The sequence below is a fragment of the Sphaeramia orbicularis genome, chromosome 17 (assembly GCF_902148855.1).
Source record: "Sphaeramia orbicularis chromosome 17, fSphaOr1.1, whole genome shotgun sequence".
NCBI lineage: Eukaryota > Metazoa > Chordata > Actinopteri > Kurtiformes > Apogonidae > Sphaeramia > Sphaeramia orbicularis.
In genome coordinates this window covers 8,672,120-8,816,298 of record NC_043973.1, presented here as the reverse complement: position 1 = coordinate 8,816,298, position 144,179 = coordinate 8,672,120, and the positions used below count along the sequence as shown (strand labels likewise).

At 38.0% G+C, this 144,179-nt stretch overlaps 2 protein-coding genes and 1 long non-coding RNA gene across 4 annotated transcripts in view; 1 reads left to right on the top strand and 2 right to left on the bottom strand.

Moving 5' to 3' along the window:
* st6galnac5a (ST6 (alpha-N-acetyl-neuraminyl-2,3-beta-galactosyl-1,3)-N-acetylgalactosaminide alpha-2,6-sialyltransferase 5a) overlaps window positions 1-7,545 on the bottom strand; it is a 73,291-nt gene extending 65,746 nt beyond the window's left edge. Inside the window, 2 exon segments of the mRNA XM_030161128.1 lie at window positions 6,363-6,572; window positions 7,347-7,545. Of these exon segments, the coding sequence (XP_030016988.1) occupies window positions 6,363-6,572; window positions 7,347-7,361 (225 nt within the window). The 5' untranslated portion in view covers window positions 7,362-7,545.
* Window positions 7,546-42,727: 35,182 nt separating this feature from the next.
* On the bottom strand, window positions 42,728-142,072 carry st6galnac3 (ST6 (alpha-N-acetyl-neuraminyl-2,3-beta-galactosyl-1,3)-N-acetylgalactosaminide alpha-2,6-sialyltransferase 3). Of its 2 annotated transcripts, none has more exons than XM_030159584.1 (5): window positions 141,824-142,072; window positions 102,488-102,682; window positions 92,810-93,219; window positions 48,835-48,942; window positions 42,728-46,412 (listed from the first exon to the last, which is right to left on the bottom strand). In XM_030159584.1, the coding sequence occupies exons 1-5, from the start codon at window positions 141,839-141,841 to the stop codon at window positions 46,223-46,225; spliced, it is 921 nt and encodes a 306-aa protein (XP_030015444.1). In that variant the 5' UTR covers window positions 141,842-142,072; the 3' UTR covers window positions 42,728-46,222. The 2 variants fall into 2 exon arrangements, with proteins under 2 accessions (XP_030015444.1, XP_030015443.1); XM_030159583.1 differs by lacking the exon at window positions 141,824-142,072 and adding an exon at window positions 119,417-119,522.
* Window positions 56,890-67,937, top strand: LOC115436678 (uncharacterized). Its single transcript, XR_003937861.1, has 3 exons — window positions 56,890-56,903; window positions 57,728-57,733; window positions 67,697-67,937. It is a non-coding gene; the product is annotated as an uncharacterized LOC115436678 (long non-coding RNA).
* Window positions 142,073-144,179: the final 2,107 nt, after the last annotated feature.

The following is a 144,179-nucleotide window of genomic DNA, read 5'->3' as shown; positions in this document are numbered from 1 at the left end:
TGTAGCCGGCCTCACAGAGCTGTCTGCGGAGCCAGAGGAAGGAAAAGCAAAGAAATTGGGTTTTATTGCATTTCTTTCTGCCAGCCGTCTCTTCACATTCGCCTTCAACAATGGTGAAGGCGGACGCTGCCCATCATCTATCTCCTGATGCTGCGCCAAAAGGTATCATCCATTTATCATACTTTAACCTTTTCAGATCCTTCACAGGTCTCTCAGGGGCCAAATAAGGAAAGCGCCCCACAGGCTACAGCTTACCAGGCACCAAAGGTTAAAACACAGAGAAGCATGAAATCACCATACAGCTCATGACACACGCCTTAAGAAATTTCCCTCCACCTCCTTTATGTTGAAAATGTATGCCTTTACCAGTGATTCCCTAACCACAGACTGCCAAAAGGCACCAAGTGTGAGATTGCTCCAGCAAGGGAATGCTTATCGAGAGGGAGCGTCCTCCCCTTCATCCGTAATTGCTTTCCAGGCCTGCATAGGAAAGAGCCTGAAGCTGTGTTATGTTTGGCGAGAACAGAATGCATTGGAGATAAGTTGAAATCCAAGACTATACCCCAATTGGGACCACTGTGGCATAACGAAACTGCTATTCTCCTCTCCTCACCCGAAATGGAGCATTTTCTGTATTCTAACAAGGTTTCTGCATAACAGGAGAGGTTATCTGTTGCTAATGTTGACGCAGCTTGCATTACAATTTAAAACTCTAAATGTTACAAAACATAAAAATGGACCTCAAATGCACACAGATCCACACATGCACAGGTTTATTCACGTGCACACAGCCCTGCAGACATCACAAAATACCTCACAAATACTGTTAGTTCACATAAAATGACTACACAGTCCTTGGCCATAACGGTCTAATTGGGGAGTTTTCAGTTGCGCTATCCAGCTGGCTGATTGCATAGCACATTCCTAATGAACGGTGAAAAATGGCTTTGTTGCTAGGAGAAAAGTGCCGAAGATGTGGTTGTCTGAGATGAAATATTAAAACATCTCACTTCTCCAGCTGTCACTGAAGCTATGGTTAGGAGAGAGATGCGTTGTCTTGTCTCCTTGGCACAGATGGCTTCGTTCTCCTTGGCTCTGCCTTCAAGCAAAATGTACCTAGTCAAAATGTTTCCAGTTGAGAAACTGACTTTGTCCAGAGTTTGAGCAGAAGAATCTGCTTTGACAATATCTTGTGCTATCTCAGAGGGATCATCTACAGCTGCACAAAAGTTTCTATAACTTTTTTGCTATGAGGCAATGATTTGACTTTTAATGATGTCATAAACTTTGTGTCTTTTTAGCGACCAGAATTGAGCAGAAATGGCTTCCCTGTGAGAGGCCCTTTGCCAGTCCATCCATCCCATTACATTTTAGAACAGGGGGTCCTTGAGATCTACTATCCTCAGTTTTTTAGATGTTTCCCTCATCCAGCACACCTGACAGTCGTTTTTAGGCTTCTGCAGAGCTTGATGACAGGCTTATCATTTGAATCAGGTGTGTTGGAAGAGGGATACATCTAAAACATGCAGGATAGTAGATCTTGAGGACCAGGGTTGGTGACCCCTGTTTCAGAACATGTTAACTCAGAAAGAGCCCAACAGAATGTTTTCAAATTTTGCACAAACATTCATTGAGATTCAGAATGGACTAAAAATATTTTGGCAGCCAAAAGTCAAAGATCAAGGTTGCTTTGACATCACAAATGATATAATATTATAAAAATGATGCTGTAATAGCCACTGGATAGAGTAGCACCTTATCAGGTATCCCCTACTAAAAAGTCTTTCATCAATTGTAGGTTGCCAGTAACTGAATGAACAGTTTACATTGCAAAGATATTGGACACATCCAGCATCTTTGAGGCAAATGAGGAGTGCATCTTTTTTCTGAGTACACTGTCCATTCTGTTGCCATTCTGAATGCTTCTAAATAAAAGTCTCTGAAGTTTTCAGAGAAGCACTATTGTTATCACTGATGTTGCTTTTCAAACAACAAATCGGACAGGGCAGTACTCGTCCCAGTAATAAGGAAAATAGGGGAGAAGCTTGTACGGGCTCTATCTGTCTGTCTGAAGCTTAGAAATGATCAAACACAAAGTCAGAAAAGCCCATTTGTGAGAGCAGACTGCTAAGACAGTGGATGTTGCTGATGAGTATTCTGCTTTCATCATCCTATAGGTTGTAGATCTTCATATGTTGTCATAGAAACAAAACCCATGTTCACAAATGATGTGAGCCAGACCTTTTCACTAAGAAACCACTGACCCTTATGCATACTAACACACCGCACTAATGTCATTTTTTAGTACAAGGAGTGCATGGGATTACAGAGTGTAATTCTCGTATTACTTTGTTATTTCTGCATTTTTAAGGAGTTTCATGGAGGCAAAGGATTATGTAGTCTGGTAAGCTTTGTTTAGAGCTGGAGCTGTGGGTTGTGAGAACTCTGCAGTTTCACTGTGAGGATCGTAGGCTTGTTCAACCACAATGTCTCATTTTCTCTTCTATATTTATTAAGTAAAAAAGTATGAAACATGTGGGTGTGCAGACTTTGGGGATGTTTAAAGGCACTTTTGACATATCTTGGCTGAGTAATTTTTTTGAGCAACTCACCCAGCAATGGTTGTTGGTTCGGTCAGTCAGCCTGTTTCTTCCTCTCCAGCTTGACATCTGGAGGCCCCACTTTCAGACGCCTGCTCTGAAATTTCTTCCTTTATGTGACATGGAGGATATCAGGTGTAATTCTGCATGAATCTGGTGTCAGTCTTGTTCTCCCATTTCTATGCAGAGACAGGCGAGAGTAGTTCCACCATCTCCTCCTCACAGAGAACATAAAAGTGGAGGGTAGCTCCACAAGAGAGGGACCCCCTTGGGATTTTACTCTCTATCTTACCCTGCCCATGTCAGTTTCTGCCTCCTTCTTCAGTCTCTTGTTTCATTCTCTCAGGCTGAACCGTCCTGGTTCTTATATTCACTTTTATCATTCTCTCTGCCCTTCCCCTCTCTTAGTTTTGTCCTTTTCTCCCATTCTCTTTGCATTTGTTGCAGCAGAGTTACTTCCCCTTTTCATCTCCAACTGAAGTTTCTCTCTTTGCTTCCTCATCTACTGTCTCTTCTCCAGAGCGCCGGGTCTAGTGTTGGCTGTTCAGGCCAGCCAATACTACTGCATTGCTCGAAATAAATTACCTTTCATTCTGACCTTAATCAAAAATATTTCATACAGAATACTTGTGCAAAGGATTTAAAAGGATTTGAGTTTCATGCAAAAAAAAAATAACGTGGAAGTTTTGGTTCACAACCCGATGGCGCTGATTTGATTCATTTATTTATATTTTTAGTTCTATTTTGGCATCCAAGTGTTGCAGACCTCGCAATGTTTTCTCGATTCTGAATGAGTTTAATACTCTAGTGAAACGGTCAAGGCTGACTGGCACTGCACCCTGCATGCCAGCTAGCTGATGTCTCAGAAAGATCAATATGGTACAGAGGTCAGCAAGTAAAGATGAAAAAGACAAATGTTCATGCCAGGGATTTTTTTTTTCCAAACTCCTATCATTCAGTGCTGTAGATGAACAAACGCACATCACACTCAAGGTCAATAACTTTTTCACTCTTTGCTATGCTGAAAAATTTCATGTTGACACACTGTCAGACTGCAACAGAGAGTACTGCATAGAAAACTGAGAGCAAAGTATTTAAAATACTACACTGAATTATGCTCCCCAACTTCCCATAGTAATAAAGTGCATTCAAATCATAAAGTATCGATTGCAGCTTGCAGTGGCAGAATGTGAACGGTGACATAATAGCAGGTTTGAAGAAGCATAAATGATGTTCAGTGGAGCCGTGGCCCTAATTGATGTCCCTTGTCGCCAAAATGTCAATAAGTGTATTGCCAAGAGAAAAAATAAATTGGAGGTTTACTTATGATTCTTGGCTGCTCCCGTCAGTGGAGGAAAATCAATTCTTATCCATAGCTGGGTTTACTGATGCATTACAGACAAATCCTCATCAAATCAAAACATACACGGTCACTGAATATTGTCATTTCAGATGATGAGAAAAAAGATGCTGCTGAATGCCACATCTGCTGCTTTTAAACATAACTCACTCCTTTCAGATTTCTTTTTTGTGCTACTCATCTTGTGAGAAGACTATATGATGACTTAGCAGTGCAATCATTCTGATTCAGAGGCCAAAACCAAAATAGCCTCTGGCTTATTGACCGTACTTCTGGACAAATATTAAAACTGGATTTGAAAGTTCTGCAGCAAAGCCGGGTTTGTGATCCACATCACACTCTGCTATAAATAAATTCACACTATTGAAAATGTACATGCCAGGAAGAGCAAAAAACAGCCTCAGTCTTATTTTTGTAGTTTTATGGTATTATTCAGATTGATAAAAATCTGAATTACCAACTAAATTACTGAGATTGGTTGATAGCAGCAGCTTACAATAGAGTCCATTAACACCAGCAACACAACAGACTGTGGAAATCCTCTGCTTAAAACAATTATCTAAACTAAATTATCTAAAGTGAAAACAAAGCTGAATGTTTGCTTCAATGCTGCTGCAGTGACACGAGCATGTCTGCACAACAAGCAACATTTGTTCACTCTGAGGACCGTAATTGGTTTAGAAAATAAACTAAGTCAAAACAGAATCTGAGAAAAACTATGCAGAATGTTTGTCTGCGGCTCATTTCACCTATAATTTTACTTTCAACTTGTGTCATCGCTTAAGTCCTTTGAACAAGATGTCAAGGCTGTGACATTGGCAACAGTGAGTCAGGTGTTTGCATTGCTCATTTGGCTCATTAAAATCCAATAAGACCTGAGTAAAAAAGGGCATAAAATGAAAATATGGAGTAAGAGTAAAATTTGTTCTGCTCCTGTGAACCAAATGTTACTCTGAATATAACAACTGAGGCTCAACATGCACCAGTAGACTATTGGTCCATTTTAGGGGAGGGTTTAGGGCAAAAAGGGTTAAAAGATATTCATTTTAAATATAAAGTCTAACATGTATTGTGGACTATTATAACACAAAATCAAAGAAATATTAAACACACTGTCCCTAAATGTCAAGGTTCCATAAAAAGTGTGGATGTTGATATGTGAACTGTGCATTTACAGTAGACATTCAAAGTGTCATTAAAATACATTTTGAACAGCAGTGATCAACCAGAGTAAACTCAAATTAACAGAAAACCAGCATTTCTTCTGAGAAAACTCTGCCAGCTGAACTTCTCACAGTCATTAACAGCCAACATTTGAGGTTTTCACTCTTTCCGGTTTCTGCACCAACGAGATTTTCTTTTAATGAATAACAGTTCTACCTTCTGTTGGTAACCTGCAGTACTCTGTCACAAGATTAAGTGACTCTTAAGAGCCCCTGGTGTTTAATTTACCAAAAGTTCATTTACCAACTGGGCTACTATTTCTGACATTCAGGAACAATGACTTTGCTTCCAGATCTGTCTGGCAGATATCATCACGCTGCTAATTTGTCTCTTCCACACAGCAGCAGTCTCTATCTCAGGGAGGCTGCTGTCAAATAACTCATGAAAATCAGCCTGTGACATAATCTGCTGATTTAAGCATACTTTTATGAAGCAACACATGAATAGAGAAGAAATGCTGATGATGATAATTAGCTCCACCATTCAAAGTGGAATGACTAGACCTGAATCTTCACAACACTTTTAAACATCTCATACAAAATGATCAGAGAACTGTTACATCCATCCTTTGGGTTAGTGGTGTGGGCCGCTTGACACACTGCTCATCTACCAAATTGCCTGCAGAGAGGCACATTGGCTTGTGCATTGCCTAAAAAAGTCTTTACAAGGTGATTAGGCTTACTTAACTTGCAGCCTCTTTGCTCCCCAGTACTCACATTGATTGTTTTCTCCTGGCTTGGTAAATAGGTGGACATCAATACACCCCTGCAGTGACGTCAGGGTTCACCTAGCTGCGAGTCTCCTGGGTTTATCAATTAGAGCTAAGAATGCAGCCAAGGATTTCATTTGTAGCCTAAGCTGTTATTAGTAACGACAGGTGGGTATTGAGTGCGGCGCAACACTGTGCTAGGGAAAATTGTGATAAATGACAAGGGGAGGCTCTCTCGCTTTCTCTATTGAGTGGTGCAGATGGATGACTGTTAGTCATTAGACAGGAGGAAAGGTGTGTGTTTGTTCATGTGTGTTTCAGGGAGAAAAGGCGAAGATGTAGTGCACAAACTGGATTCTAATGTCAGATATTAATAAAAGCAGCTTCACTTTCAAAGGTTTTGGTGGCCACTTTGTTGTGCATTACCCACACATCTGATGTTTCCCATCGCACAGTCACATCTGTTTACCTTATGGTCGATGATGCCACTGTATCCCTGGAGAACCGGGGGGTGAGGCTTGGCCACCCTGACAGGGGCTTCAGTGGGCCGTCGCAGCTGTTCATGCTGTCTGATGTGCGTGTCGTTAGCGTTTCTCGTTGCGCCGTTGAAGCTGCCGTTGTACACCAGGAACAGACTGGCGCACAGGAGAAGCACGAGAAGCACCGCTACCCCATGACGCTGTCACAGAGACACAAGCAGATGCAGATGGATCAGCCTCGGTCAACTGGACAGCACCGACAGGTTTAACAGTGAGGTCGCCACCGCCTCTCAGAACGCAACTCACATCCAGTGCGTTCAAAACTTAAAACTACTTTGATCGACTGAATCACAAGCATGTTACGGATAAGAAGTCAAGCTGGCAACTATCAGACTTTAGTTTGCAGTTTAATACTTAACATAATCAATGTAGCACACCTTAGATATCTCCAAAAGCACCAAGAGTAAAACCTATAAAGTTCAGATCGACATCCAGACCTGTGAGCCAAGGCGCATCAGTCTGAGTCCGCACTAAATCACTGTTTGATAAAATAAATGAATCATAGCACTTTTGGTTTATTTCGTCGCTCATTTTGCTCTCCATGACACAGTAAGCGGGTTTTTGTCCGTCTAAACTGGGGCAACGTGAGTTAACACAAAATATATTAACATAACAAAAGTCCATGCACTTTTTAAAATGTATGGATCTGCTTTTACAGCAGAAAAAAGCTCTAAGCGCACTTTGGTCCACCCTGTAGTCTTTATTATTATTAAAAAAAAAAAAAAAAAAAAGCCGGAGCTTATAGTGCCTTCCAGAGCGCGCAGCTGGATGTCCATTGTTCAGATCCTAATCTTTTGATCCGACAGTGTACACACAGCGGCGTTATGGCGATTGGAGCGCACTTCACAGAACAATACAGGATTTCAAAGCGAGCATTAACAGTTGCCTATGGGCTACATGGTAAAAAGCTTTACCATAGGTGTCTTCATTTTGCGGCGCGCTGTCTTATCGCTGCGGCTCAGTGCGTCTGACTCCACTGTCTGTCATGGTCCGGCGTCATCTGTTCGCATCCCGGATCCACTTGAGCACAGCGCCAGTTTGCCTGCCGCTGCTTATGTGTCTTCAGACCGGAGCCTAGGCGCAATTCATACAGTGGAGACCAGGCGACAGATGTTCACTATTGAACCTCTGCAGGGTCTTAAAGCCCCGTGAGTTTGAGGAGGGAGCAGGGAGCGGAGGCGCAGCTCAGTTAATTAAAGAGACTACCTGCAAGAGGGTGATAAGACCGTCGTGTTTAATGGTTATTTCCTGCTGAGCTACATTTTTATTTAAATCTCTGCTTGGATTACTCTGGAGTACAGTGAATCGACAGCATGTCATCTTTTGACGTCTAGTGCATACAATATGAGTTGGATTATGAGAGCAAGATAAGCATTATCCTTACAGAGTTGATTATATCATTGTGCAACAACACTGAATTGTTACTGATGTCTTAGATAATATCCAGTTTATCTAATCTCTGCAATCATCCAACAGGGTAAGAAGTACACTCTTCTGACTCTTAATTTAACCCATAAAGACCCACGACTATTTATGTCACAACTTCCAAGTGATTTTTATTTTATTTTTGTCTTATCCAAATGACTTATCACAAATTATTCAAATATTATCCTCTGCATTTTGCATTTGTCTGTTAAAATCAGGTGTTTTCCTATATTTAATTTGTTGAGATTTTCATAAAAGCTCAAAGTAATTTTGAAGGTCATTAGAGCAAATCAGGAAAATAAGGAGGAAAAAGTGACTTTTCAGCAAAAACAAACATCTACAACCACTGTCATTTGTCAAACATATGGGTTTAACTGGTAACAGTGTTTTAGAGGATGACTTGGTTTCCCATTCACTGCGGAGCCTCTGAACGTCCAAATGGGTCATATTTATTAATTTGTTTGTTTATTTCATGAAGACAGTGCATATTAATGAACTCATTACAAATAAAAACAGTATTTTGTGTAAATATGCTGGATTTAGCTGGGAGCTGTTTTCCATCTGTAGTCCTCAACATTTACAAACACACTAAACATACAAACAAGACAATACAGTGTATACAACACATTACAAGTGTACATCATACACTTGGCAGCATTATTAATACAATAAATACAGTATACAACTGCTTAGAAGAATAACTACCGAGATAGAAATGAAATGCTGAGCAGACATCACAGGTGTTCACAGGAGATCATGTTGCATGTTTTGCATTCAGAAAAAAGGACAATTTAATCAAGCCTTGAGGAAACACTCTGCCCTTCACTTCAGAAACATTTGGACTTTGGAAATAGACTGGATGTTTGGCAAACTTGAAGGAATCAGCTCTGATTGTGACCAGCAACTGATGTTTGGCTTCTACACTTAAAGTATTGACTTTAAAGGAAAATAATTGCTCACTTAACAAAATCTGCATTTTTCATAGTTAGTTTGACATTCTATTCCAGATTTGTTGATTATTTTTAACCATTGATTGAGTTTGTTCATTCATTTTCTGATTTGCTGTGGAGGGTCACAGGACAGATGGAACCTATCCCCACAACCACTGAGCGAAGGTGGGTTACACTAGTTACCCGATTTCTAATAAGTTCAAAAGTGGTTAAATGACATTAATTTTTTTTCTTTGGTAAGATGGAAGATAGAAGGGAAGGCTGGCCAAATTAATGGGCTATTCCTGCTTCATAATGTTGGTATACACCAAAAACCATAACATTCTGATAACTGACAAGGGAAGTGATAATAATATTGGATATTTCTTTGCAACGGGACCTTTCACTGGGTTGGATATATTAGGTCATATTAGGGTTAGAACCCCTTGTACTAATCATGATTCCTACACTCTGAGACTGAAGTTTAGGAAACTCATCCCGAGATTTAGGGTTAGGCGCTCCATCCTGTGATCCTCCAGATCCAAATCCATAGTCCAGGGTCTCAGACTCCAGGATTCCAGATCCTCTTCTTAGAAAGGGGACAGAAATAATGAGAGAGGTGAAAGTGAGGGGAGAGAGAGAGTTAGGTAAGTTTAAACTATCTCGATGACCCCTCCTGCCTTGTCCAACAACTTAGTGTTTAAGAGGAAGTGTTGAATCATGATATCGATTAAAGTTAATATACTGCCTGCCCAATTAACTTGTTGGGTGTGTCACGGTAGCACAAAACATTATTGTCACCTTAAAGTGTTTGTTATTGAAGCATCTTACCTTGAAAGAAAATGGCAGTCTGACAAGGGTGGCAGACAACAATGTCCATTTGGCACAAATTAGAGCCAGCTCTTTTTAGTGAGCTGAGCTGTCTCGAACAGAAGTATATAGCAAGTAAAACCAATCAGTCCCCAGTGAGTTTAATTTACAAATTTTTCAACATTGTTGACTGATGTATTCTTGCTCTGAGAATCCATTCCAGTAATATTGTATAACCTGAAATACCTCTGTTCGATTTAATTTGTTAAATGAAAAGGAAAATAAAAATTTGATTACAAAAAAACATTGTTGACTGATAGTTAAATATTGTTAAATTCTAGTCAAGAATTTTCAGATGATATAATTCAAACAAAAATGAGAAGAATGTAATCAATAAATAATTTGAATTTGAATAAATCAACATAACAATATACCGAAATGTACTCAGTCTTTCTTTTTTTTCAAGTATATGTTATGAGTATTTATTTTGTGAATATGAATTTAGCCCAGTCACACTTTTAACAGTGCAGGTCCCATTGTAATAAGATAATCTACATTAATACCACTTTGCCAGTCAGTGGTCAGAATGTTATGGCTGATCGGGGTGTATCATGTCATTGTCATTGTTGGTTGACTGCTAATTTGGATATACATGGTTTTCACTAAACAGGAAGAGATCCCTGAAAGGTGTTAGACGAATGTGGTGGAGTAAAAGTGTAAAAATTTACCCACAGGTACGATGGAGAGGAAGTATGCAGCTGATTAAAAAGGGAATACATATGTATGGTTCCAAGTACCTCAGATTATTATATACAGTAGGTGCAGTACCTGGATGTGTCACCTTTATCCATATTAATGGTGTTTCTCTCCTCATGGAGAACATCTCATCTTTTGGTTTGACTTGTGGATTCTGGATCAACAAAAGGCTCCCTGGTGGTATTTGATTCATATGCTAGTAACAGGTCAGACAGAGATCTTATAAATGTGCTGGTACAGCACAGGAAGTGAAGGGGAATCAATAAAATGTTAAAATGGCAGAACAGCATAGTGAGGTAAAAACAGCCCAATTTTGGAGATGTAGTCAAAAGTGTATTTTGCTGCCATTGAGAAGATTCTGATTCAGATGAAAGGACATGTAGGCACATATAATCTCTGATAAAAAGCTGATGAAAAGAAAAAAAAAAGAAATAAGTAGAATAAGTGACAGATATGGCTGTATATAGGTACTACAGTAGAGGAGAACTAGTTAAGGAACAGGTCATTATATACCTGAGAACATAGATACATTTACCAGCCATAAAATGTACTAAACCAAATGACTTTTATTCAAATACTCCTGGTGTGAATTACTAGTTTGGCTATTACTGCATTTCAAGTGCATTTCCATTTTTCCAGTAAGTAAATGAAAAGGCGTTAATATTGAAAAAAAAAAAAAAAGATTTGTGATTCATCTCATTACTGTTATCAAAAGTCAAGTATAAACAACCTCTCCTCTCAGTCACACTGGGGAAATTCAGTTTTACATGCAAAGAGGCTTCATTTTATGCAATTTCTACCAATACACATACATACATACTTCAACTGTACACCATGTCACTATTGTACTTTTTACTCCCCTTTAGCAAGTTACTTTAAAGATGACAGTTTTTTTTTATTTTTTTATGTCATATCTGTCATGAGAATTACACAGGCTTTGCATATTTGTGATAAACTGAAGGATGACTTGTTTCTTTGATGAGTCAACCAAAAGTGTTTCCTTGTTCTTATGCAAAATAAACTGTATACATCCATCTAGATGTTCTGGAAACTGCATTGTCATAAATGTGAAAACAAGCCTGTTTTTCTAATTGTCTGCTTTTCATTGCCATAGATTACAAAACCAAAAGTATATAGCGTAGTTCAAATAATCTCAAACTTAAACATTTGCAGCAAAAATAAATCCAAAAACATATAAATTTGTAAAATATTGTTATGGAGCATTTTAGTGCACAGTGATAATTTTAAGCACATTTTGCTGATAATACTTTTATTTAGATAAGGTTTTGAAAGTAGAGCTTTTACTTATATTAGATTATTTTCACTATGGACTTGTACTATTTTACTACTTCTGATAGTACTTTTCTTTTTGTAAAAGAAGAATACATCTTCCACCACTGGAAGAGGCTGAAACTTTATTTTTGTTATTGTTAAAAGTCTTACACAACGATTAATAGAAAGGATTGTTACACCACAATAGAGAGGAGACAGGATACTAGGGAACTGAGGAAAGGGAATGTCATGTAGCAGAGGTCACCAGCAAGTGACTGGAACCTTGTTTTGTTTATATTTTTTCACTATTCTTCCCTATTATCAGGTGAGGATCAACACATACTTGACATATTAGTGAGTATTTGCAGCAGCAGGATAATATGGGATTCATTTAAAATAATCAGCACAGTGTGGCTCACAGATATGTTTTTACATTTTTGGAAAACAATAGAGCTCTTTGACACAAATAGGATAATATTATTAGCCTCAGGCTGTAGAGGCAGTACTATTTAGCAGATAATTTCATTTTGAGTTTATTTGGGTGGATTTGTTGACACTGAGTATAATATAATATCACTTTTAAAGAGCTAGCACACTGATAGTATCTTAGGGTGTCTGCGTTGTTCACATCTCTGCACCACACAATAAACCACACAGCAAAACCACAAACAACAAGTCTGAGTGCTGCATGTTTCACCCCCATTGTCTATTATTGCATATAATCTGCTTATGAAAAAAAAACAGGTCCTCATGGGACAAACTGGCAACACTTCCTAGAAGCAATAATCCCCATCAGCGTCGCCATCAGAGTCCCAGAGGAAAAATGTGCAATAATAAACTATAAGGTTGAAGAGCTTGACAACAACAACAACAATAACAATAAGAAGAATACAATCACACCTAAGAAGCTGTTTGGAGGGAAAGGTGCCTTTGAAGTGTGTGCTTACTGAAGGGCAGAGAAAGACCAGTAGACATCACTGAACTTCAACAGGAAGATTCAGAAAAGTGGGCAATTTGGCAAATAGGCAATAACAAGCATTTGCAGGAGTAACAGTTACATCAGTCTTGTCTTATTTATGCATTTAATATAGCTATTTGCCACTGCTGCAGTAAAACCCAAATAAAATTTCTGACATAAAACTGCGATACCCTACAGCTACACACTGAGCAGACTATCAGATTAACTGAAACAGAGCTGAGAAAGAGCAAGGGGTGAAACTGAACCCTACTGAAAAGACCAACCACATTAACTAACAATGTCATGTTACATGCCATCAAGTAATTTAGGCTGCTTAACACATGTTAACACACGCAGTTGTATATGTTAACCATAATGGCAGGGTAAAAACAAATGTGTAAACATGCTAATACTCCTCCAAACTCTGCACAGGTGATATTTGCAAGATGTGGTGTTGAGTGTTATATGTAAGACTGACATCGAGTGTTCATGGTGTGATTTGCGGTTTAATGTTTTGTGGACACTATTACTTACTAAAGTGTCTGAGTAAAGCAACATCTAGTTTTGTGTGGAAACAGCTGAACAGACTGCATCCATGGCCACATGTGATACATGTCACCATTGCCCAGCAACATCAACATTCCTGCTGCCTTTGTTCATTTTACCTGAAACTTTGAAACTGAGGTGAAAAAGAGTAGAGTATTAAAAACAGATGAAATGAACTATAGCGTGGGTGCACTGATGCTGCAGAGACATCTTTAGCAACTTTGAACAAATCATGGTGAGAGCCCATTACAATAACCTCACCTCTGACTCTCAGGTCTGCAGTCCTTGTTTTGCATATTTTCAGTTTGATACTTCAAAACACTTTTACCACAAATGTGACTTTCTTGACTCGTTAAATTATCTTGTAAATTGACAAACATCATGTGGTCAAACAGGATCATAAAACAGTTTGTCTCACACCATAGACTGTAATGGAATTTTGTTTCCAAAGTAAGGTCCCACGGGGCACAAACACAAGGTACCTACAACTAAAAATGACTTAATGCAAACAGCAGCTAATATAGTTTACATAAGTCACATAATAGGTTGGACATTGTAACTAAGTAGCAGTGATCTTAATGACAGAATCCTTAACAGTTTTGTAACTTCTTTGACACAACTATGGCACAGCTGTCTGTCAGGAAGGAAAATAAGTTTTATTCAAAGAAACAACAGCTCTGAATGTCCTATTCAACAGTCAAGCTAGCTGTCAATCAAAGCCCACACAGCAGACACTCACCTGTCACTCACAACATAAACTAAATATGCATAACTTCATTCCTTAATGTAATTTAAAGAGGTAAGTTGCATGAAAATTCACCCCTTGTACATTTGTTACACAGGGAGAAAATATCTATAGAGACAAAAATTGTTTTTTGTATTAGGTTGTAGAAATGTTCAGTTCCTCTGTAATACTAAATCTGGTCATTTCAGCATGGGGTCTGTGGGGATTAACTCACTTTTGGGTTGGGGTTAAGGTTACTGATGCCTCTGGATTGGGTTCAGTTTTCAGCCCTAGAGGTTAACACCTTTTACAACACCTGCATATCAATTTCCCCAAAGGTTGTATTTGTATCTAATTTCCCTTCAACAGTTGGAGTGAAACTACAGATTTACAGCCAGTGGAAAAAGAGAAAAATTCAGTTGTTGTACCTGATTTGTCATTACTGACACAGATTAAATGCATGTTACTCTTTTCCCCTGATGATCTGTGTGGTTTATTGTGGGCATTACAATAATTGTACTACTCCAAAAAGATTAAAATGAAATGAAAAGAGTATCATACTCCAGTCAGATTTAAAATACTATTTCTACAATTATTACAGCTGAACATTAATCATGTGGTTGAACATTACATATAAATGTGTCGCAAGATAAAAGGATCAAACATCTTGTGCTGCATTTGTGGAAACTCAAATGGAAAGTCAACGGCTGCAGCCACTTAAGTTCAAGTAACCCTGCTTTTCCTTTATTTTTATTAACAGTGCTTGTAATTCTACTAGAGCAACATTTCTCAACTGCTGCTTTTCAGCCCCCAAAAGTCGAGGCAAAAACCACTCTGCAATGTGCACAAAATCTTAAATAACTGCAGTTTTAGTGAACTTTAACTCTTTTTAAAGACAAGTTTTTATGAGTATTTATGAGGGGCCAGGGCTGCTGTCTTCTGCGTGGGTGATTGTGAACTGTATACTCTCACCACATCATCATACAAATTTAAAATGCAATCACACTGCGAGCATCTTAACACAGCAAAAGCACCAGAAGAGTGGTGATCGATGTTAATAGTGATCGTAACACTGAGGTTACGGCCATCGCAGATCACCATCTCATCACCAGGGCCAACCCACTGATGATGATGATGATGAAGGTGAGGTTACTGTAAGTGATTGCTGGTGCTGAGCATGGTGATGGTGGTGGGATGCTGATCAGCAGGTGTTTACGATGCCTATAACGTGCGGTGGCCTCAGCTCCTACTTATTTCCTATCATAGGCTGTTACATGCTTGATTGTCTAGGGTCTGCACAGACCTATATTTCTCCCTTTTATGCTCCCTCTAATCCACCGCAGATGTGTATCCACCTCTGATTTATGAGTGAAAGCCGCTCCCTATGGTGCTGCAGAAGGGGGACCTTGACAAAGGAATCTGACTGGGTTTTTGTCCTTTCCATAATTAGAGAGTACACCCAATTCACCCTGTTCATTACCCCTGGGCCCAGTGACAAATGATGAGCAGGCCTGTTTTAATGCAGGCTCACTGGCTGTCCCGATCAGGGTGAATGAGCAATAGCACATACAAAAGGATGGGAGATGCATCAACAAGATAGTTCAATTATCACATTATGCAAAGCTCAACCAGGAATTCCAATTTTCACACAGATTGTTTGAAAATATCCAGAATACTGAATACATAGAGAGACTATCAAGCAAGGGTTCTCAGATTGTTCCAAGGACCACCTCATAATCATAAAACAGATTAAGCTTATGCTTTTAGTCCTCTTTAATGCGATTGGATCTATTCATGTTGTGAATCTGTACAGCTTAACATCTCATATTGAATCATGTTGGTGTATATTCTTTGAAACAGAGAATCATTATATTGAAATAGGATTTGGACTCAACAGCATTTATAGCTTTCAAGTAATTGATCCTATAATGTTTCAGAAAATGAACAATAACTGACTAACATGGTACTATTTAAAGCCTCATATTTAAGGGTTTAGTGTGCAATAGTTATTTGCCGTCACTGAAAAAACTCCATAATTACATTTCAGCATATTGTAGTCTAAGTGATCTGACAGGAAGGGACACTTCAGAACTTCCTTTGGACAGAGTGTAGTGGCGTGAAGCAATGTCATATGGAGCCTATTTTCCATTCCAAATTGTCACATACTGATGCTTGGCTTCTGAAATCAGTTTTTTATTCACTATGCTGATGTATAGCAGAAGTCACCATAACTCCTTAACCCATAAGGACCTGGAGTAATTTTTGTGCCAAGTTAAATTTTCTCTATATTTAACCTTCCTTAAGTGATTTATCACAATTTATTGTCATATTATCTTCTGTATTTCGTGTTTTTTCAGTGAAAATCAGGTATTTTCCTGTATTTAATTTTCTGATCATGTAGATGTTCATAAAAGCTCAGATTACAGTTGTGTGTTATTATATCAGAAACAGAGACAACTGAAGAAAAAGTTACTTTTTCAGTAAAGATACCAATAACCGAACATAAAACAAGTGTCTCCCTTCACTGTCATTGTTCAAACTCCATAGGTTTAACTGGTGAATCAATGTTGTAGAAGATAACGGTTTTCCACATTTGCTACAGAGCCTCTGAACATCCAAATGGGTCATATCTGATGACCATGAAAAGATGACAAACTGCATTGTAATTATTTACATGTATTGTAAGGATTAGTGGATCAACAAGTATTAAACAGTTTAGATCAGTAAATGGTTCTGGTTGCTGGGGACTGTTTGGGTCTTTATGGGTTAAATGTTGTAAAACGGTGACATAGGACTGCTGATGTTATCAAATTGGCATAGTCTAAGAAGAATTTTTATATGGTGGTTTATTTTACATGCAGACATGAATCACTTACTGAGGAGGTGAACCAGTCACAAGCTGAGTCTCCAACATAGTCACCTAAAAGGAGACTCCCTGACCCAGAATTGAACCCTGACCCAGAATTGAACCCTGACCCCAGGAGTGGGAGCACCAAAGGCTAACAACTAGACTACCAAGACTTATCATGTGAATATGACCAAAACATATTGCAGCCCTTAGAAATATTAAGTTTTGGTGTCTGCTGTTATGAATGTGTCAATGAAACTAAACTGTAAATGGTGCAGAAAGAGAAATGCAGCCAAATCAGTGTGGCAGGAAGTCCATTCATCATTTGAAATATAATTAGAGATAATTAGAAATTTAGAGGGGGCGACATGGTGGTGCAGTGGTTAGCACTCGTGCCTCACAGCAAGAAGGTCCTGGGTTTGATTCCAACACCAGTCAAAGGGGGTGTGGACCTTTCTGTGTGGAGTTTGCATGTTCTCCCCGTGTCTGTGTGGGTTCTATCCGGGTAGTCCGGCTTCCTCCCACCATCCAAAGACATGCACTAATAGGTTAATTGGTTAATCTAAACTGCCCATAGGTGTGAATGTGAGAGTGATTGTTTGTCGCTATATGTCAGCCCTGCGATGAACTGGCGACTTGTCCAGGGTGTACCTCGCCTTCGTCCCTGTGTAGCTGGGATAGGCTACAGATAGAGCGAGACTGTTTCATCAGGTCAACAATCTTTATATTATCTCTTTTGATTAGCACAGAGATTAGAGAGCAGCAAAAAGGTATGCATCTTAAAATTTTGGCATTTTTGCTGTCGATTTCTATCTCCCAAAGTTACTTGTCTCAAGCAACTTTCAGAATGGTAAGCTAACTTTACCTACAGATAATGATCTTCCTGCTCCTATTCACTGTCAGAGAGCTGTAAATATATCAGATCAGAATAACACTACAGAACATATGAGCAGAAATTCTCCAGTTAGCTAATGTGCACAAGCAGTAGAAGCGAGAACCGCTCACTGAGTGGCGTGAGTAATCCATAACACATTGACGCGATGTGTCACAGTCATTTTGAAGTTTCTATTGTCTGGAAACTGAGTGGGAGTGAAGGACGCTATATGCTTATAGGTTATTCACATAGCTCATTTCACAACACACTCTGAAGAAACTGTGGTGTACAAGTAACAGTTAAAGATTCAAGACCAGCAGCAAACCACTGTATACATGATGACTATAATACACTTTTGTGAATTCACTGCCAACATGGGTTCACTCACCATACACTATCAACTTATCCTCACCAGTTCATGAACCATTTGTTTGTTATTGAATGACTTTTTAATATTTTCCACATTTGAAGCAGCATTAAATATCCATTGATTCAGCTTTTCTTTGCAGTACGAAAATCAATTACAAATGCTGTAAACTTGACCTAGGTTATTGTTTAGCACTTTCTGATGTTTTAAAACAATCTTTATCTCAATCTCAAGCATTTTACAGCTAATATGTGGATGTTTTGTAAGCACATAATGATTCATATGAATAAGTGAGGGCACATTGTCACCACAATGTCAAAAATGAAATTCTTTGTTCAATTATATCCAACTGAACAAAGAAGATGATTGATTTAATGGTCCTACAGTATCAAAATAAATGAGCGAAGATGTGATATTGACAAAAAAACTGACCTTTCTCTGCAAACAAATCTACTGACATATTGAACTGGTCATAAAAAGTGGTTGCTAATTGGCCAGTCAGTGAATAGGCTGTTCATTACGGTAATATGTTATGAGTCACTAAACATGCCCACAGCCAGTACGGTGATTTGTTTGACTGTTTCATTGTGAGAACGCAAACTGACAAAGATACAATTACATTTTGACCTCTTTCATTTCTGCAATAATGTTGGGTAAGTGATTAGTTTGATAAACGCATTTATTAACATGATAAAAACAGTAGGCAGGTCAGAAAGGGGAATTAATGAATTGTATTATGTGATGGGACTGAGCACTGGAGCCCATTCAGGTTGAACTGCAGGTAAATTAGAAAACTGATACGATTTCCAGGGCTGGATTCAATTATGTAACGTCAATCATCAAGGCTATTCTCATGAAAATGACTTGAATCCCAAACAATATTTAATCCTGCCCCTTTAACCAGTAAATTACAGTCATTACACTGCAATCTGTTCAGTCAGTGTGTATTTACAGTTAGTGTTGCAGGGCAGGGGCATTGTCCACTCGTTGATTTATTTGCTCTCCATATTTGTCGACTATAGACGTGTCAAGAATGGGGTGATGGGTGTCCTTTGCTCTGAGCTGGCCTTTAATTAAATTGTTCCCTCAGGCATGATGGAAGAGGGAATCTAGTTTCAGGGGTGACTGGGCCACAGGAACAGAGGGAGACCCGGTCTTTGTGAAGGCCCGGCTTTGTTGTGTGTCTCTGCTGGAGGCAAGACAAGCCATCAGAGTCTGACTCCACCAAATGGGAACGCAGCTCTGTGGTGATGCATCAGTGTCTCACCTCCACTCATGCAACCCATAAGTTCCAGATTCACATAGAGTCTGTATCAAAGCCACCTGGGGAACAGATAGAAAAACAGCCTATGTTTCTATACAGTATTTCTCATCTATCCTTAGGGATGATTGGTTTGCAGTGAGATGTTGTAACTGTTGAACTTAAATTCAAACAATAAAAATAGTGTGTTTTTTTCTCCAAATAATGTGTAAAGAACATGACATATTAATTTAACTTTCCCCCAAGTGTATAAGTGACAAAACTTCAACATAAAGTGTTTTTAGTAAAATGTTTGGCCAAAGTGTGCCTCCATATGAGCCTCACTGGCTCTCCTGGAGTGATGAAAAACCAAGTCACAAGAAAAAAATTGTACATTGTACATTTCTGGAATATACCATATCTGTATGATCTCACCAAATTGTTCCATTGAGGGATGTACCACGTGTGTCCTCAATGGGCAAGAGGTGGTTCTGGTCAATGACAGATACATAAAATCCTGGACCAGAAACTGGAATTTGTGTTCTGACTCCTGTGTCTTTTTAGAGATTGGGAAAGGTTGGGGACATTTCATATTTTAGTTTAAATTCTTGCTCAGTGTTGAATGAAGATCACATTTCAAGAACAGTTAAGACTAGAACTGCAAATCACCAACCTGCATGTGCAACGTGATTTGATGTGAAACTTTTTGCTTCAAATGCAATTTCACTAAATTCTACTTTAAAATTTGGGGAGGCAAAGCTGTGTTTGTCTTAGGGACATGTCAAACAGATCTCCTGAGATGAAATGTGTGAAGCTGAACCACAATAAACTGAGCATCCAAATAATAAAATAACAGAGTACATAAATTCTGCAACGCCACATATACTGTGGCAGTTGGGACCACATCAAATATATATTTGCACTAGGGAACCATAATGGTAAATGAAGTTCAATTATTGCTGCCAAATTAGATCAGTCATATTCTCATGGTTCCACTTGCTGTATATTTTGTTTGTCTCATGGTATCAACTCAATTGCACCACCTCCTCGGGTTTTGTCTACAATCTCAAAGTCTTTGTTTTTTTCAGTGTCAGTAAACTTAGTCTGAGTCATGACTTGGCCTTGGTTTAGGTGATCTTGATTACACTAGCAACATTGCTAAACATGATGTCTTGTTTTTGTCATATGTTGGCTGACTTTTTATATATCAAACCCAACCCTGATATCTTTCCCGCATGCTTACCAAACGTCTATCCCTGAACCATAAAAAATGCTGAATAATAATATGAATGTAATTCTTGGGAGAGTAACCATGAGCAGTTCAGGCACAATAAGGCTGACTCAAATACAGTACATGTAGATCTACTGAATATTGTATTAAACCATGAGATTGCATATATGCAGACCTAACACCATTAAAAACGCACAGTCCAAACATGTGGTGTAATTTTCAGAAAATGATTTGCTCAGGTGCCTGTTTTGTATATGTTGCTCACAAGGTGAGTAACACAGTTACCAGCTCATTCCCGACACATTGGCGTTTGGACTAATCCCTTAATGCTGGACATTGAGCCAAATCTCTTGTAATTTTAGGTGTGGTCAATAGCCTATATAAAGGCAGCAAAGAAAACGCTGAAATGTTATTGCCAGCTCAAAATGCTATGACTTACGATACAACAGAGAGAACGTGCCATTGGCATTTTACGAGCAGGTCTGAGCCGTGGTGAAGTCGCTTGCCGTCTGCACTGTCATCGCAGTACAATCAGTCGTCTGAGTTCCAGATCGGATCGAATCGGATCTCTCAGGTCAGGATCATGAGACTTGTCAGTTCCATGCATCGTCGCTGCACTGCTTGTTTGGAAGCCAGGGGTGGACACACCTGATATTGAATGATGACACTTTCATTTTCTGAGTACCTGTGCACTGAATAAATGTGTTAAGTCGATCACAGTTTGTCCACAGTTCTCTAATGACCAGTGCTTCCCTGGTTAATATGAAGGTAACCCCAAACCAATTAATTTAATATATCTCCAAATATACATATTATTCTGACCTGTGCGTTTTTAATGGCACTAAGTATATATCTTTTGATTGTGATGATTTGTTTGGGGATGGAGACCATTTTTCCAAAAGACATCCCTTCATATGATGATTTTGATGTTGGTGGCAGTCAGTACTGTTCAGTATGATCGTTAGTATCTCCCACAGGTATTCAGTTGGCATCCTGTAAGAGGCGAGTCCTTTCAGGTTTTCCTGTTAATTGATCACCCAATTTTATTTCTCCTGCTGCCAATACATGGCTATTGATTAAACATCAAACAACTTTTAAGGTACGGAAGGAAGGTCTGTTCAGAGCCTATTTCTACTTCTCATAAGTTCATATTCTCACATATAGCAGTAATGGCCAAAAATGTGCTTTGTGAGGTGACAACCTTTGACCTTCACCAACCGAAGCGTTTCATCCTTGAGTCGAATTGAATATTTGTGTCACACTTTGCAAAATTCTGTCCAACTATTCCTGAGAAATCATGTCTTAATGTAATGTCAACTCACAGACAGACATATAAAACTCTTAAATACATAGAGCAAAATATAACAAATGTAGTACATGACAAAAAAGTAAAAAGTTACTTCTTGCAAACATTCAACCAGCAGGGGGAATGACTGCACTTTAAAGGTGATACATGCAGTAAAATGTATTTTATTAGTAATGACTCCTTCTGGCTGGATGATTATAGAAGACTTGAGTTACGTTTTAACAATTCCACTTTTCAGCTGTATATTTTATGTGGGTTTCATAAGAGAGGAACCTAAATGCTTAGTTTGCCACAAGGTTGACTGTAAGCAATTTTGTGGATTTGTTGTGTCACCAGTGCTGGTATTTTGGTGTTTTCTTTTTTTTTGTTTTGTTTTGTTTTGTTTTGTTTTTTTTTTTTTAACTCTGCGTGGGTTTGACATGAGGCAGTGCAGGTATCAACCGTCTGCTTAATTGACCCTCTGCCTATCCCTGAAAATGGAAAAGTGATGAGGGAACATTGGGAGCCAAAACAGGCAGGTGACCCCTTGTTGTGAACAGCTGCTGTATATCATCCACAGTCCTTTAACATGTCTTCCCTCCAGTGGAATGTATCTGTCGTATTTTACTGCTTGTGCAGCATTGTGGGGTGCAATAAATGCTTATAGGTGCTACTTTTATTGCTTATTTCAGCTATAGAGTGCAACAATTTTTAACCCAATTCAGCTGAAGGAGTGCATTAGTCCTCTTCTGTGTTACATCAAATCTGAGTGTAATGCCAACCTTCCCCAAAATGTTGCTCTGTTTGCTGCCATTAACATGTCCATGCTCCATTCTAACTAATGGGAATTCACATTTGCTGTACCTAAGTACCTCTTTCTGCGTGCCATTGTAATGCTTCCCTCTCAGCACTCTCCATATGGATCTTTATTGAAAGTCACACTGAAATCCAAAGAAAATTCTCCCTTGATTGCTGGTTTTCTGGGAGGGAGAGTACAGTTTGTGTCCAATGTAATTTCGACTCTGAGCAATTCTCTCTCCAGCCTAATTTCCCTGTGAGCAGGACAACCTGGTTTCCTTGCTGCCCAAGCTAAGCGATCGGAGGCCAGACTCCCATAAATGAAGCAATCCCCTCTTCTCTCTAATTTCATTCCCTGATTCTAAGTGACTGAGGTGGAGGCCAGGAGGCTGCCTTTCTCTTTGGCTGACAAACCCTTTGGCTGAATGAGTAATGGCTAATTAACTTCCTGAATATGATTGTTTATCTGACTTTATGATCTGATTGTGTGCCAGTTTGTCTGCCTGCCTGAGCGTCTGTGAGTCTGAACGTGAGCCGGGCTGCTGCTTCCCGACGTTTGCACAAACCCACCAGATGCTCTGACTACATGCTCTGTGCCTCAGTGCTGGCAGCTTTCCACCGCTGCTGCTTCACTAGGCTAATGTAAATGCACTGTCTCATCATTCAGACCCTTAGGGAGGCACACTTGTCTGCCCCGACATGCTCACTCTCGCAGGGGGATGGGGGGATGGGGGGGTGGGCCAGATGCTGAGGGAAGTTTCCTGGGTGACATGGGACCTATTAGAGGTCAGGAGTGAAGGACTGTAAAACAGGAGAGGCTAAAATCATTTGTAAAGCTGTCAGAGAGTGCAAAAGGTGCTAATTCTTTATTTCAGCATATTACAGCAGCATATAACAAATTTTTCTCATTCAGTATTTTTAAAATGAAAATCCTGCTTTCCACATGTTACCTGGGGCCTTTTTTCATGAAACAGAGATCCCTCCTTGACATATTGAGCTCTGAATTGTTGAGATCTTTGTAACTTAGTGAACAATACAGTGCTCCTTTTCTTAGTTTGTTTTTCCAAAGGGCACAAGTTCAGTAATAAGTGATGCAGCTACAGTATATTCTTCTGGATAAAGCACTCAATCGCTGTTGCTTAGAGACTGTTTTCTCACACGTAATAAATATATTAAAATAAGGTGGAGGTTGTTTATTGGGATTGACTGTACCTCAGCTGTCATGAAAAGCAATTTGCAGGAAATAGTACATCTGCTTTTTCCTTATGAAAGTCAAAAAGAGTTTCTTCACCTAATTCTCGGAAAACAGATTTTCCTCTTACCTCAAATAGAATCAACTAACGCTGAGAGTTGTCAACATTTTTGGATGTCTGTCTCAGAGATTTCTGTTATATATATTGCATTTCGTTGGTGAAAAACTCTTGAAATTTGCCTTTTTAAGTCTGTAATTCTCTTGATCTGAACACAAAGGAACATGCTATTAAAGAAATGAGAAAAGCATGTTTGTATGAAATGTAAAAAGATCCCTGCCTTTAATAATAAATAATATTTTGTAAATCATTCTGACAGCATAGATGTCGCATCAGTCATATCAGTGCTGAGAGGGTTATATATTAGATTGATCAAAGTGAGTACCTTTAGTATTGTCTTGCATTCTTATTACATATCATCACATTTCAAAAATAATTTCCCAAGACTTTCTTCCATAAATCATCAAATGCTAAATTTCTGCTTGAGTTTCTTGTGTTTCCTGAAAAATCTGAAAAAATGTATAATTATAGTTATTTTAGGACAGTGATGGTATAACATTCACACAATATATAAAGCAGACTGATCCCATGAGTCACCCTGAACCTATACTATCTGTAGACTTCTGAGCTAAAATCATATGGAGACATGAAAGAAATGAGATGGGGGGGTTCTTCTTGCAATAATAACCCAATTTTTCACTTACCTTTAATGTTCCACAACATCAAGTTAGACTGACAACCAGTAAACAAAGATGAAAATAATGCTATGAATTCACAGTTCCATTGAAGATCATTTTATTTTTTACTTAGTTTCTAATTCACATTCAAATACAAATGGCAGCAAAAAAGATTTTATCTTTATTTTATCTTTATTTCATCTCTATTTTTTATCTTTTCTGTTTGCACACAGAATAAAGTTGGTGAAAAAGAAAGCAATTGCAATTAACAAAAATGTACAGTTCATTTAACATGCAACTTGATTACCCATTGTGAATCCATCCTCTGAGGACAGGTTAACAACACTGTGTGCTGAGTCTGATAAGTAAAGTGAAGCTTATCTTTCAAGTGCGCGAATTCCACAAAGAAAGGCCCTCTATCAACTGTTAAAACAAACAAACAAACAAACAAAAAAAACTGAAACAAAACTTATCTTAAATCAGGGACTTACGGGAAAGTAATGAAACTGTTTGATCTTGCTTTTTTTTTTTTTTTTTTAAATAAATATATTTATATTATATCAATAATCTGGTTACCCCCAAACAGTATCTATAACCATATACAGTTGCTCTTATTTTATATTTAAAGACATTCAGCCAAAAATGAAATACACACACATGCATATCTTAACTTCCAATGAATTCAATAATACATAACACAAAAATACTTTTGAGGCATTTTAAGTTAACAGGAAGAGGACCGGAGATCAAACAAAACTGTGCAGCTCCTAATAACCATTAATAAATTAATAGCAAAATAAAAATGTTTCACTGAGTAACAGTTTTGCTCTATAGTCAGGTATGACAACAACTGCCGCCGAGATGTTGTGGAGTAGAAGAATAAAATACTTTTTCACTTTTGATCAGTTTACTGTTTGTTTCAATGATTTGAGAAGCTGGTGGAAATAGTGGCTGTTTGCTTTTACAAGTAGATAAAAATAGATAAGATAAGATAAGATAAGATAAGATAAGATAAGATAAGATAAGATAAGATAAGATTTGAATGACAGGCAGCTCTGTTGTAAAGGATCTGCAAATCCTTTCACTGTTCTCGGCAAGTTGTCTCATGGAAGAGGTCCTATGTGATATGTGATTGGTTTGGACAGACCTAATTTTCAGGAGGCTTTTGAAAGCTCATCTGTTTCTGTAATGCAAGAATCAGAGAGATCAGTGCTGTCTCAGAGGATTGGATAGACAAGCAAACAGTTCGACATATACACACAGGGGTTCTAAAGCACCAACGATAACCGTGCTCATATAATGTTTGGTTAGAAGCAGAACAATGACTGTTTTGGGCTGTGCAGCAATTTCACTTTGCTTCAGGGCTAAATAGTTGGCATAGTTGGTAGCTTGTTTCCAGCAGAGTAGGGATTCATCAAACTGTCAATGAATTTCTAAATTTCACCAAGTTGGCGAGCACCGTCAGAGAAATCTTTCATGTCCTCAGCTGTCTGGCATGCCAGCAAATGCACTGTGAATATCTCCTCTCTCTGCCTCTAAAATCATGCTCATCAGTCAGATGATTCGAGGCAGCTCTTTTCAGATTTCAGATAGGCCCTGATTGGCTGTAGTTTAATGGCTTTGCAAAGCTTGTTTGTGAAGTATTACCAGTGAAAATATGTAGTGAGCTGAACGAGGAACAATCTTTACTGCCTCAGAAATATATGGAAATAAAGTATGAAAATCTGAAAAGGGTCCAAGTATCATATTCAAACTTTTCTAAAGCAAAGACAAGAAGAGAACTGATGGAAATAGAAATACAGTGTAAAACAGGAAGTGCATCTTCCTTTCCTTGTTGGTCTGAACACTGCACAACACTGAGTTACCTTACCTGCCATTAAAAACAGGCACATATAGGCTACTTCTCCTTTGTCCTGATTTGGAGTTGGTCCCTGAGCACCTTCAAAAGAAGCTCTCTGCTACTAATGTGCCAAGTGCTAATGCTAACTAGAAGCACTCGGAGAGCGCAGACCTCCGCCAAGGCTGATCAATGGGCCCCCCTGTGGGCCCCCCCACGCCAAGGAGGTTATGTTTTTGCCAGGGTTTGTTTGTTTGTTTGTTTGTCTGTCTGTCTGTTTGTCTGTCAGTTAGTGTGCAACATAACTCAAAAAGTTATGGACAGATTTTGATGAAATTTTCAGGGTTTGTTGGAAATGGGCCCCCCCGTGGGCTCCCCCACCCCCGATCACCACCAAAATTTAATAATTTCTTCCTTATCCCATTTCCAACAAACCCTGAAAATTTCATCCAAATCTGTCCATAACTTTTTGAGTTATGTTGCACACTAACGGACAGACAGACAAACAAACAGACAGACAAACAAACAAACCCTGGCAAAAACATAACCTCCTTGGCGGAGGTAATAACTATGTATAATTGTTGTGTGTATTAGGATGAACAAAATGCAGAAACTGAATTTCCCTACAGGGATAATAATGTGAGATAACGTTAACCTTAAAGTGTACCTGTACTGGTTATGCTGACAACATTAATTGTGCTCTGTGTATTACTTGTAAGCAGGAGAGGCACAAATTCAGTAAAAAAAAAAAAAAAAAAAAACACAAATGCACCACTCTGGACCTTTTAATTACGTGAATTATGGGCAAGGGCAGAATCTAAGGGGAGCAGCCATTGCCGGCCAGAAGTGACATACCACCATTGATTCCAGGTGAGCGAGTGTGAGTAAACATCTGCATCTGTGCATGACAGCTGATAGATTTATGTAGAAATGTAGTTAAAGCTTCAAAAGTCAATATTTTTGGTATACATAAAGAAAATTCCCAGAATAACCTTTCAACATGTTATACTTCATGTGGTCTTGGAAGAAAGATTTAGATACTGTACCTCCTCTTAGTTCTGTTTTCAAGATTTATTAAATGCACCCTGTGATAGAAGACACGGGAAGAGAAAGATAAAAAAAACAAAAAAACAAAAAAACAAAACAGGGGTTGACACCAACCACTGTCAACACCCTGTCAGATGTGGTTCTACTACATGGCTGTGGCTCATCACAAGAGTAGCATGGGAGAAGCACAAAGTGCAATATCTTGCATCATCCATCTTTATATTCAGTCTAGGCTTAGAACAATGAAGCGATAGCTGTGGGAGGAGAGTGTGTATTTTCAATTACTGTTTTGTCATTTATTTCTGGCTACTGTAACTTTGACTTTTGACAAAATAAAGACAGCCAGTTGAATTTTTTCCCCAAATAATTTACTGAAACGATTATTTTTATGCACACAGGCTTATCCATAGCTTTGTGAACTTGTGTGTTTCCCTGTTGCATCTGAAGCTACCCTGTAGGGCTGGTGTGATCACTTGTGGTGCTGCAGCATTGTGTTTTACAAACTGATCATTTAAGGGTATGAATGTATGCTAGCATTAATAGAATAAACGTGAAATAGTCCAGAAAATGCTTTAGGAAAATGCCAAGGAAATCTAAATAACTTATTTGTTAGGTCTCAAAGGTACCCGCCCACAATGCATTCTGATTGTAAATACAGTATATAAACTGCATAGTTTGGTAAAATCAAAAACAAACCACAGAGCAGCTTTAATGTACCAATGTGTAATATTTAGTGACTTCTAGTGGTGAAGTTTCAGATTACAACCAGCTGAGTACCCATTACCTCACCCTACCCTATGTCCATCACTAAGAGTATGATAAATATAAAAGTACTTTGTTTTCTTGAGAGCTAGTCTATGTTTTGACAAGTTTTAAGGCAGAGGAATAGTAACTCCATACTCAAGCACAGTAGATGGTAATGGACCTCAATGCTGGATGCCACCTTCTACAAATCAGTAAAAAAGTAGAAAAGATCTACTGTAGAAACATGGTGACACAACATGGCAGACATGGCGGGAACCTGCTCACTTTATTGATCCAAACAAGAATGGAAGCATTGTGAATATTTACTAGTGAGCATAATTATGAATATTATAATCCATTTCAGCAGTTGGATCCACCTAAAACTTACACACTGAACCTTTAGAACAAAGAAGTATCCCTGGTATATTTTGTGAACCACCATCTCTTTCTCACATAAAATTTGAAAAGAAGACAACCTGATTTTCCTAAAATGTATTGAAATTAATTTAGTACCTTAATTTTTTGATTCAGATGTTGTCCACACTGGCATACACTCCAACACTGACCTTTGGTGCTATTTATTCAGGCATGGGGTTAAATTGTCAAGCCCATTCACATCTAATCTTTTACAAATTCAGTGTGTTTCACTGCAGTTAACATGCTTTATAATAGAGGCAGTGGTCACTCAGCTCTGTCACTCCACTACATCCCTATACAAACGTGAAACTCATCCCCTTCACCTCCCCAGCCTCCTTGTGTATTCACACATTTTACTTTCACTCAGAAATGTTGTGAAGCTCTATGGGGGGGGGGGGGGGGTGTTACAATTTCATGTGCTTGCTGAAATTGTTTCACAGCATCACTCAAGTCAGCAGCAGACTCAAAAGTGATTCTGTTATAAATGATTAAATCTGACAGAAGCAACCCACCTGAAATAATGTCATATATATGTTATGGATGTTCTAGGAGTTTGCGGTTCCAATGTCACATTCTGTGCTGTTGTGATTGAACCAACTGATCAGAAGATCTGGCAGAAAGGAGAATATTATCCAGACTCCAGTTGATTATAGATCATGTTAATCAGCCGCTTCACTGTGTTATTGTTGGCCAGAAAAATACACATTTAGCCCAAGACTAATTGGCATGAAATGTTCCACTGAATGCCAAGCAAAATCCTCCCTCTACTCTGAATGAACTCTTCCATCATCGTTCACCCATTTACATGTTATATTGTTATATTATTCATCATTAGTGTGTTTGTCTGTTGTGCAGTTTAAACAGTTTCCCACGGGATCATCCAAGTGTTTTGGATTCTCAAAACAACAACCCTGTTAAGGTTGTTTTCTACCCATGACTTCACCGTTATTTACATCTTCTTGTGAATTAATTCACACATTCAGCTGATCACATCACATTAACCCATAAAGACCCAAACAAATGTTATTGACTAAAACAGTCTGCTGATCTAAACTGTTTAATACCTGCTGATCCAATAATCCAATCAATCCATGTCAATAACTGGTGTAAAATGCAGTTTGTCATCTTTTCATGGTCATCAGATATGACCCATTTGGGCATTCAGAGGCTCTGTAGTAAATGTGGAAACACCGTCATCTTCTACAACATTGATTCACCAGTAAAACCCATGGAGTTGGATTAATGACAGTGAATGGAGATGCTTAGTTTATGTCCCGTTATTGATATATTTGACTGAAAAAGTTCTTCAGTTTTCTGTGTTTTGATATAATAACCTTTGAATTTAGCCTGCGCTTTAATGAACATGTACATGATCAGGGAATTAAATAAAAGGAAATAAAATGCAGGGAAAAATCCCATCAGCCATAATGCACTAAACTATTAAAAAAATCCTCATGCAGAGTTTTTAGTGTTTTATGTGTTGTTGAAAAAGTCAGTGTTGGAGGTGAGAAGTGCTCTTAATGACATCTACTTTATAAATGTTTGGTTGATGTAGGGCTGGACGAAATGGAAAAAAATCAAATCACGTTAATTTTTTTCATATCAGATGATATCAATGTGTCAATATAAATCAAATCACTATTTTTTCAAGCTTAAATGTTCCATTACTCGTAAGTTAGTTGTGAAGACATTGGAAGGTTATTTTTGATTAAAATATGATTTATTTTCTGTCAGAGGCTGAACATGACAGATTTGCTGAAGAGCATTATACAACTGTTTCAGATAAATAAACCGGTACATATATTTAAAAGTAAACTAAAAGTATGACCAGCAGGTAAAAGCTTTCAAGTTTTAAAAGAGAACACAAACAAAAGAGACCATCTTCATGGGGGTGTGTTCCATAATAACTGGAAGTGGCATAAACTGAAACTAAAATTTAACTTGCTCATACTGTGTATGTTCCACTTTAAGGTTTGTGTGGAAAGGCAAGTGTTTGCGTTCTTCCCATATGCTACAAGTATTTGTTCGGTTCACCTTCGTAGTGCTTTGAAAGCCCTGAACCAAAATGGTTTGAACCCTACTTTTCAGTAACCCAGTCGCCCGAGTTCTCGGTCAAATTTTCTCCTGAGGGAACACTCATTATCTCCCTCAGCAGCCCAAACATTAGCATGTGTGCTGCGGCTGGCTCTTATGCCTGTCCTGTGTATGTCAACCTAACTTGATGTGGCTCTAGTGTGATTGGTTTGGTGCAGCACTACTTAATTATGATTGGCTCTTCTTATGTCTGTCAAAACATGGACAAAGGACTTCTATCAAAATTATGTCAAACTTGTGTCATATTTCTATTGAGGAAAAGTTATATCGTGAAATATATTGTGATCATTTTATTGCCCAGCCCTAATTTGATGTTTAATGAATATCATTTTATGAAATTACAATGTGTTTTGGTTTGAAGGTTAAATGTTCAATATAAATAAAGTATCTCATTTTGTATTTTCAATATGTAAATGGATTGAATTACACCTTCAAATTTTAGCACCTCTGCTAAATTTCTCAGCCTCCTACATCCAAGGTAAGAGCAAGTAGACTGATTTATACATAGAAGGTTCAGGTTGAATTTTCCATGAAAATAAAAAGGGTGTCATCTACAGTGCTGGTCCAACCTTTGAAAATCTTGAGTAGTATAATTTTGAGATACATACATGCTCCTGTTGTTTATATACCACAAAGTAGGTAATTTAATAGTATGAATACTCTTCCTTAACATCTTTAACAATTCTACACACTCTTGGCATCTGGACAGTTAGTTTCTCCAAACATTCAGCTGAAATCTTTTGCCATGCCCCTTGTAAAACTAGCCAAAGGTGTTCTTGGTTAGCGGGCTATTGCTCTCTGACCTTGTGATCTAGTTTATCTAAGAGCAAGATTTAGGTCAGGTGAGTAGACAACCTATTCCATGATGGATAACACTCCAACCAACTGCTTTCTCTAGAGAGCTTGCATGTAGGTTTCAGGTCATTGTCTTGTATGGAGTGGGGGTATGGAACAGTAACTATCCCTTATATATTGACTTGTATGTATCAGTGTTCATTCATTCATTTTTCGAACTGCTTCATCCTCAAAAGGGTCGTGGGGATGCGAGAATATTCCAGCTACCAACGGGTGAAGGTGAGGTACATCCTGGACATGTCGCCCGTTCATCACAAGGCTGACACATACATACAAACAACCACACCTGCAGGTGATTTAGATTGACCATTTAATCCAGGAGTGTCAAACATATGACCTGTGGACCAGAACCAGCCAGCCAAAGGGTCTAATTCAGCCTGTGGGAGGAATTTATGAAATGCAAAAATTATACTGAAGATAATAATCAAGGGTGTCAAAATCATTTACTTTAGGGACCACATACAGACCACTTGGAAAGAAGAAAGAAGTCAAAAGAAGTAAAATTACATGAAAAGTTTTACATTTACAAATTATTCTTGCACAAAAACATGAATAACCTGAACAAATATGAACAACCTGAAATGTCTTAAGAGAAGTAAGTGTAATTTTAGCAATATTCTGCCTATTACTAAATGTTTTGTGTATTTGTAGATCCCCTGTGATCTGTAAGTTGTAATGTACATGTATAAATGATAAACTGAGGCAGAATATTGTTAAAACTGTACTTATTTTTCTTAAGAATTACTAGGGTGTTGTTCATATTTGTTCATATTTTGTTCAAGTACAATTTGTAGTGTAAACATTTTCATAATAGAATTTTAGAAAACAAATAAACAAAAACAAGACAGTTGTAGATGAAATAGCATTGCACTTGAGCTTTGACACTATTAAATATTAAATCCAATTGAACACTGCAAAAAAGGTGTCCAAAAACAAGATAAAAACACTAAATCTGAGGAAAAAGGTACTCAAAACAAGTGAAATTATCTGTCCATGCATTAAGATAATTTCACCTGACAAGATACCTTGAATTAAAATTGTTAAATCTAGAAATAAGCATGTCTACAGATGTATTTAGAAGGCTTAAAATAAGCATAAAATGCTGGTTTTAAGATGAGGTAGTTGTTTATTTAGTGAACTGATCCACTTCTCCCATTGGACTCCGTAAAAACAGATCAGACACTGGTTTCCCTTGATAACCCCAGAGGCCATGATGTGGATAAACCTGAAGATTATACCTTGTATCAACGGACAGTATCAGATGGCAGACAGAACCAAGTAGTTTGTAGTATTACACTGATCTGCACTACACAGATACCAGTACACTTTATAGTATTACACATTTTATATACATTCTACTGTTTATAGAATATTAATATTGTGTATGTTATTGTGTTGTAGTGTATATTGACTATTTTAATCAATTGTGTCTTATACCCAGGGAAACAAGATCATTTTTGTCTGACAGACAGTTCAGTCTCCCATTCGTCTCCCTAAGTAACAAAGTTACTTAGACCATATCTCCAGCAAGAACACAATGGTTGTTTTGTCAACTTAAGAAGAGATTCATTTATGGCTGGAGTCTTGATATCAAAATACACATGAATGAACATTCTGTGTAAATATAGTAATGAGAAAAACATGTAATTTTTACAACAGTGCATGTTGTGTATATTATAGGATTTTGGAAGGAGTCATTTGTCTGTAAATGCAGTGGCTGAACAGACTCAATTCATCCAGATGAATTGCACATTGGGATCTAATTAAGACAATTCATATTTCCACTGTCACTGTTAAGCAAATATTAAATTTGAGTTGGTCCTTCATATAGATAGTATTGCTCAGACTGCTAAACATTGCTCAGAGAATGCTGGACTGGTGAGATTGGTGAGAAAAAAACAAAACACTAACCAAAGGAAGAGACACACATTGTTATAATCTTGCATTACAGCCCTTATCTTCATTTTCTGTAAAGTTTCTTTCAGAGTAAATGGAGGTATTATAAAACTTTTTTTTTATGTTGTTCACTTACTGTTATGATCCACCAGGGTCAGGACATCTGCCAAAGACTGTGTGCACATTGGGAAATTGTCAGAGGTGACTGAATGAAAATGGTGTGAACATGAAGCAGAGGATTACGAAAAAAAAGTTGATTTCCAGGAAACTTTCTAGGTAGTGAGCGCTCCCTTTGATCTTCATGTGCTTTAAAAGGAGGTGACACCTTGCAGTGGAGTGTTTGACAGAGCAGTCAATCATTGGTGTGCGCTGTCACATAATGCATAACATCATCAGCATAAAACACACTGGAAAAAATAAGTAAAGAAAACCTTTGGCTAATGTATTTAGATGAATATAAACAGGCATCAGAAGAGGGTGATTGATTGTGCTGGTGAAGGAGGCTTTCCAGATATTGGACCTTTTAGTGCAACTCAATTACCTTCATGGCCCACAGGAAATGCAGGATGTTATAAACTTTGATTACATCAAGTTGATGAGTGGATGGGAGGAGATGGCTGTAAACAGGGACATTAATTCAGACATTATTTAACTCGTTGTCCTACATCATGCAATCCCTGCTAAGGCTGATGCAAAACACTTATTTCAGCCATTAAAGTGCATAACTTATTGTTGAATATTTACAAGAACACGCTGTGAAAGAAAACCCTATCTCGGTGTGACAGAGTAGAGATTTATTTTGTCAGTGCTACGGCAACAATTAGTCACAGCTCAGTGTTTTCTGTTGCCTGAGATAATCTAGAAATTGTTGACATTTAGTGCCAGCCTGTACACTTTATCCTCCTGATTCTTGACAGGCTCAATATGCTCAGAGAAAGTGAAGAGGGGAGGGATGAGCGACTACTGTGAGAGGTGGGTGTAATCAATATAAACATGAGGCAATTAGTGTAGCGCTCAAATTTCTTTAGGGAGGTGGGTGTAAAAGGCTTCGATCAAAGTGATGTCTGCTCCACGCAAGTTATTAATGAGGCACCACAGCGACTACAGGAATATATTGTTAAAGACCCTTTAAGTAAGCTGCATGGAATTAATTAAAACACAATTCACTCATTCATTTTTTATGTGCATTGCAATGTTAGAGATCATTAAAGAAGTTAGACAGGAGAGAAAAATATGGCTGGCTGCTCACTCCCACGTGGTCGCCCTCATTTATTTCTGATTGAAGCTGAGAACGAACGCAACTACTGGATGTTGACACCAGGAAAATTTGCCTGTTAACAAGATCTGGCAGTGTAAAAGAGTGGTGTGCCAAGTGGACAGAACAGAGTCCAAAAAAGCAATGATATCAGCGCTCATTTTGTCCACAGTCTTCATGCAACATGCAAATGAGTGGAAACGAGGAAGCAAACTTTCAAAGTAAACAAACACCAACAAACACTGGGAGTCTTGTATGCAGCTGGAGATCAGAGCTTTGAGAAAGTGATATGTTATGATGTATTCTGACTTGACGGATCCCACACACCTGCCTAATTGGATGCATCTGCAGCAGACAATAGTCAACAGCGAGGCAGGTCAGGATGACGTGGGAGTTTATATTGAAAAGAGCAGAAGACTTGGATTGAACAAAATATCATAAGTAACAATAAATGGGTTCAATCGTTTATTAAAAACAACTTTCATTTCATATTTAGGTTACAAAAGTCATGTGATGCAAATGGAGATTTGTACAGGTGAGCGTTGTCTGTGGGATAGAAAGGATCAGAATAATAAAACTTTACAGGAAACAGTATAGTGAAGCTGGATGTTACAACTACAAGTCATGGACATAGACACGAGGATAACCACATCAGATAAGTCAAACATTTCTGTGACTGCAATCTCAGGATCTCATTTGGTGAAAGAATCTATGGTGACACATGCTTTGAGTTAACCTTTCTCTACTGTTGAGCTCCAGTAAAAAGAAAATTATAGTTGGGACTTTATGTTTCATGGTTACTTTCCAGATGGGAGCTAAAAGAGTAGTCCTCGATTAGTTTAGCATTAAGACTCCTGTAGAACTCACTACGTAGGTTGCACAGACATTAAAATGAAATATAGTTAGATACAGTAACACATTTCCATTTATAAAATGGCAACGCTAATGCAGATATTTTCCTCTCTATCTTAAAAGAAAAATCCCATGACCTTTGTTTCACAAAATATAAAACGAGAAAAATAACTACAAACAGTAATAATGTCAGGTTATCAAGTTAACTTAAAGCATTGGCTTAGATTTTTATATGTATTTAATATTATACACACTTTCCAGCCAAGAAAAGTCCCCACCAGGATTTAACTCAGCAAATAGTTTAGATCCTTCCTTTGGATAATTACTGCATTGCTGAATATTTTACTGTTCAATATGTCACTGCATCTGAATTTCCTTTACCAAGAACACTATTAAATTCCAACTTAAGCTGAATCTGGTTTACATGTCTGCTCAATTAATAGAATTAATAGGTTGTCCATGATTAAGTGATTTTTTTCTTGCTTCTTGTAGTACTGACACTGCTAAATACTTAAATTGCCGTCCTTTAAAAGGGAGGCATGTATGTGCTCATGGTTACAGTGTCTGGAAACATGGTTGCTGTAAGGTTCAGATACTACATGTAACAGATACTTTTACTTATGAAAACACGTTCACTATATACCAAAACCTGATAAAATACTCCAGAATGTAATCTTAGGACACAGTTTGTGCAGTTACTACATCAGAAAACAAAACTACTTAATGAATTACTCTGAGAGATTATCAAATAAAAACAATCATGCAATGACTGAAGATATTTGTCCTGAATAGATTGATTTTGAGACATCAGTCAGCGCACATCAACAGCATACACAAATGTGAAGTGTATTGATTTAGATTGTTTTGTAAAAAATGTGTATCTACCAGTGGTGGGCCATCAAGGCCAGCGAGGCCTTCTCTGTTGGCCTAAACATCATCAGAAATTCTGACCTACATTTACAACCTAAAACCTAATATTTGTTCCATGAAATTGTTTTAATTTATTCCCAATAGACTATCTCCATTTCTTAGTGTTTCTTTTGGCTGCACTGCTTCCAGTACGTGTATGTGGCTGTACAATATTTTGTCCAATCTGATTTCAGTCTCTATTTGCCAGGGTTTATGTAATCTGCCCTGGTCCTTCAGAATCAGTAGTGATGGCCTATATAACTTAAACGGCATAGCATAAAGACTGTTTCTTTAACCAATCAAATTTCAATTTCACCTCACAGTGCCAGCTAGCTGGACCACAATGTCACAGCATTTACCCTTCTTCTGATTGGATGGTAAGAGTAAAACTATTCTTTGATATAGCTTTGGCAACATTATTTTGGATTCATTTCAATAAAGCTCATTTGAATTGAATTAATCTATTAAAATGTTTTAAGTAAAATATTTTAAGCCCACAATGGCTGACGGAGGAGAAGAAAATGATTTAGTCTTGGACATACTTAAAAATCCATTTTCAAGGTGGAAATTTCCACCAAAGCTGGACATCATGAGGAGAGGTCGGCCAACCCTGACGTTAGCTAGCTTGTTAAACAGATGTCCTCTGCCCTCAAAAGAGTAGAAACTTACACCAGGAATATGATTAGACAGAGGCGACTGGCAGCCTTGGCCTCCATGGCCATATAAGGACTTACTGATGGAAGTGAAATGCACAGATCACCTCTATGACAGAGACACTGAAGTTTCCTGCCCAATAAGGGAGAATGGATTTTGTATATAAATAATGAGCATCTCTAGTGAGTAGGCTACAATGTTTTTTATTTAAATTTTGTATGTTTTAGTCATGTTACTAGATAAATATTGAATCTGAACTGCTCCATATGATGTACATGGCACAGCTGTGGTTGTAGTGTAGAGGTTTGGAGTTGTCTTAACTGGGACCCTTGCTTTAGTAATAATGGTATTAACCCTCAATACATGAAATGTATCTCTCTCTGTAAAGCCACGGCTTGTTATTTTGCGGGTTTTTTGGATAGTATTGATGGTTTCTATAATTGTTATGTCATAGTGGTGACATTAAGAGGTGGATTAAGTTGAATAAGTCCCCATTGAAGGCCCAGGTACCAGATGCATGGCCCGCCACTGGTTATCTTCTGTGATATTTTAAAACTAGATGAGTGTGCATCAAGAAGGTGTTTTGAAGGAGAATTTTGAGAGAACTTGTACTTTCCTTCATCTACTTAGATTCCCCTTTCTTTACTTCAGTTCCTATCATATGGTTTGAAGTAAGTGTCCCTGAGCTACAATGCTAAATATTGTTGCACCATCTGGCCCTGGGGAGTATGTTTTTACAAATATATTCCACAGGGCAAACACTTTGTAAGAACAAATTTGCAAACACTAAAATGAAAAGATTCCAGTTGTCTTGTTGACCTTGCGCAGTAGCCCTGTGTAAAAAACAGAAAACACTGATGTGTGCAAGCTGCCAGAGAAAACGAAAAGACTGGGGAAAAAAAGAAATCAGGTAAATATGAAGGTCAGCCAGATTTAATTGAGGTCTGAAACAGTCAAGGAAACTCAAGTGAAAATGGAGGAATGTTTCTCTCCAAGGTAAGTTAGACTTTATCTTCCTCACAGTACATTATTATCTGTGGTGTAAACTTGTGCAAATGACATCATGTCTATTCATGCCATTGCTCAGACTGCTCCTCCTTGCGCTTTGGAGAAATTAATGGGCTTTGGAACTGTGCTTGCAGCTATTTAGTTATTAGTTAATACATCAGCCATGTCATTTCACTGTCTGAGGCTCATGATGGAGACTGAAGTGCAGGGTAATTTGATGTGGTCAGCCCAGTACATACAGATGAACACACTTCGATTTACTTCACAGTGAAATATAATTGGAGGAGTTTCTTTTTGTGTTGGCCTGATGTGACTCTGTGCTGCTATATCTGCTATATCATCCCTGCAGGGCTAAGGATGGAAACCAATGTCGATCAACTCAGCCTGACAACTCCAACTGTCAATTAATTAAAATTAAGTCAACAGCGGCTGCAGCCGTGTTATCCAAACTAGCTTTCCAATGCTGTGGAAAATTCTGATAAATACCATGAGAGGCTAGACCTCTGGGAAAAGTATAGTTAAGCATTTTGGGGAAAAAATACAATTTGCATTTACGGATCTTCAGTCAGAGAAAATGCTAAAAAAAACAAACAAACAAATAAACAAACAAACAAACAAACAAAAACAGCAAGAAAAATCTGCTCTTACTTTACATGAAACTTCACTAACTGTAGGTCTTGAATACCTGTTTTCTAAAACTTATGTACATGTAGCACCAAATGGTTTTACTTGATGGTCAACCAGAGAAGCAGCTGCAGAGGACGACTCACATCACTACAAAGCAGGACTTGACAGAAAACCCTCCATCCCCACTGCATCAGACTGTACAACACATTAATCAATGGAAGATAATTGCTCGTTTAATATGTATCTTTTTTATTTTGCTTTCTTTTCTTTTTTCAAACTGATCAATATTGAATGTCCCCCTCTGGATTAATAAAGTTTATCTGTATTTGTATATGTGCTTTACAGGAAATGTTATTGTTGTTTTGTCCACGTTTATTCCTCAACAATCTGTGGTAACACTCAATACAGTATAAAAAAATTCTATGGCGCTAGAATAACTAATGAGGCCTTCACTATTGAGTTTGAAGAGAACAGACGTGGTCCACTTCAGAACTTCCATTAGTATGCAGTCTGAGTCCCTGATCACATGTGGACAGCTGTAAGTGCATCTATTCACACCTGGCATTAGAATGTGTCTGTTCTGGTCAGATCTCACCTCCCCACTTCACATGCAGGGAAATATGCTCAAGTACAGCATAAAACATTGCGGGAGCCTTTGCTTCAAGTTTTAAAGACTGGCTTTGTGCTGTTTCTTTGCAAATTCTATTCACATGGCTCAGCTTTACGGTGGAATGTTTTCTTGGCTGTTACTTTAATGTGAGGTAATGCTGTAAATCAATCATAGACCCAAGGCCCTTCCACTTGTTGATTTTTCTCTTGCATGGTTCTCAGTTTACGGATGATCAAACGTTCAGGTGCTTAAAATATGCATGTGAATTTCTACCAAATTGTACCAAGTATGTATATTACAATTCACCAAGGTGAGAAGCTATTCCAGTGTGTTCAGGTGGCACTATACATAGAAGGCACATGCAAGATAACATTGCGTTTTCAAAGATGTCAGCTGAGTGGACTGTCCTTCAAACTGTCCCAATGTGCATTCGTGTTCAGAATGCTAAAAGAATGAGGGCATATATGCATCCTGGACCACATCTGAATGTATCCTGAGTGTGTTCATGTTTTGCATTACAGCCCTCCATTTGTGATTTCACCATTTCAAATGTACTGTATGTTAAAACCAGATGTTAACAGCCTGGCAGGAGCAATATTAATGAATTATTCAATGTAAAGATTGGCTCTATATCTTCATGTATTGTCCTTTGGTAGCTCCAAACCAACTGACTCATTCATTAATAATTACTTCATTGTGTATTCCTCCTTTCATGCAACCTATTGTGAGGGAAGAGATGATAAATAATAAAAACAATAAATACTACGATTCATTAATTTGTGTTTTCCGGCCTTCTATTTATTAACTCAACAAATAGCCTTCAATAGCTCTAACTTTAGACTTGATAAATCATAAACTCCATTTGTTCCATAGTAACTACACATAACTTTGTGCACTATATAGTAAAATATTACAAGATGAGCTCAGTGTGAACCTTTAGTCACTTCGCAAATAAGATCACTGAAAGGGTTATTTTATGGGGTTTTTTTTTGCCAAATGTATTTTTTGTGTAGAAATGTAACTTAATTATTAAGTTTAGTGCAGTCAAACAAGTTGCATTATTGGAAATGAAGGATGGGATGAGATCTTGGTCTCTCCTATAGTCTACAATAAAGTATATCCCAATTTCAGTCTTTAACCATTATCTTAAAATGAATAAATAAATAAATGTGTGTTGATACTGAAGCATTATGGTTTATGGTAAAGTTACATAAAAACATATTCAGGCTTTACAAAATTCCACAGAACAGTGTGAGCTCAGCGCATCTGGGCCTGCTCCACAATGTTGTAAAAACCTCATGAGACATCTGATGTGAGGTGACAGCTCAGCTGAGCTCCATCTATATAACATGAAACACATCTGACCACTTTTCTTACATTTTGATGCTGCTGATTCTGCTTTGTTTTAAAAGTGATTTAATTATTAAACAGGGTTTTCAGGTTTTCTTTCATTGCCACAGTAAATAAGAGACAGAGAAGACAAAATCCACATTACTGGTAAAAATAAGAACATATGCAATATATCGAATTGAACTACTATGTTGAAAGCAAATAGCAGAACATACACAGTTATTACTGAAAAAAAAAAAAACCCAAAACAATTAATGTACATTTTTAAATGTCCTGTAGAAATCCATGCAGCAGTTGGAGTTCATTTACCACCAATAAAAGGAGTGTATTAGCCTTGTTAGCAAAAACCTCTGTGATTACAGCAACCTCTGTATTATTTTACATTCTGTGTAACTGAAACACACCCATAGTTACACATCACACAAGGACACTTGACCTGGAAATGAAAAAGGAAAGTGCTTTACAACACACACACACACACACACACACACACACACACACACACACACACACACACACACACACACACACACACACACACACACACACACACACACATTCATAACATAAAAGAAGCACTTGGGTCATCTAAAAAAACAAAAAAACAAAAAGAGAAGAGGGATGGAGTCAAATGAACATAAAGTGAATTAAAAGTTAATGAAAAGTCTTGTTCAGAACAGAAGTGAACTCTGTAACACACAGCAGTTATGTCAAATGACCTCAGAAGGGGAAAGAGCCACAATAACAACAGCCTTTTAAACAAATGATCAAGTTCATGTCTTTGTTCTCCTGATCTCGAGGCCTTGATGTTTTAATCTTCTCTGTTATTCAAACCCTGCTCTGAAAGTGACCTTCAATTTGCTCTTTATCACATATCATTTTATTGTATACAATGCCAAACAACTGCAGCTCATTTCAGAGCCAATTCTGTTGCCAAGCAGCTAGATTACAAGCAACACTTTTTTTGTGTGTTTTCATTTCCATATTTACAATGAGGTACACAGATAACTCTTTGCTTGGGCTTTAGGGATGAATGAAACAGTTTCAAGAAAAACTTCCATACTCAGAAGATGAACTAAGCCCAGGCTCAAGAATTCAGAGCAAAAGATAAGATGGGAAATCCATAAAATCTCCATGTGATCAAAAATTATGTTTGAATATACAGCCTTGCCATTGCTGCCTCCCACTCTGCTCACACCTTTGTTTAGGGCGTTACTTATTCACAGAGAATATGACTTGAGTCGCCTTTGTGTGAGCCACAGATGATTCATGGGAACGTATAAGAGGCCATATTCTCCATAAAATACTGTATAAAATATCTGTGTGTATTCTTCCAGTGTTCTGGCTGAGAACAATGGAGTGTTTGTTGATCAGAAAATAACCAAGCGCACAGCCTGAAGCAGCAGAAAAATGTTGGCAATGCACGACCAGCAATATGAAGCTGCGCAAACCCCTGCATCAAGAAAAAAAAAAGGAAAAAAATCAAAGCAACCATTATCTTAAAAAATATAGAAAACAGGAGAATGAGACATGTATGGAAAAAGCACAGCACCCTTCTTCCAGCTGTGAGTAAACAATTTACAACACATCATCAAACGATGCACCGCAGCACTCCTAAAAAAAATCAGATAATGATGACAAAATACATCTACAGGAAAAGTTCATTTCTTATCTCGGTGCAAAGCCTTTTGCAATTTATGGTGCATGCACAGAAGAGGTAAAGCTGATTGGTAGAGAGCTGCCAGATGACTGCACAATCAGGGTCTGAGTGGAAATGTATAATACATGTACCTTAATTCATGTAACATGCACGGCATACTACATGAATTCTTTGCTTCCGGTTCTATGCAGTTTCCCCAGAGGAACAGAAAAAAAATTATAATTTAAGTTTCGTCCCAAGGCTTGGATCTTATCTTCCGGCTGTCTGAGCAGGAAAAATTTGACTCCAAGAAGACATGTTGTACTTTACAAATATTGCGCAGTGGATTCTTTGATCCCTCGTGGTGCCATCGTAGGACTGCATACATCTCAAGCATATGTTGTCCCAGAGGAGATCGGAACAGTGACCCTACTTGTCTCCATATCTACTGAGCTACACAGGGTGGAATAAAATAAAGCTTTTTTACATATTGATAATACTGTTTTTTTCCACTGTGCTGATGTGGACTCAGTGACTAGGTGATGTAGTGATGGGATGGGAGACAGCTATTGGGCTTTGAGATTGTAAGAAGATAATCTTGATTTTATTGTCATGTCAAGGAAAAAGATCTTTCTATTCCCTTTATGAGAAAGTCTTTTTATATGTGAAATGGACATATTTATAACGATTAGAATTATTTACAGCTTCAAATATGTCTGGACCTTTGCTGATGTTGACCTATTTTGTAAGAACAAAAGCTGTTTCATAAATTTGCATTGCTGAACTTGTTCTTAAATAGTGTAACAAAGGCGATCATGATTGTTTTTACAATCAATATTTATGTAAAAGTATATTTTTGAGAGCTAAAGGCTCTGCATTGTTGTTCTTACACTTCAGAGTCCATACACTTAAGGATAACAGCAGGTAAATTGGGTCAATAATAGATTAACAAATGGCTTCACTTGAAATGTAACAACACAATCAAGTGTTGTCCTTTGTAATTTACTGCACCTTGAGTAAGAGGTGTAAATGAATCTTGTAAAGGAGAGACTAATTAAGACAGCATGCCTGTATCCAAAGTGGTACTTTATTTCTACTTCTGCTTCAGTTTGGAACATGTCACTTTTTTGGGCATGCAGTAGACAGGACAGCAAGCCTAGTGCATTGGGTTATTTTTAATATCAATGTTTTTATGGCTTCTTGCAACAGCTCTGATGTTTGTGTGTTTAAACTACTTCTTACATCTGTACAAAATGCAACTGGTGGAGCAGGGGTTTTTGTAGGTGTGGGATGAAATTTAGGCCCAAATTTCAACTGTTTTCAACACCACTTAAAATGAAAATTAATCTAAAATGGCAAAGGTAGAAATCATGTTTGCAGAGTTTTCTTCATATTACATTTACACCAAATGCTTGTGCAACGTTATTTAATTTAATAGGAAATATGGAAATAACTGTAGATGTTAAAGGTAAAATAAGTAACATTTCTCACTTTTAGTTTGGTAGACACATTGTTCATAAACCTCCTCTTTGCTGAATGAAAAAGGGAGAGAGTGATGGTCAAGTGAACTGCAGAGCAAATAAGGAGAACAAGCTGCGTTAATGATAAAAAAAGTTCACAGTGGCTATGTTCTAAAGAACAATAAATGCTCACATTTCCTCATATCCATAATGTAAGCTTTTAGAAAATTCACTGCAGCACAAGTATACACTTTCTCCTGTGTACCTCTGTCTTATAGGCAGTCACACATTTCATTAGCCATAAGAGCAGAGAGAAGAGAAAGCGAAGTATCCAAACATGCTACGTTTTAATACTTTTATGTTTAGTGTCCTGAAACCCTACCTTGCCGTTACATGCAGAAAGTAAAACTCATTGCCCAAAGGTCCATGCTTAGAAACATTCCAAACAAAGCAAAACAAGAGAAAAATTTAAAAAAAAAAATGCAGGTTGGGAGGACATGGAATGTTTCAGAAAATTTTACTTAAAATTGTAAAAATGAATCTAATATGAGGCTAGTGTACATTCAGGTAACCATTTATGAATGCATTTATTTTGTCTCATTAAATAATATTAAATAATATCATGTACTTAAATAAAATTGTGACTTATCAAATGTATACAGTGGGTGGTTTGCCTGTCCAGGAATACATACATTTGTTTTTTAAACAAAAAAGGTTAAAAATTTTATAGCTTTAAATCAGTTCTTTTAAAAGCCATACAGTCAGCAGAATGATGATAATATTTAACCTCTAAGCCTGTCAAAAATGGCTTTTTGCCTCTATGTTAAATGTTTTTTAACATGCAAATCATCAAATCTGTGCTTTATGGGAAACTGCATGGAACAGAAGGTGTGTGTATCTTCATAAACCTCAGCAGGAGTGAGGAGCTTGTGAAGTTCAAGCTGCAGTGTATTATAGTCGTCTGGGGTCCCTGTGCCATGGAGCCTCTGAAATTAGAAGTCTTTGAATTCTGCCAGTCATTCCCTCTGGGCTACAGTTGTGAGCAGGACAGTTATCACAGGTTCCTGGGGAGTCACAGCAAGAGAGCCTCAGACCTCGGCAGCTACACTACCATCCAGCCAACAAGCCTCAGCACCTCATGATTATTCTTCACTGTCCTGGAAAACATGCATTCAAATGTAATGGCCTGAACTTCAAGACATGAACGCTACATCCAAGACAAATGGTAAGCTGTGTTCACACTGTAAACAAAGAGGCACAAGGCTGGATGAGAATATGAGAGAAAGCATCTTACACTTTCTCCATACAATGAACTGCAGAGTATATTGCAGACACAAAATGATAATAGAATACAATTAACTTCAAATGGTTTCACTGCACACATAAATCTCTCTCTGTGCAGGGTCACAAATGACTTAACTCCTTCCATGAGGATGGAGTTTCTAATTGCACATTGCTCCATGTGCTATGATGCTCACATTGTCAATGGCACACTGTTAAAAGAACGTTAAAGGAAATGTTATCTCTGCAGAATAAATTAGCAGCCCATCCGGACATCAAGCAAACATCTAAACGCATCTCTTAGAGCTCATTTTCACAGCAAGAACAAAAAGCTGACATCTTCAAACTGTGTGAGTCACCACACAGCTTATCAGTGAAACTCAACCAAAAAAAAAAAACAACCTAAAAAAACAGATATGTTGAAAAAAATGTACATATCCAAACATGAATTACCTTCAAGACTGAAATCTGCTAAGCACATTCATTCCGTGTGCTTGTGTTTTCTTTTTCAAATGACCTTGTTTGTGGAAGCTTCGATGGAGCAGTGTAAATTGAAACTGACAGAGCATCTGCCTTCAATACTCCTTCAGTCAGAGATGAAGGTCTGAATGATACTCGTTATAGATTAATTACAGCCTGACAGAAGACAGACACGCAGAGGAAACGGAGTCGGCAAGCTTGTCAGCCGTCCAACATGACTCGTCTCAGGAGTCACCGAGCTCTTCTCAACAGCTACAGTCATGATGAAAATTTAAATTCAGCCGTTGTGATATACAGTGCCCGCAGACATCTGAGCTGCCGAGGTCACTGCAAGTTGATGGATGGTTGTTTCTACTTCATGTTGTTTTTTCCTTTTTATTTGAGTCTTGGAGCCATCCTTTTGCTGGACTCACAGAGCAGCAAATGGATTGATTAGTCAGTGTAGAACAGCATGCTGTGCACTTTCGTCTGCTGTCACATTTATGAGAAAAAGAATATAGTGGAATATTAGAGAAGCAGGAAATTTGTCATTGTCATCCTGCTGTTCAAACTTTAATGACAGTGTTCAATTGAGCGGTCACTGTCAAAAACATGAGCCTGGATCCACAACTAATCAAACAGGACCTCTACCCAACAAGCTAATCAATGGATATGGTTTGGACATTTGAACAAAAAAAACATATGAAAAGAAAAATGGAGTACGCTGTAGCACGCTTTCTGTTAGCATAGAGCTTGTCCTCTTGATGATTATGATGACAATGATGCGGTTTATGTATATATTTGGGTCACGACAGCTGCCATGGTGGGTTGAAGAACTTGATAGCATGAGTCTTGGCCCACTTGGCGAACACAGACTTCTCTGTGATGAAGCGGTGCCCGCCGTAGGGGGCGCTCTCATGCAGCATGTACTCTGCACACTCATCCCGGCTGCCTGCCTCATAGTAGTGGTAGGGAACCTTCCTGTAGCCCTCTGTCCTGAGAGAAAACAAGAGATTAAACTCAGTTTATTAAAGAAGAGGACACAAGGGCATTTATTGCACTATATTTTGTTTGAAACTGACTCAGTGAATCCCCACATGGCTACGCTACAAAAATGGAATTTCAGAGAAGTAAAAAAAAATGTATCTTTTGAAACATGTTTTACATTAGGAAAGTAATGTTATCTTAATAAGATATTCCAGCTACAAGATTACTTCCTTATTTCAAGAAAGAACATTTGCAAAACTTCTTACTTCCAGAATATTAGGTCCATCTATAGCCATGCAAACTGGTTATATCCTGTTTGGTTATATTTAAGAATATTTGGCTCCTTTCTAGAATAGCTGTTAATGAACTCCTTGAACCTTTAAAGTTGATTTAGATTTCATCTGTTAACAAACTTCTCAGATTATTATCCCACCTTAACTACTAGCCCTATTTCAATGTACATTTGCCATATCATGATATCTATTTCCTTAATATCCTCACATTATTATATTATAGGAATGACTTTAACTTTTTATTCAGCCATAACTTCTTAAAACACCACTATATCACTGATGTGATTACATGTCGCACTGAAAAATAACACTTGTCTTTTACTGCTACAAACCTGCATACATACTGTTTGGGCTGAAAATTGCTTTTGCTCTATCTGTGCAGTATCAGTCAGCAGTTCTATTATTGGAATTCAAATTTCCATTTCTTATTCGCAGAAATAATCTGTGCCATATATCACAGTGTATTGTTTAAAGCTGCTGTTGCTTGTGAGGCTGTGTTCAAAGCTGCTGTATGGTTTTTATGAATCTTCCCTCTCAGACAGTTTAGGGTGAAATCCTGAAGTCAGCACATCACTAGGCCTTGGCTTGAGTGGCCTCTGCTTTTAAATGATTATCTGAAATAATGAGCCAACTAAATTATTAAACTCTTAAACAGACTAAGATCCTCCAGGGCAGTGCACAGCTATTTGAACCAATGCTGCCCCTGGCTATATTCTCCAGTCAGCACCTCTGAAAAAAAAAAGAAAAAAAAGAAAAAGCTGTCGGCCGTCAAATTTATGGGATAAATACTCTTTACTATGCACTGTTTTTTGGTAAACATCGCAGCGAGATTCATTTCCAGTCTAAGCAAAAGAAAACCTACAAACATTCAGAAAACTGCCTTTAAGTTTGGCTGTTCTGATCTGAATTTCATATTTACAGTTTGCATCTTCACCCCATTAAAAAGAATAAGGAATCAATAAAAGTAGAAGTAAACAGAGCAGCTGAACAGAGTCTCTATGCACTCTGTAGTCTGTTTCTAATAGCAGGTGACAGCTTTAGAGGAGGATGACTTGTGTAACAATTTCCTTGGGAAAATGAACAGTGATGAAAAAGAAACAGGCATCACAACAGCCTGCCAGTGGGTCAGCAGCAAAAAGCGACTGTGGCTGCCTGCCAGTTTAATCCACAGCCCAATCACTGCCTCTCTTCTGTTTGTCACACTGCAGCATTAACAAATAAATTCAATTTCACTCTGGGCAGCACCTGTTGAGTCTCTTACAACTATGGAGGTCAGTCTGTCTGAAGCTCTGAACAGTGGCACAAAAACTCCTCCAGTAGTAGCAATCTGCTGCAAACTGTACTTTGTGTGACACTAAACTGTTCATTCAGAAACTCGATCTTTTACAGGAAGGAGGAGAATAAGTGAGAGACAGAAAGAGAGTGAATGCCACCCCTTAACTGTCTCAGTGAATCATGAAATCCTCCTTGCTGGTTGAATTATCACTCCTCTACCATGTGTCTGGGGCTGTTTTTAGTTTAACTCCCGCTGTGCATGGGGAACACGTGAAGGATAAAAGGCAGGATTTTCACTGCGCATTAGGTAAAAAGTGTTTGATTCAGGGGGATGCAGAGAGCTCAGGTTAAGCTGTGACGGTAAAGGGGAGACAGGAGATGAAGAAGAGGGAAGTTGGCTTCCATCAAGGCTGCGATGACTGGAAACTGAGCAGCCATGCCCCAAGCATCTTGTTTGTCATGTCTCCTATGGCCTCACAACCAGGCGGTAATGACTCACCAAAAGTCAGAGACAAAACGTAAGTGCAATATACAAATAAAACTTTTTAAAGCACGGGAAGACTTCAGTGCAGCAGCCCAGTCACCTGCAGCGATAGAGACTCTGCAGCCTGCTGGGTATTCTAGGCAGGAAAATATAATGGTATTCACGGCACAGAGAACCCAATATGGATTTCAGCATAGAAATTCAGCCATTAAATTCAAACTGAGGCACTGGAAATGTATTCCAACCGGGCAGTGTGCAGTTATGGAAGGCTGTGATTGGCTGGAGCTGCTGTGAGCCTGAATCTAGTTTTCCAAGTTTTGTAGGAACATGTACATTTTTCATTCCAGTGTAAAGAAAGAGGGGGTAGTCGGTGTCTTACTTGCAGTAGGTGTCATTTATCATTCCATAGATATGGATCTCTTTGCACATGTCCATGGCGAGGATGAGAGTGAACCAGCCAGTGCTGAGATAGGAGCCCGACTGGATCCTGCAAAACAGATGAAAAAGGAGCCATTTTACTGGAAAAAGTAATTTGCATAAAAATTGAGGAAAAAATTATTTGCACTGAAATAAAAACATCTACAGTGTATCCAGAACAGTAGCTCTCTGACCTTTGTTCTCATAGCTCTTGCACTTGTAATGTTGCTGATCAGAGAATTACAATTATTCATACAGCTGTTCTTATTATAGGCTGCTGAGGGTAAGAACCTCAGTGACAGATCCCAAATGTGAATGCAAATCATGCAGAGTACAGCAAGACAGCCCTAAGTTATATAACCATATGTCTTTCACGCGAGTAATTTATTTAATTTTCGAAGTAATTACATGAGATTGCATTTATTATTGTGTATAATAATAGTTCAAAGACATTGTATTCTTAGAGGTCATGTGTAAAAGTCACACTTGAGCACATGTTTGGTTTAAAGGCTGAAAAACTACTGTTTATTGGTTTGTTGAAAGACTCAAAAGTCAGTGGAGTAACAGTAATCATATCGTCCCCTGTGAGTGATGCAGGAGCCCCCAAGGCCAATCAATAACAACACGGATAACGCTTTCATCAGCATCAGTTTGATGCTGTATGAGTTATGGCCTATCAAAGTTTAAAGTTTTAAGCTTTGATCATGTTCAAACACAGAACACAGATGTATCTATGCTATAGTTTTTTTTTTTTTTTTTTTTTTTTTTTTTTTTACAAAACCACAAGTCTTGTCTAAAGTGGGTCACACCATGTTCAACAGCAGCCCCTCTCGTGGCAGGGGGCCCTGCACTCATAGAGGGCCCCGCCTTTCAGCACTGTAAAATACTACAAGAGGCCCTAGACCTTGTATAAATTAAACAGAGCGCACAGTGTGATACTGATAATGATGTGAATAAAAATGGTGACACCTCTGCAGTGTGCAGCAGAGGATCTGTGGAGGACCACGGGAGTCTTAAAAGACATCCACTAATTTATGCCTAATAAGAAAGCAAAAACAGCAATGGATTAATAATACACAAATTAAATCAGTGATAAATAGGTCATAGCATATTAAGGAAGTGTACAAAAATAAAGCTCTTAAGAAATGCATGAATACATTTTTTGGTTTATACAAAGCAGTGACAAAAAATGTGATGTATGATGTGGAAACTCATCATGTCTCTGTCCAAACATGTACAGATCCTGACTTTTGCATATATTACAAACAACATCAGTCAAATCAGCAATTTTCTAGGTTTTTGAAAAAGCAACTTGCTAGTTTTGCTGACTGCACTCTCCTATATATTGAGAAAACTGTTCGTCATCCTATTCAGCACCATGGAGAGCTCACTAATGTCTGCCAGTTCTAGGATCATCACCACAGACAGTGACCTTCACAAACCTGGTATGTTCTAAATGGAAGGGTTTTGCACATGAGATACACAAGCATTTAAAATGTGACTGAGTAATGCAAAAAGATAAAAAATAGAGGAAAGCCTTAAATAAACAAGCAGAATAATGGTAATTCTTTGCTGTTCCGTTAGTCACCTCTTCATCTCTTCATTGTCTTTTGACCCGTCTGAGAGTGCTGGTTTATGCACAAAATTCTGAACTTTTATCACAGTTGAGCACATTATTGAACTTTCAATAATGCTAAGTCTTGTTGTGATCAAAAAGATTGAACACATTAACCTCAGTAATGCTGCCAAACAGAGTTATAAGCACAATACACTATGACCAAAACACTGACGCTCAATCATAGTATTTTATTACCAGTTTTATTTTTGTTATGCATGTGAGATAGCGGACTGTAAAATTCCTTTGTTTTACATTGTGGTGTGAAAGTAGTCCCAATGACTCGAAATGTGTTGTCAGATGATTCAAGTCTGCCTATTCTATGAGATCCTACCCTATTTCTCTATCATGTTGTGTAGATGATAATAATGATGACAGACCAGCTAAGGGTTGGCTGTGAAAAGAAGAAAAAGACAGGTCGATTGAAAGCTATCTGTGAAAGGCCCCATGGATTTGAGTTTCTGAGCTGTGTCCAAAATGTTGCATTTGAGTTTAAAATTATGACCTTCATTATAGTGACTGCAAAAGACCCACTGCTATAATTTGTAAGGACAACACGTGTGTGGTCCTGTGTGAAAATTACTGCATGGGAGTTAGCTATTATTATAAATGTCTAGTATTTTTTTTAAGTACTATTTAGTACCTGTTTCTATTAACTATTTTTATTTTATGTTTTTTGCTTTACAAAACATATTTACCCTTCTTCTATCTTTGTGGGTTTAAAAAAAAAAACCAAAACAATGTGGTAATAAAGTGTTTTCAAGGCAGTATCTAACAAAAATGGATGTACTAATGGTGGTATTATTCTTTTATAGATATCAATAATCAGTGTCAAATGAGTCTGAAAAATAAAAGGATACTATTATTCATCACCTCCATAACAATAACAGACTTAAGCACATACACAAGGGGGATGTGAAATGTAATGTGAAAACCTGGTGCATCTATCAGTGAAAAGATTTTCATAAATAGTTTATGTAAATATAAACATACAGCAGGTTTAACAGTTTTATAATTTTCACTTACATTGAACCTGCAGGTAAAAACTGAACAGGAAAACTCTGTGGCATCTTTTTCAAGGACACAACAACTCAAGATGAAACTGATGTAGAATATTTTATAAGACTGGAGCTGAAAACATGACTGTTCTGCTCCTTACTATGCCCTTTGCGGTATGTGATTTTTAATGCACTTATTGAGTTATTGATGCTGATTGCATTTAAATTCATTTGTCTGGCCAAAAGATATCTGTGGCCTGCTAATAAAAAATAAATAAATAAATAAATAAATACATTTTTTGTATGTTCAGGATTTATAACTGCAGTTGTGTCCCGTCCCCCCCGTCCCCCAAGCTCCTTAAATGCCACTCCAACTGTGTATTACTAACTCTGGAATGTCCTTTATGCTTAATTAATTCAATGAAATCAAAGCATCTTCTGTTTTTGCTGGCTTTGTTTTGTTTGTTCCACACCTCTATGCTGCTCATTACATTAACATACACCACAAACTGCTGAGGATTTATTCCTCAAATCGTCAATGTAATGTGCTAATTAAATCAAATGGAAAAAGGTTTCAGTAGGCATCTGGGTGACTCACTGTACAAGTGACTCTGTGTCACACTTTGCTAAGCTCAGTGCTGATCCTTTTGACAAGATATGATAAACTTTATTAAGTAACAAAAGGATAAAAAGCAGGTTTTGGCTGTCACTTCAGTGAGAAAGGCGGGGCTTGAAATATTCTGAAATATGGAAAAAATAATCTGTGGGTTGTTTGGATAGTTTCTACTTCTTTAAATGAATTACAGTCATCTTGGGTGACGCTAAGCACAAGATGCAGCAATGGTGCCTTTAACTGGTGACAAGGGAGAACATGGTGGAACATTTTCATATTGGGAAGTAAGCTGTGCTACTGAAACGACTAAATCTCTGTAAAAGAAAAGACCAAGTAAAGTGCATGCTTTTGTCAAAAGTTACTATTTTCACTATGTAATTAGTCAAACATCTGAGGATGTTGTTCTCTCATGTAACAAGGTGGAGTTTTGAAACACACATATAGTTTAAGCAAGGACAACGTTGCCAAATGAGCACATCCTGGGAGTCAGACAAGGATAAAAGTTTAAACCATCAGTGAGCCACCCTTCATTGATGGTGTGGTTGTTTGGGATCTCTTACTTTTTTGCCAGCATTGAAGCAGCTGAGGTTGACTATAATTTTCAGATGGTTGTTTTAAAGGTGTTTTTCGATCCTTTGTCTGGATATGTACACAAACGAAACCCTGAGTGATAGTAGTATAGAGTGAATCCAGCAACAAATAATGCAATTAGAAAAAAGTATAAATTGGTAAAACACTGTGCAGAGCTGTACCACCTGGATCAACATTGAAGTCCAGGCTTCACTGAGCCAGAAATTGTGACAAAAAAGTTTTAGACATGACACAAAAATGACTTTTCATAAATGTGACTTATTTGCCAAGGCCAAAGGCTTTGAAACATATAATAAGTTTGTAACTGTACTCCGGTGTACCTCAGAAACTCATGAAAAAAAATCTAAAAGGCCTAAAGCAGCAATATTTGCAAAAACAAAATTTGTCACTGACAAAATTTTCAGTCAAGGTGGTTCACCTACTAGAATATATCTCATGTGGTTCAAGGCCTTATCGCAGAGACCTGGGTTTGGTTCCTGGCTGTCTGTCTCTATTGTGTACACTATCTCTAATAAAGACAAAAAACCCCAAAAATAATCTGAAAAACAAAAAATCATCACAACTGTATATGCAATGGAGAAAATACAATGCCGTTTATAGTCTAACAGCCTGAGGGGACTGATGGACAATTGGTATCAGTTGTCATCCGTCGTCCATCCATAAACAATGTTTCAAGAATCTTTTTCTCTGAAACCGTCAGTCAGAACGACTTGATATTTGTTGTTGAACATCCTTGGGGTAAGGTCCACCAAGTGTTTTCAGAGAAATGGGAAATGTTAATTTCAGAATTTTTTTTATGGATTTTTGAAATTTAAAAAATCCCCATTGGTTTATAATGGGACACATTTCAAAGTGCTATAACTTGAAAACAGTTAAAAGATATTGATATAATTACTACTGGCAATAGATAGGAAGTCACATATGGACTTTCATTTGGTGCCATGACCTTTGACCTTGAGTGACCTTGAAAGGTTAAACGAATGTCAATTAATGTCTTTAAATATGCCATTGGAAACAGGACCCTTGGTCCTATTTTTTGCAAGCATTGGCATATTATTGTACCATCCACCAGCTGACTCTTACATCATATCACTGCTTGTACTAGCAGAGTCAATGCAAACAAAAAAAAGCCCTTGAAGGTATGTAGTTCTTGGCAGAGTTCCACAGTGGGAAGATACCCTCAGGGATTCCCCAGAATGCCTACTGATGTGTTTGTGTCCTGGGGTTTACCTGCATCACTGCTGCAGTGATGAGTCAAACAACAAAAGCAAAACCAATATTTACCATGAGTTATTTTACTTTTCAAAAAATACAGTATTTAATTGCCAGTGACACAGAAGAAACCCTGTAATTTTCAGGTGAGGAGGACTAATTATATGTGTGGTTTGATAGCTGAAGTAGTTAACTGTAGCCCAAAATAATGACAAAGAATTCAGAAAAATGGTATGCCTTTACTTTTCTATTATTTTGGTTGATAATTATTACTTTCTTGAAAGAGAAAATAAGATCACAGGATCCAAACACTCAAAAATATACCAATTAGTTATGTGAACAAGCCAAAACCAAACCCTGTCGGCATAATTGGCCAAAAAAAAAAAAAAAAAAAAATTGAAACTAATCAGCATACCAAACTAAACCAAACAGTTTTAGACATCATTATTTAAAGCCTTTTTAAGGCCCCAAGTGTAGAGTGTAGTTTAACTATTGAGTTTTGGGAGCCCAACAAATTCATGCATACACACAAACTAGTGGGGTTGTGGGGAGGTGAAATTACCGAAACTGCAATTTGTTGTAATAAGGGAGTGGAGGAGCACAGAAGGGAAATGGCACATTATCACTGATACACAGCTCGACAGCTCTCAGCCGTCAGAGCTGTCAACACATCACTATTACCCTGCATTATTCATTAGCCATTTGCCACTCCAGCAGTAGACACACAGACTCACACAGAAATACAGGCACAGTTACATATATGCACGAATGCACGCACACATGCACGCGTGCACGCGCACACACACACACACACACACACACACACACACGCACACACACACACACGCACACACACACACACACACACACACACACACACACACACACACACCATTGACAGTCAAGTGCTGAATGTCCTGCAGCAAAAATGCTTGCTGGAATAAATAAGGGGGTGGGATCTGTTGACCTGATAACTAACATTTCAAAGCCAGTGTCTGGAAGTGGAGACGCGGAGAGAACTTGAGGCCTATGCCATGGTGTGTTTACTTGTGACAATTATAATGGGACAACTTTTCAGAAGGAATGCTATTATTGTGTGGCCAATTTAGAAAAAGAGATAACACACGGTGTGAAGCTGCTTTGCCAGGTGACTAATAACATCCAGAGCCCGAGGACAGAAAGAATGCAATTTGCTTGTTTTGTTAAAGCTGAAAAACACAACCTTTGTTTGCCTCTCAAAGGCGGCAAACGAAGGTGTTATGAGGTCTGGCTCAACGCTGTCTGCCTTTGTACTAAGTCTCTTTTAGTCCCCATTGCCACAGTTTTCATGAAAAATGAAACAGAGTAAATTGTGTTTATGCACAAGCAGCACCAAATGAAAATGACAAAGAGTAGAAAACACGTTAAAAGTGCTGTAAAATCCATCTTTTTCTTATTTTACCAAACACAAACGTGAGACGGGACTGATTGGGACTGACATGGTGGGACGGTGCAGTGCTACTGGCACTGGGAAATGAAGGGTGTTTGAGAAATGAAGTCAGACTCTCTAAGTAAATACCTAAGTAAATAATCCCCTAAGTCTGAGTGAGCTGGAGCTTGTTGTGCTTTACTTGCCGTGTGCCACAGGCTAAGGAGCAGTGGAGAAGTGCCCGGGATCAGTGAGGGATCCTCTACCTCTGACTTCGTTCAATAAGTTGCACTTGGCATTCATGGCAGGAGAGCTGTCCGTGTGTGAGAAATACACATTGATGACCAGAGTAGTTGAACCATGCTTTATAATGCCTCTGCAGCTGCACAAATATGATATGACACCTGTCAAAAACACTTCACTGAGTTTAACCCATAAAGACCCAAACATCCACCATCTAACAGAACCATCTACTGATGTAAATGTTTAATACCTGTTGAACCATTAATCCTATCAATACATATAAATAATTGATGTAAAATGCAGTTTGTCATCTTTTCATGGTCATCAGATATGACCCATTTGGATGTTCAGAGGCCCCGTAGTAAATGTGGAAACACTATTGTCTTCGACATTGATTCACCAGTAAAACCCATGTAATTTTATAAATGACAGTGGATGGAGACACTTTTTTTCATGATCAGTTATTAATATCTTTGGTGAAGAAGTCACTTTTTCTCCAGTTTTCTGTTTCTGATATAATAACTCATCTTCAATCTGAGCTTTTATGAACATGATCAGTGAACTAAATATAGGTATATATCAAAATACTTGATTTTCAAAGAAAAAAGCAAAATACAGAGGATAAAATTAGAATAAATGGCGATAAATAGCTTAAGAAAGGTTAAATAGAGAGAAAAAAGCATTTGCGAACTGCCATAAAAGTAGCCCTGGGTCTTTATGGGTTAATGCAAGTCTGCATTGTGATTGTCATGACTGCAAAAAATGTTGTAGTATTAGGATGTTATTTACAACAGAGAGCATAATTTGCCATTGTTTTAAACACTTATGGACACAGGACAAAATTTGCTTCTATTTCAATGTAGAAAGCTTAGGAAATGGCAGTCTCATTTTCATGTTTGCTCTAATTTACATATTTTCATTTCCCGCTTCCCACTCAATCAGCAAAGGAAACACTGCAATATGGTATAGTCACCACCCCAAATATGACTTCAGTATTCATTAGCCTATGTTTGATCTGCTTCAGTCATATCTACAAATCAGTAATATAGGCAGTTATAAAGTTTTCATTCCACAGATTTACTGTCTGGTCCAAACACCCAACTGAACTTGGTAAAAGGGAGTTCGCTTAGAACCAATAACAAAATGACATGAAACTTGAAATCACATTTGATGGTTGAGTGTTAATATTACATGTCTACACCTCACCTTTACCCCAGCATCTGACCCAACTATGATAACAGAGTAATGCTGTATTTGTATTTTTAATGGTATTTTAAGTGCTACATTAATATTTCCGTTTGAAAACCACTCATCCAGCATGTGGGGGTGTGTAGTAATTTTGCAGTGCATTGTGGGTCATTATGGATCATCACCCCACAGGTGGGATTGACCAGAGCACATCAATATTCACAGGAAAACAGCACTGCACAAGTTGCCAAACAAATTCTAAATGACTTGATGCATTTCCTATAATGATACTGATGATTTATGATAAATGTTGATTTTCATGTTTTCTGTTTTCTTCGTCTTCCTATTTTTGTGTAACGTAAATGGTCCAATGCATGGACGTACACATGAACAGTATGTTTTCCTACAACCGCATCTAAAACCTCATTACCTGTGCTGTGCCTGTCTTGACCAGCATGCTTTTGCAAAATACTTGATATCAGTGAGTTTTACCTGGTTAAATAAAGGGAAAAACCTAAACATGTTCATTATACTTTCCCCTGATACTTTTAATTAATTTGCCTCATGTGCACAGATTTCAAGGTTCAATATGTAAAATCTGTGCAGAAAATTACATGAATCATATTCTATTTTTATTTCCAATGTGAGTACATAAAATGAGCACCTTCATGCTGTTTCACCCACCTACATATATCCTAACAGCCTTTATACTGATTTCTATATAGAAGACCTGAGATGTTTTTTCTTTAAAATACCTTACACACACTGAGTGCTTCAGTGCTTTTCTCCTGATCCACAGTGACAACAGTGTGCAACGTTAGCTTGGAAGTGGAGTCTGCAATGTACTTCACATAAGTAACCAAGCATGTGTGAACCTGAAATATTTAACATTAAATGTCTTGTGCAACATGTGAACTGTCAGTAAGTGTACAAAAGATGCTCACAGTCTCTGTCAGAACCACAATACTACTGGCAGAATCTATGGAGTTTGCAGTGATTTTTACTGTTTTGAGTTCATCTAGCTGTAAAATACTTTCCTAACAGGTTGTTAAAAGTGTATAGCTTAATATTTGACTGTACGGAAGAAGTAGTGCATCACCTTCTGTTCTTTTAGGTCAGTATGCCTGTTTGACTTGGATGAACCAGGCCCTCCCACATACAATCCTCCATCAAGTAACTTCAGAGGCAAACTGGAGAGAGCATTTCATCAGCCTAAACCATGTCTCCATCCGTTCTGAGCAGAGGGTGGGCATTATATCAACCATCTATCTGTCCCTCTTTATCTCTCCTGTTCTGCCTCAAAGAAATTGCCACTCGAGCAGAGTATTGGTTGTATATTTTTGAAGCTGGAACAAGGACCGTACAACCACAGCTCACAAACATAGCACATTTTCTAATGGCTATTTGCTCGGCTTTAAATGGATCTCCAAAAACACAAACAGAGGAAAACCCTACAGTACATCATCTCTGTCTCTGCTTTGATTTCCTCCTCCCAGCAGGATGTGTAGATGTTGCTAGATGCAAATGGCTGTTCATTTTTAATTGATTACTTCATATACTAACAGGCCTCGAGACAAGTTGTTCCTTAGCCCATGGGCGAGTTATGTGTTAAGGAACAACACAGCGTGTGTCTCTGAAGCAGCTGAGCAGCCCCAGGGACAAAACAGTGACAAAATTCTGAGCAGAGCCAGGGGGTAAAAACAGGGCTTTTTCCTTACATTTTTCCTTTACACAGACCACAGAGCACGGCAATTTATTTTAATGATGAGAATGAGCAATGTAGTCGGGTAGGTTTGCTGAGGCGTTTCCTAATTCTGCCGCAAGGCAATATGAAGCATTGGGGGTGACCTCCACAACCTGCATTGTGAAAAACACGATCTGCTTTCTTCAAGTCTGGGTTTGTTTACTTTTGTACCAACGCTCTACATTATTAATAACCGAGAAGAGGATGTTTCCCAGGATAGAAAGACAACCATTGAAGCAAAAAATCTACATCTTTGATGTGAATGACAGGTTATTGTTGCTGCTTTGTAATTTTCTTTTCACACCAAAGACACTTGTCTCATGATGTGCCAACTCATCTCTCACTTCCACTTACTGTTATGACATAAAAAACATCAATCAAAGTTTCACTGTGTGATATTTAAGGACATCAAGTGGTGAAAATACAGATGGCAACCAGATGAATATCCTCACTACCTCCCCTATGGCGGTAGCTAAAAATATGGACGTTGGTGTTTGTTTTGTCCATCATGGGCTTATTAGTTAAGGGGACATTAACCTCACACTCTAAAATAGCAAGTTACAGTAATGCACCTGAATGCTGGACAATGCCTGCTACAAAATGGAAAAGTAAAAAAGGAAATCCATTTGAAGTTACAGTAGAATCACACTGTGGACTCACCCTGCAAATATAAACAGCTACTTCCAAGGCAAAAAGTCTGATTCTAATTGAAAGCATAATTATGAACTGGCACTTGACCGCTGGGGAACCATGGGTTCTAGAGCCTCTGATACAGTTTATTCCTATACTTTCTTTACTTTCTGGTGGTGGTGGTGGTGGTGGTGGGGCATGGCAAAAATATTATATCATGAATTAAAAAATAAAATCACGATCTTGATTTTATTACAATTCTTTACACTGATCTTTGAGACTAATTTGCAAGTTTCAATTTCACTATGTAAAACATAGCCCGAAAAAAAAAAAAAAATTCAGCCCAAAGAACCTTCCAGAACATTTTTAATTTAGTTTGTGCAATTTTGCCAACATGCGCCAAGAACATAAACATACTAAACCATAAACAACACTCTAATTAAGTGCACTCTAGAACATAAAAACTAAACTGCACTTGGTTTTTGAGGTAGCTTTCAATAAATATGAAAAGTAAAACAATAAAAAATTCAGAACAAAATATCAATGCAGAAATGCCTGTTTCAAATAATCTTCCAGGCTTACAGAACAGGTGGCTGGTAGCTCTGGTTTTTCAACTGGTAGCTAATCAGTATATTGGGTGGTCTTGGATGGAGAAGGAAGTCCAAAATGAGATGAAGAATAATCCAGGCACTCCAAAAAAGGATGTATGCGGAACGTACTTGCTACTCTTCTCATAGAGTGCCTTTACTAAATGCTTACATCAAAGTTGTTTGCTTTTGTTTAATGATACCTGTTGCCTCTGGCTGTGGTGTGGCTGGTCTTCTAGTTTAGTTTGACCCTCATACTGTTTGGGATGCTGTCTCTTCAGCTGATTGAACAGGTTTGTAGAGCTGACATACATTATTCTAAGTGTATAACACGACAGACCTGTATGTGGACGACATGGAGGACTCACATCGGGCATACTGTGCGCGTACTATAAGTGGTGTGGATTCGGCGTGCACTGTCTCTGGACGATTGAGGTTTCATAGTTGAGTGTACCATTTTCACATTCAAAAACAAGTTGATGTGCATGGACGTACATGGAGTCAAGTATGCCCAACTCTGAGGGGGCCAAGTCTTAGGTTATGACAGACTTGCCCTGTCATTTTAAGTTTCATTTTCACTGCGCGTACTCATTGTAGGGTATGTGTGGCACGGAACCCCCCCCCCCCCCACCACCACCACCACCACCATATAATCCCCATGATTTCGCGACCTCTCTGCTTTGTTGGATCATCGATATGTTATATTCCTTCACGATCTAATATTGTCACACCCATACTTTCTTGGTAAATTCCACTGGCATTTGCAGTTGAATAGCCTCTCAGCTGACATGTCTGTTTTTGCATATGAAATTTGACGACATGGCCCTATTGTTTATCTGTTGCCAGGTAACCCATTTCAATGATGATTCTATGATTCTGGGCATAGCAATGTGATTGAAAGGTTACTGTATTCCAAAATTACTAATATCTCCCAAAATATTGGTCCTATCAACTGGCTGTTTTCACTAGTCTCTTCCTTGACCACAAATACATAAGTATGCCAAACTGCAGCAGTCAGCTCATTCTAGGTTTTGTGTGATGCCCAAGACACACACACAGAGCCCACTTCCCTTTCATAATTTAGATAATCTATATTCCATTTCTGCAGTTAGATCCTCCCAAACTGCCTTAATACTTACACACTGCACCTTTAAAGTGTGCATAATGTTAAAAAAAAAAAAAAAATGAAAAAAAAAAATGTCTTGTTCATTACAAAACGGATTAAGAATTAAGGAGAGCATTAACTTCACCTGAAGCAAGCACTGAATCTTTTTTGTGAAATTAAGGTTGTTTCTAATTTTATTTACACCATTAAATTTTGCTAAAGCAATACTAACGAAATGTGCACGACTTAGGATGCTTAACTAAACTTCCTGAATTTTCTGTTTGATCCTATCCATATTTCCCTGTGATCATGGTATTGACTAAGCAGTTGGTATTTGGTCCAATCAAAAGAGTACATTTTGTACATAACCAAAATGAACCATTGTTTGGTTCATTATACTGTGATAACACTTTTTGGATAGTTTGGATATCACTGCCAATAAACCAAAAAAAAAAAGGAAAAAAAATCCCCAAAAAGACAGGTCTGAAGAAGTTGAATTACAGAGACGACAATGTATTTATGCAAAGAGAAGCTGTTTATTCCATTCCTAAAACTATCTTGTGAAAACAAAACCAACCGGATAAAGCAAATGCGAGGTAAAGAACAGACAGGTTGAGATAGACTGGTTTAGACTTAAAGGAGTGAAAACACCTTCACATTTTTTCCTCTTGCCATCTTCAAAATCAGAATCATCAGGGCCTGGCCTGCATGGTTGGATTGTAATTGCTCAGCTGAACCATGTCAGGCACCTGTGTAGAGGCATGTGCATTCACTAATCATCTCCACTCATTTTTTTCCAAGTTTTTCCTATATTTTGTCACCTGTCTATATTCTACTTTTTTGTTAAGGGCGAAAGGGGATTTTCTGCAAAACAGGTGAAACAGGTAAAATCCGTCTAATTCTCTATATCATAAGATGGCTGAAATACAACCTACAATATACACTTTTAAATATATTAATCTTTTACTAATCACTGTATAACTTTACTAAATGTGTTTAAAGTATTTTCAAACATAAAAAAGTGTAATTAATTTAACAAAACTAAGAATAGATACACACATTATGTCTAAAGTTGAACAGGTTCTATAAAACAACTCAATAATTAATCAGGTATGAGAAGGAAAATATGAGCAAATTAAAAGCTGACTGTTAAATATCAGATAGATAAATTAAAAAGATTTTCCAGCAATGGTTTAGCCAAATGTATGCTGTGTAGTTTTTGTTAGGGAGTTGATATTTAAGCAGGCATTAGAAACTATGCTGAAATACTTACTCACAAGATATCTTATTCTACTTTTTCTATTCTATTCTAAAAATTCCACAAGGCATTCATTTGCTTTATTTGCTTTCATCTTCTAATATGTAATGCTCTTTTTGCTTTGGGATTATTCATTTCAACAGTGGTCCCTCAGGGCTTGGTGATATTGCATTTTTATCCCCCTGGAATCACTTTGCTTCTGGTTCAATATTTTTGAGCTGTTTTCAAATTTCCCCTCTCTCTCTCTCTCTCTCTCTCTCTCTCTCTCTCTCTCCAATGATCCTTTTTTTCATTATTTCCTGTTAACACTCCATCACTGCTTGTCTGTGATAATATTCCCTCTGTCAGGACCCCTTTTACTGGCTTCTTCTCCTTTTTTTTTTCACTTTACTCATCCTAATTCCTGGTGTGCTCTCTGTACTTACTCTGTGTTCTTTTCCTTCCCCTCTTTCCCAGGTCATTGGCCTTGTTATACTTTTAAAGCAGATGTCAATATGAGCAGTGGGAGAGGACAGAGGGGATGGAAGGACTCTAAACTCCTCGTGTGGACATCCCAGTCTCCCATCTCAGTGGAAAAAAAGTCAACAGTCCTGACATTACCCTAACATTGTTCACTGAAAATTTGGTAATATCTACTGAATAGATAATCCTTACCATGAAGAGCTTGCTGCAACTGCACCACACTGTACTGAATTTTGGGAGGAAGACAACTGACTAATGATTTGATGAAAATACCACAGATGACTATATGTTCTTAACCTTCTGTTAAGTGTGCCAGAAAAATGTCAAAACTTCAGAGCTGAAAATATATTCATTCTGCTGGGAGCGTGAAGTTGGTTCCGTAAACGGAACTGCTCCGTTAACGGAACCAGTTCCGTTTTCGGAACTCGCAACCAGTTCCGTTTAAGGGTCCAGTCCCGTTTAAGTGTCATGGAAGTAAGCCGTACTCCGACCTCCAAGCACCGCTTAGTGTCCTCCAAGCCCGGCTCCTGCGGGGCTTGGAGCTGCTCTAACCCACAGTGAATCGCGAGAACAAGCCGGTCCTCCACGGACCTCGGATCTCGTTCTGAATAATGCTCTCCATCAGGTCCGACCCATAAATTAATACACATTTGCACTCTTCTGCTGTTTATATTTTCTTTAATGCTGGCGAATGTCATTTTATTTCACTTCATTAATGCCAACCCTAACTTCCACATCGCCCATTGTGCCCTGCACAAAGCGGGCTCCAGGCTTCTAGCGCCAGCTTGCAGACCAGTGCACTAAGCTGCTGTGACCCGATACACCACGCCGCAGCACGGACCTCCAAGCTCCAGGCTTTTACCGGCTACGTATCAATTAAACGGACCTCGGAAGTCCAGTTCGTGCTGGTTATGAATAAGCTTTCTTGGATCTGCTTATTCAGAACCAGCTCCGTTTAAGGATCATTGAACTAGTTTCGTTTACCGATCTCAGAACCAAGCCGTGCACCGACCTCCAAGCCCCGCTTTGCCCGCATCAGGCCCTCTAAGGCCAGCTTCTGTGGGCCTGGGAGGTGCTCTAAAATGGGGTGAACCTGGAGACCAAGCCGCCTCTCCACGGACCTCGGATCTAGTTCCGAATAATGCTCTCCTTCAGGTCTGAGCCAAAAAGTGATACACATTTGCACTCCTCTGCTGTTTACATTTTCTTTAATGCTGGTGAATGTCATTTATGACTTCCTTAATGTTAACTCCAACTCCCACATCGCTGCATGCCATGGAAGCCATCCTACGTGCTCCGAACGCCGGCTTCTGCGGCTTGCAAAGCCGTGCAGTGAGCCGCTGTGACCCGGGGCGCAGATCCAGTTCCGACAACCGTTTTCGTTCACAGAACTCGGAACCAAGCCGGGCTGGAAGCTCTACTTTGACCATGAAAAGATGACAAATTGCATTTTACACCAATTATTTGCATGTATTGATCGGATTAGTGGTTAAGAAGTTATTAAACATTTTAGAGCAGTACAGGGTGGGGAAGCAAAATTTACAATATTTTGAGGCAGGGATTGAAAGACAGTGTATGACCAATTAGTTTGTTGAAAGTCATGAGAATTTATTTGCCACAAGAAAATTTACATAATGGAAAATGTTTTTATTCTATGTGTCCTCCTTCTTTCTCAATAACTGCCTTCACACGCTTCCTGAAACTTGCGCAAGTGTTCCTCAAATATTCGGGTGATAACTTCTCCCATTCTTCTTTAATAGTATCTTCCAGACTTTGTCGTAATAGTTTTGCTCATAGTCATTCTCTTCTTTACATTATAAACAGTCTTTATGGACACTCCAACTATTTTTGAAATCTCCTTTAGTGTGACGAGTGCATTCAGCAAATCACACACTCTTTGACGTTTGCTTTCCTGATTACTCATATGGGCAAAAGTTTCTGAAAAGGTATGGATAATAGTGTTAGGTATGATTATGACATCAATATATGTTTGGTTTCAAAACAATTGATGTAGTGCCTGCTGAGAAAAAAACAATTAAATATTCATTGTAAATTTTGCTTCCCCACCCTGTAGATGATTTTGGACTGTGGTGGTTTGGGTCTTTATGGGTTGAATAGAGTTATTGTGTCATACTGTCATATATTCCTTGAACGGTATGATTATAGAACGTTACGACATGTTTAAAGTTGTATAAGGAATAAAATTATAATACAATGTGATATAGGAATGACTCCTGCGCTGTCCATGGTGCTGTATTACACATATGCGGCGTACGGGGCTGATAGAAACACAGGTAAAGTCATTGTTTAAAGTAAAACAAAAACTTTTCTTAAACACAAAACAAAACAAAACAAACAACAAAAAAAACCCCCAACAACATTAAGTTCTCAATAAAATCGGATGAGTGACTCCCCTGAAACACCTTCTTTCAAACACATTCAAAACAAAGATAAACTTTCTCGGATCTGCTTCCGTGTAAGGGTCTCGGATTCAGCACAATGGACAGCGCACGATTCATTCCTCATATCACATTATATATTTTTCCCCCCTTAACTTTACCCTTAACGGAGCTGGTTCTGAATAAGCCGATCCAAGAAAGCTTATTCATAACCAGCACGAACTGGACTTCCGAGGTCCGTTTAATTGATACGTAGCCGGTAAAAGCCTGGAGCTTGGAGGTCCGTGCTGCGGCGTGGTGTATCGGGTCACAGCGGCTTAGTGCACCGGTCTGCAAGTTGGCGCTAGAAGCCTGGAGTCCGCTTTGTGCAGGGCACAATGGGCGATGTGGAAATTGGGGTTGGCATCAATGAAGTAAAATAAAATGACATTCGCCAGCATTAAAGAAAATATAAACAGCAGAAGAGTGCAAATGTGTATTAATTTATGGGTCGGACCTGATGGAGAGCATTATTCAGAACGAGATCCGTGGAGGACCGGCTTGTTTTCGAGATTCCCTGCGGGTTAGAGCAGCTCCAAGCACCGCAGGAGCTGGGCTTGGAGGACGCTAAATGGCGCGAGCACGGCTTACTTCCATGACACTTAAACGGGACTGGACCCTTAAACGGAACTGGTTGCGAGTTCCGAAAGTGGAACTGGTTCCGTAAACGGAGCAGTTCCGTTTTCGGAACTCGGAACTGGTTCCGTTTACGGAACCAACTTCACGCTCCCCATTCTGCTACACTTTATCACTACTCAACCTTTTTTTCTTACATTTTCATGTGCTTGCAGTTTTAAATGGAAAATAACAAAATAATCAGCTTCAGGAATAAAACACAGTGCGATATTTAAAGGTGACCTACATCAAATATCTTAAGATACATTGTAAAATCAGCATAAATGGGGTAAAATGATGTATATCCTATTAACTCTGTGAACTGCTGTGATGTTAAAAAAAAGCTACTCAGGTACTGTGTCTGGCCACAGTCTTTTGCAGACTCATGTAAATCATTCTTCTCATTATGTTTTTAGTAAAATGACATGTCTGCCGTCTCCTGAAACATCATTAACTATGTACATAAACCGCCTGGATTTTCTGATTTTTGTATTATTAAATCCAACATGAGCTTCACCCAAACTGAGTGCAAATAACACACTGTAGCCTTTTCTTTGCATAAAAAGATGCAAGGAAATTAATGAGGACATTTGCAAGAAAGACAATTTAAGCTAAGGCCAAGAGAGACGAGAAACATGAGCTTTTGTCGAGCCAGACTAAAGGAACAATGTAATAATTTGGACAAAATCTGGACAAAATCAGGTCAAATACAAAGGTAGAGTGTGAATGTGGTTAGCCTAGTTTAACAAATGTCACTCTCCAACTTTTTCAATTGAAAAAAGTTATTGTTAATACATCTAAAGCAGCCTTAATAACATGAATATTACATGTATTTAATACAGGGATCTGACCAAAGCCTTCTAAGGCTGAAATCACAAAATCTGTCTTCTGTTGAACACCTCCATGACAAAAAACATGGTGATAGATTCCCAAAAGTCTAAATCCCCTCTTCAGCCAGTCAGCACATGTGGGGTGGACACTGAGGTGGGGTGACCTGGATCCTTTGACATCTGCCCAATGATGCTGCACATGTTTTGCCAGACGGTAGTGGCTGTTCTGTGAAAGGATGCAATGCAACTGGACAAACTGGTAAGGAAGGTTAGCTGAGTATTTGCAGAAGAGCTGGATTCACTGGGGACTGTGATGGAGAGATGTACACTGGAAGAGATGATAGACATCTTGGACAATCTGGACTTCATGCCATTGCAACTGATCAAAGAAGCAGCTACAGTGGACGACTCACCTCATTAAAGGTGCCCTGCCACATATATTTGATTATTTTTGTGTTAATGTCTGAAGTTCTACCATGGACTCTGTAACATTTTTCGTGGAAAAAAGGCCTTGGTTACCAAGTTTCAAGCCATTCTAATGTGGTATTGACAGCCTGCTGGAAGCCTCAGATCGATTTGTGCTAGTTCTCATGACTATTCAAGATGCTAAGCTGCTTGACTCTGATTGGCTAACAGCTAGCCAATGACAGCCTGGCTTTTCAGCATCCTTTACCCTGCACAACAAGTAGAGGAACTGGTGGAAATGAAAGTGAACCTTAACGTGCTTTGAACGTCCAACTCCTGGCTTCTAAGCATCTCTTGTATGGTGAACTTTACTCAGGATTTTCACTATTTCTAACCTGTATCCCCTGTAGGGTTGCAACGGTACAGGTAGCCCACAGTTCAGTCCGTACCTCGGTTCTTGCGCCAAGTTTTCGGTTTGGTTTCTGTACGTTTTGTGTGTAAATAAAACATTTTTTTTCTCCAAAAATTATATTTTTATTTTGCTTGTCATTACAACCTGAATTTCACAGTAGGAACAAATTATATCACTGTACTGAATAAAATAACCCTTTCTGTACTGAACAATAGAACCCTTTCTTATTCCTTGACTACTTGTATACAGTTGTATAAAACGGGCACAAGCACACATAAGGCCCAAAGGGAGTTTTTTTTTTTAAATAAAAAAATTCCTGTTCTGCATAGGGATGTAAAAGAAAACGGCAGTATAAAAACACCATGGTTATCTACCGTATGCCTTTCCTTGTAATAGCGTTTCACGGTATTGTATGTGTGTCAGAGTCCTGCACCGGGTCAGTTACACTGGGTCGGGTACACCGGGTCAAGGGTATGGGCATGGGTAGAATTAAATGAAATGCGGGCAGATAGTGGGCAAGGAAGTGACAAAGTTAAGGAAGATTCATGGTTGAAAATAATTTGCAGGACATTTAATGATGATGATCATCTAATTTCACCGTGGTTGATCCTCAGCTGGTTTGTTTTGTTGTGAAATGAGCTTCACCTCTGTTTACATCCTGCCACAGACATCACTGAGCAGCGCATATTAGAGATTTGTTGATGGCATGCATTTTAGCCAAAAATAGAGCCCTTAAAAGTGAGTAACTGTGTAGACAATGCGTGTAATAACAGGTGTGGTTGTGGGTGTAATGCATGCAGATATGGGTGGGACTGCAGACTGTGTATGGCCGCTCTCTGTCACTGAGGGGCAGGGCTTCCGCATGCTGAGAGAGAGAGAGAGAGAGAGAGAGAGAGAGAGAGAGAGAGAGAGAGAGAGAGAGAGAGAGACGAGAGAGAGACAGAGAGAGAGAGAGAGAGAGAGAGAGAGAGAGAGAGAGAGAGATGTTGTTTGTTTACCCCCATTTATGGTAGCCCAGCTTGCTGTATAGGACAACTGTTACAGAGCTAGCCGAATTCTGTGGGTGTGGTCTCACCCGGGCGAGCTCATGAATAGGAATGAGCTCAGGCATTAACACATCACACTGACCAGCTTTTCTAATTGACCTGATTTCTCCACTTATTTCTTTTCAGTGGCAATAGCAAACAGAGGAGGTAGTGGTTCATTTTCAAATTCACCACATAACACAAATACCTATGGACCTAAAATATTTCAAAAAATACAAGTAAAAACAATTTTGTGTGGCAGGGCACCTTTAAGATGCAGGCTTAGTAAATACAAGATAGACCGGAGACTAAGCTAAAAATTTACTCAATATTCTGTAAATAGGGCATGATTACATGTTTGGTTTGTTGTTGGATTTTTATTAAGCTTTTTCCTCTTTTCTTGAGCTGATAAACTCTGAATTCCTTCCAGGGGATTATATGTTTATCTGTATCTTCATTTGTTAAGGAATATATAGTTTTATGGAGGACATCTGTTAAGCTCTTCTGTAGGGGTGAAAATAAAGAATCATTTCCATTTGAGAAGTGGTTCCAAATTTTCAGCCAATATGGAGCTTATCGAGGTCTTTTTTAAATACTGGTATATTTTTCCCGACAGTTGATGTTGCAAAACAATGTTTACCTCATGTAATTGTACTGCTGAAAACATACAAGGAGGGGTCATGGCAGGGATGAAGAAGCAGCCTACTTTTAGTTGCTGTGGTGGAGGCAAGTCAAAAAGTAAAAACATGAGACAAAGGCTTACAAATCTGGGAATCTCCCTTTACTATGACTTTGTAAAGACAGTCTCATGGGTGGTCATCATATCAAACTCGTCTCAGGTTTTCAAACTAAACAGAACACAATGTCTCTGGTGTCTGTGAGGCTGTGATAATCACTCAGTTCTCAAACACAGTAAAAGGTTAGGTTAGGACAGTAATCTCATGATTGAATGCATGACATAATGTCTGGAAAATAATCATTTCATGTAAGGGTACAAACACCAGTAACTTGCTGCATTCAACCCACACAGGCTTAAAATCCATGGATGTTGTGTATGTGACACTCTACATGAGTGCTACTATCTCCTTACTGAGCAGCACACCCACTACTGAGGAAAAATAGATTTCTATGTTACACAGGAGGATAAGCAGATTTTTTTTTCCTATTAGAAAGAAAAAACCTTCATGAAAATGAAATATTCTTTCATTTTACCGTTCATCTACAAACTACATCTAGAATTTACAAACAGAACACTAGACCAATAATAAGAATCGATTGTAACTTTCAGCATCAAACCTTCCACTTCTGTGCAGTTACATAGTAAATGAGTGTACATTTTCCTCTTCTCACTCACCTAAGAATTTATTGATTATATCTCCTTAGGTGTTGTAGTTTTTTCCATGGAGTTTTATGATGAACTTTAGCGTTTATGAGCTATTTTTCCTGTACATACCTCAGAGAAGTTATGTCCTCAATCTTTATCCTGGAATTTATGATACTTAAGTAAATTAAATGAATTTGTTATAGGAACATTAGTTTAAACATTCACCAACATAATGTTACTATAGTAATTACAAGTGAAAATCAAATTGTAGGAACAGAAAAATATTGTCAATAACTGTCAAATTGAGTGTACAACATCAATGGGCTAAAACTGCCTATGTCACAGATTTTCTTTTACTGTTTCAATACCTGATTATTTTTAAAATTAGATTTTTAAGATTGCGCTCTTTTGGCCTAGTTATGCTAGAGGAGGGAACCATCTGAAAAATATTCATGTCTACAGCTGTCAACCTTAAACTTAAAATGAGGAACAAGGTGGAAAGCTGTGATGTTTCATGTTATGACATGTTAGTCCAGATCCCGGCTGCTGTGTTCACTGACACTTTGCATGTGGAGAGCATCCATCATCCTAACTTGCTTGACACTCGCAGCCGTTGTCCCCTGTCGGGTTTACAAAAAAACCTCATACAAATACCCAAATGACCGACCAGATGGTGTTAAATAGTCAAAGCCGAAAAAAAAAAGCATATTTTTGCAGCTTCACAGCATCCCTCCTGCCTCCTTACGGTACCACCCACCCCTGACGTGTGCAGAGTCCACAGCAAGGGGCCTTCAACTGATCTCCTCATCTCCGCCTGGCAACCAGCACTTTAATAATTCTCTCAGAGTAAGAGAAGGAATATGATGCTTTTATCCCGACCACAGCCGCAGCCGTTTTCTCTCATTAATTTCATAGCACCCCAGTGAGTCTGAGGTGGAAGACCAAACAGTTTAGTATGTTTTAATCCCATTTTTTAGCCCACCAGCCGATAGGTGGTGCTGTGACTGGTGTCGTCATTGTCGTTGTCTTCGTTGTTGTCTTCGTTGTTGTCTTCATTGTTGTCTTCATCATTATCTTCATTAATCAATTTCTTCTCTGACAAAACTACCGGTTGAATTCATTTCAAATTTTATATGTAGCTTCCTTGGGACAATGTCTACAAATTTTTTTTCATAGTTTTGAGATATTTTGATTTTTGACAAATTTTTTAATTATTTAAATTGTGTCTTTACTTATAATAGGCCATATTTTGATGGCTTATAACATGGAAATGGTTAGAGATATCAATAAAGTTACTATTGAGCACTGATAAGAAGTCAAATATAGACTTTCATGTAATTTGTTGAGTTACCCTCCAGTGAAAGTACAACCCACTTCTATTAGGAGATTGATCTCCTGCGTCAAAACCACAGGACTCTAACATACCAGCAGAAACTGACAACCTCGCAAATTCAACTTGTTATTGATTCTTGATGGAACATGAAGGTGAGATACAGGGCTATTGGTCCCATTTTTTAGGTCTAATGTGAGTGTGTCTTGACTTTTGATTTTAGAAGCAATCTTCCTTTTTATATGGTCCCAAGCAGTAAAATGTGTTATTCCTATTGTGGTCTTACCTTCCACTTAGATACCATTGAACTCTTGTTACAATTCATACATAAGCGATATCATGTATTAAATAAAAGGTGCAATGCATAGGATTTAGTGGCATCTACTGGTGAGATTTTAGATTGGAACCAACTGAATACCCGAGTGGCTGACCACATGATCCTTGTGGTCCTTGAAATGCATCCACAATGCATTTTCATAAAATCAGTCCGTCATTCCCATTACCTTTAAAATGCAATATTTCAGATGCAGTTTGACAGAATGTCTTTACATTTGGCTCAGATATTCACTTGCAATTAAGAAGGCACTGACAAACTGTCGCTAAAGATCAAGGGTCAAGGTTTCTGTGACCTCATTTTTCTTACTCTTGTGAATGCAATATCTCAGGAACACAATGATGGACTTTTTCTCTAATTAGGTGTCTAAGGCTGGGCAATCTCTCCATCTCAGGTTGTGATTAATGTTAATTTGTCATATGATCTACTTTTCAGAGGGATGATGCAGATGTATCATTAAAAAAATAAATAACAGCACTGTCAAAACCAAAAATATCTTACTCGCTGAACATTTTTATTTTATTTAACATTTATCTCTGTTATTATGGTATTTTATAGAGAGCATTGCACTAACCTATGGAACTGTAGCAGTGAAGTCACTAGCACAGGTCACTAGGCTACTGAGTTGATCTCAGTCTATTTGGAGTGATATTTTAGCTTCTTTCCCACTAAAGTGTTTGGTCTTGGTCTGCATTAAATTGTAGAGTTTGTGTTATGATGAAGAATTAAGTGAGCTTCTGAACTCTGACATGCAAGGAGTTTGTTTCACACAAATGCTTATATCAGAGTTTTGTTTTTTTTAAGTGTTTTATTCATTACTAAACTCTGTTAGTAATTAATAGTAGTAGTAACAGTAATTAACAGAGACACTGCCACTGTTATGTTAGATTTTTTTTTTTTTTTACAAAAAATAAGGACTTGTGCTTACTTCATCTAGATATTGTCAAAATAGAATGATAACCTTGGTCCAAAATTATGCAAAAATGCAGAGTTTCAATGAACAAAAACCCATCACACACAGCCTAAGTATTCAGAAACCAGAGCAAAGCAGTGGGAAAAGTTGTTCTATTTCGGTTGAATTCACCAACATTTTTAAAGGTAAAAAATGCATGATACTGATCGTGGATTGTGATTCTACCTCAAAAACTGTCATATGACCTTTTGGCCAGATTGCCCAGCCTTGTTTGAAACAAAACTGTACAAAATATATTTCCGGTCCTAAAAGTGCCTGGACAAAGATACAGAAGTAGACTGATTGAACAGGTCTTGTTTTTGTGATATATTTTGTCAATAGTAATCATATAAAGTCCAAAAAATATGGTTACTACTACTAGGTCAACCAGTTCCTGCTATTCCAATCAGTGCTGGTGTCTGACATATGGACTCAAGTGGGTGTTAGCTGCATTAGTAATGCAGCACAAGTCAGATGTTAGACTATAGTTCTCTTGTCTGCATTGATACAATAAAGCAAAAACAAAAAGCAAAAATATCACAATAGTCAGTATTGGTAACACCAAGATGGTGGGAGCTCCCCAAACCAAGTTCAGCTTGGGACCCCCTTGACTTGATCTCCCACCCTTCCTTTTCCAAGGATGAAAGACATTGTACGGTAGCCATCATGTGAATATAAAAATGCTAAAGCTACCATTTATTTCCCACTCCATCTGGTAGAAAGGGCTCATTCTTAACTAAAACACTATTGTTATTTTTAGGTGAATAAAAAACACATTTCTATGAATGCCTCAAAATCTCACCCACTGGTCCTTTAAATTTATTGCAGCCTACATAATGCATAATTACTTTGAGATCCAAAGCATGATATTACTTTTAAAACTATATACCTGTGTGTTAATATTACGTTTCTAATTCTTAATAGCCAAAAGCAGGAGATAACATTTTTTATCATGGGGGCAAAAAAAAAATAAAAAAATGTGTGCATGGTGTTGTAATATCATTTCCATTTATTCTTTTAATTGAGTTCAAGTGATTGCACTCACATGCCTGAAAAGTGAGTCAGAGTCAAAAGCAGTCTGCCTGTTCTGATTTCACAAAATCGCTGCCCACAGATCATTTCTCTGTCTCAGTCACACTCCAGCAACACTTCAAAGCTAATTTTCCCTCTGTTTTGTTTGGAACAATAGGCCACAACTGATATTTTAAACTGATTATATAACCTCCTTTCTCAGTTTAAAAGACAATGCCAGATTAGTCAACTAGAGCTGAGCAAGGGAAGCAAAAAGTGGCACACAATAGGAATATTTTAGGTTGCATTTTAGGATATATCACTAATCTTTTAACTATAAAAGTCCTTAACAGTCACCAGCAATCAAAAGCATTTACTGATCTAAAATGTTTTATAAATTTTAACTATCTTCTGCAACATTGACTCACCAACAGAACCCATGTAGTTTGACAAATGACAGATTTGTATAACTCATTGTTGTCGAACAGGTGTTAAACTCATTTTCTTTCAGGCTCAACATTCAGCCCAGTTTGATCTCAAGTGGGTCGGACCAGTAAAATAATAGCATAATAGCCTATAAACAATGACATCTCCAAATTTTTTGGTGCAAGAGATTAACATTAAATTATGAAAACATTTACATTTACAAACTATCCAAACAAAAAAACAAATGTGAACAACCTGAAAAAAAAAAAAAAAAATTCTTTTAAAAAATAAGTCCAATTTTAACAATCTTATGCCTCAACTTATCATTTATACATATGTATTATGGATCAGATCTATAAAGGCACGAAACATTTAGTGAGAGGCAGAATATTGTTACAATTGCACTTAATTTTCTTTAGACATTTCAGGTTGCTCATATTTGTTCAGGTTATTCATATTTTATTGTTAAAGGATAATTTGTTAATGTAAATATTTTCTGAATTTAATGGGTTTTTTTTTCACTAAAGCAAAGAGAACAATTTGGAGTTGTCATTATTTGTAGGTTAATATGCTATTATCTTAATTCAGATCATATTGGTTTGTATGTGGAACCTGAACTAAAATGAGTTCAACACCCGTGACCGTTAATATCTTCAGTGTAATTTTTGCACTTTGCAAATTTATCCCAGGCCAAATTAGAACCTTTGGCAGGTTGGTTTTGAGCTTTAGTATTTTTCTCTTTTCACATAATGACCTTTGAATTTACTCTCAGCTTTTACATGCATCTACATGATCAGTGCATTCAATTTAGAAAAAAATACCTGATTCACATTGAAAAATGCCAAATGAGGGTTATATTATAGTAAATGATGATAAATCACTTGGAAAGGATCAATGTAGGGGCGAAATTATTTAGTCGTCACTAAAATAATTCTGGCTCTTTAATTAATCTGCAGTGACATGCAATGAAAATACTTCCTATTTGAGTTCAATTTTTAATTGTTGATTGCTGTTGGTATTTGTTAATATACTTGCATCACAATGAGTATTCAGGTTCTGTCTATTTTATTTGTACTGAATTTAATTTATGTGGATTTTCTTTTTTTAGTATTTCATATATCACTTTATACACTTAAACAGGTTAAGACTAGACTCTTACATGAGTTTCATTCACCGTATGTATTGTGCAAATTCACTTGTTCACAAAGGCAAAGTTATTGCTGCTATATCATCAAAGCGCACTATGGAGCATCTATCCTGCAGGGCTGTCGAAGGACCATCCACCTAGAAGTCATTCACACTGGACAGGCAAGGAGGCAGGTAGTCCCAGCACCTGCTTCAAAACTAATTTAGTCCACTGTCCACATTCAGCGTCAGAGCTGCGAGCATCACAGCAGCACAACAGCAACACATAGCTCTGCATCACCCATCTCAACTTCCATTATAAGTACTGTTGTAATTAGCTCTTCTAAGACAAGACTGTGTAGGTTTGTGTAAGTACCCTGCAGGAAGATAGACCCAGAAACTCAATAAATAAATTAAGAAGAAAAAAGGTGGTAAAAATTTTAATCCACTGCAGGTTTAATGCTGCTGCACAAGAGAGCGAGGCTTCAATGCTGCTGCACATGCCAGGAAAACAAGTGACAAATATCATCCATTTTGATATTCTACACTAAAAAACAACCTCCTACATTACAACATGTCATAAGGCCACAAGATGCATGTATGAGATGTCGGAACCCACATGAACCACGGCTTCTGGTAATGAGTGTGTACTTTGGTGTCATGGCAACAAGCCACCTGTCAACCAGCAGCCTTCCCACAAACCACCTGTCATCTGTCATCTGTCATCAACCATAATTCAAGTGGTTTATGTAATGGTGGATGGATTAAAAACAGACTGAATGGCAACTTCAGTCGACTCTGAGAGAAGAGGAAAAAGCTGAAAAAACAACAACAAAAGGAATATTAAAAAGTCTCGTCTACTGCACTAAAATCGAAATGAGTAGTAAGTTTAAATGCTCATTATTATCTGATTTCTCATGTAGCATTTTCCTGTTAATAGCAACTATTTTAGTATTCTTTTTTTAATTTATTTTGTGGGATGTCCATCAGTGTCCATCTTTACTTTTACACTGTCTGTACTGTTTTTATAATACTGCCCTTCAGTATAAATTTGCAGTTGAAACTATATCAGTTTCACACATCACTGCATTGGTCTGATAACTTGGGAGTAAAATATTGAAGCTTCAGTTCATCTTGAGTTCAAGATAGCTTCTGCACGCACATCTGCATGCTTGATAAAACAAGTTCTCTGTTAGAATAAATAAGTAAAGACAAGCAACAAAAAAACTAAACACACACACCACCAGACAATAAAAATGCTTTAAATCACATTTAAGAAGCTACATGGAACAACAACAAATTATAAATAATTGCAACGGGTGTAACTATTGCTATGTGTTGCAGCTCTCCACTGACGAAAACACAGGCTGTGCAAGGAGACATACAAGGACACTTGAATAGCACAAACACCCTAACAGTCGTCACTTTGATTCCAAGTTTTGATTTGCTACATATGACTCCACTATTCTGTTTTCAGACTCTTTTCCCCCACATTTCTATTCAGCGCTGCCACTGTCAAATACAGGTGAAAAAAGCACCAAAGATACAAACAGCATTCACAGAAAAGTTGGCACCCTCTCTAAAATGCAACAAAAACTAAGATTTGTGGTTTGTTAATTTGTTTGAACATTTATTTAACTGACTCATGGACTGACCTAAACTCAATTAAGATGGTGAAGGCAAAACAGTCAATAAGTACTCCGCACTTGCAGGAAACTGTTCTAGACTGTTGAGAAACAAATCTAGGTGTGTCTGTCATTAAGCTGAGATAATGCGTAGAGTGTGCAAAGCTGTTATAAAGCTAAAGGTGGCTATTTTGAAGAATCTAAAATATAAAACATACGTATATACAGTATAGAACACAGTTTGTTAAACACTTTTTTTTTTACAACATAAATCCATATATGTTCTGTTAAACTGTAGTTTTGACAAATCTACAATGTAGAAACTAGTGAAAACAAAGAAAAAACATTGAATAAGAGGGTGTGTCACAATTGTTAACTATATTCATTCATTCATTAATTTTCATTTTCTTACCGGCTTAGTCCTCTGGAGGGTCACAAGGGTGAAAAAATATTTACTCATACAAACATGCAAACTCCACACACAAACTCGGCCAGTGCTGGGTTATAAGCCAGGATCGTCTTGCTAACCACTGCATGAATGAATGAATGAATTTATTTTTGGTTTGTACATTAATCATTAGTACAATAAGTACAATAATTAGTCCAATAATTTGTACATTAGTACAATAATTATAATAAACATAAAAACCAAGAAGCAAAAGCTTATTTTTTGCCCATCCTTTTCACCTGATACACTGCTTACATTAAATTAAATGTGTCCAGCATTGAGCATTCTCATTAAAACAAAAAAAAAAAATCAACAACAAAAACATATCACCCATCTCAACTTAATATTCCTGAATGATTTATACTTTTTTTTTTTTTTTAAACTTTGTCAAAGAAGTGAACAACTTAAATTCATCATTAAGTTCATTCCATAATTTCACACACACAACCGAAATACATCTAGACTTCACATTTCTCCTCACTTTAGTACATTCAAAAATATAGACCTCTGAAATTATAATTATGCTCTCTTCATTTAAAGAAGTCTTGACTGGAATTTGGAACAATTTTATTTTTTACTTTATAAATCATCTCTACTATTTTAATATATACAATATCCTGCAACTCATATCAACATCTAATCCATTCACATCCAAAAAAATATATAAAACAAGAACTACATAAATATCCACATCAACTTATAATATCCCATATGTTTAGCAATGTTTATCCCTCATCTTCCATATACCTATTTAGAAATACATTTTTACACTGTACCTCTTTTTAAACATATTTATGTTTGTACTTTGCTTTATCTCTTGGTCCAGACTCCAGACTCTTCCATAAAGAGAAAGAGAAAGCTGTAGATAATGATTTTTTTCATCTTGTAATTATCATTATTTGTATTCATTCCACAGTTTGATATGCACATACTTTTCATTGTTGTTCTTACTGTACTGCAAATATAAAGTACTCAATATAAAAACACATCTGCCTTGTAGCCACCGTAATGTTCAGCAGTAATCATTTTGCATCTTGTTTGTTTAAGAGCCAAAGTGACTATTTGTTGTTTTGTATTGTTGTCGTAGAGTTGCCAGGCAATCACGTTCTTCCAATCACAGTCCCGCACTTAACTCATTACCTTTGCACATTTTTGTCTCAAGCTGACAGTGAGATAAATTTGTCACATTTAGGCTGACAGACAGTTCTTCCCCACACTATTCCTATAGTGTCATATTTAGATAGACATGTATGAGTGCGACATTAGATTTCTTATTTCCACAAAGCAAATAAAAAATAGAAAAGAAAAAAACAGCTCACTTCCCCGCTTATTGTCTCTGTTCCTTTCAGATGTGACCAAGGGGACTGTGACACAACTATGGTATGGTTTTGGGCTAATCTATAAATTGCTGTTCAAGAAATAATTGAATTAATTGATAAAGCATGCCGAACATAATTTCAGATTTTAATTCAGACATAAGGACAAACTGAAAATGTTATTATCACACACTGAGAATGTATCTTTCTTCAGTTCACAGAGCAGTATTACTGATAAATTGCTGATAAGCATCTGTGAGTAAAAGAAGCCTGTCCTTTTCCACAACCTGAGCCAAGGCCTTAACGTACTTCACAGAACTAAATGGCTTTGTTTTTGTAAAAAAAAAAAAAAGAGAGAAATGAATGCATCGTGAAGGTTGAAAGGGTAGTCGTAGCCTCTTTTTTCAGCAATATGGAACATGCTTTACCACTTAACATCCTACTCCCTTTACCCTCAAAGACAATCAGAGCTTTAACCTTGGCTGTGGTGTGTTTTACCCCTTAGCCTTAGATAGAAACAGCACTACCAAATGCCTTTAAAGTCATTAACCAGTCAAAAAAAAACCCTGAAAGACAAGGGTAAGCAGCTGCGCCCATTTGCAGTCTCGTCTCATTTTAAGGTTTAGAGGTGTACCGCAATTGTATGAAGAGCAAAGGGGAGTAAAAACAAAGAATTAGTAAAACAGACGAGGACCGTCTAAAGAGATTTCTCCAGGGATTGAGACAAAGACCTAAGATCCAGAATTACACACAGAACTACTGATTATCATTGATTTAAAGCTCAATAATCAATTAATCTCACTTGTACCGCTGAATAATTTAGTGCCGCTTTCTCTTCGGCATAACACCTTCAAGAGTCTCCCAACAGGGAGTAATCCCAGGCAAAAGTCCAATAACTGTAGAACTATTAAGCTCTCCCTGGACGATGAGGCTGCTCTTAAGCCAAACTGGGTCTCCTCTTACAGTAAAGAAGATTTATGGAGGCGCAGAAGAAAATGTGTTACGACCTTAATATGCAAAACCCTCTTACACCGACAATGCCGCACAGCTCCCAGTTTTACAGGAGGCTTACAGTTAACGCTGCCCCGACTTTACATTTTCATGTTCATCACACCTCATTATGAAGATGGAAAATGACAATGCACACAAATCACTAACCTGAAAGGTGTGACAGACAGAATAATGAAGAAATCATTCTACCTTTACATGTAATCTATCTATCTGTCTGTCTGTCTGTCTGTCTGTCTGTCTGTCTGTCTGTCTATCTATCTATCTCACATGAAGAAGAAGACGATAGGAATTATATAAAATTATTTTATAAAAACATGAATATTTATATAAACAGGCTGTACATGATACAGCCCATGAGTATATCTGCATTCAAGTGTAGAATTAAAATGTTTTTGGTCGTTTAGCGAGGAGTCAATCTATCTATCCACACAGCAGCTTCACAAGGATCTTTTGACTATCCACCATACTCAAGGCAATGTGATGGAAGACATTGGAAAAATATGATCATAATATATCTTCCCTATTGATCAATATTGCCTGACAGTGGAAAAAAGAGGTTTCATGTCTGCATCCTTTCGGTGTAGATATTAGGTGTTTTAAATAATACTGGTGGTAACTTTTGAGCACAGATTTCTGAATTCATGGAGTGTACTAGAGTGCAATTGTTGTCTGTTGGCATCCATGTGGTCTGCTATTCCAAGCAATGGACATTTCAGCATTTACAAAGTCCAATGAATGCATCCCTGTTCCTTTGCACCAAGACAAAAACAGTACCAAGCAGGACCAGAGCAGTGCAAATGTGAATAAAGCCAAGGCAGGTTTTTTGTTTTTGTTTTTTCTACATGACTACTTTGGTACAAACACTCATCTGTCAGTGTACCAAAGGGCCTTTACTTGCTAAATAGAAAAATCTACCTTCACGTGGTACTTTGTGTGTGTTTATTTCTTCTGTGTAACAGGCTGTTAGATCTTTCTCAATTGAGTGTAAATATTTGAAGCTTATTGTTGTCAACATAAATTTATTTGTGATCCCTCCTTGAGACTGTTTTATCACTGAGCTCTATTTCATATAAACACTCTATTTTTCATGTAAGTGGATGTATTTACTTATTCATAGTCCACTGTTTATAAAGATGGACATACTGACAGTTCTCAAAAAAGGAACGCCAAAACATGTCAAGTTCCCCTTGCAGCTTCTGTATAAGTCAATAGAATTGGAGCAAAATCACTAAAAGTATTTCCCCAAAACATTTTAGGTAGATTTCATCAAGCTAATTTGTCAGTTTGTTTTTACTGAATTGTTCAGTGTTATAAAAAAGAATCCATCAGAAGTGAAAAAAAAAAAACAAATCAGGCTGCTAGCTAGCGGGTGGACATCACATCCTCCATCCATTCTGCTCATGCTCAAAATTGCATTACTGAATCAACATGGCAGTTCCTGTAACCATGGCCTTGGCTTCACTTCTACACAGCCTGAGGAAATGTTGTTTACACAGTCTATGGTTCACACTACATACACTATGAAGGACAAACTTTACAAACGGTTTATGTTTTCATTTTTCTTCACAGCCACTCATTGTGGTATTTCTAAATTGTAATGGTTATGCTACACACACATATTTTATTGTAAGGAAACATGGTTCTTAAATATGATATTAATGCAGATCTTGAACAGACAAGCAGAGACTCTGCGTTTTTATCTACAAACCATATATTAAAGTTTTACCACAAATCTGCAGAGCTGTATAGATGTCTGTATAGATATATAATGTTTACATATAGTATGTATGCATCCACATCAGTTAGACTCAAAAGGTTGCACTGAAAGCTGACGAGAAAGTAAACCCTCTAATTTTACACTGCTGTGCAGGAGTACTTGAAAAAAATGACACTTGAATTCTCTCACTGGGATTACTATGATTTGTGTGTCAATACGTTATAAATCGAAAACAAAAAGTGGTGCAGTAAATGTTCACAGATTAAAAAGACCTCTGAAAGCTTGTGTTTGTCAGGGAAAGCAAACGGCTGAATTATTATTTGCTGCTGGCTCAGAAACTCTCATGGCTCTGTTTGGGGAGCTGAGGCCTTGACAATTTTACAAGCAGATTTTAATGCTGCTGCCAAGCAATGATTGCTTCTCTTTTCACACAGGGCTGTACAGCTATAATCTGAAGTGACTAGTTCACATCCAATTTAGAGTTGAACATATAACAGAACATTACTGACAGGATGCATTACAGCTGATGCTGCACAGAGTGTTCTTCTTACTTTAGACACTGAGAGGAGATCCATCTTAGTCCAGTAAGTGCATTACTTGACATCACAGCGCCATCTCAAATTATGCAGCACAACCCATATCTACAATTTTATGTTTTGGCCTAGTTTACAGTTATTTTGCCATGATCCCACAGCACACCAAGGATAAAAACAAGTTTTTAGCCAGCCTGAACATCAGAGAAAAGCTTGTTTAAGTCAAAGTGTTAGAGGGTCCATGAGACATGTAGAGTGAGAAGGTTATGTGTTCTGTCAGGAGACTTAGGAATCTGCACCTGCTGCAGTTAAAATGTCAAACAGCAGCCTGGGAAAAAAGACGAGAAAGAGAAAGAGTGGGAGGTAGATAAAAATTTACACTATATACCTGTGAATCATTCTTGTGCCTGACCACAGCAATCCACATTAAACAAGTTCTCAGGCTCTCACCTTCACAGCAAATACCTGCGACTACAAACACAGTCACAATGATTACTTTTTTGCAACAATGGTTTGCACAATGGTTTCTTCACATAGGTGTGTGACCTACTTTATACCTACATTGACATTGTCAGAAATGCACATTACTGTTCCCAGTTTTTATATATTATTATATTATACTACCATTGCAGTTTTGATTGTCAGATGATTTAGTGCTGGATTTGAATTGAAACTTCCCTTATATACCTTGAAACATGGCCCTGATATATGTCTCTGTGCACCTAATTGTCAGTGAAAAGAAATTATTCTTATGCCTCTTATAAAAAGTTTTGGTTTCTGTTTTAATGCCCTGCTTTATATTCAACTGCATGTTTGCAGTGTTTAAGTTTTCTTTCTTCCTCACCAATTCGTACTCTTTTTTTTTTTTTTTTTTTTAAAGCCGTTGTAGCTATACTATATCATTTCTCTGCAGAGGCCAATAAAGTTTCATCTTCTATCTTCTTATGCCTTAAAAGAACAATATAGCCTTTTCCAAGGACAAATCTAGTGCTTAAAAGGGATGTAAATATGCAAGAAACTATCTCAGTGACACTGGAGCAGGGACATATCTTTAACGCTCACAGACACACCTTGGAGCTTTGTATTATGAGACTATTTTATCTATTTATAGCGTTATTTTTCTGAAGCCACAGAGGTATTTGATCTAATAAAGCTTATTAGATGGTGATGGGTTCTTACAAGACTAGTGATGCAGGTGTATGTCTGGGAGATTTCACCCGGCGGTGCTTATTCAATCAGGTGCGGCAAAGCAGAACAAAAACTGCATTTACTGCTTTTGTGGCTGCAGGCTAACCATCATGTCTACCTGTGTTACTGGCCAGCTGGTGGAATAAGAATACATGTGAGTTGGACATGATTTTGTTAGGACCTACCATAGAGAAGATACAGCATTTACAATCTCTTGAGGGCAAAGGCAGAGAGAAAAGAATAATGTCTAAAAAGTGATATGCCAGTGATGTTAGTCATTTGCTGTTTTTTCTTCCACTGACCTTTAATTAAATGACTTTTCATTTAGAGCAAAGTCTAATCAGGCATAAAATGTGGGAAAAAATGGGTAAACAGTAGACTATTGGTCGTTTAAATCCTCATAACACACTTGTGGCCCAGATAGCTGGTCAGAGTGGAGCAGAGAAAAAGCAATCCATAGTGAGTTCAATAAAAGACATGGTTTTCTTGGTCTACTGTTAGTCAAATTGTTAAGCTCCACACTACATAACCCAAACATCCATGGTTAGATTTCAGCCTCAGGCTTTTGTTTTCTCTGCTCCCTTGGTTTCCTCTCGACTTGCAGCTTTAGACAAAATCATAAAAAAAAAAAAAGGAAACAGAAGTGTCAAAACTTGACTGGCCCACGCAAAATCCTGAAGTCAAGCTCCTCCAGCAACATTAAATAAACTTGAACACCCAACCACCTCTAGTTTGATTGACAAGACTGTCCATGATCAGGCTGTGTCATAACTTAATTATGAGCTACTTTTTCACAGACATGCTTACAATGTGCAGACAAGAACTGACAATGAAGCTTCTATGGTTTTCTGGAATGACAAAGGAAGATCAAACATCCATTCTCAATAATTTTGTTGACCTCCTCAGGTGGTAAAATATGGGCACATAAATGTACAAATACTTTGAAGACAACAACACTTTACTTGCTTTGCTTTCAGCTGACTACTTTCCTGTTTGGCTCTGCAGAACGCCTCATTGCTCCTTCAAACAGGGTCACAAGAACACAGAAAATGACAAGTTGCTCATCCCCTCATTCCTTTGAGAGAGGACACTGCATGACTTTCTTGTTCTTCTGAACTGACCGGTTATGACCCAATGAACAGCAACAAAGAACCCTGGGTTATTTGTGCTTCCACTTTCCAGTGGCTTCATTTAATAAGATAATTTCACAGCAATTACAAGCTTTCAACTTAGAAATGTAATGTCATTACACGCTTGCTCAGTGACAAATTCTTGGTTTGGAAACAGAGCAGCACTCCTGCTCAGTGCTGATTTTAAGGCTGTAACAGTGAGAATCGTGGCTTCGTGTGGAGAGGTGCGCAATGAATGCTCCTGCTGTCATTTCTCTTTAAACGGTCTGTCATGATAAGCATGAAATTACAGTTATGTGGTTGATGCTGCAAACATTGTTTCAATTGCCTACATGAGCCAATAGCAACATTCCCATTATCTGTAGCTTCTTCTTCTCTTGACATCCAATACACAAAGCAATTATAGATACAGTCACGTACTTTGCACTCTGTAAACAGAAGACCCTGCACTGGTAGAGACTCATTTGACATTGAAGATGCTGGTTGCTTTCTGTCACATCGAGACGCAGATTGCATCAACAAAGTTCAGTGAATAGGGCTTTCACATTCCTTCACTTTGAGATGAATATTCCAGGGTCAGGCAGCAATTTTCAGCACACTGTATGGAATACCACTAACTTAAAAGCAGCTTTGAAAACATTTTGTAAAGGTATAAGCATGCTGAAAAGAGGCCACAACAAAGAACAGCATCCCATCTCTGCAAAGTGAATCTGGGTCTCCGTAAAAATAATTTTTCTGTCACACAACCACTGATTCAAAATGCCTGGAATGAAACATTTAATTTAACCTAAACTTATCTAATAAATGTGTATAACAGTATTTTTTAAATAATATGAGCAGTTGTTGGTTTATCTTAATAACACCTAATTTACATAGTCAAAGTATGTCAGCCACAATATATTCAGAAAATAGGGTTGAAAATTGTGCACATATCAAATTTAATCCCAACAGAGAAACTCAAACATGTTATAATTTAATTATTCACATGTAAATGTCACAGTGAGTGGTAGTGGTAGTAAATAGGAAAAGAATCATCAATTATCACAGGAGATGTTTACATTACATCAGTGACAATTCCAATAACCAAGAGCCAACATGATTATTTTGTTGCCACAATTATCGATAAAAAGGAACCTTCATGTAGCAAAAATGTAAAAAGAATCATTTGCTTCATGTTGTGCTCAGTATTTATCCATTTTGCCCAAAATGCTTCTTGTGTGGTGTGTGAACCACTGAAACATTCACTCTTCATACTGAACAAGTGAGTGATCAAAACAAAATCTGACATGATAATTCTCTTTCTAACAGCTGTAAGTGAGATCTCCATGTGTTTTAAGTTTCAAGAGACTTTTATTGCAATTGTCTGCAAAGGCTGAAGTTGCATCTCCAATCTCAACCACAGAGAGAGGGACAGAGTGGGCTGTACCACCAGACCCTTATGTTCTCTTAAAAACTAGCAGCAAAAGCTTGTAGGAGGTGAAACACAGATGTTGCATTCATGAACAAGGATCCTATACTTTCTATCTGGAATTACTTGTACAGATTTATATTGTCCAGAGGCATTAAAGCATGAGCTAAACTCTAGACATCAATGGACAGCAAATATGGATGGTTATAACAACCATTTTGTATGTTAAACTGTAACTCTATGTTTTATTCATCTGTTTTATTACATTAATTACCTAAACATTTTGCACATTTTTAAAGCTTTCATGCTATTAACAACTACACTGATGTGTGACAGCACCTGGTAAGTCATTTTTATATCTGAAATATATTGCACTGCATTGTATTATTAACAGGAAAGTAATGTATATTCAATCCATTAAAGTTAATTAAATGCTATTAAAGCTATACCGTATGATGTGGCATTTTTACACTTTTCTTTTGTCATCTTAAAATGCTCCTAATAAGCGTGTGTCAAACTAAAATATAAAAGAAATCCACCAGGTTTTGAAACTCAAAAATGTTTAATTCTCATATAGTTCTGATAAAAGTCTGACCAATCATTTTAGTCGGTCCGAATAAAATAATTGGTCGAACCTGGCTGAGCCTCCTGTCAATCATCCATTACGGCCGTCCAGCATCCGATCCATTATCGCGCTCCGCATCTGATATGTGTCCCTCTGAATCTGACGCTTCAGTCATGCTGCTCCTCCTGTCACTGACCACAGTCTACTGTCTAGGATGTGTTTGGATAAAACTCAAATGCAAATGTGGAAGGGAAAAAACGGATTTATGAACAGAAACAACAACTAAGGGGAACAAACAGGAGTCTGATGAATGAAGGATGGAGATAAAAGTCCGGAAGTCTGGTGTACTGGACTAAACAGGTCTGCATAAAGCTCAGCTTTTATGACCGCAGTACTGATTCAGGTACATGTACTTGGTGTCACACAATGTAGGATTATGTAGGATGATAAATGTATGGACTATGAAACCTCAAATGTCCACGGAAAATTCGCGGAGGCCGCGCGTTCACAGTGCGCGTGCTGGGCACCTCATCAGCTGAAGACACTGACCCAGTACTGCACAGACCAGACCCTTACATTCAGGGTCTACTGATGGAACAGGGGCCGTGGCAGGTGGATGATGGATCTGATTACTGAGGGAGGGGTCCACGGACACGCTGAAGTGGACCGAACCTCCACTTCCACCTCCGCTTCCATCACGCGTATCAGGTAAGAGAAGGGGAGCGTCAGAGCTCAGTGACACTGAGGGATTTACATGCAGTTCTATCAGGCTGCCCTCCGCGTCGAAATCCGACGCGGAAGAAGGGGTACCCCCTGCGTCACATAGTGCCGAACGGGGCTCTGACCATGCGTCCATTTCTGACGACTTGGGATGAGCGGGCGGGGCTTTGGAGGGAGGCGGGTTGTTCATGTTCAAACTTTTAGTAAGTGCTGTGAGAAATGCCACATCGGTAGGTATAGCTTTAAATCATGGCAGATGCATTCAAAGACCACTGTTCAATCTCTAAAGGTGGAAAAAAGATGGGAATAAACTGATATGACATTTCTGTTCACCCAGCTGTTTTTAACCAGGTGCATGGAAAGAATTAAGAAGTTTATGCCAAATCAGTGCCTCAAGTAACTTCAAAAAGAACTATTCTGACTGGCTGAGCACTACATGGGGTATAATAAGCTTAACTATACATTTAAACAGCACCAAATAATGGTGATCTCGCTGTGGTGACTAGTTTCAGATACAATCCTGTTTTAGTTTTAATAATGTTAATATTAGTAATTGCTGTCTTTCCTTCATTGCATTATTTAAAGCAAACTGAAGTATTTAGTATAAAATGTGTTACACAGTAAACCTTTGCTAAAAATACCATTTAATATTGTTTGTTTTTTTTAATTACTTTTTATTTTTTGCTCTTAAAGTATGTTGACAATGGCTGAGAGCTGCATTTTATATTAGTTGCATAACAGCACTTACTTAGAACTCTGCTCTATCAAGATGTAAAGATGTAGTAAGTTCCTGTTTATCTCCATTTCACCATGAGTAAAACTAACCACATGCTGTAGCAGCCACTCTGCAACCTTTATTGTAACCACTACATCACAATGCTGCTCCTACTGTATTTTGCAAGGATAGATACATGAATTCAGTGCAAGAATTCAGAAAAAGTCAGAAACCAAATAGTTACATCTCAAACATTTAGCTTGTCAAGAGTAAAACCTAAAGTTCCTCCACAGACATTGAATGTGGATTCAGAATATCAATAGGTTTTATTTGAGTATTTCAATCCACAAGTTTTATTCCATAGGGATGTGCCAGTTCTGAACCAGAAAAATACCCTCTTATCACCCAAAAATCTCCATGGAAGATTGTCCCTTTTTCTTCTCCTCTTCGTTCACTATAGAGCAGCTCAAGGCTTTTCCAACATCACAAAAGGCCTCTCAGATCTACGACCCACCACTTACTCACATTCACAAATATTGAACACACCATGATTATAACACTGTGAAGCCGCTCAACTGATTTCACTCTAAACCCTTAATATTTTAGGATGAGCGAGCACTAACTGCCAGGGGTGCTTACACTCAGTAAGTGGACAGCTGAAGATTACGAAGTGTGATTACAAAGCTGTGACATTCGCGCCAATAAAAACAGATTAAAAATAAAATTTACCACATATTTAAAGGTCCACAAGAGAGGTGCCTCTGATATTAGGTTCATCTATGATTACTCAGCCCTGATGATGAACTACTGATGAAGCATCTATTTTTTTGTTTTTACCTCGGTTTGCTGTTAACCTGCGGCATCAGAACACCCTGTGTAGGACAACACTTGTGTTTTTAACAGTTTGTGTGATGCCTATGACTTATAGTTCATTGTCCCTAATTTGCGTCCAGTCTAAAAACAGATCTTTCTTTGCTCAAGTCATAAAACTCACTCACATGTCCTACATTTTATCCCTATTTCAGAGGTTTTCATATTACCACAGCTTTTCATCACACTCCTCTTTCTCTCATCTGACAACTACAGTGAGAGACCAAAGTCTTCATCAAAAAATAATCCCTCAAAAACATGTCACCTCTCAGATTTTACTGTCACACTTGCCATTTTAGTTTGAATTTCTGCACAGAAGCTAATTTCAAAGTAGACGTGACAATATAAAACGGCACACACAAAAAAAAACAATGTTAATCTCATTTCATGCTGTAAATGTAGCACAACGATGGCGAGTTTTAAGGTTAATCTGAAGAAGTTATTGACTAAAAAGATACCATTATTCAGCATTAAAAATTAACAATCATTGGCACAGTTTCACCCATTAAAGGCAGTGTAGAGGAACCTTTACGACCCCCTCTTCTTTTACTACCCTCAGACATGAAAGACCTAAAACAACAACATCTCTAATGATGAAATGTGTGAAATCTACAGTGTACTTTTTAGGGCTGCAACAGGATTAGGTTTTCATGGCAATACTTCAATCTCAGAAAATGTCAGTTTCATGGTAGTTTTTAGTGGTTACTGTGACCCTTAGAAGTCTTATTACAATTTAAACCAGGTGTAGAAGTCTCTGCTGTGAAAATAAATCAGCTGAACATATCCCAATCCAATAAAATTAAATAGGACATGTGTCACTGACAAGTCTGACAGACATAGATAAGCAGTGTACCACTGCAACCCTAGTACCTTTACAGGTGTAAGGAGCCTATTAATAAACATCAAAAGATTTACGAGGGTGTAACGTTGAAGAATTCTGACTGAGGATGGATACAACATATTTTACAATGTGAATGAACAGGCACTCACTAGGATAAATGAAAATGCAAACATTATCTGAAACAGTGGTAAGATGTCACACTAATCACAAATGGACACACCTTGCTATGATGGAGCAGCTGGCTGGGAAGCAGAGACCCAGGTCACGCAGGCCCAGGTGGCGGTGCTAGTAAGTGACAATGTGATTTAAGTCCTGTGTTGTTGCAAGGTGTGTTATCTACAGCCGCTAACAGGGCCGTAGCGATACAGTCCGACAGTCAACGACTGCAGCTCAGGAGGTAGCACTGATAACAGAGAGGCTCAGACGGTGCAACCTGCAGCGGCAGTGGGCTCTTACATGAATCAAATGTTGAAGTGGCTGTCAATGAATATACATCCAAGGCTGTAGACCCTTCATTGTCTTGACTTCTCTCACGTATTAACTGTGTATGTTTTTTTATCCTATAAAAGTAAAGAAGGCTGTTTGATATGCAGATGAATTTAAGAGGATCTACTTATGACTTTTTTATGAAGCCAGTCCAGGGCCGTTTGCTCCACAGTGATCGTGGTTTACGAAACTAAAAAATTACTCTTACTAAACTGAGGTGGTCCAGAAGTGTGCAAATATGTTGTGCAAAGAAAAAAAATAATTAACCATATATTCATAAAACCCTTCAGATACACCTGCAGGCAATGGTCCCTTTATAAGTAACAGTCCACCTGGAAATGTGGGCTTGTAGCTCGGGCTCTTAAGCCACTCCCTACATTTTCTCCTGATTGCTGGTGAATAAAAATCAAAGGTTCTATCCATGTCATACTCTAGCAATGCCGGTGCTTTGTACAAGTGTCACCACAGTATTTATATGTTTGTTTACAGCAATCAAGCTGATTGCTTCACAACTTGCCAAAATGATTTGGGCAATCAGTGAAATCTCCCTCCCCAGGATGTCATTTGAAAATGGAAGGTTGATAGGTGAATGTCATTTATTTACTAAACTTTTGTTAGGGTGAATTTGGCCCACTTTATGATAAGGACTCATAATGATGATAGGAAGTGTAATGACTGTATGAGTGCTGTCACTGGCATTTTTCCAGACTCTGTCAGTTTGTACGGTCAATATGTGTAGCTGGTGAAGATGTGTGAGTGAGGTGACTGGAGAAGCCATATGTCATATGACTTGTGCCCGAGGGAATAGGCTTCCTCACACACGGGTAATATCATTTCACACAGGAATCATTTCCTAAAACAAAGTCAATGCATCATTTAAAATGGACTAAACTGCCGCTGAAAACTAAAAATAATTATTTACAAAAGCAGCGAGCTTCAAAGTCTTGAAATCCAATCCCATTACCCTGGGTCAAAGTCTTGTATCTATCCCACTAACATCCCTGTCTCCAGAGATCTAAATTATATATCAGAATAGCTGCCGTATGGTGATTGTGAAATAGACACTCCATAGTCTACAACTGATGATGGCAATTTCATTAAAAAAATTCCCATAGTATATTCAGGGAAAGGTAAGTCAAATTCTCGAGATTTTCCACGAATCACAACCTGACCTCATTCTAGCATTTCAACCGCAGCGCTCTCTACAGCGGACACCTCTCCTCTGCACTCCAGGGATAGGTAATAAGATGGTGAGACAGCACTGATGAAATATTGAGAGGAATTCAATTTGAGATTTGAGTTAGATTATATGTTTTACAAGTGACATGTACTCAAATGTACTCAAAACAAATAGCACTATTGGCTTAAACACCAATGATAAAGTTGAATTCTAAATATGATATGAAGTGATATCATTATGCATATAAAGAGTCCTCTCACTTTTGATTTTTCCAGTCTGGTTTTAATTCACCTGGTTCACCAATGTCACCGCCTGGCTGTTTCTGAAATGTCCCTCAGCGATCTGTACAGGTGTCCATGTTCTCCCATTGAATTTGTTTTATAGATCTCAACTTCTGCGTGGGAGGTGCTCCGTCTTTCAGGAACACAACAGTTAGAAATGAAGCTCCAGAGCCCTTCAACCTCTGATTTATCTTAAGATTAATTTCCTCATATCAGTCGAGAAATGACTGGCCTTCCTCTCTCACAGACCCTTGACTTCTGGTTTTAAATTACTGGATGGGAAATGGTTATTCGGTCAGCTGAGGAGTCAGCCAGCCTGTGAAGCGTTCCGCCTGATCAGCAAGCTGGTAGAGGTGCATCTCCTTGTCCGCTCGTGGCAATCTGGATAATTAGAGTTGAGTTCGATCACTGTTCCATCTCCGCTGAACTGATGATTATCCCCTGCACCGTGCAGCAGGTGCTGACAGTAAACCAGTGAATGCATGAAGAAATTACTAGAAAAGGCAGACAAGCTGCTCCAGTGAGTGGATTTTTAGACATTATTCTGCAATGGACATGAAACATCTAATTTACATGCTTAAATGAAGAATATAACATCATGGGTTTTCTTTTGTATTCTTTCATGCTGTTGCAGATTTCAAAGATCAAAGAAATTAAGTTGCCACAGCTGAGAGAGGTACACAAGCAACATTTTGGGGGATGTTTTGTATATGATCATAAATAATAAACTCCAGATTAAGGTAGAAGTGACTCATTTTGCTTCCCTGATTATATTAAAACACACTATACATTGTTAGCGCCCTCTCTTGAGCTAATTTAAAAGGCTGTTACCCTGGACACTGCATTTCCTCTCACCACTGGAATATGTGCAGCAATGTTTCAGACAATCACAAACAATAACACAGACAGGGAAGAACACATATAGACAAGGCTGTGGGTCCTCATCACATATTCATTAGATGTGTTCCATTGTTACACCTCGAGTTCAGTCTCTGTTACCAATCAGTAATGATTGAAGCGCCGCATCACACCCAGGAGGATTATGTCCTGTAATGAGATTCTTCTCCCTGAGCATCCATCCCTAATCCCACATCTCTATCTGTGCTTCTTGGGCCTTCAGAACAGCTGAGCCAAGCTCACCATGGACGTTCAACATGAATTTCAGTGTTAACCCTGCTATTCTGAATAAAACAAGACAATGGCGCTGAAATGGAATGGATTCTATGCCTATTACTGAACATTTTAATCCTCTTATGAAGTTAAGAGAGGTCTTGATGACATGCTGGACAGACAGAGGTGTAGAGCTCTGTGGAAATGAATGGACGCCAGTCTGAGAAATGAGGTTCGTCCTACACAATGCCAAGGGTCCCACAGTCATTAACCTGTAACTCTCTTTGCAGGAACTGATAGAAAATTGTGTATCTTTATGGGGGTTTGTTTCACAGAGAACAATTGAGAGTATGTTGTTCCTGAATGACTCCTGATAATAACCCTGGCAAAACAAATACTGTCTTAACTTCCTAGGTTATCCTATTCTGCAGCTTGAATAATTTACCATTTTTGCAAAGTCAGAATGAGCCAATACGCTCTCAGTCCAGCTGCAACTCAGGTGTTTAGAAAGACTGCCAGAATGATGCTACCTCATTAACCATATTTCCCCCAGACCAGCATTTATCTCATGTCTATAACCCAGGCAATGCAATCCTCTGAGGCTGCTCATAAAAGCTTCTCTTTAGAAAATAGCATGCAATGCCGTGGAGAGCCTCTTCAGAGGAAAAGTTAAGTAACTGACTTTGATAACACCTCATGAGCAGGAGTATTTGAGAAAAAGGAAGGCACAGAACATTGAGCTGACCATCAGCATCGATAAGGTCGATATTATAGCGGCGAGGAGAACAGTGAATGTCAAAGTATAGAGCGGTAAATTTGTCAGAGTGAAAAATTGGTGATCTGCTTTGTAATGTGGTGAATCTGAGCCAAAAACAGGGGTCAATAAATACACAAGACGGTGGTTTGACTTACCTGTCTTTGCCTGTCTCCTTCTTGAAGACCATGTCGCAGTAGTTCATCCTGTCTTCTGTTGTGACGTAGATGCGTGCGTGGGGGTAGTTCTCCACCGCCTGTCGGAGCATGTTGTAGACAATGCCCTTGCCATCCTTCCTCATGTTTCGTAGTGGCCCCCACACGACATAGACTGTGTCGTTGCCCTGGCCAAAGAAGTACTGAGGCTTCTGCAGCAACAGGGGAACACTAGTGTGTGAGACGACCCTCAGGGTAGTTCTCCAGCCCACATCGTGTTCAAAGCCACGGGTTGGTGCGTTGTTCATCCGCCAAATACAGGGTGAGCGGTCAATCTGCAGGCCAGCAGCCTGGCCTAACATCTGACCAGAGCTGGACACAATACTGCAGAGCTCGCAGTGCAGTTTCAGGGGCTGAAGGAAAGGAGACAACTCAATTATAACACAACAATAGGTTGGCATTCCCTCTAGGTTTTTACTTTCTTGGTTTATTTCTCAACAACATGGCTGGGGGTCACAATCAATGAGAATTGTATGTCCCAGCATCCCCCACTGCACGCTCCAATGCATTCACAAATCCCTTGTCACTCAAATATCTGACAGTTATGGGTCTGTCTGTCCAAGACACCTCTTAATTCATTTTAAATAGGTCGGGCTAAAGTCTTACCAATGCCTTGTGGTATTTTTCTGTTTTGCAGATAAACATAAATAATGCATGTGGTTCTTCAAAAGCTATACTTCACCTGGTTTTATTTTCATCTCATGATTTTGTTTATGACATCATGTTATATATATATATATATATATATATATATATATATATATATATATATACATACATACATACATACACACACACACACACACACACATATATATATATATATATATATATATATATATATATATATATATATATATATATATATATATATATATAGTATGTGCAACATAATAATGTTAAAGTGATTTTTTGGCAAGGAGCTTGTGTGATCTGAACAAGTAAATGCATCTGGGAATTATTTATAAACGTATTCATCAGAGGTTTAAAGCCCTTTATAAGTTTCTTTTATTTTCTAAGATTAATGTAACTGTGCCCAGAACTAACATTGATTAAGTTAATTGAATGGGGACCTCAGAGGTTACAACATAGTCTTACTGCAGCATGCAAACCACAGAATGAAAGAAGTTGCGTCATTTATCTTACTATATATTTATTATATATCTTATTATAATTTACTGGAGCAAGTGGATTTGTAATGAATCTTCAATAATTGCTCTTAGCTATGCTTTGCCAAGAGAGGAGAGGAGCCTTCTCTGAATCTGAAATGGGAGATTTACCTAATTGAAGCTAATATGCTTGGTTTGTTTTGATGAGATTAAACTTACTTAAGTGAATAAATGCAAGAGAAATTTAGAAGAGTAAAAGCATTGTGTCATGACTAAGCCCTATTTGATCATTTGCTTAATGGAGAATAACTATAATGTTACTGGTTTGAATACAAATTGCATTTGTGCTGCATTTTGGCCCATTTGTTTATGTCATGTACATGAAACTCTCTCTTGCATGTTTTGCATTTAATCAACAAACAAGAGAGTTTTAGCATGCAAAATCCCACAAGACAATCCAGTAAATACTGTTCCAAGTATTTGAGTTTTCAGCACACACTGTCACTGTGCAGAAATATCAACTGCTTAGAAAACATTTTTTATAAGACATCACTCTTGCTTGGAATACGCCAGCAGAGCTACAGTACATGTATTGCTTTTTCTCCACTGTTTGGATTCAATCATAGGTTAAGAAATGATCCCTGGACCTAGGCTGGTAGCTCCCCATTTCCTGGGTGGTTGAGACACACATCATTGCAGCCTTGAGCTGTCAACGGCTCGTCCATCATCACCTGTTCCCCTCAGCCCAGCTATAACTCCATCACGCCTCTCAGCACACACAGATTGGCTGGATTCTGTGGGGAACACTGACTGGTTAAATGAATGTGAAACACATGAGTTTCTGAGCTAGACCTACTACCGAGGAGGCATTGAGCAAGGCATTTTACTAGGAACTGAATTAGTACATTAACACTGATCTGTGTCAAACGGAGCTCTGTCCTTGGACTATAGAACCAGAAAATTTATTAAAAAGACCATATGAACATGTGCAGGAATTTAAAAATAAATAGTCAGCAGTGAATATTGCAAGACTTCAATTAAAATTACACAGAAGCTTTCAATGAACTTAGTGCCCAAAATTAAAATTCCTACTGTAATATTATTATTTAGTTGATTGTAATGCAGTCTGGTGCCAAATCAATAAAATGTTACAGTCTCGCCCTTCTCTCAACTGTGATTCATACTTCAGTTTCATGTTTATGATGGTGCTGTTTAAATGTAGCATGCAGTAGTCACAGAGTGCGCTTTTTATAATCCCTATAATTTTGGCACTCTCTGAGCACCAAATCTACTCTGCAAAGCCTCTGATTTTAATGCATGAGTGCGTTAAAAATAAAGAGGGTTATTTTAAAAAGCAGGCTTAATGCTGGGGGACATGGCCATCATTAAATTATAGGACTGGAGTGTGAACTTAACCTTGACGCTCATTAAAATGCTCCAAACACGATTAATTAATAAGCAATAATTACAATTACAATTACATTACATTAATGTGCCAAGTCCCTTTGTAAGACTCCTTCCTGGTATTTAAAGTGATTGCATTAAAATATTCATTGATTAGCTGTGGCTGCCTGGCTTCTCTGGAGACATGCATATTATAATTGAGGGAAAAAAAAAATGCTGTTGGAATTTAAAAAAAAAAAACAATTAACCAAAAATAACAAATGACTTAAATTTTATATTGTACACTCTATGATGTCACTGTTGCACTAGCTACAACAAGTGAAGACTTAGGCCCAATCCCAATTCACCCCTTAGCCCTCCCCCTTACCCCTACATCTTGACCCTTGCACTTGACACAACCCCTTGAAATGGAGGTGCAAGGGTTAGGTGTTGAAACATTCTCCTATGAAATGGGACTGCTGTGTCAAATTGTACTCCCTGCTGAAAACTGCTCCCCCTTCCTAAATCAGCCATGAACAGGACAATGTGCACCAAATTCATCCTGTCACAACGTTTTCTCCTTTCTGACTGTAGGGTATGAAATTAATCGTGAATTATTCAACCTCTTAACACCATCACAGCTGTGTAGCAATTAAATAATTAACAATATTGTAAGATCTTGCTGTTATGTTTTTTTTTATGTTTAATATCAAAGAATGTGCAAACTGTAAGGTATGTAAAACTTTCTAAAGTTAAATCTTAGATACACAACACACAAACTATATAACAATAAAAACAGACACTGCCAAAAATTACATCACCCGTGGCTGAGGATGCAGTTTTCGGCAGGGAGCAGAATGTGGCACCAGATACTGCTGAAAACTGCGTCCCCCATCGGAATTAGCTTGCAAAGCTAAAGGAGTGAAATTACTTGAGCAGCTCACATTTGGAGCTATTCTGGTGGGACAGCGTGAATTTTGTGCACTTTGTCCTCTTCATGGCTGACTTAGGAAGGGGGAGCTGTTTTCAGCAGCTGCTGGTGATGCAGTTTTCAGCAGGGAGTAGAATTCGGCACCACAGGTACAACCCTTTGCGACCTGTTCTGACATCAGGACATCATCAACAGTCATCGTTGCCACTATTAACACATGCAAATACTTTGTTTCTAAAAGTATTCATCATGCTGTCAGTAGTTGTAACCATCTCTGTTGCATGGGCTTTGATCATCATTTTGCGTCTTATCAACTATAAACCACAGAAATGCGATCTATAACACATTGAAACAGCATTAAACGGTTGATCAAATTATTATATTGTTCATGAAGAAAATATGTACATTTGTGTGTTTCTTTCATCACACTGCTGCACTTTTTTGGTGTGTTTACCTCCATCTTACCGATGATTCAAACAGAACTATGGGACATTTCTCCTATCCCTCCGTTCGTAGTGTGGTCCTGGAAAATGTTCATTTCGAGGGCTATACAGCCCTCCGCCTTAGCCCTTCCATCTAATTGAGAATTGGGACAACACTACCCCTTCATGTGGACGCGCAAAACAGAGGGGTAGGGGTAAGGGGGTGGGCCAAGGGGTGAAGTAGGATTCAGCCTTAATGATGATTAAATAAAGTTATACTATAAATACTGTTTTTTTATTATGTAGGTTAACTCCTTCTAAATAAAGATATATAAGTAGACTTGATTGTTGGATGGTTCAAGGTCCTGTACAGACTTTCTGCGTGATCTTAAAAAAGTCTCATTTTTAGGTTACCGGCTGACAGGCCGTAAGCTATTGTCACCATGCGGCATCTGTCGTCATCGTTGTCCGTCGTCCGTCATCTGTCGTTGTCCGTCGTCTGTCACAAAAATTTCATTTGTCTTCTTCTCTGAAACTACAGTTCTGATTGACTTCAAACGTGGTATACAGCTTCTTTATGATGATGTCAACAAAAGTTAGTGAAATTATTTGGATCCAGATCTGATTCTGGATTTGGTGCGACTTTGAAAAATTTCCCCATTATAACAGATAGGAAGTGGATCGATGCAATAACTCAGTAAATATAAATGATATGAAGTTGAAATTTATACAGTACCGCCCTGATAAGGAGATGACCAAAACATAATGGCCACATGCTGATCAGGATCTTCTTCTGGATCCGGGAACTTACGGAAAATTTAACATGGGCTCTTATGGGGAAAAAAATTTCAATCGTCTGCTTTTCTGAAACCACAGTTCTGACTGACTTCAGACTTGGTATACAGCTTCTTTATGATGATGTCAACACAAGGTATTGAAATTTTTTCCATCCGGATCTGATTCTGGATTGGGTGTGACTTTGAAAAATTTTCCCATTATAAGAGATAGGAAGTGGATTGATACAATAAATCAGTAAGTATCAATGATATCAAGTTGGAATTTGATTTTTTTACAGATCTGATTGGAATATGACCAAAACATGGGCTATTTCTGTAATATAATAAATACACAGAACTGGGTGATAATAAATGGCATCTGGATACATTTCCCAAAGCTTTTAATTTGGCCGGTAAGCTACAGGGCCATTGGTCCTATTTTTAGATATATGCCTGATCGTAGTCCGCAATTTAAAATGAGATTATCAGCACCAAATAGGTTATTTCCAAATGCTATTTCCAGCTTCCCCGTTCGGGTCGAACAAGATTGGACTGATTTACAGGAGTGAAAGACCACAGACTAAAACACAGGTAAACCTCTGCATTGAACCGATGAACAGAACTAAGGGAGTTAAAAAGAATGAAAACAGACCTGGAGTTGTCCCTCTTCCTTCTACACAGTTATAGAATGCTTCTGTTCCTTTTACATACGTAATGTAATATTCTATTTGACTATAGTGGCTGTTGGTAGCTCAGTCAAACACTTAGTAAATGCTTCTGCGCTAGCCGCAGGGCTAGCTGTATGACATGGTAATCTGTTTATTTGGAGCATTGTTTCAGTCCCAAACTAAGGGCTTTGTAAGGTGAGACTGAAATGGTTCTGTATGGAGTTTAACGTTCATGCCGGGGCCTGGATACTAAACTGTCCGTCAGGAACAAGACAACTCTAAAAGTAGAATACTGTGAATGCAGAAGGCTGAAGCAGAACCAACCCATAAAGATGGAAGACACTCTCTGAATGGGAACTATGAGTACAAACACCCCAAGAAAGAACAGTTGTTTCAAGTTGTTTTGTTGAAATTGTTGAAGGTGTTTAATAAATACGTTAAGTGCATATATATTCCCTTCTTCCTTGAGTCTGTTTGCTCATGCAAAATGAAACGCGATTAATATAGATTAAAAATGAATGATATTTAAATGTGATTAATCGAAATTAATCCACAGCAACCCTGTGATTAATCTGATTAAAAATTTTAATCGTTTCACAGCACTAACAAAAATACAAATATCAAGCAATTTTTTAAAAAAATCAATTACTGACTTAAATTACAAGCTGAAATGCAAAAAACAGTAGACAAATGAGTAATATAAGTTAGCTTAATAAGATCTTTCTTATTATTATCTGCTCTGATGTAATACAGTTCCCTTGTATGTGTATAAAGATATGTTATGATTTTCCATATCAGGTGTCATTTTAGCCCCTAAAACTATTATATAATTAAACAAAGCTTAAGTATTAGAAACAATGTATGATCTCCCTTGATATACAATTTACACCAATTTATTGCCTATGCATATTATGACTAATTACACTGTTGTTGCTTAGCACATGCTTAGCACACATACCTTAAATCACAGCCCTAGCAAAATGGAACATTGCATTAAAGTAACATTAAAGTAATGACTTGATGTCAAGTAGTTTTGTTTAATTCTACAGCTTGCTTAAACTACACACAAAGTGAATGAAGTATATGGAATTGCAATTTTTTTCAGAGGAATTTAAATGCACCACATACATTCCACAACCTAGAGGCAGTTTCCATCCATGGTGGTCATTGCATATCTTTCTAAGGGCTTGAATTTACCATTTTCAGGTCTAAATGAAAATATTGAGTTTCTGTCTCCATCTGTGAAAGACCAGGAGCATGAATGTAAAGTGCCACAAGACAAATGTTTTCTATTTCTCCAGAAAAGCAGAGCAGGAACAATTTATCACACCTGGAGACAGACTCAATCAAATGATGAAAATAAGGTAAGCCATTCCCATGCTGCCAGGTTATGCATTATACATGCTTGCTAGAGGTTTATAACACCTCAAATGACACCTCAATGTGGATCATGTAAGATTGCCTTACTGTCCAGGAAAAATATTACTGCTTCTTAAGGCATTGCTTAACAGCAGCTGACAGCTCGTACAGCACGATTTTTACTCTGTATGTGATTGCTTATGACAGTCAGCACAAGGGTATCACCTTGACCAGACTTCCACAATTCTGTGAATCTTTTGTCAGAGATTTCAGAGGCATGGAGAGCACTTTTGACGCTCATGTTCAGGCCAATCACTGCCTCTTTCAATTTGCTATTGAGAACTCACTAGTGGGGGAATTTGAGACGAAAAGAGGCCTAATTCTACAGAAGCTGCCAGTCTTTCGTATGATTTGCATAAATCTCCATGAGGAAAGGCCAGTGATTTAGCCAGGCTTGTCTGGAGGCAGAGGGAGGTGCAGACGTAGAGATTGGTGTAAAATGCAATTGCCTCTGGGCCCATGTTGTGTGAATGAAACTCTCCAGTGGCAGGGGATGATGCTGAGCATTAATCTACCAATATCAGCCTGCTGAACATAAGGCATCCACTTCTGATGAAGGACCGATGCATCTAGTGTGGTTCAAGATCTAGATGTGTCTCGTGCGAAAGTGAAAACGGACTGTCAGCTGGAAGTGCTGCATGCCAATCACCAAGCGAAATATATGATTTTACTGCGTGACTACCCAATATCCGCCAGTACGATTCAATTTCCTCTTTCAGCAGCTGTCTCCCCAAACAACAAACACATAGCTTAGTTTTTACATTTTAATGTAGTGGGAATTAAAAGGCTTTGATATTTCAATTTCCATAAATTGTGCGGGGAATTTACAGCACAGAGCTGTTTGAAGGCAGAAGAATAAGATCACGGACATGGGTGTTTGAAATTACAAAGAAATAATGCTCACAAGAGACATCAATCAGGCATTTTCAGATCCATCACAGAAAGTCTCATATAATGAATTAAGAAAATCCTTAAGGAGCTGCTGCCTCTGCATGAGCACATTGGAATACACCTTTATTATCAAGGTGAAACTGGATGATGGCAGGTTAATGATACACTGCACTACAAAATATGAATGCTCCATAAAATAAAAGGTTATCTGTAACTGAATTATGACACAAGAGTATTATGACAAATGTGTCAAAAAATGAGATGTCACCGCTACTATCATTATTTAAGTGTGAAGAGATGTGATTGTAAATGCCACTTAAGAGATTTTCTGAATGTCTACGATGGCTGACATGAAGCTTACTATTTTTTTTAAGCTATACAAAAGGTTGATAAAAAATTTTACATTAGACTAGATTACACTAAAGCCAAATATGACTTAAAACAATTAAGCAATCATATATAAATCAATCCAACTAACTAATCCCACTAATCCAAATACAGTCATCAATACAATATAAGAAAGAAAAAAGAACAATGAGCGTACATAGATAGGATACTTAAAAATTAAAAGTAAATTACTAGGAAAATGTATGAGACACTAAAAATTTTCACCAATTAGATTCCTTTTCATAAGTTTTTTTTTTTAAGGATAACTGAAGTGATTGAAGTGGGGGACATAGACTGTTCCAAAGGGATCGTCATTTATATTTCAGTGAATATTGATCAAAAAAGTATAACATGTTAATAGAGTTGCTCATTTACATGTATATTTATGCATACATTTTTACATTAGTATAACACATCAAAATGGATACTTTATATTAGAGCCCGACCAATTAATCGGCCGGCCGATTAATCAGGCCGATTATAGCGTATCACCAATTAATCAACATCGGCCAATATGTAGCCGATACATTAACTTTTTTGCTGTGCGGAGATTCTTTTGCTCGCTGCTCCTTTCACTCCTGCTCGGACAATGACGCTATCACCCCCCACACGCAATCACATAATCATGGAGCAACCCCCCCCCGCTTGCGCGCTGCTTATACTGCTTATCCCCCCCCCCCCGGGGAAAATCACGGACCACGGACCGCTACCGCACGCTCTGACAAGGATGCACCACTAAACCCCCCCCCCGTCTTATGAAGTATTCACCCACACACACACCCATGTCCGTGCACTTCCTGTCTACCTCACAGTTTCATTCTGCCAGCAGGCCTGGGAGTTAATAGTGTAGGGGAGACCGGGGACAGTTGTAACATGGGTCAGTTGTAACTCTTGCAATTGCTCCAATCAGGAACAACTTAGGACTCACCTAATTCACTCCGCACATGCTCAGTTTAGTCCTTAGTCCACATAAGAAGTTGTAGTGCCACGAGGCAGACACATCAAAATTTGTGAGGGAAAACATAATTTTGTGGTAAGTCATATTTTTTGCTCTAATTATTTTTGTGATTGCATAGTTTGCATTTGAAAGTTGTGTAAATTATATTTGTGAGATAAACAAAGATTTATGCAACTGTTTATGCAACTGTTCCACCTGTCCACAATTATCTAATATAAGATTATTATATCCTGTGTAGATCAGTGTTCTTATTTCATATATCGGCCAATATATCGGTTATCATATATTGGATATCAGCTTTTTTTAGCCCCCAGTATCGGTATCGGCATCGGCCCCAAAAATCCCATATCAGTCGGGCTCTACTTTATCTACTTTATATCCCCTGTTAATGAATAACACAATTAAGTTTCCAATTTGAAGATTTTTTTGATGCTCACATTGTACCTTAAATGTCATTTCCAGCTTAGTGGTTTGAATGGATATGAAAGGCATTAAAAGAGAAAATAAAGGACAAATATTAAAACTAAAATTACAGCAGCTCATAAAATTTTAACACTGCAGAAAAAAAAAACTATTAGGAAGGAATTGACAATATAAAATGTAGTATTGTGGCTGAAATTCTCAGTGTTTCAGTTGAGTACTTTGCTGATCATGCGTTTATGTCCAAGTACTCTCACCTCCTGCTTGGGGATGCTGACGTAGCCCAGGTGAGGTTTGAAGGCCTTGTATGGCTGCTTGGAGAACATCCAGTGGTTGCTGAATGTCTGACCAAATACCGGCTGCAGGAGAAAATAAGGCTTCTCCGAGTAGTTCACCACCACAACGAAGAGTGACACCACCACAATCAGACTGGTGGCGATCAATGACTTCCTCTGTGGAACAAGACAGAGAAATGCAGAGTAATGAACCCAATGCTCCTCTGAAACATTTAATAAATGTTTCTTTGCCAGCACTACATCAGATTTATTATTTGCCCTGTTCTTATTATGAAACATTGCAAATTCATTCTTCACTTGGAAAAATACACACCAAATTCTCATTAAAAAATTTGTGGGATGTAAAATGTAAAAACTTTTTTTTTTTTATTATTATTTATGGATAGCTGACATTTCATATAAGGGCACCTTAAGATGTTTTGACACTGTGACCATTAATCTATAGGACAACTTTTCTCAAGTTTACAGTCATTATGATTCAACATAGATGACTTATAAACCTCTTCCCTTCACTTCAGATGTACTGAGCATGAAAAGATCTCTCTGAAGTCCTCCTCTTAATTTGCAGAGATTTACACTTAATCTCCATTCATTACATAGAATTTCTACTTTTTGTTCTCTCTAATGTGACTGATCCATCACAGTTGCATAAAAGCTGAAGTAGCACACATTTGAAAACTTGTCATCAGTTTTTTTGTTTATTTTTCTTTATATCCATGGATAAATTATGATTCCCTTTGCTGCCTCAGCATTTTTACAAGTAATGCAACAGCCAGGGTGTCATTGTTTAATATGTTGCTAAACAGCAAAATTATTGTCTGGAGCTAAGAGGTATTACAGCTCAGCAGAAAGAGCTGATGAATAATGGATAAGTGATGGAGGACGCAGAAAGGTCTCACAGAGGAGAAGCTATTGGCAGGGCAGAGCAGGAGATCAATGCACAGAAGAGAGAAAGAATCAGACAGAGATGAAAAAGAAATCTGTGAGGTGCTACGACTTGCCACGAGCTGAAGGTGATGATAGATTTAAGAAGAGTCAGAACAGTTTTTTTTTTTTTTTTCTCCAGGAAACTTCAATAACATGCAGCTAATCTAACAGACAACACCAGTGGGAAACTCTGGACTTTTAGGAAGGTGGTGTTTCATAGAGTCTTTGAAGTTATCTGATGGTGAGAAGATTGGATGTGGCACGCGGTAATGGTGAAGCCCCCACAGCCAAAGTGTTTGCACCACCACAAGCTCTGATCTCCAACATCAAACGTCCCAAGGGAAGCGCTGGAGGCATCACTGCTTGGAGACAAGATCAAATATGCAGGGGTGGAGATGAAAAAGACAGTGACCATTTGCTGCCCTGACAAGACTATTGCATTTTACCAATTGCATGCATGTTACATCACGCATCATTTCATGGCATTACCACCAATCTTTGATCACAAACAGAGGGGTCTCAGCTTTAATCTTGTATAAAACAGCACAAAGAGGGGCAAATGAGAAATGCCTTATCATTACCCTATAAGTATTTTAGTATTTTTCCTAAAAGGATAGACAGTCAGTTCTATGACATTCAAAAAATCAGAAAGGCAGGTCTTTTTCTGAAAATGGTCTCTAATAGCCGGTCATCAAGAGTCCATTATGAAGCATGAAACCAATCCCTTTTAAAGCAAAGAGGTTCCTGGGAAGTAAAAAAAGAAACAACCCTCAGCTCATTCTGCAGCGCAGCAACATTCATCTGTTCTCATGAGGACAGAAATTTCCTTGTCTCCTTCAACCTCAATCTGGCCACAAATCACAGGGGAAATGATGTGTCAAATTCTGGAAGCGATTGGCCTCAGCGTGGGTGCATCGCAGGCTAGTGAACCTCAGCTAGCTGCGGTGTTAGACTGCCAACTCCTCTCCCTGCTCCTTCATCCATCAGGGTGCTCGATGTCAGCCTGTTGAGCCATTTGACAGATAAGTTGAAAGGCTCCCTGTTGGTATACAGTAAGGAAGTAGTGGAGCTCCAACTGAAACAGGGACCATTAACACCAGCAGAACGGCAGGGGACTGGCTATAAACTTTCAACGTTAGAGCTCTCAGTCAATGTTAGAACATTTCGCTTGAGGAATATGACTCCATATACAGGTACAACGACCTTGTTTGTGACCATCAAATCAGACAATGATGGCCAATGCCAATTTATGGCTCTAGCCCTAGGATGTTTCATTTAACAAATCCTAGCCAAAAGCTTTAAAGCGGCTATTTTTAAAGGTGCTAAAACCTACTCTGGGGGTATTGATCTCCCTCCACAGACAGACCATGTGGAATTATTGGGACCCAAGACACGAGAGAGCTATAATTTTCCTCAAGCCATGACAGGGCCTCTCCTGCAGTGAGCCTGTGTGACCAGATTACATATAGGTCGGAAAACTAGCACAAAGTTATTGATGGCTTCTTCACCCATTTGTAGGAATGACCTTATTGAAGTGTCAGAACTTGAACAATAGCATGTTCAGTAGGTGGACAAGACGTGCTTTCCCCACATAATTTGGAAGCAATAGACATCATCAGAAAATAAGCAGAAAATAGATTTGTATTTCTATTTCTGTTTCTATCACAAGTGTGATTTTGATAGGCCTTACAATCCAATTTGATCATGATTCACTTGTGAAGAACATGAATACTCCACAAATAATTATCAGCGCATCTGCAACATATGGCATTTTATTTTGAAAATGCTCTGAGAAATCAGACAAAAATAGTTTCTAATTGTGATATTATTATTGTTATTATTATTAGTAGTAGTAGTAGTAGTAGTAGTAGTAGCAATAGTAGTAGTAGTAGTTGGAGGAGTAGTAGTAGTCGGAGTATTGTTGTTATTTTCAGTTAAAATTATCCTCTTCTTGTGGCAGAACAAGCATTTTTGACATCACTGGACAAAAAAATCAATTTAAATTCCAACATATTGTAAATCACGTGATCTGTGATGAAGTAAATATTCTACCCCATTCTGTAAAGTCGAGCTGTGCAAAATGTATCCCATTGATGGGAGATATTGACCAATCACTGGTGTTTTCATGCAGGTATGGGATTTCAGTGCATTACTGACATTTGTAATTACCATTAACTGTTGAGATCCAGTCAGATATGACTCTACTATTCTACTCCCTGACTTGACACAGAAGCTTGGTAAAAGTGGCTTCTCTTTGTCATAGCTGTGTGAAATGGCATCAGATCATCCAGCTTTATACTTAGCCTTTTGATTTGGACTGAGCGCTACAGCAGGAATTCATTTTTTTCTCCTGCTTTTGGCTAAAGTAGATATAACTGTGATGCAAACTTGATACCATTTTTAATGGCAGTGCTGCATGTGTAAAAAGTGTTCCCTTATGAAAATAAATTAAACCAATAAGAAAGTTGTATGTCTCTAACTAGAGCAAACAAGGAAGAAAAAGTTCAGTATTTGCTTACGCTTGTGTCCTATTTAGTTATTTGGAGTCTGTGTTGTGCTGGGAAAAGGTCAAGACATTGAATATAATTATTTTCAAGGAAAAGCCAACCCAAATCATTTCAGTAAAAATCAGTTTACAAGCTGTCATCATGAACATGGACTTCAGCTTAGAAATGGACTTTGACAATGTCACCAAAAGACCAGCTCATAGCACAAAACAGACTCCAACACAAACTACACCTAATTACATGCATGCAAAAACCTTCCATATCAAGCCTTTAAAAAAGAAATCTGTTTTGAAATAATTAAATCAGTAAGTAATAAGTATACATTACAAAAGTTATACAAAACATAATGTTGATGTGCTGATTACCGGTCCCATAATTATTGCCTGGAATGAAATGTGCATGTTGCGATGCATCTTTGCATCAACTAGTTTCCTGTCATCTTCTTTCTCTATCAGTGACTGCAACAATTTCTCTACATAATGTACACCACATAGGCAATGTGTTTGTAAATTACAGGATAATCAACAAGCACTGCCACATCCACTAGTGTGATGAATGGAAACCTCAAAGCAAATTAGCTGTTTATTCCCCCTATATATTGTGCAATCAACATTTCACCTCCATCAGGCACAATTTGGGCATGAAGTGAATACAATTTCCAACAAAGATGTGCGCATTTGCTAATGCTCCAGCTCAGTAAACAACAGGATCAGACTGTATTTCATTCCCAAAAGCTAATCACGATGGGTTTTGGAATAATGAGAAGCTCAACCTGAAGAAAATGGCTCATGAAAAAACATATCTGGTTGCTATTTTCGAGTGCCTCCTGGGCAATTGCGTAAAAACTGAAAATTACATTTGCAATGCAAAAACTCTACCTCCCTAGCACCTGATACTTGCCACCACGGTCCAGCAAGCAGTTAAAATCCAATTTCAATTAAGGGGTTTACGAAAATATTTACCAAGTACTTTCTCTCTCTTTCTTCTTTTTCTCACTCTCTTTTGAACCTTTGTGTTGTTCTCCGGGGCAATGAGACAGGAGCATAAACAAAGAACCACTCTAGAGATTGAGGGTGGGTCCAGACACTTCAGTTCATTCCTGTCATATTTCCAGCAAGGTCTCGCTTCAGAAGTCATCTAAGTGCAAGATAACAAGCAATTTTTTTTTCAGTAGTGAGGAGCAGTCACGCACAAACCCTCCTACCCCCACCCTTCCCACATTTCACCCAGAGGACCGCTGACTGCCGGAAGAAATGTGAAAACATTAATAAGTGTTCAATTTGTTATTGCATATAAAATAGGTTTAAACTAATAGAGCATATTTGATTAAATTAATACATGAACTCTTCACATAAGTCGGTGTAAGTGAACTTTTTGTTTCCTTTCTGTTGTTTTCTGCACCAAGTTTAATCTCACTGCATTAATAACTAAAACAGGGTTGAATTAATGCAGAGGAGTAGCAGCGAGCATGTCTCTCCACATGTTGTATTCAGAGTGCGGGGGATGGATGCTGATATTCCAGTAGGATGAATGAACAAACGGCGGCCAAGTTCATTACTCATCAGAGAGGTTCGTAACCTGCTGCTCCATGCCGAGCCCAGCAGAGGGGGCAGTCGCCTCACGCGGCTGTAATGTGGCACCCAGAGGGGTTTCAGGGGCTGACTCTCAGCTCCAGACGTCTTTAAAAACAACAAAATCTGGGGAGTTTCTGTGACTAATGTTCTGCTCTGGAGAAAGCCTCTAAATATTCACTCACTTTGCAGAGAGTTAATCAGCCAGGCTCTGGCAGCAGCAGGAGGTTTATTTTCTGTGTTCCCAACAACAGCAGAGCAGCCACACGAAACGACTGGAAAGTGTTTACTCCGCAAATACAAACAATCCAGCTATCTCATTTACATTTCACTTCTCAGATGGTGTGTCAGTGGTATGGTTCGTCAGTTACATATTTCTCATTATTCATCATCTCACAAAAAACTTTTCTGTTATATCTAGTTAAATTCACATGGCTGTAGAGTCTACAAACTTCCATTTAAGTCTACACTGTAGACTTAAATAGAAGTTTGACAATTTTAAAATGCATTCTGAAAAGAATGCGTTTTTTGTAAACAATTCTGATTATTTTGCCTCAAACACATTCCAATTGCACTATATCCAGGCAAGGTTATTGTATACAGCAGTCGGTTGATTGGAAATTTCTAAGGTGTCTGAAATTTTTCAAACTACATTATTTGAAACACAATTATCAAAACCATAGATAATGAGGCTATATTAATTTCAACTTGCAGCCCTGTATAATTTACAACTATTCTTTCAATAGCTTTAGTTGTATTAAATTGTCAGGCCTGTAAAGGTTCAGTATATAAGATTTGCACACAATTTTCTAAGTTATCAGAGGCTAATACTGGTCAGTGCAGCTGTTGTGAAGGTGCACAACAGTGGTACTGAAGAACTCAGAAACTAGAGTAAAAATTTACAGAGAAAACAACCTGCGCCTTCACAGAGATGTGTGTGTCATGGGTGTACACAAACATGATGGTTCCCAGCACAAAACCAACACAAACTTCAAGCGAGAACACACGTGCAGATCTTACATATTTACTGCTTTCAATCAACTGTTGTCATTTTAGCTGTGACGTAAACATATCAAGAAACATTTAGGGGCCATCCACAGGGATGTGTGTAGTCAGTTTAGGAGTAATCACAAAAATATTTTTTTTAATCGTATGGGTATTTCATCCATCATTTGTGAGCCCAAACACATTCATTTTTGAAACCAGCTCCCAGAGTCAACAAATCTCAACATGGCACCTTTGCATTTCCATGTTTACAACCCATAGGCATGTTTTCTGCATGTGCTAACCCCACCAACATCAACAACAATGGCAGATTTTTATTTTTTGTTTGTTTTTTTCAAATTATGTTTGTTTACAATCATACAAGTTTTATGCACATGCTCCAGCTCTTCTGTGTTTTTGTATTTCTGTGGCAATGTTACAGCCCCACTCACAAGCCTGGCATATATACTACGGTGTTGTGGACACACTAACAATGCAATGTTTATAGAAAACTATTTTAAAACAAAAAACAAATAGACTGTTTACATCTCCATGTCTTGATTGGCTGTATTAGACAATAACAGGCTATACTTTCTTTCATAAACTTAAGTATTTTATCAGACCATACAGGAAATCATTAAATAATTACTTTAATTCCCAATCTAAACTTCATATAATAGCAATACTACTACTACTACTACTACTACTACTACTACTACTAATAATAATAATAATAATAATAATAATAATACTGTTAATTCTTCAAGTAATAGTTCACTCAGATTCATATTATTATTTTATTTCTTTTTAAGTTGCAATCCAATATCCAAGCTGTGACCGAGGCACACAGATGCATAGTGTCTATAGTGTTCTCCTCTACCCATTATTATTACAACCAGTTACTTTTTGTTCCAATATGCAATTTCTAGTTTAAAGGACATTATCTCTGGTAATATGATAAAATAATAAGAGGTGGTGATGCACCTTAACCCTGGGTGCCTCACATCATAAAAAGTCTGAGCTACTGTATACATTTGGAGATGAAACATGAAAAAACTCCACTGAGGTGATCCATTCATTCAAATGTAACAAAAATTAATACTGTTAGGTGATTACACACTAATGAAAGCATTATTAAGGATATTACGTTCCATTTCTGTAATTAGATCTCTCTAAATCTGTTTAATCTTACACACTGGACCTTTGATGGCTCCGGTTTTAAAACATAAGCCAACACACATCTGTACAGCATCATCATTTTATTTGGCTGGTCCTCTAATGTCATAGCATCTTGACAGGCCACAAATTTCAGTACAGCCAGATTACAGCTATGAAATTGCATGACCTTATTTTACTTTTTTTTTTTTTTTTAATAAAGCTGTAAGAATAAAGGACACAATAATAACTTTTGTAGCAGTAGCCTAATGCTGCTGGTTGACTGCTTTAAATCAGGTGATCTCATCGTCTTCATTATAAGATACAGAGGTCACAATTACTTAGGTAAAACTATCCTGTATTTTTTTTCATTGTGAGTGATCTTTAATGCACTACATCAGAGGACTGCAAATGTATACACACTCCTGCACAGGTCACTTTAAACCCTCTGCACCGATGGTATATTTATTATCAGTCACGCAAGAAAATAGTTAAATTAATTTCATCACAATGCACTAAAATTTAGCTGCTTTTTCACATTTTACAGTTAAATCGGACAACGTCTATAAGGCATAAGACTCCTTTGTGTTGTGGTACTTCTATCTGGATTTTTAAATGGACAGTGGCATCTTCCTTCAATGCTACAATCATAAAGTATCCCATCCTGCTGCCCTTGGAGCATGTCACTTCCGTTATATCACCCTTATCGGCAGTGACATATGAAAAGAAAATCCTTCAATCCAGGTCAAATAGACACTAATCTGTTCTGTTGGCATGATACTGCATCACTATGGTACAGAGCATCAAACAGAATCTTAATCTGGCTCCAAAAAGGAGTCTGCTTTTTTTTATGTGAATAAGACAATAATAAGTAGGAAATAACCTTTTCACCCATTTGTTTTTATCACAATTAATAATGCAAATTCATTCTCCATTACTAAATGTGAATATTTCTCTGCATTACTGGTCCATGTGTGGCTCTGCACACGTGTACTTGGATGCGTGACTGCGATGGAAAAGCAGTCAAAACCCATTTGACTAATGCATATCTGATATCAAATGGAACATAATCCCCACAAGTATAAAGGATTAAACACTCTACAATATTCACCACCCCTTCTGTATCCAGCAAACTTTTGGGAGGATGAAAAAAATTCCACCATATGCTCACAGAAACTGTTTGGTGAGACTCTCTGCTCTGCTGCGTAGGCTGACGCTCACTCGCTTGAGAAAGTGGAGAATTTGTCAAATGGGAAAAAAGCTGCTCTTTGTGAGGCTGCATATCTTTGTGTGAAGAATGAGTCTACCTGTCAGACTTAAAGCATATTGAGACTTAGATTTGACTGTAAGCCATCCTGCTGTCATAAAGTCTCTGCCTCTTCTTCAGTCAGAGCACTTAGATCAATTGTTTCTCCCTGGATAAGGCTCTCTCTTTGATAATATTTTGTCTCACATTGATCATATTAATAATGTGATGTGTGACCTACAAAACATTATACAAATCACCACAAGGGTATATATACACTAAAGATGAGATGCTGTCTGTAGGAATACATTTTCAAAGTTTATCATTAAGATTAATATACTGTACAGTGAAACTTTCTGTCTGACTTTCTGCCCTGAACAACTTTAAAACTACTATGTTTTATATTTTCTAATAATATTACATCAAAATGACAAAAACCTTTAGGGTACATTTTTCAAATGAAGCAAGGAAAAGCTGTTATCTCCCAGTGAACATTTTTCACTGAAAATATATTATACACATCTGAAATTAATAACTTTCATTTTGTTAGAAACCAGCTGAACTGACCATCTAAGTTTAAGGAATAAATACTTGAATAATAGATGTGAATAGCTTAACACAAGACTAAGATTATTGATGAGTAAACACAGCCTAGATTCTGAGATTGTATTTTCCTTCTGTGTCAGTAATCCCAGTTAAGAAGACACATATTAGGCACTGGCTAACATTAGTGCCAATCTCTGCTGATACTGATAGTCTGTAAAATGCCTATTTTGGTGCCCATCTCCATCTCTGCAAACACTGTGATAATGTAATAGTTATCACTCAGAACCATGAATGACCATTCAAATCCACAGCTCTTCTTTACGCTTTAAGCTTTGTATTTGTAGAGTTCCGTTTCTTTGTTTAGCTGGTGGTTTGCAATTTAATTGTTTTGACCACAGTGCTGTTTGGGCCACATCAGACATCAGGCATTACCCACTGCACAAAAGAGCAAGCAGACACCATGGCTAAATGGCAGAAATAGTGAAGTATAGATGAGTTTCAATGTTTACTAATAACAGTGATGCACGCGCAACTCAGAGGCAAAAACACCAGTACCAGCTACCAGCCGGCTCACATACACCTCCAGGCTCTCCCCTGGAACTCGTGAACGAGTGAATAGATCAGTTTCATGATGACGTAGGACGTATGCTGCTCGCGCACCTTGGAGGCAGAAAGCACACCGAGTTCATAGCAAAGCACTGACTGCAAGTGTGAACAATGCCGTCGTCTAGCTGTAGGAATACATTTTCAAAGTTTATCATTAAGGTTAATATACTGTACAGTGTACATATACTGTCAGAACAGAAAGAACACACAGAAGGATTTAATCTTCTACAGAATTCCTGCTGGCAAACATCCCTTCCAGAAAAATCAGCGAAAGTTAAGGTTGCAGGCATTAAGACGCGAGAACTGGTCTGAAGAGGAAATTAGGAATGCTGGTCTGTGCAGTGCACACTTCAGATCTGGTAGGTACTGGAGATCAATTCTCAGATCCTTAAGCTTGCCCATTTTGCTGCTTCCAATATTCATTTCAAGGTTTACATGCTTGTTAACTAATATTTCCCATCCACTGATAAGACAAGTGCCTCTGAAACTAAATAATCAACATTATTATGATTATTTACTACTATATTATATATATTTATTATGTTTAATTTATCTTATCTTATCTTATCTTATCTTATCTTATCTTATCTTATCGTGGTCATAACATCATGGCTGATTGGTGTAGACGCAGGTGACCAATGATGCAAACTAAAGATTGACTTTACTTTTAGGTGGTTTCTATGGATTTGATGTTTTTCTATGTTAACCCGTACTACTATTTCCAAACCCAGCTTGAGTTGGTTTTGTGCCTACCCAGCACATATATATATTATTATGGGCTATTATGGGCTCATTCTAAGCTAATGGGTACCTGTAGTGAATTTTCATTGCTAGCTATCTCAAAACATCATGTATAATACCAGCGGTTCCATCAGGTAACTTATGTTATAGCCCATTGTCAAGTATGCGTGAGTACTAAGTCACTGCCCCGTCAGTCAGACATGGTCAGTGACATGTTGCCTCCTTCACAGGCTGTTCCAGCACTGGTAGTGATGCAGACTTGTTATATTATCCGATTACCTGGGCTGTGATGGACTGGTCACTGACCCTGTGCAGCAAACACCAGTCTAAGACAACACATTATCAGCCAGTGCTGGGTCACGTCCCTAGGACAATGGCGGAGTGCAAAGCTTACAGCTGCACAAACAATAAGCGTCAGCAATTCTGAGCCACCAGAAAAAGTAAACAGTACTGTTTTACTCAAAGATAGTCAAGTTAAGCTGACAGTATCTTTTTCCATGTTAGTGTCTGACCCTAAACGAAAGACAGTCTTCGTTCCATCTTAATCATTCATCTAATTCTGTCATTTCATGACAGAATAGATTTCGGTCTCACTGTCACAGTGCCGTTTCTTGAGAAGACCCTAAAATGTAACAGGATGGAATGTCTGTTCGTTATTTTCTTTTCAGACATAACTGAATGCATGAATTACACACAAATGGCTAACTAAATACCTGAATAAATAAATAAATAAATAAATGTAGCATGTGGACATGGTGGTAATAAAGACACGGTAGATCCATACCAGACCACCTGCTTTCTCTTAATGGGTGAGCAGGGACTTAATCTAGTCAATGAGCTAAATGTACCCCCATTCTATAATATCCATAATATCTTTCATCAAGGACTATATTTAGAGGAAACATCAAGTCTGAATGTCTAATGGCTTTGAGCCAATCATAGAAAATGGCTTCTGCCATTCACTTGTGACAAAAGACATTTTCCTGCTGTAGTACTGGAGTTTTTAAGTGCTGCTCTTATGATCACAGATGGCCAACGGGCAGAGGAGACCTCACTGTTGGCCAAGGACAAAGCTACTGTATAGCAGCAAATCAGCTGTGCACCATCCACCACAGATGTCCTGACTTCAAGCCACAAGTCAGACATCCTGTTTGCAAGAGAGCAAAGAAATAGACTATCATCAGGCACATATGCAAGAGAGCAGATTACATATTTCCAGTTTTAGCTGAAAATCTTTTACAGCAGCACAGCAACTATTTTCGTTGCCTCTTTGTTTTTGAAGGGCAAAAGCAAGGGGGAATCTGCTGAGAAAAACATCAACCAGAGAAAATCCATTTCAATTTGCCAAATGCCAGCGAAGGATTACTGACATTTAGCAACTGATATTTCCCCTGAAACTCAATGGTATCCCCCATAACTCTGTAATAGAGGCCACTTCATTGGTAGTGATTACACACAGCATGACTGCTCACACAGAGAAATTTGAGTATGTACTGTATATCACCAGCGAAAGCTACATGGACCTCTGAGAATCAGAAAAAAGACAGATGTAGTACATCATGTGTTTGGCGGAAAAATAACAGCATCATCAATTTTCTTCTCCACTTGACTAAACAGACGTTTGGCCTCTGCAGAGCTCTTCCTCAGGTGTTATTTGTTCAAGAAATGTGTCTTACAAAAAACTTCTCCTCAAGGCTGCCAGAGACAGAAAGCAGCAACGCAACCTGAATTTCCAAGTGGCTCAGATATAAAAGGAATTTGTCCTGTTTGGAGCTCAGCCCCTGAAAGGCATGATGACTAAGAAACCCCTTCATGATAAATGAAGCCTTCTAAATGTCAAGGTTATTTTGTGTGTGTGTGTGTGTGTGTGTGTGTGTGATTTTTTTAGTTTTATTTCAATACAGTCCTTATGTAACAAAAGAAAACAAAGAGATGAAACCATAAGAAAAATACTAAAACAGAATAATAAAATAAAAAGATCAGACCTGACCAGTCAAATTAGACAAACCGAGAAAGAAAATAACAGGCATACTACTGTGATTAATAGTTGCAGTTACATATAGTATTATGTATCTATATAATAATTATTTAAGGCTTTACAACTGTTTTTCAGGCTGTGCATTATTTTCTTTAGGGAAAGTTCCATTAATCAGCACCATCTTTTTAAAACTGAATGTTTCTGAATGTTTTTGTTACACCCAAGTGTTCAAAATTGCATCTTTCATAGACTGTCTTGAGAAAAATCTTCCACCATGTTGTTACGTTAACTTTCATTGTCTGCAAGCAGGGTTACAAAAACTACTGCACTGATTTTCAAGAAACTTGGTGAATGGAAGGTGTCTTGGACAAGGGAAGTAATTTTACAGCAGAACCAGCATTTTCTTTGCACTTGTTTTACCATTGTGAGACAAGCCTGTCCAGTGTTTTGAGTTCTGTTTTTGTTTTTGTTTTTTTGTTTTTTTGGGGGGGGGGGGGCTGTGTTTGACTAATGAGCTGTGACTGGAGTGATCAAAATAATAATCAGCTCACTAATTATTGTCATCATTACTATTATTATTATTATTATTATTATTATTATTAGTATAAATAATAAAAATGTTTAGTTGCACCCTTACATTCTACCTATATATTAATACTCAATGAATTACCTATATTGGCCAAAATCCTTCCTTGAATACATATAAATATAATCATATTCAAATAAATAACTAAAAAAGCTGCAGGTGGAGGGATTTGTTCTTATCATCTTGAGCTGTGGAACAAACAGGATATGCTTCAGATAAAGGATATTTTGTACTGAATACATATTTTGAGACATCTCTCATGGCAAGTGAGGTTTTTATTTATGGAGAGAAAATCTTTCTCTACTGGATGTTCGGTAAATTTGTAAGGCTGCAGAAATGTTCTCAGAAACTTGAACTCATACAAATTATTTGCCAGCACAGCTCTTTGTTTTTCATTAATCCTCTTAAGATTGCAAAGGTTCTCCAACAGCTTGAGCAACAGCGTTCTGAAAGTAAAGTGGAGCAGCTGCTGCACATGATAAACAAACCAACCAGGTGAATTCAAGGCCACTGAACCACCCTCCAATGTGACACACACAGGTGTTCATTATGAAAAAGCCACAATAAAGTTTGCACAATCTATTCTGTCAAAGTCTCTGTGGTGCTGCTGCACTGTGTTGGCAAATGTGAGGGATGGGACGGAGTGGCATTCATTGTGTGTGTGTGTGTGTGTGTGTGTGTGTGTGGGGGGGGGGGGGGTTGTTGTTGGGGAGGTGGTGTAAAAGTCGGCAATAATAAACACAAACAGCAGAGAACACCTGTGGTCAATGGAGAGATCAATAAGAAGCCAAAATATAATTCTGTAAAGAGAAAGCAATCCATGACAGTGAGTCCGGACAAATAACAGCGCAGGACCTCACAAAGCAGCTGCAGGCTCACGGTTCAGATCTAACATGTCAGAGAGTTTTGAACTACTTCTTCTTTCTTTTTATATTGAACACAACAACAGAAAGACTGAGGATACAGACAGGCATATGAAGATGGGGGTTATTTCATTAAAAACTGAACATGGAGCTCTTTGTTTAATGTTCTCATTTAGCCGACAGCCTCTATTCCTGTCTGTCAGTCTCCTCCGTTCACTAAAGCAATCAGCCTCGCAGTGGTGGCACCCAAAGCAGTGCCAGCCTCCACCGGGGATAATAACAATGGTACTGAATACCTTTTATTGGCTGGCTTGGGTAAGTGCCCTCAGGAAGGAAGGAGGCTGTACAATGACAAACCAGGCTCCCAGTGAGCACATTGCTGGCTTTATTGTTCAACCTGATACTTCAATAAGAGAGAAAAGGCAGCACCATGGGTCTCTGTCATCTGATAATGTAAAGTATATGTCCGTGCAACAGGATGAAAATAAATCCTGACATATCAAGGCAATAAATTAAGCTTAAAAGGAGGTCCACAGGGAGCGGGTGTGGCATCAACACGCAGACAACACTAATGCAATTACAGGGATTTTCTGCTTGCTCAGAGGCTTGGTTCAAGGGCAAGGCGCAGGAAGCTCAAGGCAAGCCACTACAAAATCAGCCATTACTCATGGTAACAACCAAGCCAATCTTACTACCTCACTGGCTGGAAAAAGAAAAAGCATGCAGGATTACAGCACCAAGGCTCTGAGCTCTTGGGTTTTCTACTTTTCTAAAAACATCCAGAAGCTTAGTGCTTAGATTATGAAGGGCAAGAATTAATTTAAACAAATTGAGACCAAAGTGTACATTCTGATAAGGCCTTTCATTGCTTTTTAAAGCTAATAAAAAATTTTATACTACAAAGAAAGATTTTAAACGCCTCTGTCTACCAGTGACTAACTAGTTATGTGTTAGCAACAGAAAAGCACCACTGAAACATAAAACTTACAAGTTTTCTTCCCAAGGCTACTGATAATCTCCCCTCCCAGTGTATCATCTCCTTTTGCTCCACTGATTCTGCCAGACTTCTTTTTTCATCATTTGTACAGTATTTCTAAGCCACAGTTGAGTCTATGGAAAGCATAACTCCTTATCAAACACAGCCTCTGCTGATCTGTCTCTTCTGGGGCTTCGAATCGCCTCATGCCAATGGGCAGTCAGGCTTTGCCAAGTGTACAACAAGCTCCTAGGCCTTGCCAAGTCTACAGCGCTCAGGGGGGAACTTGCTAAATGTAATCCAGCATCAGTGCAACATGTGCAAATGAAGCCAACTGGGTGGACAGAAGATGACTCTGCATCTACTTATTAAGAACTTAACAGAAACAAAACACAGATGTACCAAATTACCAGGTGCTTTGCAATTAATAATGCTGATGGTTGCATAAAAAAACAACAGCTGAGCAGGTTTCATGCGGAAATTTGCAGTTTCCTGTTCTGCTATAATGCAAACAAGGGTAGGTTTAATCAATCAGTCGAAGGAAAAACTGGCAGTTGATCAAAACTCAAGGATTGATGGCTGAATGAAACAAGTTATTTTACAAAAAATCACCATGGGTTTAGGGATATTTTCTTTGCAGTTTGACAGAAAGAAGCAGCAGTTCATCAATGGATTGCCATTTACTGTCAGATTAATTAGTAATGGAAATAACTAAACACTAAAACCCTTCTACAGTGCTAAAGGAATATAAACAAAGTACACAAGAAATAAAAGATTTCCTGGTTCTAGGTTCTAAAATGTAAATTTTCTGTTTGTGTGCTATTAAAAAAAATCCTCTGGACATTTGGGGCAAAAATAATTTCCTTTTCTTTAGAAAATAATTTTCATACGGAAACATAAATGAAAAATCAGTGGCTACTTAAAATATTCATCATGTGGTGCCTGAAGTTTTTTGTATTTAAGCATAAGATTAAAACTGTCTTCATCTCTGTACTTAAAGGCTCTGTCACACCTTGACGATTCAGGCAGCCTATTGCCGATGTATCAAAATGTGTCTAAAACGCTGGCATAAGATGAACTGTCAATGTTTTGTTTTAGGATTTTTTTTTTTAAATTTTGGGCATATATATACAGCTTACATAGAATGTTTCGATAATTTATTGATAACTTATAACCAACCAAAGCTCAGCATGTTGTCGATGCCAATAAAAAGGCTGCCACAAGGATTTAAATCACAACCACACTAGACTTCAGCATCACTGTCATGCTGAGCAAAACTCAGAAGAACGCTGCCTTGAGGTGAAGAGTATTATCGGGTTCTGTGCACTATCAGGTTCTGTGTCACTCGACATCTACATGTCAACATCTCAGTTCTGTCAGTACTGATGGTTACTTATGATCCTCCTGTGAACCCCATTTATTTATAGCCAGGCAGCTCTGGAGCCTCATGTGGCTCTTTCATCCATCTACTGCGGCTTCCTGTGACTTTGGAAAATTAATAATGAGTATTTCATTTAAATTAGTTTTATTTTAATTTGTTAGTTTATTAAATGTAATTCTAAATTTGAAGATTATGGTGATATTAGGTATTACAAGTATTATCTCCTGCTGCACAACAAAGTCTGGTCGCTGTCCACAGGGGAGGTGCTGAAACACTTTGCTTTTGCATTTGGAAGAGGTGAAAAGAGGTCATCCAGAACCAGTCAAATATGTCTACATATGTCAATATGCATTGAAAATAAGTTTGATATAAGTTACACATAGGTTCAAAGCACATTACTCATAGGTTAGGAATAAGTTTTGGATACACTGGACATTATCCTGATGTATTTTGACTTATGAGTAACGTATAAGTAATGTGTGCGAATGTGTGTCACGATCGCATAACTTACCTACAGCTTATGGCCAGCGTATGACACAAGTGCTTGGCATACATCGAAAAATGTTGTGTACTACAACATATACCAGCGTGCTTCAGTATGCTCTTAGCTTATAAAAAACTTTCCCATAAGTTATTTGTTGTGGGTAAGTTTTGTGTAATTTGTCATTTGTCCGCATACATTGACTAAATTGTCAAGGTGTGACAGGACCTTTAATACATTTTAAGCAAACAGACTGACTGACCCCCGTACTCTCTTTCATACATACACAAATGAAAGTCCATCCTGTAGTCGTCACATCCATGCAGAATGTTGGCAGAGTACCTGCAGGATCATGTTCAAACCCAAATCTCCACATCTCATCCAGGGAGTCATCAGAGCTAGATGAAGCCTGCTGCCCATGAATCCTCTGCCATCTTGGCAGCTCTGTCTTACAGACATGCATCGTACTTACTGACAGCTCTGGCTTATGTCACTTGGTCCTTATCTAGAACTGGGAGTCTGTATCTAACTAGCGAGTCAAGTGTTAGAAGGCCAGTCTTAATCCCGATATAGTGTTTGACCCTTTAATCCCGGCAAACCTGGCTGCTGAACGTGAGCTTCAGACGGATTAGACAGGTGTGGTTAAAAGCAAACACAGCCTGCAAATTACCCTTCCTAAACCAACAACACAACACCAATATTAATATAGAAGCAGAAAAAAAAGGACTGCTGAAAGATTCAAGATGTTTAGGCATCTGAGGGAGCCTGTAGATAAGGTTTGGATGCTTTATTAAAACTGAAAAACTGCACTGCTGTTATAATACAAAAATCTTGGCATTTATTTTTGTATGTCATACTATATTTATGACTAAACGGAAGAGAACAGAATACCAAAATCACAGCCATGTAGCACCACTGTGAGGCTGTGCTTTGAAATAACAATAGCTTGAGCTAATGTATTGATGCTTACCATGTTATGCCATGTTTCCACTACGTGGTACCAACTCGACTCGACTCTACTTAGCCTTTTTGTATTTCCATTATGTAAAATAACCTGGAATCTAGTACCTGGTACTATTTTTATTACTTGCTCGACCAAGGTTCCAAAATGGGTGAAGAGATACTAAAATGTGACGTGTAAACACTACAGACCAGAGAGTTGTCTACGTCATTGCATCATCAATGTGCAACCCACCATTTAAAAAAAAAACAGATTCAGAAGTTTACAGTAAATGTACCGGTAGGGTAATCCATGACGACAGCTTGCAAAATGAAAGAAACAAAATATCATCCCATCAATATCCTCCATTGTGTGCATGCACGTTGTTGTTGTTGTTCTTCTCTTCCTCTTTGTTTTTACCATCAGCTATGTCATGTTGAAGATTATACAGATTTCCTTTTATTATTTGTCAGACAGATGGAAAAAGAGTTAATTCTTTTACCTTGACAAGTTTCGGCTACAACCTGTAGCCTTCCTCAGAGGGGTCACTTGTGGTTCCTGTGATGTGTCAATTGTCAGCCTGTTGCCTGGCCAACCAGGATAAAACAGCTGACAATGACGTGTTAAGGTAAAAGAATTAACTCTTTTTCCATCTGTCTGACAAATAAGAAAAGGGAATCTGTATAAGTTCTAGTAAACAGTATGAACCTAATTGGACTATGAAGATGATATTGTGGAAGTTACGTGCAGCATCGCTATGATGACCAGGTACTCTAAAATCGATAGTATCCTGTAATGGAAATGGTCTCCAGGAATAGTACCTGGTACCCGAGTCGGGTTGACTTGAGTCGAGTCGAGCTAGTACCATGTAGTGGAAATGCGGCATTAGTTTAGTGATGAGATTATCAGAAGTTTCATAGATACATTGTAGTGTCACATATCTAGGCCAATAGTATCCAGAGATGTGCTCACACAAGGTTGAATGGAAAGTGAAAAATTACAATCCTATAGTAGGGCAAAACTGTTTCTTCAACAAAATCAAAGTCATCTAACCAAGGATGCAGAGACAGTGGATTTGCAAAGAATTTGGGGGGAGGGGGTTCTGGTGGAACATTTGTCCATGAGGAGGCAAGCTTCTAGGATTAAATTTGCTGAACTGTAGAAAAATAAAACACCACAATGTACCAAGCAGGCCTCCATTATGGAACAAAACCATTTTGTATACTTTTGCCATTTTCACAGAAAAGTTGCCAGCTCAGAGAACATTGTTTCCATTTAGTGAGGACCACTTTGAAAGTACATCCTGAGTCAGGAGATGGTATATGTCTTTTTCAGAGCGCACTCTTGGCTGGTTTGTTTGCCGTTTACATGTACACATTTAAAATTACCAATTGTTGGTATGCTATTGTTGTATTAGGCATACATAAATGAGTTTGACATTCATTTAGTCATTCATTCATAATTTAAACTCAAAAAGTAAACTGATGTGATGTGATATGAAGCCTTCACTTTCTGTCTTACCAAGTGCAACCACAATTCCCAAAAGTTAGGATGTTGTATTAAATGTAAATAAAACCATAGATTGTGATATATTCCAAGTCTTTGCAATTGTATGTTGAGGAACATTACTCTGAAATCATTCCTTAATTTGTAGATGCAGTTTTCCACAGACTACTGAACCCCATCCCATTTTTGCTTCTGAGAGATTCTACCTCTTTAATGCCCTGCCCTGATTTAAGGTAGATATTTGGGGGGAAAAATGTGTTTTTCACTTATCTACAGGTAAATGGCATTTCAAATTGTAAAAACGCTTTTCAAAGTGAAGATTTAAAAACTCTAGTTTGTGTGTAACCATATGGACAGAGAAAATGAAGAAACGGGAAAAAGATTGTGCCACAACCCATTTTGTACATGTCTATCATTGCTTTTTGTCATTAAAAATTGGTACATGCCTGTAACAATCTTCACAGACTGGAGTAGAGGGGTAACAGACTGACATGCAGCTTTAAGAAAAAACAAACAAACATCTGAATCACCTATCAGTATCTATGGTTTTCACAAAAAACAGAGGCACATAGAGATTTATTTTAGTGAAAGCCAAAATGCTAACAATAATCAGTCTGAGGCTCTATTGTGCTCTACTGTGAGGGCATTTCTCCATTTTAAGTTAATGAAGGCCTTTTCAGACTCTTCTGTGAATGCATGCAGTCATAATAGAGGTTATGGCCCTGGGGTTCTCTGTGAGTGACATGTAATTTTATGCTGCTGACCACAACCGCAATTACAGAGAGGAACTTAATTTGTAGGTTGCCATATCACCTCTTTCATTAAACTTTAGGTGTCCTCTCTGTGTATTCTGTCCAAACATGGCTGGAATAGAAACGAATACAAAATCAGCTAAGAAAATGACCAGTGCCAGTATCAAGGCTCGTGTTAACAAAGTTTGAGAGACCAAATTGGCACAGGTGAAGTGGGTGGGAATAGAGGTCCAATGAGTACTCGAGTAATTCGAGAACCAAAAACCCTCGAATCATTTTTTGCCTTGAGTATTAATTTAATTATTAATTTTGTTAAGCAACTCCGGCTTGGATCACTGTTCACCACTGGGTCCCAGTGCTTGGTACCAGGGACAGGCACGTTCCTCACCTGCTTTGGCACACACTGAAGCAGCACACCCAGACACACACCCTCCGGGTGAATCCGAAGAATGAGCAGCGGCCCCGGTGAGGAACTAGCTGTTCATCCACGCAGGTGTCATGGCTGAGGTTGAATATCGGGGGAGTCACCCTGTCCACACCTGACCATATGCTGCCGGCTTGTCTGTGCTGCGATGCCATGGCCGGGATAGCCGGTCATCGAACTGGATCGTAGCACTGAGGGGTTCGAATGGCTTTAGGGGTATGGTGGAGCCTCTGTTTTGTCCCACATGCTGTAGGTTGCCTGAATGAGGGAATGGTACAGGAGGAGGCCCAAATATGCACACATATGCGGTAGGCCTGTAACGGTACACAAAATTTTCGCTTCGGTACGTTTTCGGTTTTGAAAGCCACGGTTCGGTTTTTTTTTCCGTTCGGTACGGGAAGAAAGAAAACCCCTCAAAATGTCTTTTATGCATTTATGAATTTTTGAACATTCTTCCACAAATTTTTGGAGACAACAGAATATAGAAAAACAGGAATAATATAATTCTGCTGCTATAAATCAAATAGTAAATAAAATATTACTAAATGTATTTTAAACAATAGTATTGCACTTTTCCCTGAAAGGTCGTTTTGAACAAAAAACAAATCACAGTTCTGTCAGTTTACATTCTGCATTAAAATAACAACAAAAAAATTCCAAATGAAGTGCAACATTAAGAAGAGGGCAAACTGGTATTCTGTTTTAACAAACTGAAGAACAACACTGACAGATAAATTAACCTAATTATTTATTTTAGGACAGCGAAAAAACTGTTTAGGCCACTTTGTGTACTTGTGTGTGTGTGTGTGTGTGTGTGTGTGTGGGCGTGCGTGCGCGCGCGCAGGGTGCGACCTGTCAAAAAGGCAGAGGGGTTTTTTGTTTTGTTTTTTTGTCGGAGGTGCACGGGGGTGGGGGGGGTACGTGGGGGTTCGGTCCATAGCTAACGTAACTAACGCTGGCATGAAAACGAAAGTGAAACTTTACATACTTTCTACTCCTTTCCACCTCCCAACTCCCGGGTTCTATTCCTCTATTATACACCGTGTGTGTGTGTGAGAGAGAGAGAGAGAGAGAGAGAGATAGAGAGAGAGAGAGAGAGAGAGAGAGAGAGAGAGAGAGAGAGAGAGAGAGAGAGAGAGAGAGAGAGAGAGAGAGAGAGAGAGAGAGAGAGAGAGAGAGAGAGAGAGAGCTCGTGTCAGTGTTTTAGAACTACCGTAGTTCACAGGCGGCGAACAACGTTTGTCTTCTCTTTCCTCGTTGTTGTCTTTCACCTGAACCCGCAGTGATCCCAAATGGTACTGTAATGATAGTGAAGGGTCTTCAGTCTCTTCCCTTCAGGTTGACATCATATTTGTTGGTTTTTTTTAACCTTATGGCAGCAGCTATTTCATATTTGGGTCATTGTGCGCTAGTTCCATATGTCCGTGTAGAACTTGCGCGGATTTAAGGTTCCTCATCGAACAACGTCTTCCGTTCCTATTTCTTTTTCTCATCATATTGTGCCGTTTCGGTACAGCTGTGTACCGAACTGAACTGGTGCGTACCGAAACGGTTTGGTTCGGTTTGGTACGTGTACCGTTACAGGCCTAATATGCGGGGTTGGTCCGGTCTTGGAGGTTGGTATAGTCCACGGTCATCTGGATTATCTCATCAGATGCTGTGCTTGTGCTAGGAAAAGGAAAGATACAGCCACTGTGGTTGCATTAGTAGAAATGAGTGTAGCCACAAAAGCCAAAGCCAGCCTGGGTCCCTGCAGCAGGGCGTGTAGTGGACTGCGGCGATGAGCATAGCTCCCCTGGGAAATTTTGAGAAAAATGAAGTCTTTTTCCTGCATTCTGGTGCATTTTGAGCTTAAAAACATGTTCAATCTGGCTTCAGTTTCATACAAAAAAAAATCATAAAAAATTAATTTAAGTCAACATTTTCATCTGAACTATTTTTATTTCTAATCTAATGTATAACAAAACAATAAATGATAGACTTATAAATACAATTATTCTGACCACTGATGTTCATGAGATTCAGTATGAGATTCAATATAAAATAAATTTACCAGTGAGACATGATTTATCATAAAGCCATTTGGTAATTAAATATGGACAGATATGGACTCTTGAAATTATTTTATTTAGACTAGAAAGTACTCCTGCCCAGACTAGAATGTACATGGACTGATTACTAATTTAAACTTAGATATCTCAGATAGTTGACTTCTTTTCAACTATTTGACTTTTGAGTACTTGCCGATACCGAGTACCGATACTAGTACTTAATAATCCCACTCTAGTTCTTACTTCCTTTTGTAAATGTGCTTTATTGTCATTGTCATTAGTCTGACTGGAAAAATGTGTTGCTACTGACATTTAATGTGTTGGAATGAGCGTTTCTCAGTTAATCCACCAGGGGGCGCCACTCTTGATTAACCATACTGGACAAATACCATGAAGAAGAGTAAAGTTTTTTGAGAAGAAGAAAGTCAGTAATAACAAACACGGAGACGACGGAAGCAACACTAATGTGATACTAATATTGCAGCGTTTTCGCTGGTAAGGTTTAAAAGTGAAGCTTCAGCTTGTAGAGAAAAGATAAATGAGCCATAAGTTTTGTTTTCACTTGAACGAGCGGTAACTTACCACAAGTGACGTGTGCAGTGTGAATTCGTAAAAATCGGAAATGTTCGGGTGAGTTCGATCGCTCTCGGCAGCGCTCTTCAGTAGTGGAGACCGCATTTGTTATTTTCCTTGGTTATTGCGCGGACATTTTCGATCTGAGATGTAAGTTGGTTGATTTTACTAAAAAATACCTTTGCCACTGTAGCTACACGGGTTGAAAACAACTTCGCCAACCAGGAAAATGCATCGCCAATGGCGATAGGCTAGTGCAAGCCTAGCATCAGTTAGACAGAAGTTGAAAACATCCTCCAGGCTCCTGATCCAGAGCACAGTATATAAGGTGGGTCCCGCGGTCACCCCGGTGGGGGAGCACAGCATCTCCCCACTCCTAGAGATTCGTTCCCTGCGTAAACCCCCTCCGTGCTGAAATCTCGCTCCATCGTGTCAAGTAGTGATGCAAAGTCAGAAATGCCCATTCCTTCTAAACTGCCCCTTTTCAGATCAACCTTTGTGCTGGTAAATGACCCCCGTTCTTGTACCTCAGTGCTGGGTAGTACTTAGTGTATGGGGCTCTCTGCAGGTTTGTGCAATGTGTGTTTCACAATCATAAAATAGCAGAGGGATTTTGCCCTTTTGTAAAAAAAAAAAAAAAAAATTTTAAAAATCCACACATGAAATGGAGTGACTGAACAGCAGTGCACTTTGAAGGCTTTGCACGCTTTTTACTCATAAGGACACAAAGTCATATAATGTACAGGGTGGGGAAGCAAAATTTATAATGAACATTTAGTTGTTTTTTCTCAGCAGGCACTACGTCAGTTGTTTTGAAACCAAACATATATTGATGTCATAATCATATCTAACACTATTATCCATACCTTTTCAGAAACTTTTGCCCATATGAGTAATCAGGAAAGTAAACGTCAAAGAGTGTGTGATTTGCTGAATGCACTCGTCACACCAAAGGAGATTTCAAAAATAGTTGGAGTGTCCATAAAGACTGTTTATAATGTAAAGAAGAGAATGACTATGAGCAAAACTATTACACACACACCACGCACATGCACGCACACAATAGTATAGTTGTTTAAAAACGGAAAAATAAATAAATCCGATTACTCAAATAATTGTTGAAATTTTCAGTAGAATACTCAACTTGAAAAGGAATTGATAGCTGCAGCCCTAGGTGGGATAATCAACTACCTGACCAACAAGGCTGCCAACACAGTTAGATCAAATAAAGCTTTAAGTCTCCAGATGTTGATAAGATTCCTTGCGTGAGTGAAAGTTCAAGTCTCTGACCCAGTTACTGTGGCGGTGTGGATTACTGGCAGATATAGAGGAGGGCCATCCCCCCGTTTACCACTGTGAATGAGATAAATCTTGCTCGAGCCTGTGCAGTATGTGCATTTGTATGTATATGTGAGGACCAGTTAAACTCAAACCTTAGGAAGACATTTTTTGAAAGTGACATTATAGCGGATTTTTCCAGCGGTATCTGATTGGACCTATTCTGACTAAGAATGAAAAATTATGCTGCCTGCATTTGTTAAATGGAACTTGTCCATTGACATTGTAGAGGGTCCAACACAGGAGCTGACACAACAAAAAACACATAGGGATTCTCCAGTTAAAAAGTTGAATCTGTTTCAGCTTTTGCAACATGAACCTAGTATTTTTTTCTCTTTGCTTGTCTAGGTGTTCTGAAAATAGAAGCTTTTACTCTGTTAGACTCAAACACTAGTTCATATTTATCCTTGGTGCAGTTCATTTTAGACATGTGTAAATACAGTATTCACACTTGAGCGCAGAACAAAAAACACATGCACTGAGGTCACTTAGAACAGGTGGTGTCTGTCTACTCTCCGAACTACAGTTGAGGACAAAATTATTAGCCCCCCTAGAAAAATGTCATTGTTTTAAAGGTATTTCCCGAGTGCTTTTACACAGAGCAACACATTTTTAACACAGCTTTTTTAGATATCCTAGTTTTATTTTGGATGCTTACATGATTTTCGTTTGCACACAGAAATGAAAATATTCCACAAAAAACAAAAAGTACCAGGGTCAAAATTATTAGCGCCCCTGATCCTAATAGTCAATTGTGTATCCTTTTTGCTGGATAACAGCCTGCAGTCATAGTATTTTTTTATTACAAGTCTCTGACACTTTTTTTGAGGAATCCCAGCCCGTTCTTCTTTGGCAAATCTTTCCAGCTCTTCCAGATTTGGTGGCCTTCTGGCATGGATGTTCTTTTTTAGGTCACCCCGAATATTTTCAATGGGATTTAAGTCAGGGCTCTGTGCAGGCCACTCAGTTACATTCACTTTGGTCTTCTGAAGATAGCTCTTCACCAAGAGAGATGTATGTTTTGGATTGTTGTCATATTGGAAGATGACGCAATGACCCAGACCCAGTGTTACTGCTGACTGCTTAAGGTTTTCTTTCAAAATCTCCACATCTTTCTTTGTTCATGATTCCTTCCACCTTGACCAGATTTCTAGTTCCAGATGCACTATAGCATCCCCACAACACAATACTCCCACCACCATGTTTCACTGTAGGGACGGTGTTCTTTGGGCTCTATGCCTCTCCCTTTTTTCTCCAAACATAAACGCTGCCTCTATGGCCAAAGAGCTCTAGTTTTGTCTCATCAGACCATAGGACACACTTCCAGTATGCATAATGTTTCTCCAGGTTGTCCTGAGCATATTTAAGTCTGGCTTAAAGGTGTCTCTTCTTCAAAAGTGGAGTTTTTCTTGGTCTGCATCCTCTCAGTCCATTCCAGTTCAGAGCTATAGTGACTGTCTTCTTAGAGACTATGATTCCTGATGTGGCCAAGTCATTCACCAGTGTCTTGGCAGTTGTTCTGGGGTCTTTAGACCCATCTCTCACTAGTTTTCTTTCCAGGGTCTTTGAAATCTTTCACTTCCTATCTCTGCAAGGCTTGTTCTGTACTGTGTGGCTGTTTTTGAATTTCTGGATTATACTTCTCACTCCAGTTCTTGACACTTGGAAATGCTTGGATTGCTTTGTGCATCCCTCTCCTGCTTTGTCTACATCAATAATCATTTTTCTCGGGTCCAAACAGATTTCTCTAGTTTTGGGCATGGAGCTTTCTCAACTGACAGCTCAATGAGCCATACTGAGGCTTTTATACCATGTTTTAACTTAAATGTTAAGTGAAATCACTTGATTCACCTGATCACTTTTAAACACATCACCTGTGAAGTTACAGCACATCATTGCACAAAAGTGGTTTGTGCCATGATTAAATAAATGGTAATTTCTTAAAGGGGGCTAATAATAATGTCCCTGGTTATTTTAGTTTTTTTTTCTAAATAATGCTGTTTTGGTGTGCAAATATAAATAATTTGTGCCTTCTAAAGAAAACTAGTATGTTCAGAAATGCTATGTTGAAAATTCCTTGCGCTGTTAAAAAAGTACTTAGGAAAATCTTGAAGAAACTTAAAATTTCATAAGGGGGGCTAATAATTTTGTCCTCAACTGTAAGTCTGCAGAGTGGCTACGAGGTTGAGATCTTAGATCACAATCAATCTTAATTTGAAACAGAGAGATCATACATGTAACCAAATCAAGTAACAACATGGTCAAAATATCCCCTTTTTAGCCTTGATTATCTTAAATGGTTCATTTATCAGTATAATTATGGTATTTAATACAGAGTCTAAGCAACAGGTGCAAGGCTAGTGAGTTTAAGTCCATATATAGTGATACTTTGTCCACACATAAGCGTCTAGTTTTAGTTTGCCTTGACTTGCAGATTTTGTGTAATGATTTGCTTTGTTGCTATTGAAGAAATGGTAATGAATAATTACCTTAGGTCTGTCAGCTGTGGATCTAGCTCCTGAACTCTGACAACACTTTAGAGTTGTTGATTTTTTTTATGAAAAAAGGGGTGGGGCAAGCACATTAGTCCTCCATGTCTGTGAAACTCCAGTGCAGTTTGTTTTTGTGATGTTGGTGCTGTTATGAAAAAGCAGACTACTATTTACATATTATCAAAGTATTGTAATATGCGTCAACAAAAACAAAAACAAAAAAATCACACAAATCTATACCTGCAAAAACTAGAGGAAAACTTCTTACAGTTTGTTTGTAATTCATCTACATTTTAAAAGAGGTGAGAAAATTGTGATTCAGATTGTGGATCCTGATTATATCTCAATGATATTTTTGGCCAGATCATCCAGACCTTTTCTGGAGTGGTTTATTTGTGAAGTAAATGTGGTCTGACATCGATCTATCCAACTACCTGCCATACTACACAAGTTCTGTAGTAGGATGTACTTTTCAGACTGAGATGTGGGAGACCATGTCAGCTGCAGCGGCTTGTGTAGTAGTAATAGTAGCTAGCTGAAAATGTTTCTCACACAAAAATATGCATTAATAGTTCAGAACACCAAGCCTCTATATGTATTCACTTTCTTGCTGACTTAGCAGAGTGAACATTTTCACATGATGTGCAGTGATGCATTTTGGTTTAACTTTCATACTGTGAGGAAAAAAACAAACAAAGTAGGAATTTAACTAACTCATCACTTGATTTCAGAAAACCCGTCATCACACCTACAAGGCTGCACAGGTCACTCATTCCTAAACAACATATAAGCATGAAATTTGCAGACAGAAAATACTACCGATAACTAAAAGAAGTACAACTGTGGCATTTAAGCTATGACAATGTCGATGTTAAGGTTCAACTAAGTTTAAGTACAAAGCATAAAGCAATAAAAAGACAGATAAACTTTACTCTTGTGTTTTTCTATGTGAAAAATACTGCTGATCTGAAAACCTCCCCAACCACCATATTGAGGGATTGTCTCCATTTAACTACACCACAGGACTAACACATGGACCTCACTTTGTTATTTGTTTTTCTTTTTTACAGGCACTTACTCAGACAAGCACCAAAAGATCGACACCAGTCCCGTCACAAATTGATCCATAATGTTATCTCCCTGCAAGTGGACCAGAGCAAAGAACTACAGATGTGACTATGCCTTTACACATAGTGTCCAACAATGTCTACAATTAAAACCAAGGGAAAATTGAAAAGTTATGTCATCAAGTAAAAATTAAAGATGCATTTTTTTTTTTTTAATAAAGATGCAATTTTATATAAAGCTATCAGCAATAACTCCGCACATTTTTCTCTGATACAGAAAATTCTAATTGTTGCCCTGGGTTCTTAATGTTTTCTCATTTCCACCATTGAAAAGTCACAGCAGCAAGTGTTACACAAGTTACACAAAGTCTCAGATATAGCCCCAACTAACAGGCTGCATAAAGGTGTGGAGTTTTGGAAATTATCAAATCATCCAGCAGCCCTTAACTGCAGCATAAATTAACTCTGAATCAGGCAGAAAGGGAGTGGATCATGTCAATGAGTGTCCAACTTGTGTGTGTTTGCACAACAGATGTAGGTTACATTTCCATGATAAAGCAGCCGTACACTTAAATGGCACTCTGTTGGCTCCAAACAGTGAAGCTCATAACAAGGGGTTTCTTTTAGGACAGGGTGTCAAACATACAGCCCACAGGTCAAAACCAGTGCCAATCCAGCCCGCGGAATGAATTTGCAAAGTGCAAAAATGACACTGAAAATATTAACAAACAAGGATGTTGAACTCATTTTAGTCCACGTTCCACATACAGACCTATGTGGTCTCAAGTAAAATATATATCATAATACTGGAAGGTCTCAGAGCATCTGTGTGTGTATCTGCACAGTTCTGAGAAACGGACATTTTTAATTGGCCAATTTGATACCTACAGTTGAGAAATAGTCCCATCTCCACATTAAATATCTCGGCAAGTTGATAGGACCAATATTTTGGGATATATTAGTAATTTTGGAATACAATAGCCTTACAGTCACATTGACACATTACAGTCAACCATGCCCACATTGGTTGACGGGAAGCACAGTACCACGCCAAATGACAGGAAGTGAAGTTAAAAACAGGAACGACGCATTTACTAGCTTCAGTCCATGACAGTTGACAGGAAGCACAGTACCGCACTGCATGATGGGAAATGTTGAGTGGAAGTGCAGTACCACACTGCATGATGGGAAATGAAGTGAAAAACAGGAACAACACATTTACTAACTTTAGTCCCTAGATATCGGTATTAATATGACCCATGGTTCCTCACAAATCAACATGAAAGTAATAGTATAATAACCTATAAATAATGACTCCAAATTTTCTTCCTTGTTCAATGTAAAAAAAACCAAAAAACAAAAAAAAACAAAAGTAATATTACATTATGCTTATAAATAATGACAACTCCAAATTTTTCTCCATGTGTTTAATGCAAAAAAAAAAAGACATTACATTATGAAAATATTTACATTAACAATCTATCCTTTAATGATAAAACATAAATAACCTAACAAAATATGAACAACCTGAAATATCTAAAGAAAATGAAGTGCAATTTTAACAACACTATGCCTTAATATTTTGTGCCTTTGTAGATCTGCTCCGTAATGCACATAAATGATGAGACACAATATTGTTAAAATTGCTTTCGTGACCAATTTTTCATCAAATCTGTAAAACCCCAGCCATAGTGTAAGTAGCACGAATCTGTAAGTCTTTCTGTGATTACGCACTTGAATCTCTTGCATCACGGTAAACAATTTCAAATTGCCATCCACCTTATGGTGGACCGTGTGTTTACAAACAGAGTCGGGAGGTAACTCGAACATCTTTGGAATTTTGTCGCGACGTGCAGTGTGGGAAACGGAAGTTCGTGCAGCCGCCTAGCAGCGGCAGTGCAGCTATATGATATATGGCTGCAACAAAAACGACGCAGAAACGGCTGAAACATGGAAATGGCTGGAGGAATATGCATAGAGGGAAGGGAGCTTTTTTGTTTGGATAGTTTCCAAACTTAATTAGTTTCCTAATTTAATGTTATTTGCACAAAAACAAAGAAAAATTTGGAGTTGTCATTATAGGCTATTATGCTATTATTTTACTGGTTCAGCCCACTTGAGATCAAATTGGGCTGAATGTGGAACCCGAAAAAAACAGAAAATGATTTTGACATCCCTGTTTTAGGACATTAACAGTTTCACTCTTGCCGTTTTCTTGTGGATTTTTACAGTCCTGATATTCAGCATATGCATGAGTAAAATACAGTTTATCTTTAGTTTAAAGCCCTATAAGACTTTTTAAATCAGGAGCCTATTAAATCATTAGTAATTGATCTTTCTGCTGCAAGATAAAAAATAAATTCATGTTTTCATCTGGGACTTGCATACTCTGTAAAAACTCTAAAAGAAAGGCTTCCCCAAGATCTCATGTCAACTTCACACTCAAGAAGGAAAACAGATAAAAGGAGAGAATGGCACAGAGGGCAATCTGAGCAGAGATTTGATAACACTTTGAATATAAACCAGAGCCTCAGACTCATTCAACATCCTGCCGGTGCCCTGCACTTTCTCTAAAACTGCGGCAGGGCACTTTTTATAAGCCTGGCTTTTGCTGTAACACAATCACAAGGGACAACGGAGGGACTCAGAGAAGTACCATTCATCCCTGGAACACTCAAAAACTGGGACACTCACTGCTTTCCCACTCGCTGCTACAACACCTCTCAACACACACAAGTGACCTGGGTTATGTGTTTGCATGTGCATGTATTAATTAATGTGAACACTCCCTTGCATGTGTGTGTACTCGCAAGAACCTGTCACAAAAAAATGCACTCGCTTCACTGGCCATGTCCAGTAGCAGCAACATCACTGTCTTTGATGAGACGTGAAGGAGAACTCCTCCTGAACAGTTACGTTGGAGGACAACAGTGGCAGCTCTTCCCAGCTCAGGCGCAAGTTCTTCACACTTGAACTCACTCCAATTAAAACACAAGCTAACAAAGGGGAGCCATGAATGGCAGATCTCTCTCTGCAGACCTCTCACCAGTTACAAAGATGACTCACACAACCCTCAGTCTCACTTTCTGCATCATGTAGTCAAATGCATCATCAGCTGCTCAGAGTACACCCTTGAGTTTCATACAGAATTAAAAGGGACAAAACATTCCTCCCATTCAGTGTTTACAACACAAGCATATTACTCTGAGATTTGATCGGAAGAAGTCAATAGAAATGTTTTAATCCTGTCCTAATACTGGAAATACACTACATTGTTTGACCATTCATGTAGTTTTTTCCTCTCCTCTCCTTTTTTTTTTTTTTTTTAAATTTTACTTCAACTGAATTTCTCAAGGCCCTGTAATTTCAATACATCTTTATTAAAAAAAAAATGTCACCAAAACAACTTAAATATAAACCCACTGGTGGTTTATCCATGGAAATATTTGGCTTTACTTCCCACATTTGCTGTGTTTGGTTTTCAGTCCAGTGATTAACCATGATGTCACACAATCATGGGAGCTTTATTAGAACTTGAGATAAAATGCATAGGCTATAATATAATCCCTTAATACGTACATGCACGCAAGCTTAATTACATGATGGACCATTAGCTTAGTGAATGTGCTGTGGAATTTACATGCAGCAAGTGTGAGGCTGAAGAAAATCTTTCATTAGTGGATTTTGTTGCGTCTTCAACTTCTGAGTAAAAGTATTGTGAAACTCAAGGTTGCACAAAGTTTTTTCTAATTTGGGTGAGTTATCATCTAAAAACTACAGAAATTACAAAGAGTAACAAAGCAAACCAGCTGACCTGAAAAACATCTATCACAGTCACCATGAAATCAAGGTTAGATCAATGAGCTTGTCTTTTCTGTCCTTCTCAATTAATGCAGCACTTCTCCATAATTTTATCTGATAGTTTTTCTTCACCTTGTTGGGATGCAGGTGACAGGAAACAGTAAATACCAATAGAGACTAACAATCAAACTAGCTGCCAACCAGCTTGAGTCATTTTCTGTACATTGGTGGTTAAATTAAGAAGGAATATAGTTTAAAAAATATAGCTCAGACAATTTATGACTCACGTCTGAGCAGCTCTGCACTTTGATCCCACTCTGCAGCAGTGGTTTCTATTCTGGATGACTAATAATTTGTTAAATCTAGCATAAACCCTGACCATCACCTGCAATGAACAGAAAATCCAAATGCAGGTCTTCTATGGTATGTGCAGCTACAGTACAGGGTGGAGGATATTCAGATGGTTACAATCTTCAGCTTCCCCATTAGATATCCCCAAGTCACCCCACTTTTAAGCAAATCAGCATTTTTTCTTGTTTTGTGTCAACTGTAAAATGAACTTCTTTCAATCTTGGACTGTCTTTGAATGCATGCAGAATGAAGACACAGTGTAAGAAACTGAAATGTAATACACAATGATATGACATTTTACTGGTGAAATGAAAACTCATCAAAAATGAAAAAAAAAAAAAAGTTTGCTAAAACTATATAAAGTTAATTTTTTTTGTGGTGATGATCCAACATACACTTTCAAATTAGTCATTTATATTCTCATCAAATTGCCAGTTCATTCCTCCTTTCAACATTGACTCTACTCTTTTTGAGTTTGATAATACTTATATTAAAACTAAAAATGGTATGGGATGTCAAGGAAAACCTACGATGGTTTGTTAAAAAAAAAAAAGTACTGTTAAAAGAAATACAGCAACACCAACATTTTAAAAATCAGTAAATTTTACGAATAAACTGAGGCAAGGATAACACGAGACAACAGCTGTTTGTTCCCTTTTTGTTTGAAATTCTGCATGTCTCCCAATTAATGTTATTATCAGTTTCTGTTTCTTTACAAACCATTCTGTTCTAACAATGGGCAGCTATAATGTCTTTTGTAGGGATGCACCAATACAACAAATTCTGGACTGAGTACAAGTACAAGTACTTACATTTGATTACTTGCCGATACTGAGTACCAATACGAGTACTTAATAATATCATTACAGTTCTTAGTTAATTTGAAAATGTGCTTTATTGTCATTGTCATTAGTTTGTAACAAAGTGCTGCTACTGACATTTAATGGATTGGAATGAGTGTTTCTCAATCAATCCACCAGAGGATGCCGCTCTTAATTAACCATATTTGCCAAATATCATGAAGAGTAAAGTTTTTTGAGAAGAAGATGAAGAGAGTCAGTGATAATAAACCTGGTGACAGCAGAGGAGGAAATACTAATGTGGATACTAATGTTGATATTGATGAGGGTAGTTGTCATATATATGTCAGTAGTTTTTCACTGACTCACACAGTCGCTCTTTGAAAAGATTCGCTACCTCGACGGTTCCCGGTGGTACTGCTTCTCCTTCTGGGTACGCACAGAGCCTTATAAGATAATATGATGATCTTTATATGGCTCTGGGTATGCATCCACTAGCTCCCGGAAAATGGACAGAATTACGTACGGAATGTATGCAGAGGACGGACAATACACTCCATCTGTATCCATCTGTGTCTTTAACGTAACTTGCAGTGACCGTTACTTCTGTCATTGTTGTTTATTTTGAAAAATCTCCACACCGCTGACATTACTCCTCAGCCGCGTACCTGCTGCACTATGAGGTTAACATCATGCTGCCATCAAGTGGTATCATGTGTTTATATCAGAGCACTTTTACGAGTACGAGTATTAGTACATGTGCTCAGTATCAGATGAATACGCGATACCAGTATCGGTATCAGTGCTTCCCTAGTGTTTTGCCAACAATTTCATATTGTGACGCACTGCCTTCAGCGGTGTTAGTATTTATGTTGTTTGGTTTTGTTCACTTCCTGTTTTATTTTGGTGAAGGGTTTTTGTTCGCTCATGTGCACTATGTCTGTCTTGTCTGCGTCCTCCCTGATTCTCTTGATTGTCTGCACCTGGGGCTCATTATCTCTCTTCCTTTATATACCCTCCTCTCCTTGTGTCTGTTGTCAGTGTGTCTTTCATGCCATGCCAAGGTCTTCCTCGACCTTCTCCTGTATTGCCTTGTCTTGCTCTTATTGTAAGTTTATTGATACCACGATTATGAAGACTTTTTTGTTTGTTTTTGATACCATGATTGTGAAGGTCTTTTTATTAGTTTTTTGATTCCTCGTTTGAGAAGACCTTTTTGTTAAAATTTTGATACCTTGTTTGAGAAGACCTTTTTGTTAGTATTGAATCCATATTTGTGAAGATATTTTTGTTCATTCATTTTTTGAGTAAATAAATACTCAAACTAAGTTCCTCTTGTCTCAGTCTCGTGCATTTGGGTCCAAGCCTTGTGAAATTGCAACACATATCCTGAACACACTAAAATGGATGTTTTTCTAAACAGGTATTTTCCTTCTGTGTTTGTTTTAAATTCTACCCACAAGATTTTGTTTCACAAAATTTTGAAAAAAATTTATTACAAACTGGTACAAACACAATACTGGACATAGGAGACACAGAGGCTTTGGTCCATCATGAAGTTGAGCAGCCACAAGAAGTTAAACTCCCTTAACCTTCAGGTTATCAAATGGATTTTTTTTTATATTACACCAGTGGTGGGCCATCAGGGCCAGCAAGGCCTTCTCTACTGGCCTAAACATCATCAAAAACACTGACCTACATTTACAACCTAAATTCTAATATTTGTTCCATGAAATTGTGTTAATTTATTTCCAATAGACTATTCTCTTCATTTCTTAGGATTTCTCATTGCTCCACTGCTTCCAGTACTCGTATATGGATGTAAGATATTTTGTCCAATCAGATTTCAGTCTCTGTGTTGCCAGGGTTGCTAATCTGCTTTGGGCCTTCAGAATCAGTAGTGCTTGCCCATGTAACTTAAACTGTACAGCATCAGGACAGTTTCTTTAACCCATCAGATTTCAATTTCGCCTCACAGGGCCAGCTAGCTGGCCCACAATGTCATCAGCATTTATCCTTCCTCTGATTGGATGGTAAGAGCAAAACTAATATTTGATATAGCTTTGGCAATATTCTTTTTGATTCATGCCAATAAAGCTCATTTAATTAAACTGAACTATTTATACATTTGAGGTAGAATTTTTTTACACTCACATTAGTATATTCACTTCATAGAACTTTCTGAGCTTAACTGATATGATCCAATGTTTATAAAATGTGTGTCATCCTGTCTACACCCTGTCCATATCATAACAATAAAGAAAGCATATAGAAACTTGCACAAGAACTGCTCTTTTGCTTGTCTTCACTCAGCAGAGGCATCTTTGTCATTCTGTCCAAAGAATAAGTATTGGAAAGACAGCTGACCTTGTGGTCATTTTGTATCTCACAGTCACAACATAATTTCTACAGCAGTCTAAGTCAAAAGTCAAAGTTTGCTATATTGTCAGTTTTGCCATTTGCACACCACATATAGGAAACTGAACTTACAAAAACTCTAAGGCCCCATGGTGTAACAATAAAGATAGTAGAAAAAATATTTTAAAAGTAGAAAAAATAAAATACAATAGAATATAGCTATGAATAGAATACAACTATAAACATAGAATATAAATATAAACAGCAGGGGGTTGAGGAGACAATAAAGAGGCAATAATGTGCAACATTACGGGTGAGTTATTGAATAAGTGACATTCAAGCTACTACAGTTCAATGTCTTCTAACAGATGAAAGGAAAAAAGAAAAATAGCAGTTTTACAAAATATCTGCATCAGTATGGATGGAGTATCTATAATAGCCCTGTGAAGATGCGTGGCTATATTTAAGCTGGTTTTAACATAACAAAAATCTGACCAGTGGCCCTGTATCTCACCGGCATGTTCTATCAAGAATCAATAACAAGTTGAATTTGTGAGGTTGTCAGGTTCTGGCGCTATGTTAGAGTCCTGTGGTCTTGAAGCAGGAGATCAATCTCCTAATGGAAGTGGGTGGTACTTTCACTGGATAATAACTCATTGAATTAAATAAAAGTCCATATATGACTTCCTATCAGTGCTCAATAGTAACTATACTGATATCTCTAACAAGTTCCATGTTATAGGCCTTCAAAATAAGGCCCATTATAAGTAGCCTAAAGGCTAATCTTTAATATTTCAAAAATTGATCGAAAATTCAAAAATCTAAATTTGTTGAAACTTTGAACCAAATTTATAGACATTGTCTCAAGGAAGATACAGATAAAGATTGAAATGAATCCGACCAGTAGTTTCAGAGAAGATTATTAAAATCTAGATAGATTACTTTGAGTTTGACCCTTCAAGGTCAAAGGTCACTGACCCAAATGAAAGTCCATATACTGTATCACTTCCTATCAGTGCTCAGTAGTAACTCTATTGATATCTGTAACCATTTCTATGTCATAATGCATCAAAATATGGCCCAATATAAGTAAAGGCAAATTTTTAATATTTTAAAAAATTCGTCAAAAACTCTAAAATCAGAATATCTCAAAACTGTGAACAAACTGTGTAGACATTGTCCCAAGAAAGCTACATATAAAATATGAAATTAATCCGACCAGTAGTTTTGTCAGAGAATATGTCTGAAGAAATTGCTAACGAAGACGATGACAGCGATGACAAAAATGATGCTGGACACAGCACCTTCACAATAGCTCATGGCCTATCAGCTGGTGAGCTAAAAATAAGCACCATTCAGTTCATTTACTCCTTTCCATATGTAGTTTACACACCCTCCAGTCATTTGTAATTCACACTATATCATTTTTTTTTGTGTTTGATATAAATATGAAATCTCCATTAGTGTCGAATCTAGTGTGAAATTAACTACTATCTCAGATAACAAAACAGCCAGAGAGAGCAGACATAGATTAAACAATGAAGTTTGTGGAGTGACATATGAGTTTTGTGACAGCAGCTCTGATTCTTCACTGTGGGTGTGACAAGGTTGACAGCAACCAAAGCAGCTTTAAATCAATTACCTCTGACAACAAAACAAGCATAAAACCATGTAAAAAAGCTCTCCATTTACAGTAACATACTGCCTAATTCTGAGAAAACTGTGCTCATGAATGGACAAGAAAGGAACACAGATGATCCTATTTTTACCAAAACCTTCTCAATTACAAATTCACTTATTTATTTATTTATTTAATACATAAAAGAGCATTAAAGATATTTGCCACAAAACCAATTTCGTACCACCATTGTCGCATTCTAGAAACATACAGTCTTCTGAATTTTGATAATTTTAAATACTTTAAATTTGCTTGTACTGTAGCCATATAAACTACTCAATGGACTTGCGCCACCACCACTAAGGGAATTCATTAAACTGAAATCTGCTACTGTCAGAGCCACTCGATCTGTGGTCAGAGGAGACTGTGAAGAGCCCTACAGACCTTTGGACTGTCTGTTCTCTCAGTTAGGGGCGGTAATATTTGGAACAGCATACCCCTCCTCATAAGAGAATGCCCCACATATAACATCTTCAAGACTGAACTTAAAAACTGGCTGAAATCAAATCCACATTGTACACACTAGAGCCCAGCAGGCATCTCCTGATGCATGTTGCATGTTTTCTCCCATGTGTCCTGATAATCTGCACTACTGGACCTCACTAACAAGAGCTGATTGCAACCAGGTAAATTGCTCATATTCACTCTCAGTGGAATCAAGTTTTCTTTGTTTTGCGCTGCATGACCACCTGCACATGCACCAATGTCTCTCCAGGTGTTTTTACTAATACTTAAAGATTAACTGTGTATACTGTATATGTGAACTAATGCTATGTAGTGTGTGTGTGTGTGTGTGTGTGTGTGTGTGTGTGTGTGTGTGTGTGTGTGTGTGTGAACTAATGCTATGTAATGTGTGGGTGTAGCCTTAATTTTTTAAAATGTTTCTAATTTTATGAATGCTGGTACTTTGCATCTTACCCAGGGACAGCAGTTGAAAAATAGCTTTTGCGCTAATACTGACAGATTTACAGAAATGTTCATTAATGTGTACTGTCCCTGCTAAATAAACAAACAAACAAATAAATAAATACTATAAATCAGAGCAGGACTACAGCTCAGTATTTGCATTACTGAAGTTTCACTTAAATCATATATATTCTGAAATGGTTTATTATGTCAATATTTATTATTTTACAAATTCTGAATCTGCAGAAGTCGCAGAGCAATTTTCTTAAATACAATTAACACTTTTACAGCTATTACTTTTATCGCCATTACTGTCACATAGAGAGGGAAAAGCAGAAAATGGTCATGCTGATGAGATGGAATGAGAAAAAATATTGAGAGATTTAAACTGAAAATGCAAATTTAAATGACAATGTGAAATTATCATAAATGTTGTGGAGGTGATTGATTCACTGATATCAGCTGTAGTGTAACTTTTTCTTTACCAACACAGAATGTGTCTTTGATAAAATACAATGTGCCCTATATAAATACTATATTGTGCTATATATTATGTGCTATTATATTATCTCCTAAATATCTTTATATGTCTTATAAATATTATTTTAAATTAAGAAATATCAAATTCAAGAATAAGTTAACAAGACCAGGAAATCAATGCAAGATTTACTTGAAATGTTTAGGGCCATTTATTAATTGCTGTGCATTGCTTGGAACCAACTCTATGTATATCAATATGTCCCAGTCTTACTTTTATATTTCCTTTTTTTGTCATGATAAAGTTACAAACAGGTACAGAATGTTAAATGCAGAAGGTATACAAAAGGCATACAAAAGGGAGCTTAAATTACACAAATTGGTAAATGTGTTAGTAGCATGATGTGAGTACTAGCTACATGTGTGTGAAAGACAGACACAATCTTCCAACAATACAGCCTAGTCTATTAACAAAACATTTACTCTGAAAAACATGTTTGATCAACAGGCATAATTTTGTAGTTCAAGTTTATCAATGGTGTAGTTTTTAAATGATTGTGTACTTCATGTCTTTTGCTGGATGAAAAGCATTTTTCTTATGTTCCCGCTCATTCTAGTAAACTGTAATAAACTTTTTCTTCTCCCATTGCATTGGTATGAATCATGTAATCAGTCAAAAAAAAAAGTAATGGTTGCTTGCAGTCTTAGCACCAAAATAAAAAAAATTTAAAAAAAATAAAAAAGTGTGTTTTCTGTCAAATGTGACAATTACACATCCAGGTCTTTTAGTGCTACTCACATAAAGCAGGAGAGAGGAGCAGTGAGAGTGACTAAGGGATGAACTTCTACTTAACTTTGTCCTAATCTGGCTCTTAAAGGCGTCTGGGTCTATTTAAACCCCACACATCATGTGAGCACCTGAACGTGTCATAGAGGATGTCTTCCTCACAGCAGGCTGGCCTCCTTCCCGCTGCCTCTTCACCAGGAGTAAACACAAACATGGACAGAATACAAAACACTAACACGAGGGCCTGATGTCTCGTCTCAAAACCATAGATTCACCCCTAACCGAAGCCAAAAACAGGTTTATTAGTACCAATGAGCAGCAGCTTCAGCGCCACATGTAAGCTCACATACACTGACGTAAAGCCGACACCGTTGTATGCTTTTAACCCCCTTCTCCCCCCTTATTTTGGGAGGGGGGTAATATATGTGAGAGAAAACCCCCCTCTTACCTTCCACATCCAGGCCATTCTTATTTCTACGCAGACAATGGTGGACCGCTTGTTGTCGTCTGCCCGTTCCCCGCGTCCCTCACCGAGGACATTTATTCATGTATGCGGCATGCGAGGGTACGCAGATGCGGTGCGATTATATGCGCTCCTCAGCTCCATAAATATTGGAGTGTACCGTTATTCGTCTCTTGTCGGCGTCTTTTTTTTTCCCATGGAGCTGCTGGGACCTGGACCGATGCTGCTCTGCTACTGGCCGGTGCAGACGCAGGGCCCCGCCCCCCGCCGGAGACATGTGACCACCGCTGGTTTCCTGACTGCAAGCTCAGCAACTGCCTGGGAACTTTATTTCCTTTTCTTCACTCATTATATAGGCAACCAGTATCACCAGCATAAGCATATGGAGTATTTTCTGTTCTTATTGTTTTCATGTGATCTAATATCATTCCTTTCATTTCCTCTCACTCCCGTAAGATTCAAGATGTGTATTTGTCTCATGCTCATGGTATGAACAGTGAAATGCAAGAACTGTCCACATAGGCAGCACAACAGAAATTAGACATCCAAAATAATATACAAAAGTTATTATTAAGGAGTGAGGTCATAAATATTTAAAATATAAATTTAAGATGATTAACCAAAATAGACTCAAAAACAAACGCTTAAATTTACAGTGGTTATACGAATGACTGTTGAACTGTGTTAAGAGTTAGTCACAATCTTATAGTAAAACACACACAGATAAATAAAGACTGAATCCAAACAAAACAAAAGTAAATGCAAAAATATAAACAATTGTGTGTGTTCTCTTTTTGCTCTTAACATAGAATATGTCATTTAATTTCCATATGATCATGAACTGAGCTGAACTGCTCCACCCCCCATATACTGTCCACCGTGCACCTTAAAAACAGATCATGATGCTTCTAAATCACAATCATTTCATTTCCACTGGTAAACTGTTGCTGCTGCTCGTGTTGCTGCTGAACATACACCACCACCTTAAGCTGTTGCTGCTACCGTATATTGTGCAATACTGAACATATTCAGAGGTTTGATATTTATTTTAGAGGTTTGTACAGTAGTTTCTATTCTATTCTATTCTATTCTATTCTATTCTATTCTTCTTACCTATTTTTTAAAAATCTATTTTTCTCTATTGCTGTCTATTTCTTATCCTGCTCATTCAAACTGTGTTTTGTTCTGATCATGCCTGGTGATCAAATGACAATAAAGCTGATTCTGTCTGAAACAGGCTATAGGTGAATGTGAATATGAAGTGAAATATAGTGTATGACACATGTGTAGACTATATTCCTACTAGAAATTTGATAAATGTCATATATTGATATACTTAGTCCAGGGCTCCTGAGTAATAGCTCTTTAGCCTCTCCTCAGTGACTCTCTGGGGCTTTGTCAAACAAAATAAACACATATGGAAAGAAAAAATTCTTTATTATCTTTAACTAGGGCTGTCAAAATGTGCACATTAACACGGGTCATCATCATGATTAATCTGATTAAAAATGTGAATGCAATTTACCCATCTCTAGTGCAGAATGACTCTGAACATCACTGGCAACACATTTCGGGCAGTTTGTCCAAGTAGAGTTACTGTTGCGCATGTGCAAATGGGCAGTTGGTCCAGTAGTGACAGGCAGCAGAACCAACCAATAAAGATGGAAGATGCTAAACAGCACATTGGCCCTTTGGATGGGAAATATGAGTACAAAAAAACCCAAGAGAGAACAGTTGTTTCAAGTTGTTTTGTTGAAACTATTGAAGGTGTTTAATAAACATGTTAAGTGCATATATATTCCCTTCTTTCTTGAGGCTGTTTGACCATGCAAAATGAAATGTGATTAATATAGATTAAAAATGAATGATGTTTAATTGTGGTTAATCAAAATTAATCCACAACAACCCTGTGATTAATCTGATTAAAAATTTTAATCATTTGACAGCACTATTTTATTTATTTATTTATTTATTTTTACATATTTTAACATGTGTATTACCAAAATATTCCTTTAATCATTTTGCATTTCTACTATAACTGTTTTAAATGTAGTCTCTTTATTTTCAGACGTTCAACAGTAAGGTTCAACAACTACAACAAAGGAAAAAACAGCCAAATTCTTTTGCCACAACAGCTGTAGCAAGACAAAAATGTGGTAATGTTTTTATAGCATTTTGGAATTTGTCTGTGGAATCTTTATTTGTCATTCTTTTGAGAGCAATCACTGTGTATTTTTATGAAAATGTGCACACCACAGGTAATCCAAAAACTGAATCACTCATCTATAGCAAACTGTTCTTATAAATACAATGACAAAGTAATAATTTTAGTTGTGTTACA

Bases quoted from the DNA above. Each gene is read 5' to 3' on its own strand.
- st6galnac3 (XM_030159583.1), bottom strand. From the start codon at position 119,494: ATGGGCAGCAGGCTTCATCTAGCTCTGATGACTCCCTGGATGAGATGT. The intron at 48,943-92,809 runs GTAAGTCAAACC...TCTGTTTTGCAG, and splicing joins AAGGAGACAGGCAAAGACAG to GATCCAGTCGGGCTCCTATC. The intron at 46,413-48,834 runs GTAAGACACCGA...GTTTTCTCTCAG, and splicing joins ATAAATGACACCTACTGCAA to GACAGAGGGCTACAGGAAGG.